The following is a 144,179-nucleotide window of genomic DNA, read 5'->3' as shown; positions in this document are numbered from 1 at the left end:
ACATCAGAACCCGGGCCCAGCAAACACGCAGTTCTTTGCATACTCATGCGGTGCAGAGTGTAATGAAAGAGACATATTAATGGCCTTTCACTTATTCATGCATCGGAAATGAAGAGGCATAGTCATATTTTGAAACGGTTGACAGAATAAAGAGTCAACATTGGGGAAATGATTGTATTTATGATTTCACCCTGACACACGAGGGTATCAAGAGAGAGACTGGGTGACACATTTCTGACAGTTAAAAGTGATACATGATGTGATGTATGGCAACATACTCAAGCACGGGGGCACCCACCCTTATATATTTTCCCTTTAAGAATCAGTGCCTAAAGAGTGCAGACCTGGGAGGCAGCCGGAAAGGCTGTGTGTATTGTCTGTAATGTGTATTGTAAGGTAGATACACACAAGGCATAGGAATATAAATATCAAACTGTAGGATGGCCACTCACTAGACGGCTTTACACTTCTACAAATGTTGGCAAATGCAGATGAATCTACAGTGTTGCTTCACTGTGTCCGGTCTCTCCCACAGAGCCAGTGCTACCAACAGCACCACCTAGCAGCAGCTTGACCACAGTAAATCACAGTGTCCACACTCAGCCTCATGTTGCTAACACATTATGTCTATATATATATGTATATATATGTATAAAGGGATTTTTTTTCAGCATGCCAAGTAATGAGTGGATGAGTATGATTAAATGTAATTCCCTATTGAAATGTACCCTTTCTTTTGTTTTGCTTTTTTTTCAGGGTCATATCAGCAAGAAAATAGTGTTAATGATGCCTCTGTTCTGCCTTTTCCACATTAAACGCAGCAATGACATTGAGGTTTATGGTGATTCTTGATAACATTTATTCATCTCAGGCTGCTGAGTAATTTCAGTACCATTTCCAGGCTACAGACTAAATGAAGATATTACTTAGGCAACAGACAATTGATATTTATCATCAATAGTCTTACTGCATGCTGTAGCGTCTTGACTACAAAAGCATTAAAACCAGGACAGCTTGAGTTGTAACACTGAACTCATCCATGCCCAGTGATACAACAGTTAGAGAGTTATTTGTTCATGCAGGCTATACTGTGCATATTACACCAAATAATCCAAAAAACTGTGGAAAAAAAAGGTCCTACAGCAACAAAGAAATATAGATATGCGGGTGAGAGTGAATTCCTCTCTGTCAGAGCTAGAATTGACTCATGGCACGTGCGCAGAGTTCATATGACTGGGGACCGGAATGATTTTCTCAGTTAAAAATCGGGAGGTGAAAAATGGCGTGGTTATTTGTGCCTGACAGAAGTTAAGAGCTTTTCCCTGAGGCCCGCTGCCTCCCTGCTGACCGCAAGTAAGCCTTCTCCTCCAGCACCCACTCACCTTGTGAGATCACACCTCTACACCGGCTGCTGGGCTGGCACATCCTGCAACTTCACAGCAACTACTACAGACTGTTCTTTTGTGTTTTTGTGTGTACACGTTTGTGTATCACTGTGTCTGTTTTTGTCCGTGCGCAGGATGTCTGCAGAAATTTAATTCCGAGGCAAGGCACAGAGGCAGGTAAATCAAGTACAAGGTCAAGGTTTTGTACTTGTGTAATTAGTAGTGTAATTGCTGCCTGGTTCTAAGGCTTATCAGAGATTCCTGTGTGGCACAAACAGGTCCCATAGGAAGAGATCAAAGCAGTGTCTGGGGAAGGAGCATCTCAATTAGAATTTATGTTTTAAAAGGTTCAGAGAAGAGAAAGCAACCTTTCATCCTGGAAGGAATATTTCATATGGACCCATTACTGTACAGCATACATGCATGTTGATGACAGTAGCCACACAAGTTGAGTTCACCTAACACTGCTGAGGAGTGGCGGTTCATCCATGCTATCCCCTCTGCTCATTACAGAAACAGGACAGAATAACTACAACATACTGGAAATTGTTGTGCATGCATAATCACTTTATATTATTCTTATTGTATCTATAATTTCAGTACTATGACACAGTGGTTGAGAGACACAATGGCCATATAAATGTTCCAATTAATCCAAAAATGTGTTATATATATGGAATGTAATATTGTGGCTGAACAGAGTGTGTGTGTGTGTGTGTGTGTGTGTGTGTGTGTGTGTGTGTGTGTGTGTGTGTGTGTGTGTGTGTGTGTGTGTGTATATATATATATACACACACCATTCAGCCATATACCATTGGCCGATCGGTGTTGTGGCTGACAGGTATAGATTAACATGTTGTTAGCAGAAAAATTACACAGAACATAATTTGCTGAACCTACATCACGGCAAACATTATTTTGACTCATAAGTCAACAGAGCATGGTCGCCAGCCTATACTGTTGAATGTGATGATGAAAACAAGACAGCAGCACACTGGCTGTCTGATCCTATCTGACAATCCTCGCCCAGCTGACATTACTGTGCGGTCTCTGATGTTGGGCTGCTGCTAATTTAGCCTTTAGCTCCATGGTACCGTAAATCACAACACTCAGGAAGACAAATGTCAGAACACATGTTGCCAGACTGTGTCTTTGAGCAGAAGATTCCTTTAATTGGGTGTGCAGGGACTGGTTCCAATCCCCAGCACTCTCCTCTTCTTCCTCCTTCCTCACTCTCCCTCTCTCTTTGCCTCTCTCAACATACTAACAAAAGGCAGACAGATGAAAAAGGCAGCGCAAACCCATCCCTACTTTGTGCCATTATAGAACAGACACACCAGGGGTAAAGAGGTACGATGCTGAACATCAAGGAGAGCTTTATATAACTCTCTTTTCATTCGTCTTGTTTCATGTTTATTTTACTTCTTCAAGCTATCATGTCTGATTGACACATTGCTCCCTGTCATAACAACCATTATTCATCGAACCAGCTTATGGAATATAGTGATAGCTTCTGGATATATTTGTCTGAGTTTAGGAAAATGTGTAAAGAATCAAAAATGCTCTCCAAAGTGTGTTCGGTGTCATCTCATCATCAGTGTTATGATTCCACCCTTCCCCTTCCTCCGCTCACGCACACTCTGAACTTCAGCATAGGGAATAGAGATCATAAAGAATAGATATTCAAAGGCTTTAACACAAAAAGACTTTCCTCAAAGCCTGCCTCTCTCTGGATCCACTGGGCTAGGGAGGGTGAAATGTCCACACAGAGAAATCACAGGGCTCAAGTCTAAAGAAGTCCTTTTAATTCTGTTAAAATTTATTGTTCACAATTTAGATATCATTAGCTTTTGAGCAGCAAATGTTTATTTAATCATTTGCTACCAGATCTGAAAGTGTACACAAATGTAAAATTAACGGTTTTGCCAACATTGAAGTTTATGTGCTTAAACCTCCTTGTTATCATAACCCACACTGTGAAAAAAAACTTATACAAAAGTAGGACCAAATTCCCTCATTAGTTGTAAGACCAACTAATAAATCACAGTCGAAGGTTGCAGGCACACTAAAAAAAACCTCAGACCAAGCTGAAATCACTTCAAATGGTATCTAGTTGCCACAAAAGTAACTTAACTTTAATACACCCTAGGACCCGAGTTTAATCATCAAATATGTTTTTCTCTGAGCAATGCCTTTGCCAAAGTTGAAGGATTTCTAAAAAATAATGAATGTATTGTAAAAGCAAATTAGATCTTGCATATGAGATAGATGAAGCTGTTCTAAAAAAAAAAAAAAATCATAGCTATCTTATATCGTCACTTTCTCCCAGCCAAAGCTGAAACTGGAGTAAACTCTTATTACTTCTATTCCATGAGAAAAAGGGAAAGGATTTCCTACACACACTGATGTTAATGATTTATTGATTAAAAAACATTACAAATACCAACTTTAAGAACAAATATGTGGTCAGTCATAAAAGCTCTCTTGCCATCTTTCCAGGCTTCCACAGAACTCTGAAACTGAAATTATTAGACTGTGATCCTCTGAAGTGTTGTGTTTTGAAAGAAATAAAATAGCTCATAATTCACAGCTTTGTTCATAAAGCTGGATATACACAAATAAATATATTTACGGGTGGGATTCATAGTCTATGGTTATTTTAGACTTCTGTTAGCTTTATAGAAACAGTGGGAATCATTAGTAAAGGCAATGTTGTTTCACACAGTGAAATGTGTTCTGGGTAGTTCTGGTGTGGAATTTATTTTATTTAACTTGAATGCAATCAATAGAATAGCCAATAGTGTGGTGTGGTTGGGGGTTGGTCTTTCGGTCACTAAAATCTATTGATTAATGTCTTTTTGGAGCATGGAATACATTCTGGTACTGGTCTGATCAGTATCTAGTATTATGTTTGTGATTTACATTTGTGTTGGGTACCGTTTCACGTAGTTGAGCGTAATTTTTGAGGCTGACAGCGATATCAATTTCAGTAATTTAAAAAATCTGATAACAATATATCAGCTGATAGTCTTTTTATATGTAAACACATAAGAACCATTTTTTGAAAAAAAAATGGATAGATGACATACAGCATAACAGTCTCTAAATTAACTCACACACGTGTGGTATTTCTGTACAATTTCTTGTCGCTAATTGGCTCAAGTACAGTATATGCTGATACCAGTGTATCTGGAAAAAGCCTATATCTGCCTGGCTGATTTATCAGTCTACCTAGGGTACACAACTGTAGTTGTTTAGTTTAAAACTGTGATCTTACAAACAGCATGTTTGTGGTGTGTCCAAACTACCAGTCAGCATTTTTTTTTTTTTTTCAGTCTAACATGCTACTGTCTTTTGACAATGTTTCCTCAATACAGACTTAAATTTTGTTTTAGTTTGACAACATAATTCCTCTTCATCTTGAATGAATAAATAATGATATGATCAACTGATTATTCCAAATTTTACAATGCACGACTGGGGCCTAACAGATTGCATTTGGCGTGATGACTTTAAGTGCGTCACAAAAATGCTGACCCAATACTTGACTTTGCACAGCTTGAAATAATGATTGATACGGTATAGGTTGTGGATTGTAAAATCAGCGCAAATAACTGTTATTCTGATGGCTAAACTCTGGATATTGGCTGCTGAAGAGTCCTTATCTAATGCATTAGATCTACATGCCTCTTGATGTAGAACTAACTTGGATCGTTCTTCTACATAAACACCAATATCAGACTTTAAAGACATATCACTTCTTCTCTGTAACTGGAGACATTCATACAGCGAGATTCATTTTAGGCATGTGCAAAATTTATTCAATGGTGCATTTCATGTAGATTGGTCACATTTGGCCATTATCCGACCCATTTCATAAGGTGGGTATCAGTGCCAACAGCAATCTAGTGTATCAGATCAGTGCATCAATAGCTGGAATCAGCATATTGAACTAAATGAAACACTCAAAATTAATCCTACAAGACCTGACGTTAATCAGATTACAGTGTTAGTTCTGAACATGCAACAGGGTCACAGTGCTGATAAGAAATAAATAGTCTGTTTTCTGCAACGGATTGCATTTTTAAAGTAACCTCTACTTAACATCAGTCATTTATTGTGTTGCAAACCCCAAGCACTACAGAAACTCCTATTTCCTGCAATCATTTGACATGTGATTCACATCATCTCTGTTTGTTTAGGCAAGGCCCTGCATAGCAGTGGGGAGCGATGGGCCATGAGCTGCACAGCACTACTCTAATGAGCAGAGCTGGACACAGACAAAGAGAGTCTGGACTCTGTTCAGCATCTCAGCCCATTATCTGGCTCTGGTCCAATACGCAGAAATGAATCCCTGTTCCTTTTGGTGACTATGGTTTCAAGTGTACTACTCTGTCTACAAAGGACATGCAAATTTTAATTAATATTGCTTAAATCAATATGATATTTACTCTGTAAACCTGTCGTGATCTGCAGATTGTACTGATTTACTTTAGTAAATTAATTTCACAATAGAAAAAGATATAACCATCGATAAAAGACTGGGATTCATAGGCATTCCACGTAATCAGAGAGTAAAAGCACCTGAAATGTAAAAAAATAATTTGCAATGATTTTCAAGCCATCATCATCAAAACAACATCCAAACATCGTCCACATCCTTGATTAACACCATCAACACCATCATATCATTACGAAGCAATCATATGGACAATATCACACTCATTAGAACGATGTCACACTGAGCGACAAACTATTGCCTATCTATACAACGCCTTATATAAACAGTAAGTCCTCAATGAGGGAATGCACCCATAAATAATTTTGTTTACGTCTTTACAGGCCTCATAGATGGATCACAGTCTCTTCATTCCCTTCAAAAGGTTTTTCTTTAGGTTGAAGTGTGACCAAACTTGGAGTTTTTGAAACTATGTTTTGCAAACAGTTTGGGCTGCTAAAAAACAGCCCAAAATTCTCCACTACTAAAATAGACAGCCTGTAAAGAAAATTACATAGAGACAACAGCCAAAGCTGTCGTTTTCCCCAAGGTTTTCTAAAGCCTGAATTGTTCACAGTAATGTTTGTCTTCAACAACAAAACAAGTCTCATCTCTTTTTCCTAGGTGGTTTTTTTTCCCCAGCCAGACCACATAGTGAGCAGCAGGCACCTTTTATTGATCAACACAAAGTCCCAAATAAATGAGAATGAGAGCCATGCTCCAGGGAGTGCAGGGGAGCTGGAGCTCCATAGGTTCCCATCAATTTTAATCACTCCACTAATGAAGAGGCTCCTCTCTGCTGGGTGTCCATAACTCACAGTGCCAGAGTTACCTCCACTACCTCAATCAAATCATTTCTACACAGCCCACTTCTCTTCACAACCATAACGACCTTTTCAAAGTAAACAATGCCTACGTTAACAGAGCTGAAGAATTGTTAGATATGAATAGAAAAGTTAAGTGTTTTACAAAAAGAATGGATGCGGGACAGAGTGAGTTAATCAAGCTCACTGCGACTTGTGCACCCAGACACAGAGCATTTTTTGTAATGAATTCACAATGAATAATTCCAGATGTTGCAATACGTTAAACTGGGAAAGCTCTCAGGTAAGGTGATCAGGTAAAAATACGCTGTTTGATTTTGACTAACCAGAAGTAATTAAACAGATCATTATTGCTTCGAAATAATTGATCGGTTGTAACAGATTAATCACTAATCAATTTGAGAAAACACTCTTTTGTGTTGAGATGTTTATTTGCTGGAGGCTAAAATTATGTACCCATAGTGCACTCTAACAAGCCATTAACAAAACTGAGTAAGAGTTTGCAGATTGTCATCTTATTACTGCATGTGACTGATGATTCATAAGCCCACAGTTTTTCCTTTGCCAAGATCAAAACAATATTTCACCTGGGCAACACTGTATACTGACAGTTTACATATAACATGCTGTTTGTTTCATCTGCATGCATCTGCAAATTCCTTTTGTTTCCCATGTGTCAATAAATAAAACTTCAAAACCACGAATATAACTTGAAAGATCTGGGCCTTCCTGGGGAGAAGCTCCTAATGCCATGATGGTGTGTAATCTCTTCCTTCTCATCCTACTTTACCCTCCGAGTATTTCAGAAGTTATTGAAACTCTAGAACTCTGTGAACTAGTGTTTCACGTACACACAACTACACACACACCCACACTCATATTTTACTTCTCGTGACGTCCAGAATCTTTCTCCAGCATCTGCTCCACTCACTGTAGGTAAGGGAAAAAATCCATCACCTTCCCCCTGGGTTTGCATAAGCCTCTCAAAGAGGTGAGCCACTGCCATTGGGCTATTTGTTGCCACGTTCTGGGATTTGCCCTGTCTTTTCATATTTGATATCTGAACTCTCCGTTGTGGGCATGTTGGTGAAAGCTCAGATTCAGCCCAGGGTGATGAGAAGCATTAGGTATTTGCATTAAAAGGTGCTCTACTCTTGAAATATGTTATTTCTATATTGTAAGAATTTTGCAGCATAAGTATACAGGGACGTTTTTTATTAAGCTAACTGTACACTGTGTAATATAATGCAGGGGAAAGTCACACAACATGAATGAAAGCCATTATTTACCGTTTCATCCAATTCTATTGTGGCAGCCCAATAATGTGTACACTATTATGTGGAGACATTAAAAAAAAAAAATCATAAAACACACAGTTTAACAGGAGTATTCTTGGGGTGATCTCTCAACTGGAACACATTAAATTCACTGTGATTAACAGCTTGCTTTGAGAGCCCATGATGAACATTGATGTTTGATCTTTCATTTGTGATGTAGCACATGGGGCACTCTGTGTGTTGCTGTTGTAGCATGTGGGCACACTGCGCTGTGTGCGCAGGCAGGGGCAGTGGGCCAAGTGGACAGAGACATTGCTCTCGTCTCTGCAGCTGGCCTGACCTGCTCATACATCCACGTTAAGGGATGTATGAGACCAGCTCCAGTGTTACCCTTTAGAGAAACACTCGGACTGGAAATACTCATGACACATTGTTGCTTTAGAGAAAAAATGGATAATACTGCAGATTCAAACACTAAATAAAAAATAGCTTTAAAGTTGCAAAAGTTACTTTGAGATCTCACATATTTATTTTATGGCTCTCAGAGCTGTAGATATGTTACATGCCTTTGACAGACAGTGATGAAATATTTCTCCCCGTTAAACTAAAATGAAAGAGTAAGATAGTGACTACAAGCTGATGAATGAGTTTGTGTGGCAGGCATTTCTGTGTTAAGATGCGTTGGTTATTTTCAATCAGACTAAACAACCTGATGGAGCTGACTGAAAGTCACCTTGATATAATTCTGGCTATCAATCATTTGGAGTGCACTCTTAGTCATGGTTGGCAGTGCCATTAGCATCACCATGCCATTGTTTGGTGAAGACGACAGGGCTGTTCCGCTGTGATTAACACAATGAAGAATCATATCCTCCTGTCCCACTGCGGCGTCTATTGTTTCCCATTTAGCTCGCTAATCTCCTCTGGATGCCTCATCTCTGCTATATGACTATCCCAAAATGTCTCAAATGTCATTCTGGAAGTGTTTGTGTGTGAGATATAGTACACTTGCCTCTGCATTTGTATTTTTAAGCCTCGCATTGTCAAGCACTTGTATCACAATGAGGAAATCTACCATGGATAATTAGCTGAGAATAAGGTGCGGAGAAGCCAGGAGAGATTTTTTCAAACAGACCTCTTAAGCCTTTCTTTTAGCTTTTGTAAACAACACTGGATGTTCAAAAGACTCTTACATTAACTGAAATTAGCCTCGACCAGAACTACTGCCCAGATCAACTGCCATGAATTTGCATATTATCTGAACAATTACAGGATAAGATCAGAGATACTGTATATCCTCAGCAATATGTAATCAAGCTGTTTTCTAGACCAGTATTTACAGTTCAGCATACGACCACACCATGTACTCTACTCATGATCATTACCTTTATTGAACACCGCCATCCAATTATTAGCTGTGTCGCTGCCAGTGTTCACAACAGAAGCAGAAAGAAGCAACTCGCTCAACACCTGGCCTGGGATCAGGGAGCAGAACACATTTGTCCTCTGGTCTCACATGGGCTGCATTCGGAGTTGAGCTATGGGCTTCCTAAAGGTTCCGTGTGGTTGGGAGACATATGGCTTAGCCTGGTGTTATGTAACCCTCAACCCTCACCATCTGCCTGGAGGCCCAGGTGTGCAGAGCCTGCCAGCCTCCAACTGAATCCAACACCACTGGAGCTCTGTCATTCATGGCTTTTTAATCTCGCCACCATCCCTTCCCTTGTTCCAATTACCAGACATGCACGTGTACAAATAAGCTGTATTAATAATTGTGGAAGCCCTTCCCAACTTGGCTCAACTGAGAAAAGAAAGAAGGACCAGAGAAGCTTCCACTGTGGATGTGGGAGGGAAGGCGTAGGGGGACAGTCGTGCCCGGCTTTCGTTGACAGGAGGGCCCAGTGCACAGAGCAGGTCGGGAGTTATTGGAAAATAAATCATAAATCATCTCACCTCAGTGACAAGGAAAGGCCCTTGCAGAGCACATCTCCTGTGCGGGCAGTCTGACCTCATCTGATCACCTGGTCCTGTAATGCTCATGCTAATACAGCTCTAACGAGTATGCACACACCACATCGAGGATGGATCATTAAGGAGAAGGACTGAGACATGGATGAGGAAGGACAACTTTGACCTCTCTATGAGCGCCACTAAGAGTACATCCCACAAACTCTCTCTGTTCCCAGGAGGCATCTAGGCTTGTTTCTGGTGATTTAGCCAGCAACTCATCCCTTCAGAACATTGGGGGGATCTATAGTGGGACTTGAAACATTGTGGGTGGCTTTATATCCAGAGCACTGACAGGCTTGTAGTCAGAGTGCAAATGCTGCAAAACCTACAAATGTATTTGCCTTTACAAATACAGTGCATCCAGTCAGGTGAACAAGCCTTTAGTAAATATTGAGTCGAGGGGTGTCCCAACAGCATGGTCTGCAGATTTATCTGTAGAGAGAGGAGTACAAAGATGAGCCCCCATGAGGATTCAGGGAGAGATGGCTTGTGTTTGATCACCCATCAGGTGTCAGCGATGTTTCGGCTGTTAAAAACACAGGAGAGGCTGCCGTTCTTGTTTGTGCCAAGCACATCTCTTCAAAGAGCCTCGGTAGCTCTGTAGCTCCTCATTTAAATGGAAAAGTTTCTTTCAGCTTATAGCGAGCGCTGGTGGATCTCCTGTTGACACAGGACATTTTTTTCCTGTGAAAACACATCACTGTTTTTTTTTCCGCCTCATGGTGAGAAGGTGATTAATGACCAATTTTGAGATTCTATCAAAGCAGTTGCACTGCTCTGCAAATCCACCCTAATTACTACACATTTTTACAAGTGCTGGAGAAAGAGAATATCACAAGAATGCTGAGACCAGAGGAAAAAAATGACTTTTTATTTTTTAAATATATATTTAAAATACTTTAAACAATGCTGACTCTCTTCTACCTGGATAACTTAATTTTTTTCTTTAGTGATGATTTTCCACGAACTCTGTCAAAAAACCAGTGTAAGATCGCTCTCAGTACATTCTTGATCAAATTTAATTGCCACAGCTCACCCCTCCAATATAAACAGAAAGTTGAAAGTAAAAGTAGGAAAAAAGGAAGAATGAAATGTATTCCCACATACTATGACATGGTAAATATTAGCGCCTGCTGCATCGCACTCCATAACACTTCGCTCCATATGAAAAATAGTTTGCTATTTTGGAACCCCCTGGCAGCCATAGTGGATCACCACAGACCCAGAGCTCATTTATCTTTTGTCAGAGATGAAGCCAAACTAACGCCATCTCCTGAAGCTGCTAAAGAATGAGGAGGGACGTAGGGAGGGTAAAAATAAACCCGGAGCCCAGGTAGCTACACAGAGAAGTCACTCTACAAGTAATGGGTGGCTTCTGAAAGTGGAACTCTGTTTGGAACCGTCCCTCCACTTGGAAATCACACTATTTTAGTGCTCAAGTACATTCAGTTACCTTTGTTTTATCGGACCAATTAAACAATGATTTTGTTAGGTCCCATTTAAAAGCCTCAGAGCACCTTACCATCAAATTAATAATGTGAAAGAAAATAAATCACTGCCGTCTAACACTGGTGTATTGGACCACTTATGCTTTAAGATTAAATCATTTAATGCTCTGTTCATGGAAGAGAAATACTGTTTAATTCTAGAATCTTTAAAATTATGATTATATGCTTATATATTATTTAAGTATATGTGTAAGATGTATGTAAGTATTTGAATTATAATTTAGAAACAGAGACAGCCATACTGTTTCATCCAGATTAACATTACTTTCAATACTATTTAACAATTCAGTGATCCTTCATGCTCTCTAAATAATTCGATATTTAATCCATAAATTTTATCTTTTTATGCCCTTATAAACTCCGCTAACTGGAGACGCAGTTAGAATAACAACCACGGAAAGAGCAGGCTTTCTGTTAACTACTTTTGCTTCAGTCTGTAGCCCGTTCCTGCGCAGTACAACAATATTGATTTATTACATGGTAACCTATCACTTCAGCTGGATATGGTAACAATTGGAGCAACTACATCAACAGAACCACAACCCAGATAAAAGGTAATACAAATAATCTGTAGCAACAGGCATGAACAATTCAATACTTTTCCAAGATAAGAACTCCAAAATGCCATTTTCTCCATCTTGTCTTTCATCTCTGCCCCTTTGCCCCTTCTCTCTGCCTCACCAGGTAAATCAACATCCCTTATGGCGCCAGGTACAACTAATACACCTGGCACAGCACAGTCAACACACAGACAGCCCAATACATAAAAACTGTGTTTACGTGCAGAAAGTAACCTGGCTATTGGCCATACTCTGCTAAAAATCTTACTTGGCTTTAGCTGTTTACACAGACTTTGGTACCTTGCAAACGTATATCCCTGTTGCCATGAATAAGCCAGTTAAAAGAATATTCCCTTACACCTGTGTTGCCCCAGATAGAACAGTCTGCCAGCCAAAAAAAACGTAGCCGCCAGTCGAAGGCCCCCTGTTTGACTCAGCTCTAACAGATTTCTTCTATTACAGGGAAAAGAGGTGATAATTCTTGTGGTAATACCAATAACTCCTCACCACAGAATGTATTGATATATGCTATGTATTTGAGTTTACATAGAGGATAAAGTATATGTTAAGTAAACTTTTAGTGACTCGTTTATATCTGGGTATGACTTTTGTGTCTGTTTAATTAATACTTGTGTACTTACATAAACTATTCCAGTGTCTGCACACCATTACTGACACCATCAATATTTTCGTTCTTTAGAGGAACATTCACAGCAACACAGCTCTGCTTTTTATGATCGTCTCTTCCAGGCCTAGTAGTTCAATTCAGCAGTGGGCTTGTATCTTTATTTTAGGGGACATATACAATATAGATGTAAACACACAAACATGTTGTCAGGTCTCACTTTCTTCCTACTCTCACTAAATGGTAAATGGACTGCATTTATATTGCAGTTTTCTAGTCTATCGACCACTCAAAGCCCTTTACAATTTATGTCTCATGCACCCATTCACACACACATTCTGACACTGATGGTGCAGCACCAGGAGCAGGTAGGGGTTCAGTGTCGTGCTCAAGGACACTTCGACACATTCTCCGGAGGAGCCGGGGATCAAACCAGGAAGCTGGCAACCGATTACTAGACTCTCCTGCAGTTTATAGGCATAAATGGAATGCCTTTCATATGATAACAGTTGTATGCATGCACTTGCATACAAATGCACTTGGATGAGGAAATGGCAAGAGAAACACTGTATGTCACAGAAGAACTCTCTGCATCCCATACAATCACAGGCCATATCATTAGGCATCCTGTGGATCTTTTCAGCTATCTAAAGGATTGAACAGATCTGCGGCACAATGGACTGGAGCTGTAGAGTAGTATATTTCTCTGACAAGGCAATGATAGAACCCCTGTGTTTCTACTAAGAATGAGCCATCTGTGGGTCCTGATGCCGGACTGCTTTGCAGACAATACAGTATGACAGTCCTCAGGTATATCTCTCAGCATGGTGCAGGGCGATAATGTAGTGGGCTGGTGTGATACACTGCTTGGTTACTTTTACAGATGAATGACCCTGATGTGTGTGACTCTGTGTCTGTCTCCACCTCTGTCTCTATCTGTGTACCTCGGAGAAGTTCCAGTGGGGAGGCAGGCAGGCAGACAAACACACCCAGAACCGACGCACAGCCAGTGGGCTTGTCATTGGGAGAACACACCATGACTAAAAAAGGCCCAGCTGTGATTGCCTCTCCATGCCTGATGTGGTCTGATGATGGCTCATCCCTGGCCCGGAGATGAGAACCCGACGAACTGTCAGGAGCCAAACAGCTTTAAATGAGAAATCGACAGACTAAAGCTGCATATGCGGAACGTAATGGACGCATCGGAATGCTCGGACATTTCCTTGCAGGTGGTAATATGATGACTTCTCTATCTCTCCCTTGAACATGCAATATAATGCTATTCCCCATCAACAATATATCCAGATAGTGCCTTCTATCCTCTCTATTTAAATACAACATCCATCCATTGCAGTGTCTTGGTAATTATAAAACTGCTGAAACAGACTGTACACATTGTTTCATGTTGCAGCGCTATTATCAAAGAAACGTATTATTCGTTCTCACGGTAAAAGATTTCATCACATCTGCAGTGCTCGGGAGCCATTTGACTTTGATCTCAACGTGTCTTTTTAATCAAGCTCCAAAAAAGACGTCTCCACTGTTGCAGGCCCTGGCCAGACAGCACTGGGAGACATATGCTAAGTTTATCTTCAGCAAATACATCAGCAGTGCTTTAATATTTTTGCTCTATAATGGTCTTCTTTCCCATTGCACTGGGCCCATTTGGCATTATTTGCTGCTGGGCATGACTTCTTAATAGAATCGGAATTCCAATTTGACTCTCCCGCTTAGCAGCCTTAATTTGGAGACAGGCTGTCCGCAGCCTTGGAAAGTGGAAGGCAGTAATTTGAGCAGACCCCTCTAGCATTACCACTGCTGCATAAAGCATAATTCCTGGTAAAGTTTTTTTTCTTTTTTTCTTTGAAGGCTACAAATGAAATAACAGTATTTTTAATGTTTTCACACCATTCAGTAAGATTATACTGTATTGTCTTGTGATATTCAACTGATCTCTGTATGAAGGGAAGTTCATCTGTTTGCCCACCTCCTCCCTGCAGAGTGGTCAAGGTACAGGGTCAGCAACAGAACAGCGGGGCTGGGGTTAGTAGAGATTCACACATTTGCTCAAGGACACCTCAAAAGGATGGATGTATTCTGTCACGGGGACCTGAACTCAGACCTTCTGGATGAAGGACACTCTACCAAACATCTAACTTAAGAGTTTTGTAATTTACTGTTTGATTCGCACAGCGCAAAGAAATCAAATAATTGCAAACCTGTATTAGCAAGGGCATCAGTAATAAAATGTTAGTGTTAAGGCAACAGACACAAAGAGGCTGCTAAGTGAGTGTATAATTACCAGAACATGAGGGGAGGGAAAGTGGCTCATCAGAGCACTAGCAAGCTTGTGACCAGCTGCTTCTTGAGGAGTTCTTTGAGAAATCATTCCTTACACTTGCTTCCTAATGGTGCATGTGAAGAGGGTCAAAAAGAAAGCTCATACTCAAATCAGGCTCTAAAATCACAGTTTATGTGCTGTCATAAAAACAATATTTGGATAACTTACAAAAAGAGGTATTGAATTCAACTTTAGTTTTTCAGAGACAGGGCTGCAACTGCCACATTTTCAGGTGAAGCAGAAGATTAAATATGATTGTTATCTGTTTTTTTCCCCCTCGTTAACTGATAATTTAAAGATGACTTATCCATCGTACACGTATATTTACACATAATTAACCAAGTCAATATGGGCTAATATGATTGCACAGTCAGTTGTGAATGGGAAAAATGAAGCGGCCCAGCATGTGTAATGTGGATGCATAAAGAGAGAGAGAGAGGAGAGAGATGAAGAGAGAGATGGTTGCCCAGTCTGCTGGCACTCAGACCCAGCTGGGTTATGGAGAGGCAGTGGCTGCCTAATGAGCCTCTCTTACCCTAGAGAGCTCACCCCACTCCTCCCTCTAGAGTCCCTAATGTAAGGATGAAGGACTGCACACACAATGACTAGCGCATGTGTTGCTTTTCCAACAGACAGCAGGGGAGCTGATGAAAACACAATCTTCGTCTGTAAACCGGTCACATGCTCACCAGTTAGTGCCATGCTCATATTCTCTTAAACTACAGGAGAAACACTGATACCTATAAACACAAATAGTCAAACATAGAACTGGGACATGTTTTAATCACCTCTCTGTTTTCCTCAGTGTCAGCTTTCACCGGGACTGTGTTCATGAAACATACTCGAGGGATCTGTTTTGTAATAAAAGCACCATAATGTCATCATTAATGACCGCCAACACTACTGTGGCAAAGGTGGATGCTGCTTTGTGTTTAACAACACTGTGAACATATTTTCAATGGCCGTTTTAAAATTCATGGCTTGTCCGTGAAGTCTGTCTAGCTCTCTTAGGCTTGTAAAAACCCCGCTTAATGGCCTTTGCTTTGTAAGGCCAAAGCCGTAGTTCAACCTCTGCAGAGGAATACTCCCCAGACAGTTGTAAATTCCAATAAAAGGTTCATGCTAAAGTGAGCGTGAGTGAGTTATTCTGTTAAGGAGGGTGGTGGGCAGAACTCCAGTGGGCCCTCTTTCCATTACCACAGCTCCCCAGTGCCTAATGGTCAGGGCCTGTCTCCACTGGGTAAATGTTTACCCTACAATAAGAAAAAGAAGACGCTCACCACAAACAGGAACACAGAGGCCAGCATTGGCATGGAGATAATGAGCTACGATCATCCTCGCTGCCTCCCTGCCTCAGCCACAGCCAGTGCTCATTAAAGTCTGGGTGATGGGCAGGAGACTTGAATGCACTCAGTCAAATGGTTCTCCACTCTTACACAGAGAAACCTAGCTTCGTATTCAAAATGAGAGAGAAAGAATCAACAGTGAAAATATTTGAACAATCTATTCAAACACCTTGTGGATTGTACTGGAGGCAGGCGGCCAGAGAGCAGTTGTTGAGAATGGGCAATGAAGAGATGGTGAAGACTCGCAGGCAGTTCAGTGGGATTTTTGTCATGGGCTGCCAAAATGGCTTTGATTTACTGAGGGACCTATTGATAATTAATTGTATCATCTGTTTCCTCCTCCACTCAAGCCAAGAAAAGCGAACCCCAACTCTTCATCAGAGGCCTGGGCACAATTCATCCCATCAGAGAGGGTGATTGGATCGAAGCTGGCTGCTGGCAGATGGCAGCTAAAACTAAACACCTTTCTCTCTCAGCCCCGAAGAGAAAACAGACTCAGGAGCCCAGAACTTTGCCAAGGTATGGAGGAAACAATTAATAGTCAACTTTTGAATCTACCACTATGGAACCTGGTTAGTTAATTACCTCATTCCTGGTACCCTATTTAAACTGTAATGGCTGACAGTGCAAACAGTCTTTTTGATTTCATCATTCCTTAATTCAGCCAGTTACATAAATATGGCATTAAAGGTTTAGGCTATCATCCACAGTTGTGACTGTCCATGGCTTTAATAGTTCCTGTCTGCCCCGCTGTTTCACACAAACTCAGATCTCCCACACATCTACGGAGTGGATGCTGTCTACAAAGCTACAGTACACGGCCGTATATGGAACATACTTTTAGCTCAATAATTCATAATCTTGGAGGGATGCTGAATAATTGAAGTGAACTTGGAGGCCTTTTCAGCTCAGCGCAGCTTTGCATGTAGCTGATGGATCTGTGGGATTCAATGCACATTACAGGGGGAGAGGGGAAATATAGTGCTAAGCTGTGTTTCTGTTTTCACTGCACATTCATTGATCAATTATTCAGCTGGGCCCTCTGACTGTGACCTGCAGTTCTGAGAAGAGGCCTGAGTCTTCTCAGCCTAAGACGGGTCTGTGACAGCATTTGCTTCTCTTATTGTGCTGCATTTCATGCTCCAGCCAGCATGCTCTTATACAGTGTATCTCATAAAACACACTCAAACTTCTCTCTGAAAATGCTCTTATGTTGTTCAGCTGCGGTGGCCACAGCCTCAAATATTACAGTAACTGTCTTTCATCTTCTTAAATGAGTCAAAGAGGCGAGGATGCTTATGAAATGAGCAGCACGGCCACTTCAGGCGACTCTGTTCCTTTCCTTGTTCTCCTCTGGTCTGGGGAAAGAGGCGAAAGAGGGAGGGGTTGGCTTTTAGAGAGCTGGGGGGTCCCCCGACTGAGCGAGGCTTTATCACACAGGCCTTCTCATAGAGTGCTGGATCTTTTAATCAAAGACATTATTTCACAGCAAAACCAGCCTCACAGCCAACATGACTGGGAGTGTCTAATTAACACAACAGAAAAACACTGTGCTTGTGCAAAGTCCCTGAAAACAGCGACCTCCATCACTGCATCTGAGATAGCCTCACATTCCCCAAGAATGCTGTTTTTCACAGTCTGATTAATTTATCCACTGTGGCTATTTTAGCATGTTGAGCATAACTCAGACAACAAACATTGCATTGAAGGCTTAGTTTATTGTAAAGAAGTCATGAGCACAATACAATACAAAATACAAAACAAAACCAAAAACTATTATGTACACTGTAGGACATGAGAAATGGCGCAGCACACATCTCAGGTGTATTTGAAAAGTACTGCGAAAAGAGCTGTTGGACAAAACCAGAGATTGTTTGTTATGTAGAATCAGCCCTCTGGGATTAAGGCTACCTCGTTCAAAGCTTAAATAAAGTAAGTGTACCTATTGAGGCCAAAAGACATCCAGACTGAATCAGAATAGCCTGATACACAACCGTTTAGAGGTCAAGCTGAGCTTTGTCTGCTATGATTTATGATGCACTTGCTCACCTACAGCTGTAGGGGAGAATACATGTCATATAACATTGCTTTGTTAGAAAAACACAGTTTGATACCGTTTTGATAGATGGATTTGAAGTTAGCCGGGCTTTCTGACATGAACTGAGTGTGTTTTAGACAGAGGTGTTTAATCTTCATCCTGACTGGTAGGCTCCACACGTCCCCTGAGCTCCTTGTTTTCCTGTATTGATTAAAATCTGCCCTATCCACCTTCCTGGTGTAAGAACTCCTTCAAAGAAGGCTCAGTGGGATTATTCACTGAGAAAAACTTACCCCAGTCTTTGTTCTGCCCGTTGCACTACCTTGTTCAACGCAAGTCTGTGGGCCATTATTGGCACAGAAAGAACTTGATTATGAATAGGCGGTTTATAGTGAGCCCCTTTGTGACTGGTATATTTTCATACAGTATATTAGGTAATTTATCATAAGGCTATATCACAAAGCTTATTTGGACGATCTAAACAGCAAAAAAGAGAAAGTCAAACATGACCTTCGTACAGCGTGCACAGCTCCACTGTTATTTCAGTTTGACCCTTGAAGCTGCGGTCTGCACAGAGCAAATGAAGCGGGGATTGAAACAAGGGATTAGTTTGGAAATGAGCCCTGCCCTATCTTTAAACACGGACTGGCTGAGGACTGGGTAGCTTACCTCTTATCTTTTTTCATTGTTGCCAGAGCTGAGGAAATAATTTGAAGACATACATTCACAGGCCTGTGTCTGTGGGTATGTTCTACAAAGGTATGATGGCAACAACCACTTAATTCGTGATTAGGGCTTTATTCAAAGGCGTGTTTATTCTCCCAGGAATTCATTAGATCCAGAAGCTGCTTCATTTTTTTTTCCCTTTCCTGCGACTCATTCCCCCCCGTGAGGTGATTTAATGCTAGTCTCTAGGTGATAAAAAACTGAAGAGCATGACCACAAATACACTGAATACATTAGCTCTTTTTTTCTTCCAAACACAAGGAAGGTTATTCTATCATGCAAATTACCCAGCGCACCAACACATTTCTCTTGCGTCTCATTCCACAGACATCAAATTATTTTAAGTTTAGTGCCAGGTGACTTACCTGTATTGTTTTAATGGTGCCATTGGAAAAAAAAAAAATGCTGTTTAGCAGCTAAAACTATATGAAAAACATTCTGTGCCATGAAGTTTTCAGTGAGGATTACTGCAGCACACCAGTCTGAAAGTAAACACTTTAAAATGAATAAAAATCTAGATTCTAAGGTTATAAGATGTGATACAACTTCCCAGTTGCACTAAAAATAAATAAATAAATCACTTCAAAAAATATAATTTCTTTAAGCTTGTATACTGTAACTTTTTAACTTTTAAGAAGACAAATGACATAAGATCTGTTTATTCACATCTTATATTTAAATAAAAAAAGATAAAAACTATGATTTTATTATTTAAAATAAAATCAGAAAACTCAAACAAAATACTGGAGGAATTTGTTCTTCTTACAGTAACTATGGAACTAGCTATAGAAAATATAGCTGTATTAGTAACACCTGACTAATTTTGCTATACGATACACATCCGGCACATTCCTGAGCCTCTGACTGTAGTTAAAAGACAATCATTGCTCAAAATTAAACGTTTCAGTATTTTACCAGTTAAAGACTTCATTTTTAATTTGTCTAAAGGTCCATGTCAGCAGTTTTCAAAATTCAATGAGGAACTTTCATCAGTGGATGAAATTTTCTTTTTCCTCTTTCTTCCTTTTGGTGAGCGTCATCATTAACTCAAACTATACCTGTGGACAAGCAATTTTGAAGTCATTTTCAATTTCCAGCTCAAAACGTCCCCACATGTGTCCTGTTCAATCAAAGGCAAATGTATATAAAATGATACACGAGTCATCCAGAATATTTATTTTTCGTGTAATAGGGTTAACTTGATATAAGCATCATATAGAGTAAAAAAAGACTTCAAAAGACTGTGAAAAAGACTTCACATTGAGACTTCTTTATTTCTTTAAAGCTACATAATGGGGCTTGGGTGACTAACAGGTAATGGGGGAATTAGAGGGTAATATTGATAACTTGAACCATCAAATCAGAGGCAGATATTACACAAGGCTTTTTTTGTTGTAGTTGTGGAGAAAAAGAAATACTTTTATAAATATTGGCTTTAAACATGTAATTGTTACCCAAAATCTATTTTTATTTCAGTGTGAAACCAATTTGTAATAAGTTAAATTTGCGACTGTACATTATTAGAGCCTGCCTATGTTAGTGGATGATATGTGTGCTGTGAAAGCTGTGTCTCCCGACATCTTTGAGCCGAGCTGCAGTGCACCATCTGTAGTGGCCAAGGGGACAACTGTTGCTCATTAAATTAGCCAGTTCCATCATCCTGATGCATGAGAGGAAAAACTGGGATCTCTGTGACCTTTCTCTCCACCACAACGAAGCCCTTTTCTTTCACTAATATAGATGCAAACTCAAGTAGGTCAAACACCAGGTATAAATCTTCCTTGGCAAGCCGCCGCGGCATTTGCCAGGTATGCACTGCAGGCTGGCATGACGGGCTGTGAGTGGAGGTGTGGCTCAAGCATGAAGTGGGCACGCTGTTGCTGCTGCCAGCAGGCTGGGACCAGCTTGCCGCTGGCCGAAGGGTTTGCCTCCTACATGGGGACCAGTTGGCTGCTACAATGTGTTCCCGAAAACAGATATTTGTTATCAGAATCAAGCTGATGGTGCATTTGTATGAGCACTGGGAATACGGTGTTGCTGTAAAGGCTCCGGTGAGCACAAATTCTAAACTTTCAGGAAACTGGAACTCCTAAAAAATGAATATGCATTATTCGCCTATGCCCGTATCAGCAGGAGTAAGGTCAAGGTTGGAACTCAGTTGCTTTATATAGATGGTCCTTGATATGAGAAAATGAATAACTGACGTGGCCATAAAGCTTTTTTTTTTTACAAGTTATACAGTCTAATATAACACTACAGCAATCAATTTTGACATTTTACAGCAGACAGAGAGGTCCTGCCCTCATTGTAATAATATATCAAAGAGGAGTCCATAAAATAATTGTAAAGGACAGTACTGCAGGAAAAATTTTAAATGCTCAGAAGAGGTGAATCTCCTGTATTTTTTAAAATCCTACCGAACACACTGCAGAATAGGGAGTGAGGATACCCATTCACTACAGTAAAAGCTTGTTTTTACTGTAAAATGTTTATCACCTGTTCAAAAAAACTTTTCCGTACAGTGATTTGCAAATTTTACCTGCTGATTTAGCCAGTCAGCCAACTGATCAGCTAATGGTTTTAGCCAAATTATTTTCATGACATCAGCTAATGAAAAATAAAATGGTAAATGGTACAATGCTGAAGGCGTAGTGTACTGCATCCAGTGTCACTGGTCACATGTCCATTTAAGCAAATAATTTATCTTGACGGACTAGGAAGCACAAATAAACTGTGTCATTAGCATTAATGTCTTAGAAACTATAATTCTATTCAATAATACGACTATGAATGTACCAATCTTAACAATGTTTTCAGATCAATATTCAGACTAATTTACTTGTTTGACCACAACACCACCCGTGATGATGAATTGACTGATGAAAAGGACTTAAGGCACACACAGTTGAAAGGGACACAAAGGCATTTTTCAAGGGAAAGCATTTCAAAAGAAAACTGCCTTTCTCTCAATTTCTTGTTGTCTTGTGTCACTCTTGTTGAAAAACCCACATTAGTGATGCCTCAAAGTGGGCTGTGCTCAGTGGCCTTTCTTGTGCACACACAGTCTATGTAGTCTCACATTTCCAAACCTCTCTGGGATAACTCACACCTGTGGCAAATTCATTTTCTCCTCTCCTCTATTCCACTTACATAAGGGGCACAACAGGGCCCTGAGTGGTATACGGTAATGCTTGTTGAAAAAGGAGTGAGCCATCCTCGCTTCGAACTTGCATGCTTTCCTCAGTCACTAAGGACATTGTGTCTTGGCTATAAAATAAACACTTATATTTCAAAGCTACCAATGTAAAAATGCATTGATTTATATTTTGCTTAGTGTAGTAAAAATCCAGATATAATAGCCTTTTGTCATCGATTGCATTGTTTTGAAAAAGTTTCAGTAAGTATAGGCCAAAAAATATTTTTCATATCAAAATCAATTCAAATGACTCGGTGTAAAGTGAAAATGGTGGACTGGATAACAGATGTGCAAATCTGCAGTGCTCTACAGGAAGTGCTACATTATGAATAGAATGATAAACACACTGTTACTCATCGCCGTGCCTTACATGATCCAGCAAGATCTGCAACCACCAGACAGCACGGGCTTGTTTATTGTCAAACGTCGAGGCAAGCGCAGCAGACTGCGGATGCGAATTCTGACCGTCAGTCTAGGGTGTGCTATTGTGCCCACTTACGTAGAGAAGGATTCCCAGTGCTCACTCACAAATACTTAGGTTGTGGAAGGAGAACACTAGCCTATTAGTTATTAGATGTAAATGGTCATCCCTTAAAAGATTAGTTCAGGCAAAGTAAATATTGCTTGCTGGAGATACTGCCTGACTTGGTGCTGCTGTTCTGCGATTCCTTTAGGTACTGAAAGCCAATAAAAGCTGATTCAATACTTGTCTCAGGACAGCCTGCAGATACTGAGCAGCTTTGGTGAAACAGGCTTTCCTATCTTTGTTTTTTATTTGATTTTTTTTTTTTTTTTTTTTTGCATATTCAATTATACAAGGAATACTTAAATTGTCTTCATTTATTTTTCATTTGTGCAAATCTTATGATAGGAAGTACACAAGGGTTACTTGGTTTACTGTAATTTATGTATTGGAATAGTATAACAAAAACTCAACAAGTTATTAGTTGAACTAATTTACTAAAAATGTAATGATAGGATAATGCATAATAATAACTAGATATGTAACTTCTTCCCTCTAGTGGCTTGAAGTACGCACAGCACTTCAGTGAAGCAAGAAACTCAAAAACGTTAAGCTTTGACTCATTTGGGGTCGATGAATTTGTATATATTCATTTCAACAAAATGAGTACTTTCCATAGTTCTTTCAAGCAAACAAGCTCAGACAAGCTGAGTGTACGCTACCTGTCCAGTATCGAATGGAGGCTGCAGAAAAAAATCAATTAAATCAAAGAGACTAAGAATTTTTTTTAGGAGCTGGTGGACAAACCCAGAGTTAATGGCTAATGAGTGTTAGACTAATAATACTAAGAATATACAGTCCGTCGTAGTTTATTCTGAAATAACTCTGACTGCATTTTTGATCTCCCGGGGTTAGATCTATTTTGGATAGATGTCACTGTGCGTGCTCAGGTTATTCATGTTACATATATGTGTTACCACTGCCTTGTTAGTTTGACCAGCAGGAATAAACTTCACAGTTTGTTCACTGTAATGAAGGAATATATCACCCAAATGCAATGGTATGGCTTTTTTTTTTTTTTTTAATGGTACAGTGTCTTTTATCGACACTGGCAGCAACAGCAAATGGAGACAATCTAAACTTTAACTTAAGAATGTTCCATCAAAAGCCTAATTTAACAATCAAATGGATCAAACTAGTACAAAGAGGGGCACGTTTGGAGCCGCGGGGCTAAGGCACCACAATGTCCCTGTTTCATGTCTGGCCGGGGACTTTGGTTGCATGTCATTATACATCTTTCTCTCTTCTCATTTTTTGTCATCTCTCGACTGTAAGCTATCTAATAAATGCATAAAACCCCCGAAAAAGAAAACAACATTTTAAGTACTTCCTTTTTACAGTCTAAAATGGGTTTCATGTAGCTATGGTGAGAGAGGAATCTCCATAATGTAGTCTCCAGGGGATGACACTGACTGGCCAAAATCTGATATTTCATAAAAGGCAAAAATCTGTGAAATTTATTCACAAACACTTTTACAACCCACTAATAAACTAACAGATATACAAGCTTAATAAACACATTTTTGTTCTCTTTGAAGTTTGTGAACTACCTTTAAAATGGAACACTGACACAAATAAAACATGTCAGGAGGAGTGCGCCCTGAGTTTCAGAGGTTGAGAAGAGGTGGCAGAGGTTGCTGTGCTTAGCCAGTATAAAAAATGGAGGCGTGTATTTAGTTTGTGGGCCTGCAGCTCCAGGCAACGGTGATAAATCCACCTTTGAGAGAGCTTGTATCAGACAGGCCCAGGCCACTGGCAGATAAATCGACTGGCCCGTGCCCTGACTGAGAGACGCACCCCTGTGGGTTTCCCCGCCGCTGAGAGTTATATTTCCAGCTCTGCCCCTCGTAGGTTGGAGCAGCGCTTCAGGACACAAGCAAGCTAAATGACACACTAATGCACCAAGTTTCCCATCAGAAATTTCCATAATTCATTTCCACACATTTCCTTGAGAGCACACTGTGGGATTTGAGGGAGGGGCTGGGAATCTAAGTACCAGCTGTGTGAAAAGAGGTGTCTGATCAACAGCTCAGTGGTTGGGGCCTAACGTTGAAAGCCAGCCCCCTGACCTTACAGGTGTATTCCCCATCTTTCTGACAAGGAGAGTTTTTTTTTTTCATCGTAGTGTAGGCAGAGTTAGTTTAGTCAAAATGTGCTCTGCCTCCTCCCCAAACTTCTTTGGATTTAGAGTTTATACAGTTGAGAAAATCTATTATTTTATGTTTCACATTTCAAAGAAATCCTCTTTCTCAGCCATTTCATTTTCATCAATAAATAAGCCAGATTCCTCTCTTTCATTCAGTGCTTGAATCTATGTTGAATGATTTGAGGGGCTTAAGACTGCTTCAGCAGTTCCTTTTGTGTTCCTGGTTAAATGTTTTCCTCCAGTTTGTTTTTGTTGCTGTTAAACTACTTACTAAAACCATTTGTTCTCTGGAAAAATAATTCTCTCTTGGATTGCAGTGCAATGAAGATATTACTTTTGATGTTGTTCTCTCACACCAAAGGCTGTTTGCGTCTGTTGGTATATTGAACCAAAGCCTGAGATGTCCAATACTACCCTTTGCTCAAAAAGTTGAGAAAATATTTCATTAAAGGACATTTTCAAGCTTCAGATCCTTTAGAACTGTAGTTGTCTCTAACTCTTTGTTCATGGATTATGATTTTTCTATCCACCATCCAGTCAGAAATAATGTTAAATAATGATCAAAGTGAATGACCCTTTTTAGGCTTCCAAAGAGAATACAAATTAAAAATAACTAATCATTTGTTCTATAACAATAATATTTAAGATGGGTGCAAAATCCTCCAAGAATAATGGAGCAGTAATGAGGCTTTGCAAGCATTGTTGGATGGAGAACAAATGGTTTGTACCAACAATGTTTAGAACACAGAAATAGTCTGAACACCAGGTGCTGTAGGACAATATTCCCTGCAGTGTGATGAATTGGTTGACTAAAGAGGGTATTCATCCAAAAGCACCATAGTCTGCAATATGGGATTGCTAAAGCTGACACAGTCTAAGAGAAATGGCCTGCTCTTACAACTTGCGATGCATCAACCTTATTCTGAAAGATTATAATGACATCAATTTCACGTTGTCAGGAGCAAACAAAATAATATTTTCTATCTCGGCAGGCCTCATGATTGTCACCATAAATGTTCAGTGTCAAAAACCAAACAGGATCAAAGTCATGGATGCAGTAGTGGATGATGGGATGCCACTAAAATGCCTCTTCTGTCTTTTTGCAACATTGTGCCAAAGCCACAATCTGACACAGTGCTTTGGTGGCAAAATTAAGATAAGTTTATTCTTGAGTTCCATTGTCTGGAAAACAATCCTAATAGTCTTTTTTCCTGGGTTGGTAAAGACCAAGAAAAAAAAAAGAAAAAGCAATCCTCCAGGGGAGCGTTTGCCAGAGGTAAGACACAGGTGGATGGAGCCTAGAGCAGTGTCACAGTAAAGATTTATACTATCTACAAAGTAAAGAACAGAAGAAAAATGGCTGTTCATGTAGCGTCTCAGTGAAGCGAGTGAAACAGCTGTTCACGGAGTGAGGAAGTGGTCAGGTAAGACAGGCCTGGAAATAATAATCACAGGCCCATCTGCTGACCTGGGACTGCATGGCCCCCAGGCTCCCAGCACAGGCCCTCCGTATGGAGCACAGCACAGCCCTCGCCCCAGGGAACCTGGCCACGCCACACTAGGCTACTAACACTGCCACATGCTCTCTTTCTGTGGTCTGGCTGGCCTGCAAGCCTGTGCTCTCTCTATATGATGCACTCAAGTTAAGGTGTCGCTGCAGATACTATCTATAACCAACTGATTGCTATTATATGTAGCGTACTCTAGGATCCTCTTTATACTGTACGTGTACCTCAGGGAGGCTGTTTAAACAAAACCTTTTATGGGTGATGATAAATTGTTTTTTTACCATAAGTTCCAATTGAAGAAATGGGTTCATTAGCTATGGGGACAAAGTTTTAGAGCAAAATGACCAACAACAGGGACCAGTCTCGTTCCAACTGCCAAACTAGTTAATTCTGATCATTAATTTAGTGACTAATAGCAGTGTAAGATGGCATTCTAATGTAAAGTTTGATTAAAACACATTTATCATATTAGAGAGCATATCAGTGATTTCCTAGCTGTGCATCCTTGATGGTTTCTCCAGGAACTAATCAATATTGTGCTGTAATTGAGCGATGAGGAGGGTGAGAAGTGTGCACAGCCTAATCATAATTAAAGAGCGGGCTGCTGAACAGGGTGAACTAAGGCTCTGAAAGATAAACAGTGTCAGCAAGAGACGCGGCACAACAAGGCAAGCTTTGTTCCAACTTTCCCGTGTTGTCTGAACTTACATCAGAGACAAAATTAAAAAGATCCAGGCTGCAATCACCCACCCTGTAAATTTTTTTGGGGAAAAAAACAAAAACAAAAAACATTCTGAAGTAAAGAGCAAGTTAAGGCTGCAACAGTGACAAACCCTCAACTGACTGGGTACTTATAATGGGCGAAGACATGGAATCAAAAGGAGAATGGCATCTTCTGTTACTACGCAGTACTATATACACAATATTTAGACTAATCACAATTAGTCCCAATATTCACCTCACAGTCTGAAATGTGATGCAGATAAACTACAAAACCACTTAAAGAAAGCAGATGCTTCCTCAAAATCTACCTGCTCACACTTAAAGCAAACGCATACAGTATAAACAAGCTCCCACTTAATCACTCTCTCTGCCTTTCCGTCTCTCTCACACAAACACGCACACATCACACACACACACACACACACATTCTTCGCTCTATGACATGCCGTCAAAGCACACAACACAAAAGCACCTTTAATGTATTGGAAGAAAAGTGGTAAACAGATTTGCATCACTACCCCACATTATCTGCTGACACCCTGAAATGATTTGTTTTATGCACATTTGGCCCTTGAAGTTTGCAAGCAGGTTGTCAGTGATGATAGAATTGAGGTAAATGGTGTAGACTGAGAAAACAACAACTTTGCTGAGGTCCCCACTTTGAGTTGGAAGGCAAACTGCTTAACGCAAAAGGCAATTTTAATTGTATCGATTCAGCCATACAAATGTAGAATTCTCTTCAAAAGTGTGCACGTCAGCACAGTTCCTGTCTTCTAATGCAGCCAAAAGGAGCTAGTTTATTTCCTAAAGCCCCTCAACCCAAGTAGACAGCACACAATCACTGGATGGGGTTTTAGTTTCGCATGATCCCACACAATGCTCAAAAGTTATTTGACAGAAAAAAAAGTGCAGATTGTTCAAAGCCCTGTTTAAATATGATCAGCATTGCAAAACTCGAACAGCAAGATAAATGTGAATTTTTGCACTTGCAACTTTATGTCATTTGTCAGGTGGGGAATAGCAAAGTGGCCTCTCTGTTAATAGCTGAAAAACATTCTTTTGTTATGGAACAAATGAAGAAGCTTCAAAGATGTACTATCAGAAAATAAACCCTGCCAGAAAAAAATGCCAAAAGCTGGACAAATAACCTGCAATTATGACTTCAAGCTAACAACTCCTCATGCATTACAGAAAACACAATTTCTAGTTTTCAGTTGTAAATCATTGTAAGATTCACCAGCTGTTTGAGACTGACTCACATGCCAATATTCTATGCCTTCTTTTCTCTTCCATATAATGCGTCAGCCAGTTCTTAGACCTGGGAATAGTTTATTGTTCAGATACAATCATGGTAGATTAATGCCCCAGGCCATGTGGCCGCCTGGTAATTGACTTACAAACATGCAATCAACAAACACTCAACAAGAGTCACAGAGTAATCACATATTGTCAACCGCTCTTACGTTTATGTACACAAGTGTTTGATAGATTTTTTAAAAAATGTCCATTTTACCTTTTCATTGTGTTGATGGGTTCTTTGGGTTCTGCTTAAGAAATACTTAATAGACACTAGAATCATTGAAAAGTAGCAGCAGGCTACTGGGATGCTAGTGAAAATCAGCTCAGCAAAAATAATAATGAAGTAGCAGTTAAAAAACTTTGCTTTTTACAAATGCAAATGAGCACAGTCACTATAAAATGTAGTTATTTATTAATGATCATATTACACTCTGTGAAAATGAACCAGTGTTAATGCTAACTGCATGGGAATTTCAAAATCCATGAACAAATCAGTTATGTCACTAAGAAACAGTAGTTAACAGTGACAATTAGATTTTATAGGCATTTGTCTTATTATTTATTGAAATGTATTTATTTAACAGCTATCAGTAAAAGCTGTGGAAAGGGGCTTTGCCAGGATAAGTATTACTGTTAGAAGGGGTTTAAAATTTATACTATACTGTGCAGCTTCAATTCACTTTAGACCATTCTAGCATGTAGTCTATTGTTGTATGAGCAGTGGCTATTTATAAAATTATAGTTTATTATTAAATGTGGGCTCATACTGTGTGGACTTTTCTCTGCGTTGACTATTTGTGTGTGTCTGTTTGTGCATGTGTTTGTGTTTGTAATTGTGTACATATATGCTTGCACACTTGCGTGTGCATGTGTTCATAAGAACACGCGGTGTGTGTACGGGCATGCAAGCCTGGAAATGTTTGTGTCTTTGTTTACACACACACACACACAGCCTATCTGACCATATGAGGCTGCCTTACACTGACATGTCGTAGATGACAGGGCCGGTCTGATGGGGATGGTCATTTCCCAGGTAGATCTGGGCACACCGTGAGGGATGGGTTCTGGGTGGCTGTCACAAGACATTACCAGACGGCACATACTGCTTCCACACACACCACAAGCCCATGAAGATGATCACATTTGATACACAGATGACATTCTATCCCTGCTGTGACAACACGAGCTCATTTTTATACTGTGACATCCGTTGCTGTGTGGGTGTTATTCAAGTCAAATCTATCATTTTAATGGAGAAGTAGTAAGACCTGAGGATTATTTGAGGGATAAATATATCATTGCCTGTTCTCTTGGTATCAAGCGAACGTCATTGTGCCATGACTGGCTCTTTCAAGACAAATGCCTTAAGATACAATAAAACATACATAGATGCAATAGGCCTCAGAACATAAAAACATCATGTGAACAAGAGTAGCAAGCTGTTCAACCATTTGCATAGGCTCTGATAACAGGCTTTTTAACATAACCGCAGAGGGATGATGAACAGGGTAATTATGTTATCCTTAGTGACTACAAAGAAACAATAGACCCATCAATTAAAAATCCTCAGGACTGCTCTTGTTTAGTGCCATGAGTGTAACAAAGTGAATTGTCCAAAATGATTTTAACTTTTTAAAAAAATATCTTTAGCACAGTAGATCTGATGAAACCCCAATTTGCTAGTAACCAGTGCACGGCGGCATAATGGAGCATTCCAGCATATTGCTTAAACCATGGCCTCTGAAAGCACCACTAATTGCATCTGGGATTTGGTTATCCAATCCCACAGTGCATTGCAGCCAGGCAGGGAGCAGGGGGGTGAATTAGAGGCTGGCGGGGTGAAGATTCTGCTTGCTGAAGCCTTGACAGTGCTTTGTACTGAGTGATTGTTCTCCAGACAGCTGATGGAGGTAGCAGCGCACGCAGATTTTTTGAAAACCCAAAAGGATATGCGGCTGCATCATCAAAGTCCAGCAAGTCTTCCATGTGTCAGGGAGAGATTAAGCTCTTCCAGAGAGGGCAACGCCTCTGATCACTCTAGTCAATCGATGGGATTTGAATAAAGGAATAAAAGATTTGGCATTGTGGATATGGGTGCTGTGCAACCGCTGGATAGGATTAAGGCATGTTGGATCTGTAACAGTGACAGACGCCATCAATCACAAGTTCCCTACACTAGTTAGATAAAGTTGATATTAGCCCTAAATAGGACACATCTGTTTGTTGCTGCACACTCTCTGACTTTAATTAATTCTCAAGTCATTTTATTTTTAGGCACGGGTTTTTATTTGTTGCTGCTCCTGTACATGTGCACAAAAATGTAAATTGCATCCTTCCTTTGCTCACAGTGTGGGGCTCACATACACTGTGATACTTCAAATTAAGCATGCACACACAAGTTCATACGCATAGCAGAGCACACACAGACACACACAGACACACAAACACAAACAATATGAAAGTCACTGTGCAAACAAACTTTGGTCTGGTGGTCTGCTTCAACCTCATTTTCCTGGCTGAGTTCTCTATCATCGCCCAGCGTCTCCTCCACAGGCTGTGTCAGATAATAGCTTCCTTTCTCCACTTTTCAAGAGAGAATGAGTCTATTCCCTGGAAACTGAGTTCAAGGGCAGGTCTGTGTAAACCAGAGAGACAGAGTCTTGCCAGGACCTTGGCTTCAGATCCTGGAAACGGCCTAACACATTTAATGCCTGATTTGAACATGTACACTGCAATGACCAGGGGCCCCAACTCTCCCACATCAAGCTGAAGTGTGTTGATCCAGTTCAGGTACTTGAACTGTCCTTGCCCTCTTAACCTCTAAGTCTAACCTACCACTAATTGTTCCGACTGTCATCCTCTTGCAACTGAAAAAGCGGAGTTTCTTGAGTTGCAGTGTATAATACCAACTCTAATGATGCTCTCACTTGCGCTGTTTTTTTGTCCCTCACTATTGTCTTCTCTCGTAGCCCTATCCTCTCCTCTTTTCACCCATCATGTCCCACAGTGGGGCATAATTACTAGAATCTTTTGCCTGGCTATGCTCTCCTATTATTAGCCTAGCTTTAAAGCCCTCTCCCTGGTCAGATGGTCAATGCTTGAGGGCAATATGTCACACTACATGGGCACAAAAGGTAGCCAAACAATGCCTATTGAGGACCAGGTGCCATTGCAGTAATACCATTTGGCTACCATTCACTATTGTGGTGCACTGTGCTTGTTGATACAGTACATTAATTGCTAGTGGTTTCAAGCAACCATCTTAATTAATGCACCCATGGACAAGGTGTGTGCACTCAACTGTCCATAGAAGCTATTATGACAGTTCTCGGGATTAGCTAGTTGGCATCCTTGAATGACTCATATAAAGACACAATGACATAGAGGAGAAAGAAAATGACTGCAGCCTGCATAAAAGAATATGAAGTAACATAGTTGTAGCATCATTATGATGGCTTTTCATCATTATGCTGCATGAGAGAAATGGCCTTTTTTGCAAAGATATTCTTGGCAATCAAGCCAGCCTCTTTAATGATGTTTTGGAGCTCAGTGTTCACTGAGAAGAATGAATTTGATTGGTATTTTTGACATTCAGTCTTTCTTTCATTTTTAAATGGCTCCTCTATTTTCAACATAGTATGACATAAAGCATCAAAGTGTACTGCACTTTACGCTGTAACAGAGCAACTGTTTCTCTCTTTGTATCCAACTCAAATGTGAAGCCAGTGATTCCAAACCAGTGATACTGTGGACTAATGAAGCATGCCTATTTGTTTATTTGTAACAAGTGAATAATCATTCTGTATGTATTAGGGCCACAACTAATGATTCTTTTTCGGTCGATCTGTTCATTATTTCATGAACAACTAATCTAATCTTTCAGTCTATAAAATGGAAAAAAAAAAAACTGAAAAATGCAAATAGCAAACCAAAGATATTTAATTTACAATGATATAAAACACAGGAAAAAAATGAAATCCTCTTATTTGAGGAATTGAAACCAGATTATGTCTGGCATTTTGCTTGATAACTGACTGATACAAGTGTCCAGCTATCAAAACTGCAATTTTTCTGTCTATCTATTAATCAATTAATCGGCTAATCATGTCAGCACTTACAACACACACACACACACACACACACACACACACACACACACACACACACACACACACACACACACACACATATATATATATATATATATATATATACTTTTTTTTCATGCACTGTAAATTCAAATAATTAAAAATAAAATTTTCTATCACCAATAGCTGGCAGCTTTTAGCACCATTGTTTAAGAATTTTTAAAAGCACTCCCATTCATTTATTGGTTTTTTGATGGTGAATTTTTGTAGTGACTGTGGAACCCTCCCAACTCTAAAGGTGGAGGTAAAGGTTGGATGAAGCGGATAAAGGCCTCACTAGGCCCAGGTCAGGCCTCCTGCAGCAGCAGCTTGCCTCCTGAATAAGAGGAGCAGACCCCAGTCTCTTTACTTACAGCCCGCTCGAGCAAGAGGTCGACACACACCTGAACCCACCCCAGCACACAGTGGGCCGCTGGGCCCGGCAGCACACGGGACAGCCGACCTGCTTTGACCTCGCTTCTGCTCTGGGCCCCTGGGACCCCCGCCAATAAGCTCAGGGACCACTCGCAACCTCTCTGTTAGCACACTCTGCCACCTCAGCAACTAAGCTGGCGAGCGCTGTACTCGCGAGCGCTGCACTCGCGGGCTGAGGTGCTGAGGGGGCACACATCCTCTCAGGCACGTGCACTGTACAGTGTACACATAAACAAAGAGACATACTCAAAAATTATTCAGGCATCACATACTACCTCATGCAAACAAAATCTGTCACACACAGCCATGTACTGCATCTCCCTTTCTCCCTCTGTGTCTCTCTCTTTCACTCAAGCTCTCTCTCTCTCTGTCTGCCTGCTTCTTGTGGAGCCAGGTGGGTGCTCAGCATTAAACTGGTGAAGATCTCCATCTTGTGGACAATTCTTGTTTCATTATGAGAAATGGAGCGGGTCAAATGTTCACTATCCGTTTAAACACTGGTCAGACAGGGTCACTGATTCTCTTTCTGTTCTTAACAAATACTTTTGATATTACTCTTCACACAGAAGGACACAGCAACACATATGGCGGAGGTATATCGGTGCATCTATATGGTAACAGCAAATCATGTTTAAAATTAGCAAGTAAGCCAGACGCTTCCCTTGTAAACAAGTTATGTTCATGTGTGAAATAATCTGTCCACATCCACAGCCTCCGAGGGTCAAAGAGGCGGCAGGGTGACTTTATCTTGAATGTCACTTTGTTTTTGGTTGGTTAGACAGTACCCTCTCTTGGATTGGCTTCTCGGATGAAGGCACAGGTGAGGCCCACAGAGGAGCAGCCCCCTCTCTCCACAGCATTTCCTCTGCTAAAACAGCCCTACATTTTAATATGCAGCATCTGTGCCGGGAGAGCCTTCCAAAATGGCTGCTCCTTGGAGGATGACGGTAGAGTCTGCTCAAACTTGGGGTTGGGGCATTTGGTACTGCAAGGTTCTGCACAGATGTTAGCATTCACAATGTCACTCTGTCCTCTGCTTCAGTACCTAGGGAGGTCTATTTTAAGGGGAGGGTGGTGTGTATTCTTCCTTAGTTCCCTGAGATCACTTTATCTGTAGCTGTCAATGTAACAATTCAACACAGACTATTTCAACTGAACTGGGACTGCTGTCTCTGATCAGTAAGGTATGAAGGAGCTTTCTGCCATTTAATTTATCATTTGGTCTGGTAGCTGTCCTACAAAGATAGGCTACTTCTATGCAGTCACGAAACACAACAGTTACAGTACAATACAATACATCAGGCAATCACATTAAAAGCCTTCAAAGAGATCAAGAAAATGGTTAAGAATGCCAAGACAAAGCCACTGTTGTCTCTACAGTCATTTCAGTTGCATTCGTAGAGGAACATTAGCTCAGTCACTCAGAGCTGTGTTTGTGCTGTGCTTTCCCAAAGAATTGAGAATATTTTCTGAACAGAGATGCCATGACCTAAAGGCTGCTTGTCAGTCGGATTATTCAAGTGATTCTCAAACAAGACTCTAGACAACGCTGCGGAGAATCAGGGAGGGAAAGAAGGGACCAAAAGAGAGAAAAAGCGAAAGCAAGGAGAGGGACATGTAGGGCGCCTAATGCATCGCTTACACAAAGAAGATGTTCATATTTAATGCTCATCATTAAGGCAGGGTTTGAGCATGGAAGATGCTTCTGCTATTTTCCCACACCCCTTGAGCCAAGTCCTTGTGACAGCCCTCCACTGCATCCTGGCAAATTATCCGCATGAGCTGCGGCGAACAAAAACAGCCCAGTGCGGGGGAAGTGAGGCCCAGCCTCAGCTCCACTCCTGTGACGGGAAGACGCGTCACTTTGCATCAGCTCCAGCCCTCCGAACCATCATCTGCAAGTGAGGAGAACAAGACCGCTCCGTGGGGAGAGGACAGTTGAGGGGGCAAGGCAGATAAGAATAAAGGAGATAAGAAGTAATACTGGAGGAGGGAGAGGAAGGAAAGAGAAGAGAAGAGAAGAGAAGAGAAGAGAAGAGAAGAGAAGACTTAGGTGTCCTCTAGGTGCAATCAGTGACAAGTAATCATGGAAGTGAAACATCATAAACCAACAGAGCCACGATACTGATTTCTATCAAACGCTTTGGCTAAATGATTTACCATAGCTTTGGGCTTTAAACTGCATGACAAATGAATCATTTAGATCATTTAGTGAATACTCTATTCCCCTAAGCACAAGTGTACTCTAGGTGTAAAAAAAAGTAATTAGACACACAAGAAATTCTTGCAGTGTATCAGTAAGCAACCTGCAGCTCATATTTAATTTGTCTTCATAATACAAGTAACACTAAAAATCTTACTACTTTGTGGATCACATATCTATATAGATTTTGGATCCACATATCTAGTGAAACTAGTGAAACATCCTTTAGGATACGCCTTGCGAGTTACAGCCAGTGGCTGGTGCTCAGCAGCCCAGTGATAAACAGAGTCAGGGCACTCTCTGCTGGACACTGCGAAGCCTGCAGGACCTGTAATCTATTGAAGGTAGACACTGTGGGGTCTTTTGCTACACTGAGTACTTGATTTAGGATGTTTTGTAAAGTCGAGATGCCTGTGGCCTATTTCTCAAGGATATACCCCGACGGCCAAGGAGACTTGAGAAAAATTGAGTTACACCAAAATAAACCTGTCTTCTAAGATGCATGTGCTCCAAGCCTAAATTGGCCTATTTAAAGGCAAAACCAAAGACAGCCTTTGAATAATATTGACTTGCAAAGTATGCTGAGGTCAAGGACAGGAAGCTAGACCATGCTGGTTGGCACAAGAGTGACGGAAAGTAAACCAGATACATTTAGGATCGGCGCAAAGTAAAAAGTCAAGTGCTCTGCTATTTTTACAAATAATGAGTGATTGAATTTTTGGTATGAAGAAAATAAGCTTACAGAAAAAACAAAAAACATTAATTATGAATTTATGGTAGTATTTTGTAGTAAAATTCAATAAATATTTTAACGCTTACTTCACATCTTTAAGAATTAATTACATTTCATATTTAAAGCAAATTAGTGTTCATTTTTTTTTCTTTTTTACAGCAGATTCCTGCTTCATGAATCTATTACTTTCATTGTGTGGCGGTGCTATTTTTGCAGGCTCTTATGATCACAAGTATTATGAGCTTTGGAGAGGGATAAAAATATTGCAGCGAGCTGCAAAACCCTAATGTGGTGCCAGCTGTGGAATCTGCTGTTTTATGTAGTTGTGGTTGCCTTTTGTGTTGCTAAACGTGATTTTTCTATTTTTTTTTACATTTTATCGGTAATCAAAAATAAAGTGAGTTAATAATCTTTGACCAGGTATTGACGTGAGAAAACTAGTGACTTAAGCTTAAACCACTGGTAAAATGAGTGTAATTGTTAGAAAAGAAAAATAAAGGCAATAAAGTAATATGACATATTATTTCAATATTATGTTGTCAAAGTGTGGAAGTTGTCTATATTGCAATTTTCTCATGAAACAACAGTTTAAAAGACATGTTTAGTGCCAAATGATCCTCTGGTATTTTATTCCTTGAAAACCTAATGCTACTCCTGAACTTGTCTGGTATTTATTGAACACACACAGAGTACGTGAAGGCTGTCTTTCTGAATCATTGCTCTCTTGCTGCAAACCACTCCGTACAGCCGAGCACACTATCCATATTCATGCGATTTTTGCCGGAAGGCATTGCTGTCTACTAAAAATAGCATGGTGAGAGAAAGGGTCTCACACTGTGTATCCTAACATTCATGAGCCCATTCCCAGTGATTGGTTGTAAACAAGTGTGTCTTTGCTGAGAAAACACTAAATGTTGTTGAGTAAACACTTGGAAATAATTGCTGCGGGCCAGAATAAAGACATATTCAAGGTGCATAGTGTAAAATGAACAGTCATGCATTCCTCGGTTTTCTTTTCTCTTCTTTGCACTCCCCAATGAAGAGATCTCTGGGTGGTCAGTGAATTTGTGTCAAGGGGGTGGTATGCTGCCACGTGTCCATCACTGCCTGTGTGTGTGTGTGTGTGTGTGTGTGTGTGCATTTGTGCGTTTCTATGTACTATATGTGTGAGTCCAAAGGCAGATGTGCCCGCGCACAGAGTTGGTTTAATGTAGAGGCGAGATTTTAGCAAGTCTAGCTGAGGAAAAGTGATAAAATTTAAGGGTTTCAAAATATGTTTAGTGGGCGGGGAGAGTATATTTTAAAAAAAAAACCCGATGTGCCTCGTGCACAGTAGGTTTCCACGAAGACGAAATTGCGTTTGGTTCCCACTGGCTCGAGGTGGTTTCGCCAGCAGATGGCGGCACACATCAACCTGCCGTTGAGGTGCCACCTACCCGCTCGGAGTTGATTCTGATTTCTGATTCCGAGACGCGGCCGCCGCGCTGTAAACTAAAGCACCGCCGTCGGACGGGACCTCAGCATAGTCCGGATCGGTGGGCCACCGGCTCAACGCGCAGTCCCCCTCGCACGGAGCGCCCACGTGAACCATCTCATCTCGGATTACATTCGAACCCAGCAAATCCCTCGTCGACAAAGCAATGCTGGTTTTTCCTCATCAGGAGGCTCAGTATGCTACTTTTAGCTCGGTTCTCCGTCAGTCGAAACGTACTCAGTCGTAACTAACAACGTGGGTAACTACTGGCAGAACTGCGCAACGGAACGCGCTCAGCTTAATTAGTGGCCATTTGCTATTCTGAGCCACATACTTTACATACAGATTTTCTGGGACCAAAAGGAAGCGCGTTAAAGCGCACGCAGCTCCGCACAAATGCGGCACAGGCGCGGGTCATTTCCGTTTTGAAGGACTAAATGCCTGCGGTGCCTGGGGATAGAGCTGGACTTCAAAACAACCGGACATGGAAACTGTGACAACGAGCCTGGGAGAATACGGGGTCTGGCCGCGTGGGTGTGTATCAGTTGAGAAGGACCAATCAGACCGGGTGTGTGTTCATGTCACTGTTAATTGTTAATGTGGGCCCGAGTTAAGGACCACATCCAGCGCAGCACGCTAGTGTGGTCAGATAGAAATTATACCCCAGTCACAAAGGGCCACCTGCAGGAGGTTTATCCCTACTGGCCCTTACCAGGATGACTTATATCAGATAACGCCTGATCTTTATTTCAGCCAGTCAGACAGCTGGGGCATAACCGATGCTCCTGGTGTCATCCAGAGTTAAGTTGCAAGTTTCATTTGCCCCTGCTAACAACAGCTGTAGGTCATTGACATTCGATTTCTGTCTGCCTTTCTGGACAGTCCATTTTGTGTCCTTCTTCCAAATCTCCATTTGTCAATGCAGCCGTGTAATTACACACACTTGCTTACATACTGCAGTTAATACAAACAATGGGGCCACCACACTGCATGCCATTTGCACATGGACAACTCTGAGAAATTATGAAATTTACACCACACAGTGTGTCCTTATTAGGCCTTGTACAAATCCTAAATAGTGGATATTAAATACTTTCATTCATCCCCATTATGGTTAGTCCTTTTTCTTCTTTGAATTAAAACACAAATGACGTGGTCAACTTAATGAGCTAGTAAATTAATATTGAATTTCTTTAAGTAGAAACCAGACTACAAACCTGTGACGACCCCTGAGGCTGTAATATCCACTACACACCCAAAAAAAAGTGCTTTGCTTTTACAGTAATCTCACTACTATCTGCCTTGTCTCAGCTACTTTGACTCCAAAATGTGTCTTCTCTTAGCCCTTTCAGCACAGCTTTCAAGCCCAGGGCAGACACAGTACAGACACAGTTCTCTCTGCATAAACATGGACCACAGAGAAACACACACTTGCCCCTCTTTCTGCACTGTGGCACTGACGTGTACCAACACATGCAGCTTCACATTGTGCGAAACGTGTGCCCTGCTGAGATCTGAAAGCTTTGTGGCCCTTGAAACTCTCACTTTCAACTTGCTGCGTAAGGCAAAGGATGCCCAGCTGCGGAAAACATGCAGCATTGTAGCTTTCAGAGAGACACGAAGGGCGATAACTCACCAATTGAGTCAATTAAGGTTTTGATCAGAGTGGCAAGGTTTGCCGATTAGGATGCCTGCATTGCTAATCAAAACGCTATTTTTTTCCCATTGTGTATTGTGACAGTGGGGCAGAACAACAAATGAAGCGAATAATTATGCAACACTTCACAGATCAAGTGCTGTGAGAGGCTTTTTTTGTACTGAACCAGTCTACAGTCACAGCAGCTTTTTATATATTTTCAGTGTCAGCTCACTGGTACGAAATAGTGAGTATAAATGCTATGAAAAATAAAACATCACTAAGTTATAATAAGAGTGCTTCTGATTGCGCAAAAGTCTCAAGCAATTATGAGGAAAACAATTAGGAAACGTTTTAATTATAATTAGTTTACTTTAATAACCTGTTTTTATCATCGAGCTCAAAACACTGGTATACTGGTTTTTCAAATGAAAATAATACTCCAGAACCAAAAGACAAAAACATAAACTTCTTGAGGTTAAGAACTATAATAAAGTAGCTCAATCTGTTAGCCAACTCATATGGAACTGATTTCTAATTAAGTGAATATGGACAATGTACACAGTTGACGTCATCCCGTCCCATAAGCATACACCAGACTCACCAAAGCAGATACATTAAATGACGCCAGCTGCTATTATGTGAACTCTACTATGTGTGGGCTATGAGTTGAATAACACTTTCCATGTGCGAACTGGGCATTAGCAAGCAGGACTCTGGGAATTTTTAATAGCTATTTTTTCACTTCTTTCCTGATATTTTAAATAATGTCTAAATGATTAACAATTAACATTAAAACACTGCAATCACAGATTGATTGAAATGAATCATTAGTTGCAGGTATAATGTCAACTATTAGGCGGATATAGTTATTTGCATATAAAGAATTACAGAAATTCTTTGCTCGGCGCAGTCAATCTCTTTTTACAAAAAGTATTGTGGCACTATAGACCATCAGGAATTCAGCTATTTGGAAGTCATAATGAATTGAATAGTGCAGCAAAGTGACACAAAAATATAAAGTGATGAAAATTAAGGTGTGACTACCAGTACCCATGTGTGGAAAAAAAGCCTGAAGTATCCCATGTAGCCAATATTACAGGGAAATAAATGTGAATTGGCTGTGTGCTTGACAATGTATTTTACATACCTAAAGCCAACACAAAATATTACCTTCTCTTAGACGGCATCATATTTATTCAAGAGCCAGTAAAAACAGAGAATCCCCCAAAATACAGCGACACCTTTGGTATGCACAAAAAGCAGTTAGGCTCATAACACCCAAAACAGTCAAACATGATTATATTTCACCACTACATAACTAAACAACATAAAAGCATCAGAATATATGTGCAACAACCAGAGGAAAACCAAGTTCAACTACAGGTAAATATTTCGCACAGGCCACATAGGTGGAAGACGGCAGCTGAACAGTATAAATGGGCGCTTCGCAAACACCGTGACGTAGATCAATAAAGTAGCCAGCAGCATTAGCAGCCGCATATAGCCAAGCACTAAAACACCAACAGAACACAGCTAAGACACTGACTCAAGATATTCAAGTTAGCACCAAAATGTAAATGCTTACCTTGATGAGGTGGAGCAGAGAAATATAAATATCTATATATCTATATATAAATATAGATATAGAGATATATATGTGTGTGTGTGTGTATAAATCATTCAGCCACAGAATGTAAAAACGGTAACTGTTTTAATGCTGTGTCTGGTCGTTGTATGATGCAGCATCTCCAGTAAGTCTTGTGTTAGCAAACGCTCAGACCCTTCACACCAATATTCATTTTTTATTTCATTTCTTAATTGTACTGGCAAAACAAATTGCAGCTGGGTTGATGTCTCCAGTTGACATGATTAGAATTTCCGTGGTAATTCAATACGTCATAAAAACTCAACATGTATATAAATAGAATACATTTGCAGGTTTGCAAATAGATCTGGAGTCTGGTTTTTGTAATTAAACAAAGTTGATAAAATCGATAAAATGTTGTTCTTTCATGGCTGCCACATCTCACTCTCATTAGTTTGGGCTACCCACACTTCCACCTCTCTCCACCTTTCACAAAACACTGAATACATAAAAAGGGCCTTGTTTTGTTAGATAAACTGCTCAGTGTGTGCATCACAGACTTTGAAGATTAGATCACAGAATAATGGGGGTTGCACAGTTTTAGCAGCGCTTGTCAATCCATAAGATTATGTTTGATATAGCAATTCTTCTCCTCCATATGTGAGAAGCTAAACTCTATTCATAGACTGTCAACAATGTTATACTATCACCAGTTTGAAAAGAGATCTGAGCTAGTTTTAGCATTAGAGAAAATGTATTGCTAATATCATTTTGAAGCACAGCACTATTTGAATTAATATAGAGGCAAAGGCAAACATTTCTGTTCCAAAATGGCAAACCTAACTTGAAAAAGAAAGCATTTCTTTAGTTTTATGATGCAGTATAGAGGATTTGGTGTTTAAAGGTACTATCATTCTATTAGTCCCTTGGGGCAAGACATAATTTTGGCACTTTGTGACAAGAATACATGTCTGGAGATACCTAATTGAAACAGTACTTAGATTCTGGTAGCAAAGCTGCACCCACAAGCTTTCATTTTTATAACCCACCCCAAGGCACCGGAATCTGTGCACTCTTAACAACTGCAGTAACACCTTGCTTACAACCAAACGATGAGAAATTTATTAAGGCACTGTCAGTGCTTCAAAGGCAGCCAATTCTTCCCACATCAGATTTATTGCAGCTGTGGTCTCTGACTTCGACTACCACGGAAAATTAGGCTTGTGCTAACTTGAGAGTGCCGTCTCAAAGCTTGAAGTATGAATGTTTCATGGTTAAACGCAGCCATCTCTCCAAAGGCAAACTCGTCCCTGAGTGCAACGGGTTTTGAAACACTTGTAGAAAATGACACTGCACTGGTCTTTATGAGTCGGTCGCCCAGTGAACCAAATTGGCAAACAAAGACCCATCACCTAGCTTCCATGTTTACCCTCAGTTAAATAATGTAACTAGAGGCAGTGAACCATTTGTTATCTATCGTCCCTAGTGCAGTGTTGTATTTGCAGCCCCTCCGTGAATCATATGACGATACAATATATCCATGAAGCAGGGGGATGGTTGCCATGCCAATGATGGAGGTTTGGTTTACCTAATTGTGCTAATAGAAGATGAGCTGAAGAAAGCCTTATTGCGTTTCAAATCTGTGAGTGAGGAAAAGGGTTTCTGTTTTTATGGAGTAGTTTTTTAGACACTACAGGGCTTTCAAATCATAATTAACCTTAACTTGATTTGTTGGTTATTCAAAATGAAAGCAGAAGAGCCTGTGCCTCATCTAAATGGGACTTTTATCTGTCTCCCTGGTTCATTATAATGAAAATGGCAATTCATTGAATTTGGTGTTTATGGAACTACCATGTCTCCCCTAAAACATGATAATTAGCTTGAGAAATGATATTGGATGAGACCATGAATTGAATCTCCCCAAATAAACAAATGGCTCTACAGTCCACAAAATTTATAATATCTAAAAAGTCAAGGACAAACAAAGTCAAGGGAATCGGGACTGTGAAGTTCCTCTGTGGTTTGGGTGTTGGTTGTGTAAGAGGATCATAGTAAGTAGGACAGTAAAAATGACACAGACAGACCTAGATGTGTCAAATTTCCTCTCCCTCTCAGGGAACCTGAAGAAGCACCAGACTGTATGTGGACTGGGCAGACAAAACATACTTGCCAATGACCATAAGCATATAATGCAAGGGTGGTACATTCAACACAAGGAGCTTTGTTTTAAAATGAGATATTAACTGTTTGTAAATTAACCTTCTTTAAAATATATTTTTTTAAAAAGTAAAAATCTAAGTTGATCCCTGGTTAATCATGTGTTAAATGATAACACTTTTGATTGAATTTTGACATTGTGATGGCTAGATTATTCTTGTTATGAGACTTATGGACTGGGGCTCTTTGAATGTATCAAATGTGTCGCAAATTAGTGTAAAAATCTTTAACTTTATTTGACATGTGTCTATCTACCTGGACAAATAATTATATGTATGTGTGTCTCAGAATACCGTGGAGTATTCGCAATACAAGATCCATACTTTGCCTCCCACTTCATTTTAGATGCACAGGAAGGATGTATTGACAGCTGGCTTTGGATGCAAGCAGCAACATGACTGAAGCTGAGATGCATCTGAATCAAACAGACAGGGACAGCCTCTATCAACTTATGTGTCGAAATAAAAGCATCTCACACATGAAAGGCAGGATCTCCATGGTTTCCCCTGGAGCTGGGGCTCGTTGCCATGGGAGTGGAAGGCGCTATTGGAAGGGGAAAAACACAGAAAGATAGCCAGGAAGACTGTGTCATCTTTCCAGGTACCTTTTCGTGCACAGTTTTTTTTTTTTTTTAAGTTTAAATATACCTTTCATTATGCTATTATCACAGTCAAAAAAAAAAAAAAGCCATTGCACAAGAAACTCTAGTTAAGTAGTTATTATTCTATATTATATATTGTGCATGTAATCATTTTTTAATGTCTAAAATTAGCATAAATCAAACAAAATCCAGCTATTCCTGTGTTGCCCCCCCCCCCCCCCGTCTGCCACATGACCTGTACGTGGCAGAGTGTTTGCCTAACTGTGTAATGGTTATTCAGACAATATTGTCCATGACTTGTCCTGAATATTCCTAATGCAATTAACCATCCCATCAGCATGTGCCTGTTCCCGAGAGACACGGGGCAACTGAGAAATGAACACACACAACCGGTGTGTTACACAAGGCCTCGTGATGAGTTATTATTAGCCTTTACTTCATACTGACCTACTGTCAAGATCCCCAATAACCAAATATCCATACTTGAGAGTAATTGCTTTCCTGAGCCAGACCACCACGTTGTTCAGAAGGCTTCATGTGGGGCACCTACAGCACCTACAAAACAGAGCAGGGTTGAACAAGTTCAAACCACTTGGTTCTGTTTATACAAGTCTGATCAGATGTGAGGAAGTCCAACCTACAGTATGTTTGGTTGTTATGTACCGAACACGTCACGCTTGGACTCAGCTCCATGCAGTGCCTGAGGTGATTGAGTAGGTGGTGTAACACAGGGCAGGTGCACAGTCTAAGTGATGAGTCTGCTACGTGCAGATACAGCATGATTTGTTCTTGGTCTTATCGTAAACTGTGAATGTCTATACAGATAACAATATGTTTAGGTGGTCACATGAAATTGATTTCGTGTCACTGTTCAAAAGAGCTTGTAGCTGACAAGTTGAAGGCGGAATGAATGACCTGAATCATCAGTCTGACACTGGAATTGTCAATAAAGTGGGATACATTTAGTCAAATCAAATATTCTGAGGGATTAAACCAGTTCTACCAATCCTCTCAACACACACGAGTACTATGTCATTCAGTATGGCATTTTCTAAGCAAATTAAATTCATTTTCATCTGAATTTTACAACGTCTAACCTCAGTTAAATACGGACTCCAATGAGTTTGGAGCATCATCAGGCATTGCAAGGGTGCGGGCCAATGTGTGTGTGTCTGCGTCGGTCAGATCTGGTTTCATCTTACATGATGTGTCCTCACACAAGTTAATGATGCAGCTAAAATATACCATACAGTCCACTCATTACTTCCTCTAATCTGGTGCAAAGCTGAAAATTGAGGGCAGTGTTTACCAGTTTGAAGAGTGAGTCATTAACAGTGATGTCATGGCCCTGAAACAACAATCACTCACAGCAACGCTACTGACATCATGGAAGACTTTGACCCCTTTTAATTAGGTATTTTGGTGTTTGAAAGGAAATATCTTTCTAGTATCAAGTATATATGACATGTACTGTATGTATGTGGTATGCTCGACTATTAAAAGACAGTCAAAGATTGTCGTTAACAGTCTTCTTTAATGGTCATATTTGTAAATGCAGTCAATAAGCTCAACGCCTCTCCTTATAGGCTAACAAATGAAGTTCCTCACTGGTCTGTCAGTATTAGGCATCAGAATGCTTTGTCCTGACAACATCGTGACAATGACACCGGGAGGCCATTTTTGCAGGACATTTGATGGATTGTAGTGGGAGGCGGATAACAAATTACAAAAGAGGTCCACTAGCTTTTGTCACCCCAAATCCATAAGAAGGTGTAGTAAAGGACCTACTGGTGACTACATTGGTCAAACATGTTTACAGTGATGTTTTAAGGTGGATGTTATATATTTTGGCATAATATAAGAGCCTGGTAAAACAGAAAACAAGATAAGGGAAACTGGTGTGAACAGACTTATTTACGTAGGAAGCTTTAAAAAAAAAAAAAAAAAAAGAATAGTGAGATATGGTAGGGGAAGGGGATAGTTTGCATTTCTTGGTAAGAAAACATTTTTCTTTCCATTTGAAGAATAAGGGGAACGTTGAAAAGGGTTCGATGCAAATAGGGAAGTGGGGAACTTATAATATTGAAGTATGCTTGGTAATTTCTAAATGTGGTTGTTTTCAATTCCAGTTCATTACTTTAATACTGTAAATGTGCTTTGACTGGGCAAAGGCATCCTAGTGAATGAAGGTAACCGGGCAACTGTTTTCAGACACTTAAGATTAAGCCATTGCACTTCCCCCCCTTCTGTGTTTACAGTCATGATGCACAGCTCTTAAGGAGACAGATGTTTCCTACAGATAATATGAAATCACTTCTAGTAATCAGTAATCACTTGTAAGTACGAAACACTGCAAAAAAAAAACAGCCCACATCTTTGTATTTCCATTTCTATTGTAAATGTTGCAGTATGTTGACTTTATTGGTTGGACTTTCTACTTACACCCAGTTCAGCATCAGGTCAATACCAAAGATGAGCTGTTTTTTTGTTGTGGTTTTCCAGGAACTTTAAGTGTCCGTGTCATGTGATCTTAAAGTCAACATGAATTGCTGTCATTATTTGATGCTTTTATTATTTGATGCCCCTTGATGGATACACTTTCATACGGGCGGCACCAGCGTGGCTCAAGGTCAGAATGCAGCTGTAACCAGTGTGCGCTATAAAACCCACACTTCTGCTCTTTTGAATGAAGATAGATCAGCGGATATCCCTCAGAACCCTATCAATGGTTGACCAGCAAGGGGAATCACAGGTAATTCTCATTTATTACAGGGTATTTCACAGCTGAGTCAACACTATATACAGACGTTTCAGTATCAGTATCAGCCTCCTTGCAGGATCTGGAAACACATCCTGTGCAGAGAGGTATTGTTGAAAAATGTAGGATGTCTGTGTGGGACTTTTATATGTTTCTTTGTCAGAAATGAGATGTTCCTATGTAATACATTAACGCAAAAGCCTGCATATTAAGCCATGTATTGTAGAAACACAAAACCCTTATTTCCATCAAAACAATTGAGAGATGATTGCAGCTCTTTGTGGCCCTGCTGAATCTGTAGTTCAAGCTGAAAGTGGATCATGAGCTAAATTTGTCCAGAGGCTTTTCTCAGTGGCACAATCCAAACTGTAAATTCTATTAAATTATTTGCATTGTAATATGTGTGTCATTGCAGCCATTGAGCTTTAAGACCAATCTCCCGGCAGGTTATATTATATTGTTGGCAGCAATAGCTATTTATATGTATTTGTGCATGTTTCCCAACTCTTTACATTACTGTATGTTGTTTTGTCACATACTGTATAACCAGCAGTTTGCCCCTATCAGAGCCTTTCTGAGCGCTGAGAAACGTATTAATCTTTAACTAGGAGCTCTAGTGGCAGCCAGTGCTTTTAAGCCTGATCTTTATTGCAGAAAGCAGCAGGATATACTTGCCTGGAGCCTACATTAAAAGCTGCTGCTCTGTTCAGTTGTGTAAACATGTATGTATATTGCACAGAGAGATGCTTTTTTTGTGTGTGTCTTCGACACAAGTAGAATATGTTTGGCTCTGTAATTGTGTGAAAAGAGGCATGTTTTAGTTCATACTCTATATTTTAAGCAGTGGACGTTTATCCTGAAATGACACAAATTCTTAAATTTTCTATTTAGACTTTTAGCAACCGAAATTACATTCAAATTCTCGGCCCAGTTGATATTTTCAGTCAGAGCTGTGGGTTGTATTGTCGTGCCTAGATTAAAAAAAATGTTTTGCACGAGAAAAAAGTACCATTTTGAAAGATGCTTGTTTCCCGAGTTCATGACTATCAAAAAGAGAAAAAAATCTTTATTAATTGATCTATCTCGTAAGCAAACCATGTGTAGGTTTTACCGAGAAATATTCTCTTCATAATACTATGAACACCCAGAAGAAAAAAGCATGCTATTCAACTTGTTGAATATTGCTCTTCCAGCCTCAGTTGATATTCATGAAACATAACAGTAACTGCTCTGTATAATAGTAGAAAAAACAAAACAAAACAGATAGAGTCTCGTTTGTGCACTGATTAGAATTATGCATACTTTAAAGTGAAAACCCCCCTCTAAGGTTTCTGGTTACTGGAGATATTTTTAATCATTGGAAAGGTCAGGAAGAAAACAACAGGCTTAGGAGAAATATGAGATGGTGGTTGTCTCACGCCAGCTGATGCTGCATTAACATTAACAGACCAAGGAATGAAAATCCTGTAAATCATTATTTTAACATTTTTGTGTTTGTTTATGAACAATAATAAGGTAAGGATTAATTTTTTGTTGACGATGCATTTGTTTTTCTGGTACTAACTTTATCCCGAGAAGTGAAATCTGCAAACATATATTTATAAAAATTGGTTGCTCAGAAACAATGTATGATTTTACAATGAAACCATGTCAGCAGAGAGTCTTGTTTTGAAATGTATTAAAGACAAACAACCTAATGTTTTCCATAATTTAATCATTATAAAATTTTGTTTCACAATACAAAAATGAAAATAAATAGTTAAATTCATAAATAAAGTGATATGGAAGTACTTAGGTTTATAATATTACAATGCTAGAAAGAGGCAAATCACAATCACCAAGGAGATAGTCTCTTTTCAGGGTGGACATTTTGTTCACCACTTTAAAGCGAAGGGACCGCTGGCTGACGTCTTCTTCTGAGATACCATCAAAGAAGAAATCCTCATTGAAGATTGGATTACGGCTCTTTCTGATGACTGTGCTGCGTTGCTTCTGGACTTTTCCAGGAACTAGATAGAGGCTGATGCTGCAGTTGATAATCTTAGGATCTACAGAGAGAGGATAGAGGCCCTCAGCACTGATCAGTCGAACCCGTAGCCTTTGGTTATCTGGACAGTACTCTGCTGAGAGTCTCAGGCTGCCATCTTTCCCTATGGGTACCATTCTCTCCTTCATTACCCTCTCTCTGTGCAGAGTCAAGTCCATGGGGATGATGGTGGGCGGTGCCAGGCTGTAGTTGCTGGGCAGGCCTTCAGCTAACCCATCTGATGCCCTCCTCATGACATTGGGGCTGTTGTCTGTGGAGCTGCCTTCATCTGTGGATAGAGAATTGTTTCTGGACACCATTGCCCTCCTCATGTTCCTTGATAACAGTAGTTCATGACTCAGTGCTTTGAAGAGGGAAGACTTGGCAGGGCACCTGGTCAGCAGAGGCGAGCTGAAAGGAGAGGATTCAGTAGAGGAAGTCGTATCACTGTCCAGAGTGGTCTGCCAGTTCATTGTGTAGCATCTCGGGTAAAGCCTCGAGGTCAGGGTGTTAAGACTGAAAGAGGAAGGAGAGGAGGAAGGTGAGGTGGAGGGGGAGACTTTGGAGCACATACTGGATCGACTCCTGTGCAGCAGCAGTGGAGAGGAGCCAGGATCAGAGTGGAAGAGCGACTCCTTCCTTCTGGTGTGGGGGCTCTCCAGTAAGGTGCAAAAGCCATAGCAGGTCTGCGCTTTAGCCAGGTGTGGAAGGGACAAGGCAGCCTGACTCTGGGGATCTGCATTGGTGGCCTCCTCGTCACTGCAGCCATCATAGGGGCTCTCATCCACACTCTCCACCTGGATAATGTGTGGGTTGAGAGACTCATGTTGTGTCACCTCTATTTCAGGACTAACCCTCTCACAGGGTGAGACCTTGATAACACGAGCGGCTCGGCTCTGCTCCATATTCTTCATCTCCTGAAGGGATGGGATTGTTGGAGGGATGCAGAACTCTGGGATGTTGTCAGGAGTGATGACATTTGGACAGAGGGAAATCCTTTTGGGTTTGTCAGCTTTTTCGCCAAACATGATGTCACCGATTTTAAAGCTGAGTTCGGCTGTTGGGATAGGCAGGTTAGATCTCTCCACTGACACACGGATCTTCTCCACCACCCACATGGATCCTCTGGTAGAAATGGGGAAACGCTGTAAAATCAAAAGAATACGCACGTTAAGTGTTGCAATGTGTTCTGAAATCAAACACTCACACAAACAGGCTATAAAAAGAAAATTGGGCCTTAACATCTACAATCATTAACTTTGCAGGAAGACTTTCTCACCTTATATTCTGAAGATATGGATAATCCACAAAGTTGTCCTAAGCAGGGTGGACTGATAGTTCCAGCTAAAAGTCCAGGGTGTTTTGAACTTCTCTGAGGCTCTCTTGACAGCAGGTGGAGGTTCTCTCTTGTCAAGAGCAGCACATCTGTGGATGTTTGAGAGATGCAGGCAGTTTAAATGAAGCAGGAAACCAGTGAATCTAACACACGCCCCCTTTGCTGCTTGAACAGGATCCTCCCTCTCTCCTTGGCCATTGGTTCCCATGGAAATATCCAAACCACAACAGCACTCAATGCCCCTGTAGTAGCTATTGTATTATTTAGCGAGATAAGTTCACTACTTCCAACAACTGTTTTTAAACAAATGTCAGGCCTTTAATACACATGTTTATTTTTCCATTTATTTAAATTAGATGGTGTGTACGACCTTGTTCTGTGAAGATAAAAAAGGTGATCCGATAAGATAAAAATTCTGAACTATTTTTAAAACATTTGACTTGCCATTATCTTTAAGTTCCAAGTTCAAGGGATAAAGCTGGCCTAGCTTTACCGAGTTTAGGAGAGCAACAGGTCGATCAGGTCTCCATCTAAAACATGGTTCAGTAAAAACAATGATTAATAACTTGCTTCTGAAGTCCTTGTGGTATTGAAATAAATGTGGCAAGTGCTACTGGTTGGACCTTCTGGTATTACTATATTCTATATCTTCTTATTCCAGTACTCACACTCATTTTAAAAGAAATATGAAAATAATGTGAAAAAATTTTTAAAAAATACATTTTTATTTTTGCATCACCTGGAAAATTCTAGATAGAATTTGCATCACAACATACACATGTCCCTGTAATTCAGCCTGATATGAAATGACATTTAGTGGAGACGGACAACAGATGTCTGCACATCATCAGTTTTTCTCGGTAACCAACACTTCACTATACTAAAGGAGCAACTGCGTTGGTAGGGCAAAAGAATAATGTCTCTTTATCAGAGATGTGGTCAACATTGGTGTTAAAAAGGACTAGGAGAACACTGATTTACTTACAGTCACACTAACCACTGCTCCATAGGTTCAACCTTTCTTGAATTATTGTAATGTCAGTGCTACCCTCTTGTGGTGGGACACAAAGCAGTTGTGTTATGAATGATTCATGCTCAAGAGAAATGTATAATTTTGATAGGCCTGCGTTGGAGAGCCACAACCTGACCATCATTGCAGTCATACCAAAAACCTTCTTAAACACATGCTCAAGCAGTGCGACTGAAAAACAAAACCAAACTTGTGTGACATGCTACTGCAACCGGGACAGTCCTTTTGTCCCTCGGTTTTCCTTGGCTTTCTATATTGAAAAGTGGTAAGGGAAAAAGAGCCCCACTCTGCACAGGACAAGGTTCAAGTGGAGTAACGTGGTTACCATGTGTTACCAGGCACTAAAGGACAGAATGATGTCAGGACTAACAATATACCAGGAAAGTGTCCTAAATGGGGAAGTTCTCAGAAATGTTTTCCAAAATCTTCAGCCCACACCTGTGATTCAAGCGTATCTCTCAAACCTCTTGTTCCTTGCAAACCAAAGTGTAAAGAATGTACTGAATTTGAGGTAAGTTATGAGGATGGTACATAATAAAAAAGCAAATGTTAACTTTATTTCTCTGAAACTATTATCCAACCTGACATGCACCGACAATACAGTACATGCCTATTGTGGGTCCATGTGTGTCCACTCTGTGTTTTTGTGTCATACCTGCAAGCATCGAAATCATGAATGCGGTTTTACAAAATTTAGTACAACATGCAGAGTAACTGGCAGGGGAAAAATGATTTAAATTCCAAAGTTCATTGCTGTCATCAACAATAGATTTTAGTAAAAAAAAAGGTCAGCATTTTCTGTGATTCAGAGGAAGGGAAGTGTGAGTCAAGCAAAAATATTTTGAGTATCCATGCAGAAATGGATAATGTTTGCTTACATAACATGGCATTAATAATGTACATTAATATGATTTGGATAAATATTACAACACCTAGCATCCTGTGCTCCGTCCTCTATTTCCAGTGTCTCAGCACGCCCTCGCATGGATGCTTGCATATCTCCATTAGGGGGCAGTATATATTTAGAAAACAACGGTACACCCACTGAGATGGTAAACTGAGAGGGAGCTGTTAGTCTGACTGATACACTAAATGTACTCTAATTATTGCACATTTGCATTTGCAAAAACTCTTAAAATACTGAGCTAGAGTGCCCGGTTTATTTACATTCGGCTTGCAAAAACCCCTCCGTGCATTCCCATTAAAAAAAAATGCTCTTTCACAGATGCCATTCGCGTGAGAGGCACTGCATGGCGTTGTGTGGACGAGGCGCCCCCCCCTCCCTAGTTTAAACATCATCCCCTATGTGGCAGCAATCTCGTGTCAGAGTGGGACGGAGCACGGCACTGCCGCGAGGACCGTCCGCCACTGAGGGTCAGTCCGCCGACATGCTCTTGGCAGGTGCACTTGACTGCACAAATTCGAAGCGCTTTTCAAAATAAGAGAGAACCCAGGTCATTCCGATCTTCCGTGCGCTCGCCCTCACGGGCGCGTGCACGACGCGATTGCCAGGTCTGTCTCGCCTCCCTGGGATTGTTCGTTTGGAATCGATACTCCCGAGCCCTTTAGAATCTGTCCCCGTTTGGGGCTGCATCTGTGGGATTATCAGACACCGCGGGTGAGAGTGACGCCGCTTCCTTTTTTCGGCGCATAGATATGTGGTCCCCCCTCCCCTCCCCTCCCCTCCACCGTACGATAAACGAGGAGGGGCTTGATGCCGTGGAGGAGGCAGGCAGGCAAGTTGGCAGGCAGGCTGGGCTGAGCTGAGCTGAGCTGAGCCGAGCCGAGCCGAGCTGACCCGACCCGCATGCGGTGCGCGTCGCCTACCCTACATCCCAGTCGGCTCGCATGCGTTGACGGAGCCGCGGACATCAGGTAGGATTTCGCCTTCGTTTCTATTCCGGGAGATTTCCCCGTGTCTCTTAAACCCTGGCGCTGTCGCTGAAGGTGCTGTTCCTCCCAAACGGGCTCACTACAGGGAGGCGGACCGCTCTCGATGTCGGCTCAGCAGGGAGCGCTGAGAACATTTCACACGAACACCCTGCACACAACCTTTTCCACATGCTTAGCGGGATGTGTTGCACCCTGCCATCTCCCGTCCGCTTCTCCGGATCCAACATGGGTCGATTTGCTTCAGCTGGTGCCATATTATAAGCCTGTCAAGTCTATTTCCTTCGCCCAATATGTGACTGACTGCTCCTGACATTGACAGATCAGAGGTAAAAAGATGATTTTTTTTTTCATTGACCTACTTGTTTGGCGTTGTTGCTGCGTGCGAGATATTCAGGCTCGCCGAATTTCGGTGCCTTGAAGCAGGTTAAGTGGGGAAACTACATAATGCCCAGCTTCAGCATCATTGCTGCTCTGAAACGTAATGTGCTGTACAGTAACTTGGACTTGACCTAAATATTATCAGGATCCGCTCGACATCAGAGCTGACACTGGCGACGTGAGACTGTGTTGGGCGTGCAGGGATGTAACCACCGATGATTTACAGTAGGCTTATAAAAAAAAAATGTGTGCAGAACAGGCAGGAGGACGGTCTATAATGTTCAGTTTGGTCAAGTTTGTTAAGACTGCGAAAGCTTGCAAGCCCGATGATCCTTTGCCCCAGTGATATAAATCTGCTACTTCACAGATCCCAGTGGGAAAATGTCCCTCTTTTTATTTCCTTCCTACTGACACCTGCCTGCTTGCAGAGATCAGAGTGTACGCTCACCTGGCTATGGTGCTGTTACTTTCTCCAAGACGCCAGGAGGGAGGCTGCGCACCCTCTGACTGAAGGACATGTCTGCTTAACCACTAGGCCGCCCTGCCTTGTGAAGATAAAAATTTAAGAGCTGTGACATGTGGTTGTTTAACAAAGGTACAGGCCAGTAAACAAATCTGTGAGCGCTGGGTTGACTCGCCCTACAAAACCTCATTGGCTACAGGTTAGCCTCTTTTTGACATGTAGTCATTAGCTGAAGAAGCCTTTGGCTGCTACGGCCAACTGTTTGAAAGCCCCCCCCACACACACAAATTCTACAGTGTAAAGCTGCTAACCATTTACTATGACAGGCATCTTGGATAGTAAGGGTCAAATCAAGGATACTAATATCATGTAAGGGGGATCAAACGATACAGAAGAGTGAAGAGGAGTGTGTTTTATTCTAGTAATGTAACTAGAAAGGTCGAGCTGCCTCAGCATGATGCAGACAGCTGTGATTCTGGATAGTTTTCTACAGTAAGGCACCTCTGACCCACTAGGGGCTTGTTTCCAACTGGGAGGACCCATTGTAAAAATGTACTCCCTGATGGTACGGTACGGCACCAGCTGATGCAGAATAAAAGCATCCACCAAATGCACAAAAGGAAATGCTATATGAGCACCACTGATGAAAAACATGCAAACATTTCTTCCATTTTACGGGATGTTTTGTGTTGAGTTTGTATTATTTATACGTAGGCGTTCTCAGTCTTATGTTGACGTGTATAAATTAAATGCTGCATTCTGGCTTGACATAATCCATCGTTCTGGAAGGTGTACTGTCTATACAGTGTATATACTGTGTCTCAAAGCGAAATCGGTTGGATTTTGACCATTAGAGTTGTTAGACATCCCCACTTTTGCTTTGGTGCTAAAGTCTGCTTCAGGTGTGCTGGCTCGAGGTCTTAGGGAATCGCTGTACCTTAAATAGAAATACTAAAGCCATGGAGTTTGTCAGAAACGTTGACACTTCACCTTTTGCTTATCTTTATCTGTAATATATGTCAGCATATTAAAAAAATGTAAGTAATAGGATCACATGTGCAACCCTTACAGAAAAAAGATTTGTTGAATGGCAGATTCTCAAAATGTGCCAATAGACAATAATCTCCAGATTACATTGTGCTGGAAAGGCTCTATGAATTGTGTCCATCCATGGACACAATGTTCGAAGTAGTAAGAGCAAATAACACTTGTGCAATCAGATATCTTGTTTTGTGGAAATACTGAAGCTATGTAAATCTTAGCAGTGGTACACTGCACCTGTCGGTTCACAATATGAGCCCTTTGCTTGACCGTGTTTAATACAAAAGTAGAGACCTCCGCAGTCGGAGCATCTACAACGAGTACTGTATACTCTCTCACAACAGAGTACAGCGATATAATTAGATCACAGCCCCACCAATGTCACAAGCTCACATGCAGCATGCATCTGCCAGTGGCAACTGATAAAGACATACTGTTCCATCAAACAAAACACTAGATGCTATTCACATGTCCCGAGGTTATAAAAGCAAAACATTTGCCCGTTTGTAAGATGGTGCCCAAAGAAATCAGAAAAGTTTGAAATTTAAAACATGAAAAGAAGCACAAATTTGTCGATATTGTCCAAATTCTACACTTTTTCCTTTAAGCTTCTGAAATATTAAATACTGCAATTTCACTCTGCGGTGTTAATTAATTAACCAAGCATTATTTACATGGTGCCTTTTCCCCACTCATTGCCAGATACTGAAGAGGCCATTACCAGTTATCCTGTATCATGGGAAGCTATTAAGGGTGTCTCTGCCACAACAACTTTAGTTCCCAATTTATTTTGGAATCACAAGTTTCAAACATAATCTTGAAATGCACTGCATACTCTCACAAAGTGCCTCTAGTCATTGTTACTTCAAATTCTGCAACCCAGGGAGAAATACGCAATCCTGAAACAGTTCCATAAATAACAATCACGAAGTCATGCATTCCCAAGTAAGTACTTTGACCCACAAAGTGTTGAGAACAAGCAGTTGTTAAAGACAAAGCCTCAACTGTATTTCCGTACTGTTCATTAGAAAGTGATTTTCCTCTCAGCTGTTACAGTTGCTCCGTCATCAAGAATACATTCCTGGTCGGAATTCCCCAGGAAATGTTCAGTTGGAGGGTGGGAAGTAAGGGTTTGAGAGTCACTGGAGAGTGTGATTGTTGAACCATATTTAATGCATGAGTGTGTAGGAGGTGGAAACTAAAGCACACCCCATGCTGTCGCTGTGACCCAGCCTTTGTGTTTTGTGCTTACGAGTGAAACGGATCTCATACGTATTTTTTCGTCGCCGTCTCTGAGATCACGGCCTCTTTAGGGCCTGGCTCGCCTCCAGATCCGTTTCTATAGGACAAGAGGTAGATGCATAAGCAGGCTGCCGTTCTCACCCCTTAACTAGTACATCAATCTGAAATCATAGTTTCCTGCATTTTTGTGGCAGGTGGTCGATATGTGAGAGCTATAATGCAGACGGACCTTTTTTGTCATTAGCAACCACTTGACCACATTTCCAATGTGTTTTCAGATTTGAAGTGAGGTTGATCTCACCCGTAATTAAATATTTAGCGGGGTCAGATTCAGTTGGCTCCATTAATGACTGTTGGCCATTATATCAATGTGTTCAGTATAAGTACATCCACAGGTCACTCAGTTGTTGATCCTGTAATGTGTAGCAGTTTAATTTAATACATTTTCATTTTATAGTTTTTCACTTGCAGAATACTTAATAATATCTAAAGCAGCATAAATGTATTTGTTTTTGCTTTTTGACTGAAGGTGCAAAAGGTAGAAAGCAAAGTTAATTATTTTTTTTATAATTATAGATCACTTGAGCAGACATCGTGTATGCCAGACATCACATCATTTTTTAATATGATTGTGCAGAATGTAAAACAAACAATAGGTGAAGTGGTCGTGTATTGAAGACAATCTTAACAAAGCTGGCAGTGGTGGCTGATACAGTGCATTTACTGTACATGCGGTCTAAACTGATGCGGCTGTGCCAGCGATGCGTAAGCAGACTGAAGAAGTAGGTCAGTAGATGCCAGCGTGGTGTGGTGCAGGTCAGAGGCAGTGGCACAGCCTGTGGCACTTCTCATCAGTGGGTCAAATGAGATGCCAGTTTGCAGTAGCAGGCGACAGGTCTGACTTCACTGTCAAGCACACAGTATATGTTTCCCAAATTGGGTTGGTGGCATAAAAGAAACGGCGTGTGATCTGAGGGTTCCCTGAACCCCAGTTGTCAGCTTAAGTAAATAGCTGTCTTTTGCTGTCTGGCTGCTTTTATCTGTTTCCAAATTAAATTGTTTTGTCTGTTGTTGTTAATGAAATGTATATTCTTTTACCTAATCTCTTTATGTCTCTGTGCGTTTGGAGGGCTATTTGGTTGAATTTAGCAAATTCAACAAATTGTGTGAATTCCTTTATTAGGATTGAGTTGTACTTGTCAACTGTCAGTGAATAGGTGTGCAATTACCTCTACCTAATTTTGTTAGGAAAGGTGTTACTGCTGCAAATACACACCGAATCTTTGTAGAGTGAAGTGAAACATTTCTGTTTTGGTTTTAAAGGGAAACTGGAATGATCAGGAACATGCCCCATGCTGCCTGAGGCAAACTGATTATCAGTGGTAAAGATCATGTGATACCTGTGCTAAAGATCATGTGATATATAGCCCCCTTTGAAAAGGGGAGAGTAGCTGAACTAATGTCATTTTGTCTCAGACATGTCTGTGTCTCTGTATTACAAGTCTGAATGAATACAATTAAGAATTAATTTGACTCTGCATTTGAGTACAAGAGGAGCTGATGGACGTTATTGTATTTAAGTCAATATTTTCCCCACAGTGCAAACTGCTGCTGTGGATTTAATGGTCGCAGAATCCTTATAACACAATTTATCACCTGGTTGTCTTTGTTCAGTTAAAATGGCTGCTTGTTTTCGGTGAATAGTCACCTTGTTGTAACCTGCCCATCTTCTTTCTACTGTATTGTGGGCACTTGTGCTTAGAATATCTAAATAACAGAAACTCTCTCTTTGTTGCAAAGTGTATTTGAAGTCACGCTCAAAAAAAAGATTGAGAACGAAATGTTCTTGTGCATTCACTGTGTCTTATATAACTATAATTACTCCACCACATACAGTACACTGTATACTATGTTGAGAGGTTTAGTATACTATGTTGTTAGGATTTTAGCTCCGCTTCTGGGAGGGATTTTTTGTGGTCAGTATTACAAAGAATAAAAAAAGAGACGTGCTCTCTGAGGCTCTGATTGATCTGCCCCCTTCATTAGCATGCTGGGAATGTTTTTCACCTGCAGGAACGCCCCAGCAGCCAGAGGTCAATGACAGTGGGGCAGAGATCCTGGTGATCGAGCCACTTCCCATTGATCTGCATCAATGATACATCACAGCCAAATACAGCTGAGTGGTAGGGGTCCTGCACCACAGTACAGACAAGACATTAATCACTTGATGACACGATGAACAATTGTTTTTACACCTATGACACAATTGGTTAACTCACTGACAAAAATCAAAGACTAGTGTTTGAAATAATCCCAGTCAGTGTAAATTGTCCGTGATGGTTGGGAGACCGACCCAATTTTTGGACAGTGAGAGCAAAGGCTAGCCGCATTGGGACAGAAGCGAGATGGAATAAAACACAGATAAAGTAAACAAAACTATATTGCTGTTGAATGGGACCGTTGATCTTGTTTTAGGAAGAAATCTCAAGGCAATAGTTTCACATCAAGGTTAATTGAGGGGCCATCAGGTCCTTTGTGTGTACAGCAGCTGTCAGGCTGTTTTTGTGACTGCCCGGAGGGAAGGACTCTCCTGTCTGAAGAGCAGCACGGACATTACTGCTATCCTCTGCTCTGATCCTCTGCAGGCTGCAAGGGTTGCTGACCGAGCGAGAACTCTCTCTCTCGCTCTCTCTCTCTCTCTCTTCCCTGGCTCTCTCTCTTCCCTGGCTCTCTCTCTTCCCTGGCTCTGGGCTACCTAGTGTCAGCACCTTAAGTCTTAAAGAAGAACTGTGGACTGCCCTGACACATTCTCGTCGAAATGATTTCACTTTGGCCTGGCAGAGGTGCACTGGGCAGCTGGAGGCTGTGCTGTATAAGTGATGTGTGTTACTTTAGCCTTGTATATTCAGCTCATCAGCAGTGAGGTGACCTTGTGTTAAGGGCAGAGTGAATCTCTGGTTACCCTCTGTGGAAGGCAATATCTAGGATTACATTCGTTGCTCTGTTTTTGGAGATGGAATGATAAAGTTGACTCAGGAGCCCATGGCATGATTTCTAGTGATACTCCTCATTAATGTTTTTTTTACAGTGACCATTTTAAACCTGGCTCACAGTTGGGGTGGTTAAGTTGTACCTGGAACAGTTAGCACAGCCCAGATATACCCTACTGTGTTGGACCATGGTGTCGGCCTCTTCATGCCTAAAGAACTCCCTAGTGAAATCGAGTGCTTATTAAGGACAAAACCTTTGTCACTTTCTTGTAATGACTGATTAGTAGCGCATTTTCTTTAATGCTGCACTAATAAATATTTTTATATTAACAATGGATTTAATCAGGATGTGGATATGAAGGGGGTTGCTCGTAATGCCAAACCCGAAATGTCTCTAGCCACAGCAGACAGTGTTGTTTTTTCAATCTAAAAGTTCTAAAACTCAAACATTTTGTACTATCTGCACAACACCAAACGGCACACAAACAGAGTTAGTGACTAGCTGGTGAACATAGTTTAGAATTTAACAGCCGAAGAGCCACATTTATTCACATATACAGCAACGGTGGAGACCAAAACAGAGCCAAAAGAGAAGGAGAAGTTTGGATTTATATTCGCAAGATGGTCAGAAACACAAAAATATGAATGCTTATGTAACTCAATTTCTCCTAGATGTGTAAAATGGCTGTAAAACGTTTGGTGTAACAAGTTTATTATATGAAGTGTTGTGTTTACGGGTTGTTTCTCTTACCCCAATTAGCCAAAAAAAAAAAAAGAAGACAATTAATGCTGCTCTTCAAAGACTGTAATAACCTAACTGACAAAAATTTTATTTAGACTATTTATTAAAGCTGTTGGTGTTTTTGAAAGCATTTAACATTTGAGAACTTTGGCTTCTTTTGTAAAGTGAGAAGATGGTTTCTATAGGAAAAACAATTATATTTCTTAAAATAAGGTATCAAAAAAGGTATTGTTATGTCATTACCAGTATCATTACCAGGCTCAGATATGACATGAGCACTAGTATCCAAAAATTTGACAATACGATACTCAGCCCTACTTATCAATTACTTGACTATTTCAGGGTGCAGCTCTACTAATATACAGCTTAATGCGCTGGAAACACTTGGAGTCAGACAAACATTTTGCAAAACTTTCCTAGTAAACTATAGTTCATAAGTACAGTATCTAACACCTGTTAATGTTACTGTATAACAGTTACATTAAAATGCCCTCATAAATGTGTTGATGCAACCTTAGTTGTTATCCTGATCCTCCGGGTCGAGTGCGACATAAATTCTAAATGGTCGCTGTGGGAATAAGTTCACCTGGCCCGATAGTACAAAATCATTAGCAAAGGAGGAGATTTTAATTCAAGTCAGGCATTAATTATACATAATCCTGATGTTTCATACTGTAACCTTGTTTGTCAGTACGCTGTTGTTCTTAGAGCACAAGAGCTGAATATAAATGTTGACTTTCTTCAGAACATGCATTGTTTGGCAAATCGCAACTGATGGGCTGATTGAGTTTGTGTTCAATTTACTGTAATTGTGTCAGCAGCCACTGAAGTCAGGGAGAGATCAACATCCTCCTAAAGCAGATTTTGATACAATCTGTCTCAGTATATTTTATATCCGTGCATCTTGGCCTGTTAGTGCCATTGCATGACATCTAATGTTGGATTAGTTTAATATGCTGAGTAGCTGGATCAAACCTTTATTTCTCGGGAATGTCTCGTGAATCTTGTGAAATCTCGTGTATAATTAGTCTGAGAAGGATAACTCTGAGATTGTACAGAAATATCCAAAAGCTACCATGCATTCATTTCCTGTAAAGTATAACATAGGCTTCGTCACATCATCTGACCTCTACAGGGGAGGAAAGAAAGCAACTCTAGGCTATAGGAGCTGTTGGCACAGTCAACAAAAATAGCATACCATATCATGGGTGCATTACCTAGTTGATTGTTTCCCTCCCATTAGGCTCTCTAATTACTTCCTTGTGGCTATTCTGTTGTGACACCTGCTTATGAACATGTGCGGTACGGTACAACAGTTATTCAGCAGAATAATCATGTTATTTATAAAAGCATTGTTGGATTTAATCACAGCTCTGAATCATGTTGTCAAAGTTGTTGAACCATCCAAACAAGTGGTCGTTGTTTTGATGATGCCCTGCCTGTTCAGTGCAGCACAACAGGAATGGACAGTGTTTGAAGATGACATCACCTTGAAAATGCTCTAAATAGGGCAACCATTATATGCCAACTCTATGCATGTGCTTGCGTGCTGTCCCAAAGAGCCTCCCCCTGCACTCAAGCTGCAAGAACTGCTCCTTTTCATTTTGTGAAAGCATAATATTTGGACTCCTAATAACTGTATGCAATATTAATTGGATAAAGCAGTGGCTACTCGGACAAAGTAATTGCTTAGTAGCTTTGATTCCAAACCCCTTAATGTGCTTTGCTGTATGAACAGAAGACAGTTCTGTAGCGAAAAAAAGTAGCTGTGTGCCACCAAATCTAGCTGATGTAAAAATCTGTAAGTAATATTATGACCCTATTGGAACAGGGATATTTTATGCATGTCAAGGGTTAATCATGAAGTTTAGACTTATGCCAGCATACAGTTACATTTGGCACATAGTATAATGTAGACATCTCAAGGCATCTTGCTGTACAGTGTTGCAATTTTAAAATTTGACCACGTTCGTTCATTCTTCATTTGAGGACTACTTACAGGCCTAGCACACAGGAATCGGAGCATTTTACCTCTCCTTCTGTCATACGTGCAACACACACAGTTCACATACAAACTGTCCTCCCATCTTATGTTCACTCTGTGCATACAATATAAGGAATATATCAAAGCCTGACAAATGTTTTATACATTTTAGGCCAAGAAATGTTGCAACATTCTGCAGCTAAGACTTCCATCCTGTCTGTCTTTTCATTTATGCAACATTCATGACAAACCTGCATCACTGAATTAGAGTGATCATGCCTGAGCTGTTGCGTACTCACCATTGTCATTAGTAAAAGGCTCTCTGACAATAAGCAGTATTCACTTTCATCAAGAAAACATTGAAAATTCTTTCTCATACTGATAGATGTGAAAAAATTGCCAGGGGTGCTTGCAGTGTGCTGTTGCAAATATTTCTAAGAGAATATATAATGCAAAAAAAAATCAGAAAAACAACAATCAACAATACAAGGGAGAGCCAGAGAAGTGCATTTTTTCCTGAGATCTAATATTAGAAAAGTGTTCAAGTTGCAGACATATATCTTTTCTTCAGCCAAATGGAGATGCTGTGTATAAGTTTAAAATGATATGGTGTTAATTTCTTGCCACCATTACCATCTGTTCAGTCCACTATATGGCAGCTGTTAGCTTCTCTCTCTGTCGAGTGTTCAGTTTCCTCAGACGGGAGATAGATGGACCTGAAGCCAATGGAGGGCAACTGCGCACCCGCAGTGGACATGCTACCCCTGCTAGGTTATACCCACGAGATGACACCCACTCCTTTCAGTCTGGCTGGTATAGTGTCCTATAACATAGCCAGGTGTGTGTGCCAGCCTGAGGTCAAGGGTCAGTCTAATACTTATGACCAGGACTGGTGATCCTGTCTTTGAAAACAGTATGAAGTTGCTGATGTGCAGCTTGGTGCCTCTGGTAATTCTTCATTTCCTCTGATTTGTTTCTGCTGTGTCTCATTCATTATCCATGCTTTCTGCCCTTTTCATAACCCAAAATCAAATGTGTTGCTGCCACATGTGGGATTATTGATGCTGTTATTTAATGACTGTCAGGATCGCTGGCATTTATTTGTGATCTACTGTCTGTGTGAAGAGCTCATACCGAGAAACATGCACTATATTTACAGTCTGATTTGATTTCTCTGTGCCTGGGAAAAGGCTGTCATAAATTACAGGAATCTCATGGAGTGAGGCACTGTGAAGCTTTATAAATTCCCGACTGGGAGGAGGGACAAAGAGACAGCGGAGGAGGCTGTGCTCTGAAAAGGCGATCTGTATGCAACTTCAGGGGGAGACAGCATCCTCAACACATGGCACAAGCTCAAAGGCATTGCTTAGTACATCGCTGGCTTGTCATGTAAGGCTGCTTGCTCTGCTCTCTGTTAGTATCAGTCTGCAAACCCTCCTCATTCAGCCACTCTTTGTGTAGATAGGTTTTTTTCAAGATTGCAGTGGATATTTTAGGAGGAACTGCTCTGTTCTGGTAATACACAGGTTCCTGGGTTTGTTCATTCTCAGCAGTCTTTTAGCCAGTGAAACTACCTTTAATTTAAACCAACAGCGCTAATGATGTGCTGCCAATATCTTCTGTGCGTACACCAGGCCTGCACATCCTGGATGTCTCAATGAGATGGATCTGTCTGCCTCCCTCTGGTGCAGAACCGTGGGACTAATTGAATTACACATCCCCCTCCTTGGCTTCTCAGTCCCATGGGAGTGCACAACTAATCATCTGGAATCTCTGTTTTTCAGAAATGGGGAGGGGCGGGTGTATCAATGGTTCTCCTATGAGCAACCAACTGTATAGCCTCTGCTATACAGAGGTTATGACTTTTCCATGACATCTCCATAGCTACCCTAGGATTAGATGTTGTCACTCCAGAAGGTTCTTAACCTATTGACCTCTAAAGGCCGTAGTGGCGCCACAGCTGGTGCCCAGATGTACCCTGTAAAGTTGCATTGCTCGCTAATGAAAGGAAAGTTCAATTTAGGAAGTTGGCTGATGACTTTTCCCCAGAGCCCAATATTTAAATTTGATAAAGTATAACAAGGCTCGTGACCTTGTTAACTTTTACACATGTTTTACTAGACTTTATGATGTTGTGCCTCTTTGGAGTCTGTGTTTTGGAAGGTGTGAATATATTTAATTTTACCTTCTGAGGATATTATAAACTGAAATAGTCTTCGGAAATAATCAGGATAATGGACCTTTCCCTGCCCAATGGTGTGAAGGAGAGGTGTGCACTAATGCCCGACATCGTTAAATGTCAAACCTGCCAGAAGTCCTGAGCTCACAGCTTAACATTGTGACGAAGGATATAATGAAGATTAACACTGAACCCAATTAAGCCCAGTTTACTTAACTAGTCTGGCTGATATAAAGCATTGGCACCAACATCCACAGTGCAATTTATAGATGGTATTATGAAACTGAAGAATTGTGTACAGAGAGGAAAAACCACACATGACAAATTAACACTGAGTGTAGTGAAAATTAATGCACTGAAATTGTAATTGATTTTTGTGTGATATATGCCTTGTGATTATCAGTCACCGGGGGTGATGCTTTACCTGCCTTGTCAGTTTATAGTAAATAGATTCTCTAATTGCTGTACTTGTCATCATGATACTCAGGACATGGAAATCAGTTACAAGCTTAGGAAATCAAACACTAATAACATTTCATACAACATGACTGGATCCAAATGCTTAACTGCTGCAGCAAAGAAAGAATGCTGTACATTAGAGAGGAAATTGTTCCTCTTTCTTTGCCCTCTGTCAAACATTGGTAAAGCCCTGGTGAAACATAGGACATTGGGGGTCCCTATCATCTGCTATTATGAATTCCTCCGTCTGTCTGTGGTGCTTCCGTTGTCGCCCTTTCATAAATCAGATTTACTGCTACATCTGTAGTGCCCATGCTAATGAAGTAACACCCAGTGCAGAGATGCAGCATTGATTTCATTTCCTGCCTCTCTGGCTGCTCCCCGGGTATCTAGATGGAGATTACATGACGATGTCATATAAAAGGAGAGATTAAAGAATCTGTATCCAACTGGAGCGTCACAGCTGTGTGCTCTGCCTCACAATTAGATGCAGACGTTTAAGAGAGAGCAGTAGAGATGGCACCCAGTACCATGGGCTCCCTTTCGTTTCCTACAGATCTGTGGAGCATAACTTTTTGTCTTGTTAACCGAGGCTGGATGTGGAGGTTGTCAGGTTCTCCCACACATGTATGCCAATGAATTGGATGATACTACCCCTGTCAGAGGTCTGTGGCGAGGTAACGATGAAATGGATGGGTTGTCCAGTTATTATAGAACAGAGGAGGGCACAACTCATTGCCTGCCTTCATGCTTGCCTGCTTTCATACCCATGCGCTCACCCAGTGCCTGCAGTCTGCCTGCCTGTCTTTCCTATCAGTGGTAGAATGACAAAACAAGGCTAGACAGAATGTAAATATGATAAATCCTAAATGAAGGATTTGTGCCATATCAAACAACGGATTCATTCTTTGACCATTAAGCATTTTGTTGGCAGCTCAATTACGTTACAAAGAGAAAGTGTGTTATTCAGTGATTGCAGTGTTTTACAATCTTATGCTAAAACAATTAGTGGATTCATTTAAGTAATTTATAAAGAAAAAATGCCAAACATCATCTGCTTCAAGTTTCCCAAATGTGAGGATTCACTGCTTGTCTCTCTTTTATAACACGCTAAAATAAATATCTTTGGGTTTTGAACTGTTGGTTGAACAAAACAAGCATTTTGAAGACATCACAATGCTCACAGTCTGGGAAAGATATTATGAATTGTGAGCATTGTGTGCATTTTTAAAACTTTTTTTCTGACATTTTATTGAATAAATGATTAATTGATTAATCAAAAAATAATCGATATACCTAGTCAATTGAAACAAAAGAAATTTCCCTAAAACTCTATTGAACAGCAAAATTGTGTTACAGGTTCTGATCCCTCCACATCCTTTGTCAATGGTATTTTAAGATGTCTCATAGAGGCACGTGTGCCTGGTGAGTACAGTATGCCATGAGTTAGTATGCCATGACTTGTACTAATTTTTGAGCACATTTGATTATCAATACATTGCACTGTTTGCCAGACCGTTAACATGAAATACTGCAACACACGCACTAATAAATGTCTTATCAATTTTGTGGCTTTATCAGTTGAAATTTTGAACAACTTCTTATTGTATTTCCCCTGAGGTACGCTAATGTTCAAGTGTTGAGGACCAAATACGCTAGATATAATTTCCGACAATTATCATGTGATACGCCTTGTTCCACATTTCTGTGGCACACTGCAGGCGGGACAACACCACATCTGATTCATTCATCCAATCAAGTTTGGAGCAGATGCTTTGAACTGCCTTAAGTGTTTTTCTATGTTAGGGCACTGAAAACAACTGGGGCATTGGAAAACTCCACACTCTCGTGCCTCTAGCACATTACTGCGTTTAAGCATTGCTAATGCTTTAAGGTTTTTTGAAACTGCCATCTTCTATGAAAGATGCCATTATTTCTGTCTTGCAATCATGTACTGCTGAATTTTGGGAATTGTACTGTGTTTACCTGTGTAGTTTCATCTGTAAGCCCTCTAATCTGTTTTAAATATACTTTTTATGTGTGTTCTTTTAGAGGGACTCAGCAAAATTGTGAGCCTGAGTCTGCCTTCTGACGTACATACAGCTGGATTGTCCGCATGCTATCCTCCAATATTTCACTATTTCAAAAACAAGTCAGAGCAAATGAAAACTACCACATAATTTGTTTGAATTAATTTGCATACCCTGTAATGCTGAACTACGCTGTAGAATTGATGTTGCCCCATTCATTTGTTGTGCCTCCGCTACCTCACTTGGGTTACAAGCATATGACTCTTCAGATTTGTTTACCATGTAATGTTATTGTAACGTTGCATATTACAAATTCAGCTAACAGCCTTAACTTAATGTATAATTTTCAGTCCTGTAGAATACAAAATGCTTGATTCTTAGATAGTTTTTGTCTCAAAATCCGTTCGGCATGGCACAGCATGCTGTAAGTGAAGCAGTAAGTGAAGAGAACAGTAATAGCATCACTTACTGCATGCACTAGATTAAAGTGACTTCAAAAACTTCCCCAGCTGCAGTACAAGGCATGGAACTGTGGCACTTAAGAATTTTCAATTTGTAAAGATCATTACATCTTGAAAATGTAGTCCTTCCTGTGCTCAAACTATTTCGCAAGTTGAAATTTTAAATAAAAAGTACAGCTGTTGTCCATTGTTCCTCTTTTTGTTCCTGCCACTCCTGAGCACATTTTCTGCCATCCTTTGAACATAAAAAATTGGGGAAAGGAAAAAAAAAAGATATTTTGGACAAAGGAGCCAATTAAATCTACCTGGAGCCAAGTTCTATTAATGACTAACTTTATAGATCCCCATGGGGGAGAACTAAGGTACATAAAATGATAATGCCCAGATGTTCTTCAGAACAGATAAAGAGACAAGCAGTTTCTTAGGTTTCTTAATGAGGATGTTAACTGAAATGAGTATAAATAGTTTGCATAGGATAGGAAGGGCAGACATTATCACCTCTTTGATGTGATGGGTATGTAGAGTTTGTGTGTGTGTGTGTGTGTGTGTGTGTGTGTGTGTGTGTGTGTGTGTGTGTGTGTGTGTGTGTGTGTGTGTGTGTGTGTGTGTGTGTGTGTGTGTGTTTGATGTCCTGATTCTTTGCATTCACCTGGTGTAGTTTTACTTGGAATTCAAACCCACACTCTCTCTCAGTGGTAGATAATTGTCATGTTCTGATCTGTGTTATCACTACACTTAATTAATGATAAACTGCACAAAGCTGTCAGTGAAAATAACGTATTCTGAATAGGTTGTTGATAACATGCTATTTGTGTAGGTTGTGTGTTTAGTGTAGATAATAAAATGTTATCATAGTAACTCAAAAAGCAGAAATAATAAGTATTCAAGTTATCAGCTGCCTGAATGCCCTCACTTAACTAATTAGAGGTCTGTGTCTGCATTAATGAGTTGTGTGCTATGGTGGCAGAATTCATTCAGGCAATTAGCGAATCTCAGAAAGCATGACACTCCATGGCAAATTGCTGAGCTATACAATCGTTAGGTCACCCATAACTGACAGCAATATGCAGCCCTAAGAATGACCTTTGGTACACTGACTATGACAATCAGCCGCATGGAAATGTTAAAGTATGCTGACACATTGTGCTGTCAAGCTGTATGAAATGATATTATGAATTGTAAAGTCTGTTTTGTTGCATGAGTGTGGTGAAAATCTGTTCTGTGAGTGAGCAGTCAACATGCCGTAGGCAGAAATCAGCAACAGATGATGAGAATATACTATGAAAGGCAGTTTTGTAATCCTTATTTGAAATATTTTTGACCCTAATTGTTGACTTTGAATGAGTTGTTCAAAACATGCTTTACAAAAAGTTTAACGTCTGTGACAGATGCTTTCTGTGAAGCAATATTAAAGACTTAATGCAGAAAACACATTTTGTCAAATACTGGGTTTACAGCCATGCCAGCAGCTCTGTGAGGCTTAGGCACAGTGATGCTTTGAGCTAAATGCTAACGTCAGCATGCTAACATGCTCATCACAATGACAGTGCTAACAATGCTGATCTTTAGAATAGATAATGTTTACCATGTTCATCATCTTAGTTTAGCGTGTAAGAATGCTAACATTTGTCCATTAGCTCAAAACGCAAAGGAAAGCCGAGGCTAATAGGATTGCCGTTGGTTTTGCAAGGATTTGGTTATAAACCAAAGTCCCGGACAAACTAAAATTTTGACCTGACGATGGGGCTACATGAAAAGTCATGGAATCACAAAAGTGATTAGGATTCAACTCTGAGAATCATGAATGTCTGTATGAAAGTTTCACTGCAATCCATTCAATGGTTGTTGAGATATTTCAGTTAGGATCAAAATGGTGGACCAACCGACTGACATTCCCATCCTTAAAGCCATGCTGCTAAAAGGACTAGAATATACTCTTTCACAGAAAACCCATTGTATCTGAAATATCATCTGTCAAACGTTTTTCTTTGGCTAAGTAGCATTGGTCAGGGAAAGCTAACTAACGTGTGAGGACAACATGAGGCTCCAAGTAATTTTTCAAAGCTACAGTGTCTTACAAATGAGCCTGTTCTCCTATGGACAGGACATAATAAAGGAAACTGAGATTAGCATGAAAATTGTGGCAGGTAGAGGTTTTATATTTGTGCTCTTCCTTGCAATGCTAAGAGTAATGTATTACGTATTCAGTGCAGATGCATCTTTGCTAATTAAGGAAACAATGTGGTATATAAGTGTGATGCAAAGTGTAATTTCTGCAAATGGGCCATTAGCTGCCTTTTTTACCCACTGTAGTTAAGACCTCAAAGACAGAATGTGTTTTTCTGTGACTTCTTTGTGGAGTTTGCACCACGCACCAGGGACACTTTTCATTCCCTCAGGATATGTTATCTGCCACTGAGTGGATGCAATGTCGCACGCTGGCTCTGGACTCAGTTTTGCATTACAGTATATACATTAGGCTCACCAACACACAATCCCCAAATGGATAGTGTTTTGGTGCCACTTTGTGAAGTCCCGTCCCTCTTCTGGAGGATACAGGAGAATAAACCTGCAGAGCTGTGAGATAGTAAGTGGTGTAATTCCAGGGATGCAGCATTCCCAGTCACTTATAAGAGATGTGTATATTATTTCCAAATGGGAGTCAGTAACAAATTTTCTTTTTGTTTATTAGCATCAATCAAACCCCACCCTCTCCTGATAGACCCTTCAGGAAGTACCCTGTGTCCCATAACAAGACTGACTGGGCTCATGTCTGAATCATTGTATATTATTACTGTTTCATGGATTTTTAAAAAGTGCAGTGTGAGCCATAAAAAAGTATTCTTCAAGGACAGGATACTCCCACAGTTTCTGTGGATTTGAGAACAGTTGCCTTGTCCTTTACCAGATGCTCCGTCTTTCATAGCCAGGGTAACAAGACTTAGATTGCAGGGAGGAAAAATAACTCCCCCCTTAAAGTATCTTTTGGTCAGTAAACCATCTAAATATCTGGCCCAGGTTCCCAGAAGGTTGTTGATACTATTTATTTGTTGATCCTTTAAAGAAATTGGGTAAAACCCTTGGTTTTAGGGTTACTTAGTACCTGTTGTGAAATAAGCAAGAATATTATGAATGTTATGTACGAATACAGTGATTGTAACGGACCTCCAACACTGCTGTTTAAATGTACCGTCACTTTTGCAAAGTTGTTATGCACAGTAACAGAAAATGGCTAGTAGTTCATTAAGCTTGCAAATGGCATCCTTTCTTGGTACGGTATGTTCAAGTGTTTTTGCTGAAGCATTGCAATTAAATATGTACACTTTTAATTCAGGCTATAAATTGGCTATAGGGTCCTTCAACATTAATTATACAAATACAAGAATAAACTCAAAATATAATTTAAATTTAAAATCTAGCTTTAGAGCAAAAGATTAATTTTTTTTTCAGTGTCTGTTTCCAGCAAACTCATGAAAGAGCCTTTTGTCCAGTTCATTCCGACTTTCCGTACTTTGCCAAATTTGCATACCATGGTGTTAATGGGATGATTTATTTTCCTGTTCCTTTAAAGCTATGGTGTGCAAGCTGATAACCTGGCTATCATGGCATTTGACAATGTCCTGCAACTAGAGAGATGTTCATTACTATGTATTTGTACACTTGTATTTAGTCAGCATACACTATTGTGAATATACTTTAATGAGTCTATCCATCATGATTTAGAGCTGCACCTGGCAGCAAAAGGCAGATTCAGTATATTACAACAACAACTTCACACATCGTGTCTGGCAGAGTGACTCCCGTGTTACTCCATTTAACATGCACCTTCTTGATACTCTTGATACAAGCAACAAGTGCAACAGCCTGGCAGCAAATCCATGGGTATTTTGGGAATTGATCAAACGGGGAGATAATGCATTATACAGACATAATGTGTAACCTCACTTGATCGTATTCCATGCAGAAGTACCGGATGCACAGGGCTTATTTTAAACTCAGTGTATTTAAACCTTGTCCTTCATGCATGATAATGACTTTGCTCACTTACTTCTTCGAACATGAGGGGTTGGTTACATCTTGGTATCTTTGTAATGGAAGTTTTTTTTGGATTGTCTATGAACAGTTATCCATAGACGAGTGGACAGCATTGCACAGCCAAAATCATTACTTCCAAGTTTATTTGACTCAGATGATCCCATTAAATAATGATAATAAAAATTACTATGCAGACACAGGCAGAATCTGTTTAGAATAGTGACTAGAGGTGTATACACATTGATTTTTCACATTTCTAACCTGTTTGCAGGACGCACAGTGTGAATTCAATTGGCTCTTGGGCATGAAATGTTTAAATCAAGGTATGATGGTCAAAAGTATTTACTTAAAGAGAAGTGATAATTCACTGTGGGCTTCTTTAATCACACATTCTTCCAAGGCATGTATATTTACGTTTTGGCTGGTACCATTTCCTTGGCATTTTGCCAACTATTCTTTGAGCTACCCCTTAAACCTGTTTCACCGTCAAACAATTGGCCATTTCCCATTCTCATCCATTACCCTAACGATTTCTATGGCCCATGAGCCTTCTAGCTATGCTGGGTTTGAGACTTATGATTTTTTTTTGGCAGTCAGGTGCCAGAAAGAGTCAGTGAGTGTAATGTGTTTGTCTGCATCCACATTAGCTGTTGTGCATACAACAGTCTTTAAGCTCATTACAGTAATCAGGTTAAAGAGAAGGGAACTGGGGAGCACTTGGCCTGTGGTATGTTTCCTCTGGACTTCCCCAGTGAGACGGAGAACCTCTCACACAGGCTCCGGCTGAGCTACTGGGACCCAGCTCTGTAGACGTCTGCTGCTAATCATTGGCTCCTGCTGCTTCTGTTTGTATGAAACCCACCCTGGGTTATTCAACTGCACCCATGCTGTCATAATGACCAGGTTGTAATTGTAAAGAACGTGATATACAGGCGTTCTTTTCCAGGTTTCTGATCCGTTTGTTGTGATTCACACTACCACATTTAGTAAATAGCAAATCCTGCTTTCTGCAATTAACTGTGCTTTTGCACAGGTGAGACATAAACAATCACACACAGATGAAAAACAGTTTATCTTCACAAAACTGCAGAAATAGCACAGTGAAACAGTAAAATTGTGACTGTATTTATAAATTTAGCATGACTGTGTATGGGAGCTGTGTTTGCTCACTTTTGTTGCTTTCGTCTTTGTAGCTTATATTTTGCTGAGTCACAAAAGCTGTGATTCAGCAGTAATAATAGTCTTGCATACTGCCCCTCCTGTTTATGCCTTGGTTTTATTTTGTATTTTCAATTGTAAAATATCGACTGAAACCCTTGAGAACTTACTGCTGAGTCTTTTTACCTAGCCTCATGAGAAAGTACAGAGCAAGGTCAGTAAAAGTGATTCGGCACACTTCAGCTGATCTGTAGTAGTGACAGCTTGTCTCTTTAAATGCGTGTGTGTAGCCATTGAAAACACTTCAGTGACCATCTTAAGAACCACAAATGAAAGTCAGAGCCTTTTATCATTCATTGGTTTCTTTTACAGAGTGCACTGCATAGAAAAGGCCCCATTTTTTTCCTTTGGAGTTGACAGAAGCCACCTGACCTGGGAACTGCCCAAAATCCGGGTTGCTATGGCAACCAGCAGATGTGGAGCATGAAATATTGAGGCTGTGAGTCCTTAACTAAGCATGGCAGCATCCCTTACATGCTCCACTCCATATCGTGTGGCTCCTCTGTCTCAGTATGGTCCAGCTGCAAGTTGTGTCCAGAGAATAGAGCTGTGTTTTCCCTCTGTCCACATGGCATTGAGCTGAAAGCATGCGCAAGAAGAATTTCAAGTAGTCAGCATGGTTCTCTCAGTTGACCCTGTTGCACAATATGCTAAGGATATGCATGCTGTGTGTGGGTGGGTGGTTAGTGGACCAGATGTTTATGAGGCAGATTTAAGCCAGAGATGTTTGTTTCTAGTAATCAGAAACACTTGGACATGGTTTCAGGGGGTGGAAAAGCCAGCGAGAAAGCTGGAAAAACTATTATAAAAAATAATTTAATGGAAGGAGACATGTATGCTGTATAATTTGTGTCCCTGTATTGAACAGTTAATCTCATTTGGTGCTGTATTGTATGTTTCAAATGTCCTAACCAGATCCCAGGGTTGGAAATTAACTAATTACAAAAGCTGTTGTTTCTGTAATTGCATATGTCACCTTTTCGTGTATTTTTCTGAGTATATGCATAAACCAAGAATTTTACTTTGAATGAAGTAAATATTCAACAAGGCATGTCTGTCATCTACTTCTGGAAGACAAGAATAGCAGAGTAGTGTACTCTTCTGCTATTATTGCAAAATCATGATGTTTTACTCTGAACTTTTCCTCCCCGTTCAAATATTTGAGAAAGCTTTCTTGAGAATAGGTGGTCATCACTTTGGAGAACATTACTACAGTTTTAGTTGTTCCTATTAATATTTTTTTTTATTGACTTTACTGTGAATTTGCTCTTTTTTTCAAAATGTCATTCTTATCTAAATAGGCAAGCACAAATAAGATGTATATATTTTTATATAGCGCCTCTCCTAACCAGGGGGTTGTAGCAGTAGAGTATACCAGACAGAAAAACTGTCTTGTTAAAAACATGTATGTCTTTGAAACACTCTTCAGAAAAGACTTCCAATTTGCCAGCAGGCCTACAGTGCATAGCCTCCGCATGAAGAACTTTATGAAGTGTACAGTATTTTTCTGAGGGAAAGTTGTTGTATATGCCTTCTCCAGCCAATTTAAACATTTGATTCTCCAGAGCTTTTAGTCCTCGCTGAGAGAAAAACAAAGCTGCAAGGAGTCGCACAATGATACTGTGCTTGGATTGTACTCCCAAGTTAACAGAGTAATGGAGTTTTTCGTTTTCCTTGGCCTTGCACAGTTTGCTTTCAACTTCTTTTTCAACTCTAGATGTTGACCAGTCATTCATCATTTTTGGAGGGAATACACTCTAGAAAAGCTGTTTGGTTAATTGAGTGGAAGGGGAAAAGTTCTGGCTTAAGTGCTTTCCCTGTAAGTACTGTGTCTGCCCGTCTTTGTATGTCTTCATACGTCTTCTTCACTACACTGTGGGGATCAATGCACCAGTTGATGATTCTCTCGGCTCTCAGTGCAGCTCTCCTCACAAACTGTTACATTATTTTTCTCTGCAGAACCATCAACAAAGCAGTGAAACTGTAGTGACGCTTTCCAAAGAGAGGTATGTTTTTTATTTTTCAGACTCGCTTTATTAAATTGAATCAAAGTCAACTCCCACAATTTTATTTTCTGCTGAACATTTCCAAGTACTTGTGACCGGACAGCTAAGAGGCCTTCTGGATGAAACTGGGATTGTATAGCCATGTACACAGCCCTACATCAAGCAGCCCTTAACATTGTCTAATCTCGCTCTCTCACCTTGTCTGCTTGACATTTGAAAGATGAAATCCTTAAATCACTGCACAGTGTACCCTACATCCAAATGTCCCTGGAAGCAGTTGCATATGTGGGCCTGAGGCAGAGTGGATGTGGCTGCTGTTGCTGTCCAGCCTTATATGTCCAGGAAAAGGTGGGCACAGCAGCAGCCATGGCAACTGCGGGCAGAGTCGCTGATCTGGAAACAATGGGCCAACAACATGGCCTCTCCCTGAACCTCCTCTCATGCAACAACATGGTTTCACTCAATATCAACAGGGGATTTTATTGTTACAAAGACCACTTTGATACTGTTATAGGGTACCATGTTGGTAAGTGTTTCGTTTTATAATGCTCTACTAAGCTTGCAGATAATAACACGACAGACATTGTGCGGGAGAAACTAATAGGTTATGGTCTTCATAGGTGAATGTTTGGTTTTGCTTAAAGAGCTGGAGCAGGGAATCTCCTTTATGTTTCACGTTTCTTCCTTTACAGCCAGTCAGAGGACATAAAATGCTGATAGAGTACCCTGGTGTATCACACTTTGGAGTGAAGCCAGTGCATGTTCCTTTCCACCGCTCTTGATATTGTAATCAGCACGCAAGTGGTAGTGGGCAGTCGGCCACTGAAGTATGAGAGAGAGGCTCAGTACTGGGGAGGCAGTGCAGACAGGGATTGGATCCCCTGATTTACAGGACATGACACTCCAGGCAGAGTACACTGATTGTGGCAGCCAGAGATGTGGGAGTGTCGTCTGATACTCAGGGCCCACTGCAGAATGATCAGTTTTGAATATTTAAATCAATGAAACCTGTTGGGTTGGCATTTAGAGTCTGTGTGTGTTAATTTGTGAGCTGTTATGCACTCAAACACCCACATTCACCTCACCCTCTACCTATTGCACAGTATTTGCTTATGCTACAATCTTTTGTTTTTCCCATCTTTTGTTAGACTGCATTTTATAATAAAGTACTGTTTGGCAGACAGCTCTTGCAAGCTGCTACTTTTTATAAGGAAAGGCTGCCTCAGTTTGATTTTCTGGTATGTGCAGGGAGAGTTAAACTGATTCGGAGATACCGGGAAGAGGGTTGGCATCTTAACTGTGACCTTTTGTAATTCTGATGCAATGATTTCATGTGCCGGGTCTGCCTTGTACTTACATATTCTTACACTAATTACTGTCACATCTGTGGAGTCTTTTCTCACTACTCCTTAATCTCCCTGTGTCTGTCTGTCTACATTTGATAAAACTGCATTTCAGTTACGTCATACTGTATTGCTGGCACATAGTCCTGGTGTCACAGTGCAGGACAGAGCGGAGACAGAGAACATATATTTTAGTACATGAAAGTGTCAATGGTAATTCTGTGAGGGGAGGAAAGGTCAAAAGTCATGGTTCAGGGTTAAGATTTGTCTAAAATCACTCAACCCATCATAAAAAGAAATTTGGATATGGATGAGAATGTAGGGATGCGGAAGCAGACATAGTCATTAAATGAACTAATACAATTCTGAAACATTCACTACAGCTGCCAAATGCTAACTGAGAAAATGATGTAGTTGTCTAGGTATCACTAATAAAATAATAATAACTTTTATTCATTGAATGTTTTTAATGCAGGGGTAGTTACACAGAATTTTTAGGCAATGTCCTCCCCTTCTTGTGCCATGTGATTTAATGGTGAGATGTTATGTTTTTTTTTTTTTTTTTATTTATTTATTTATTTTATTACTCTACAGTCATTCTAGATGTTTGTTAATACAGTATACATTATTGTGTCAATTTGTTTTACCATTCCAAAATATTATTAGATTGTTTTTATGGCAACATGCATACATGAGGTCAGTTACTTGAAATTTTATTTTCAACACCTCAAAATTTCTTTGATATTTATGCACAAATCTGCACCTGCTCTTGAGAGATGGATACATTTCCATGTTAAACTAACCCTCACAAATTGAGTGAACATCAGTAAATACAGCAGAATGTGCAATCTCCACACTTCATCAGTTCTCCTCCTGTGATTTGTGTAATCCAGCCATATGCACACAGGACCTGAGTGCACTTGACTGATTGCACACAGATTGTATGTCAGTTAACAGGCAAACTGTGGCTGGTGTGTTGTGTTGTTTGATAACCAATAGCATAGAGAAGGCAGAGTAAATCAGGCCCAGTGTACCAAGTTTCAAAAATGACCTCAGATTGTTCTGGGGTGCCTGTCATTGCTGTCATTTACATGCCCATACTGGGGATTCTGGTCCAAGAAACATAAGTCGTGGTACACCAATACCATAATGTTCAATGCTGTCAAAAAGCAGCTAATGTCACAGCAAAGCTTATGCAGTCCAGTGGGTAGCTGACTGGGTAGCAATGGTGTTTCTGGGAGCAACTCAATATGCAAACGTGTCTTGGTTAAGCTGGAAAACATGTAGTGATACCAATACTAATACCATGTCCATGTTTATGTTACCTTGTAAGCTCTGATGTACTTCATTTGACAAAGGTGATTTGCCGTTTTGCCTTTTACACAGCGTGTAAATGCACGTACATATATAAGTATTAACAACGAGGTATAAATTATTTAACAAAAATTAGAAATCTGTCGCATTTTTGCTGAAAAGAAATTAAATTCTGGATGTAGCTGTGGGGAAAAAATGCTTTCCAGATTACTGAAGTATGTCGACATCAAAGCTCCCATATGGTCTGCAGAGAATAGTACATAATAGGCAAACCTGTGGTTTGAGTGCTTGAAGGCACTTGACAAGCACCTGTTCAGAATTTTATACTCATAATAGTCGTAAATACAGCTATGACATTCCAAAATATTTTCTTTGGAATGAAATAAATACATTTTAAAAAATGTGCTGTGAAAATATTGTTTCATAGAATGTGTTCACAGTGTTAACTGATATTCCTTGTGAGACACTGAAATGTACTTCACTATTTAGAAAAGTATTCTATTCCAAATTATTTTTAAAGTGCAAAACACTAAACTATTGACTCCAAACATGTTCCTTCCTCTACATCATTACATCATTTGTCTGGAGCAGTTATAAGTCAAAAACCAGATGTAGGCTAGTGGACCAGAGGCCACATACTGTAGATGCTGTATAAGAGATTCATGGTTAAAAATGTGGTTGATGATGATAATTAAATCATCATGGGCTGAGTTCTTTGTTGTTTTTGGCAGTTCCACATCCATCAGTGTATGCAATGGAAAAGGAAAAAAATGTTTGGGCAACATCTGTCTGAGCCACCATTAACCACTACCACTGACTGACTGGTAGTGGTTAATGGTGGAAGGACTAGCTCATGGGTTTACCGACTACAGCTGCTGGGTGGAGCCCTCCTCCTCTAGTAGCTGTTTCTATCTCCATCTATTAGAAAGCTCATTCTTCACATCTCTAGATGACCAGTGGTACATATTGAATAATGCTGTGTGTTATTATACTCAGTGCATTGACTTCAGGACTGCTGGACTACCTAAACCAATAATATCTCCATAGTAATGTAACTGAGCCAAATGTATGCTATACCCACTCTTATAATTTTTCAATTTACTGAAGGATATGCTGTTTAATCTTCAAGAATTACAATATAAAAATAACTAGAATTTCTTTGAAGCTATTGGCATATAGGTGTAGGCATTAGTGAATGCCATTGTCTTACCGCTTCTGCTATGGATTGGTTTTGAAATGGTGCTGCTGGAGGATGCTCTACTTCGCTGGATATTTTTAGTGTAAGAGGAGCTGCTCTCTCCCTCCCTACGACAAGGGCAAGATTCATAATTTCTGTCAGTATCTATACCCTCAAATTGCATTATGGCAGAGTGTGTCGCCCAGGAGCCAAGCCTGTAGCTTACAGAGTGGGTCATAGCAACAAGGTTAATTTTTAAATGTTCAAAAAAAAAAGTCAGTGTAACTGTGAGTGGCTCTGAATTTAGAGCTTGGGTCCGATGTCTTTTTTTTTTTTTTAATCTAAATTGACAAGCACTGCTTGACTAACACTCTATTAAGTAAAATAATACTGTGCAAGCCACTTCTAACATGACAGCTTGTTCCTAGTAATCCTGTTGAATTTTAAATAGCAAGGGTCAGTTCTGCTTCATAATGCTGTCCGGTGATAGCTGTTTCCTGCAGGAGCAATGAGTAATTTATTTATGGAACGTGTGGAGGAAGTGATAAGGGTCGAGTCGAAAGCCTTTGACTTATTAATTATTTGAACTGTATTTAGGTAGAATCCAGATTCAGTGGGTGTTGTCTGTGAGGAAATGAACACAAGGACACCTTGATTTAATAAAAAAAAAAAAAAAGAATATAGTCTCTGCGAGGCATGAGAAAGTGGACTTTTGTATATAATAGCCCATGTAATAGAGGGCATGGTTAATTTTACATCCACTAGTCGAAAACAAGGTGTGATAATTAGCAACTGTATTGTTACACTCTACACCGTCTAAAAGATTAAACCTGCTAGTTCTATTATGACTTTTTGCATGGGTGTACCATTATCATATTCTCTTCATGTTTTTAATGTGGTGAAGGCAAGTTGATTGAATGATGTCTCTGTGGCCCCACATGCTACTTAGATTACAGCTCTGGGCTATTAAATAGATGTACAATCATTTGTTGTAAATCTAATATGCCTCATACCTATAATGAAGATGTATTTATGGTGGTTGATTAATGCCTACCTCTTGTTTACTGCTAGGGCTCAGATTTACCAATTCAAATTAGGATGTGTGGTGCTCAAAGTGATAGCCTAGCAGTCATTAAATTTAAAAACAACATTCACATCTGGTGGAAACAACACCTCTGACCTTGACAGGGCTCTCCATTGTGGAGACGAACAGAAATGGAGTTTCTGGATTGCAGGAATATTGGATTTGAATACACAGCTTATCGAAACAACAACCCATGTTTGCTGCTATGTGAACCACCACTGGACTGCCTGTGTTCCAGGAAAACTTAATGGTCTCATACTGGGGTCCTGCAGGAAATTGACCTTGCTTTCAATCAGACAGGGATAAAAAGTTGTCAGTGCAGGAGGATATAAAGAGGAGAGAAAAGGGGGTGTAGTGTCAAGTAGTTTAGCCAATTAGCATTTTCTCAATGCACACATGCTTTGATCCTGATGTTCTCAGCAGTACTGAGAACTAATCAGGTCAGAATTAGTCTCAGCCCTGCATTCAGTGTCACTGACATACAACATGCTTAAATTACACCATAATAATGGTCTACTAGGCTTGAGATAATGTGGCGTAGTAAATTCCAGTTCAGTGTATTTGTGGGGTTAGTGAAGGCTGCAGCCGCAGTATTCTCCTGCTGCTTTACTGGCTATTTCATTTGAGCTTTGGGGTTATTTTCAATTGCATCACAGCTTGTTAAGTCTAATTGTCAACCTTTCGTATAGTTGTGCCTTCTTTAGAGTCGCTAGACTAATCTACCTTTTATCCCAGAGTGGCTGTTTTTAAACTCACAGTAATTACTGCTTACTGTGTAAGTAAGGCATCAGATGTTTGCATCTGCATCACTATTTCTGTTTCTGTTCATAAATTATACCAAAGCAGAAAGAGTCTAAAATGCCTTGCTTACCAAATCATTACTGTTTCTCCTGTAATCTCAGTTTAATGGGCTAAACTTGAAAATCATGTAACAATGTGGTAGGATGGTTTAGATTTGGTGCTTTTAAAAATAAATAAAAATTATGAATTTGCAATTAATTTCCATTCGCATGTAACCCAAGTTGCTTTCTTTTTTTGTGTGTTTTTCCTCTCGATGTACTACAGGTCAGGAAGGTTTTGTCATTCCTCCAGTAATTAATGAGTGCTTTATACTGTGTACTCCTAGATTTTCAACTTATTTTGTTTGGTTAGAGTACATGTACGTGTATTTGAAAAAAATTTAAATGAATTGATTTAATAGACAACAGAAACCTGGCATCTGATGCAAATTGCAAGGGGCAATCTTGTGCTGTATGGGTGATACGTAGAGTACTGAAATTGCCATATGATTGCTGAATTGAACATGTTCAAAGCATCTGTAGAGAGCTTGTGTTCTTTTCACAGTTGGAAATCGTGGCTGCGGCTCCAGCTAGCCCAAATGTACCTCTTTCAGAACAACTGATCTTGGCTTTTGTCGTACTCTGCATGTTCTAAATTCTCGTTTCTACGCAGCATGAGAAAAACACAGCCATTTACTCTGTTATTGATCAAATAAAACCACAAAATTGAAGGACCCCTGTACAGCATTGTTGCATGGTGTCCTTGAAAGAATGCTATTCATTCTCATCCCCACCCTGTTATCTCTCAAGGGTCATTCTGCTTCAAATTTGTTGTTCTGTTAGGAGCATTTGGAAGGCTGGTCCAAACAAACTGATCAGTCGTGGACCAACACTGTTTAAGTTTCCTGTCCAGCCGCCTCCTTACTTGTGCGACAGACTGGTGCATTAATCACAGCAGTTGTTGCTCTCGGGCCCTGTGCTGCTGCTGGTATTACAGTCAATCATTAGGGTTGCATCCTCTCCAGATGGCACCTGCCTTCCCTGGTTTCTATTGAATTGTCCATGTTTAGACTCCCCAGCAAGCTGCTCTTTGGCCATTTTCATGTCTTAATATTTAGTAGTAAACAAACGTAATCCAATGCAGGGTGCTCCTCTGATGGGGTAGTGATTGTCATGGGAGATAGTGCTTTGAAATTACATTTTTAGATCTACCTAGTGAGGCTGAAAGGGTAATAAAATAAATAAGATTCAACATAGAGTCACATAGTGAGTTGTTTTCTCATTGCTCCTCTCTCAGACGTAGATCCATCCATGCTTGAAAGCAGAGCTAATTAGGAGCTGACTCCATTGGAGTGTTTGCATGAGGACCCTAGTGAAAAATGTGCTCTCACACTACTGTAAGCTCAGGGATTATCATTATCCTCCTGGGTTTCTTCATGGGGTTTCTGTAGTACTTACTCTCTGAAGTGAGTGATGCTACTCACAACAGATACTAAAGTGACTGTTGCTTTAGCAGTAGACCTACAGTAATCTTTAGCAGATACCAGTCGTCAGCGGTAACTTTGGCTTTTTGAGATGGACCTGTCTGAGATATCCTTGATAAAACTTTCACAAAAATAAAACATTTTATTTGCAATATACGGATATTGTGTGTGTGTGTGTGTGTGTGTGTGTGTGTGTGTGTGTGTGTGTGTGGAGGAGGGGGGGTGGGCGTCGGCTTGTTATCTGTGAGTCTACATTGTGAGTCCACATAAGTGCCCATACGGCCAGCTGTATTGTCTGTCTTGGGTCTCAAGCTGCTTGTCTAGAAGAGAGTATCCGTGGAAAGAGCTGGATGACAAAAACACGGTGGGGCTTCTCCACCAGTCTGTATAGAGGAGTGCTCATGCAGCGCCATTACCCCTTCTTCTTTGTGCTTGTTTTTCCGACTTTGTATGAGGAAAAACTCAGGGAAGCAGAGGGTCTATGGCCATGACAGAGTCAAAGTCACAGACAGACTCATTCACAACTTGATCATTATAGAAAATTTACTTCTCACACTTTCTCTGCTCTGCTTCAAAAGGGGTCTGTGGATGAGCTGTGAATCCTGAGCACAAAAACCTCTTTGTTTCCAAGTGTGACTGAGATCTGAATTGTGTCAGTGTGAAGATTGGAACTTTTGCCTTTATATCCAACTATGGAGAAAAATACAAAAATTCTTTTGGTGTTACAGAAGAATTTGGAATATAGTACAGCTGAAACAATTAATCAGTTATTTGAATGGTCAGTCACCAGAAAATGAATTGGCTGATATTTTATTTCAGTTCATTGTTTTCGTTATTTTTAAGTAAAAATGCCAAAAATCCATTCCAGTTTCTTAGTCTTCTATGACATCAGACTAAACACTTTTGTGTTTTGGATCACTGGTCGGGCAAAACAAGCAATATGAACATGCCGACCTGGGCTTTGGAAAATTGTGAAGGGCATTGTTTACTTTATTCTGACATTTTGTGGATCAAATGATTAATTGATAATGGAGAAAATAATCGACAGATTAATTTGTTAATGAAAACAGTTGTTAGTTGCAGCCTCAGAATATAGCAATAGGAACTAGGAATCTATGCTGATATACCTATCTTCTCCAGAGGAGATGAGTTGGCTTTGAATGTCTCACAGACTAATTTTTGTTCACAAAAAAGTAATACAAATAAAAGTAGATTTTTTTGTGTTTTAGTGTTTAGTGTGTGTATGAGACAGAGAGCCTCCTTTGGTATAGATGGTTTTATTTATCGCATTCATCCCTCTCCCTGTTAAAGCCAAGGTCAGGGAAGAGGAGGAAACACTCTGCAGTATCATTCTCTTTCCTTTTTTTGAGTCTCAGAATACCTTAACCGATTCACCCTAATTGCAGTATGTGATAAAACTCCCACTGATTTGTCTCACAGTCAAGTCTGCTTCTGAGGGTGAGTGCAAGCCAGGAAAAGAGGGAATAATGATGCAGCAGTGGAATGTCATTTTCTGTGTTTTTTGACTCGGCTCCTGTTATTCTTGCCGATTAGAGAGATTTGCACTTTTTCCCCTTTTTCTGCTGAAAGATTATGTCGCTTGCCTTGCTTCAGCTAATTCTACACACACTGCAATCAGACAGAAGCTCTCCATACACGTAGCCCTTTAATATCAGAACAGCAGGGAAGACTGAGGAGCTGCTGAGACAGGGGTGCGGCATAACACACAACTTCACAGGTGAAAATGTCCCCAAGGAGATAATTGTGATGATTTATTCTGTGTCTTATGGTGTTATATTCTGCCTCCGCGACTTCCTCTTCACACCTTCAAGTATGATTTTTTTTGTGAGAGGACTTTTTAATGATGGCTCCATGATACGAGCCATAAGACAGACCATCTAATCGGGATATCAGCCAGCAGTATGACATTACAAACTCTGAACCTTACGCAATGTTTCTAATTCTGTCTTTTCCAGGTGTGTAGGTCGGTTAGGCCATTATACTACCCGCCAAGATGGTGGCCTTGTCACTAAAGATCTGTGTACGCCAGTGCAATGTGGTGAAGACGATGCAGTTTGAGCCATCCACGCCTGTGTATGATGCCTGCAGAATCATCAGAGAGAGAGTACCGGAAGCCCAGACAGGACAAGGTTGGTGGATGACTCAGAAATGGTGAATCTAATTTACATGATGGAAATCTATGGGCATAAACATTTGCATACTCGGTTTCACTTGGTGTTTCAGCCTCAGATTATGGCCTCTTCTTGTCTGACGATGATCCCAGAAAAGGAATCTGGCTCGAGTCTGGAAGAACCCTGGATTACTACATGCTACGAAATGGAGTAAGCTTAAGTTATACAGTCTGGGGTGGAGAACTGTCAGTGTCACTTATCATCTCTTAAAGTGATTTACATTTTCTACAGGGACCTGAGATATTTATGCCTCCCTGCTTGCTGGGAGCGACTGCAGTTCACTGTCGAGACCGATTAGCCGAGTTATAGATGTCATTGCGCTGTTTTCTCTCCTGTTTTCTCAGGACGTCTTGGAGTATAAGAAGAAACAAAGACCTCAAAAGATCAAAATGCTGGATGGTGCAATTAAAACCATCATGGTGGATGACTCAAAAACAGTCGGGGAGCTGCTTGTCACCATATGCAGTAGAATAGGTAAGTGATAGTCTCCAAGCACTGCTAATCTGAATCTTGTCAAGCCATCGTCCAAGGCTTGAATTATTCATCCTCTGTTTTATTTTTAGTCCACAGCATACCACTTTACTTCACAGTGAGCTGCATTATGTTAAGGTGTTATTATGTGCTATTAAATTCATATTTAAACAGCAGCGTTAGTTGACTACTTTGGAGCATTCATGTACGCTTGATAAAGTCCTAATCAGGTTTTTTTTTTTTAAAAGCACAATGGGAATGATTTATCAAGCTCAAACAAGCTTGTGTGTAATAAATGCTGAAGTGTTCTTCCTAAGGCCCAGATTGTGCCATCTTTGCCTGTCACATAGGTGTTCCCTAAGCTGTATATTTCAATTATAACGGGCTGCCATCAAGCTCAACTGGGTGAAGTCTGGCAGATAGCTTTATTGGAAAATGTTTGTTTGGAGTAGGGCTTTCTGCTTGGCTTGTTCTCCTCCTCAGCTCCCATTTTAGTTTGCTGGCTTTGAGCCAGCTTTCCTTCACTTATTTTTCAAAGCAGAGAGAAAGAGTTAAAAAAGAGAGTGTAAGAGAATTGCTTTCTCCATCATGGCAGTAGTTATCGTGCCAGTTTGAGGCATCGCTTCCTCCCTGGCTAACTTGTGCCCTTTTCAGGAATCACCAACTATGAGGAGTACTCCCTCATTCAAGAGGTGACGGAGGACAAGAAGGATGATGGAATGGGGACGCTGAAGAAAGACAGAACGCTGCTGCTAAGAGACGAGAGGAAGATGGAAAAGCTCAAAGCCAAACTCCACACAGATGACGACTGTGAGTGTGAGCTTGCAAAAGCCTCCAGAAGTGTTGTTGATATCTTGATGGTTTTATGCCCATTTCTCACTATCACATGAATGAATCTGACTCAGCGCCATCATCTGTGCATGTGCTTTATCACTCAAGTCTAATTTATTGCATGGACATATCAATGTTTAATGAAATTACCAGTGTTATCTTTTGCCCCGAGGACACCAATTAAATTTTGAAACATGCGAATATATATAAATCACCCTCCCAACTTTGGTCGAATACTAACTCTCGTCTCAGTAGGAAAATAAAGCAAATGACTCTGTTCGAGCCAAGTCAAGATTTTCACTTCTCCGTGATTAATTTGGTAAATTGTCTGTCTAAGCTGATCTTTCTGCCCTTCTGATGTTGAACTGCCTGGTTACTTTCACCATCAGTATCCTCTAGTAACATTCTTGTAAAGTGAATGTCTTCATTTCAGTGCTTGTGGTAAAAGAGTGTGTGTATTGATTGGACAGTGAACTGGCTGGACCACAGCAGGACTTTCAGAGAGCAAGGAGTGGAGGAAAGTGAGACTCTGCTGCTCAGACGTAAGTTCTTCTATTCGGACCAGAATGTGGATTCGCGGGATCCTGTCCAGCTAAACCTGCTCTATGTTCAGGTAAACTTGATACACACACCTTTATGCTGACATAGCCAAAAACAGTGAAGAGAGAGGTGACCTAGGCCTAAATTTTTTACTGTTACAGCCCAAGCGGCAAAATGAGGCCCAAGCAGGCTAGTATACAAATTATACTGCAGTTTTTTGGGGTGTTATTTAAATGTTTTTCAGAAGGTACAGGAGACGTAAGAAGGAGTCGAAACAGGAGTGTAATTCAACTCAATGACTATGTTTTAGTGTGCATCTAACTTTTGGCCAGGTCTGGACAGACTGAAATGTGGTTAGCTCAGATTTGGTCCAGACAGGTTTGACTTGTTTCTTGGTTCTGTTTCTTGCTTCTACTCTACAGTGGCACAAATACTTTGATACCAGATGTTAAAAGCTTTATTTTTGTCTAGCTGATGAGTACAGCAGAACAATCTGCAAAGAAAACATAGACATGTTATCACCTTAAGAAGTTTTTACACATCCAGCAGATGTTGAGTGAGATTAGCATACATTTGGAGTTGAGTTTGTGTGCACTATTCACTCTCCGTTTAGCTCCCTTCTTGTATCCAGTATCTTACCTGCTAAGTTCTTCACCAGGTAGTTGCTATCTTTGTCTGTTTGCTGGTTGGTGCTAGCTACTTAGCACACATCAGATTTACGAGAGTTTTTTCACTGAAAACATCTGTCAGTTGTGGCTGGAAACAAGGCCGATAAGAGTGGAAAGAGTGAACCAAAACATTAAATTTGTAGGCGGTAAAACCAAAACAATGAGCTTAAAGAAGCTAAAATCCTCCACAGAGCTGAGCAGAACTGCAGTCAGGTGATAATTCTCTATTCATTTGTCATTACAAGCGACCGCTTTCACATTACTTATAGTCATTTGATCCACTTTTTATATGAAAATATTCATTAGTGCACCTTTAAGTTCCTCTATGATACCTACCATTATGCTACGCTTACAAGCACAGAGTCTTGTCCATACATACATGTAATTTTTCAGCACTGCTGCTGTTTGTATAGTCCATTTTTGGGCTCTAACCCAACTCTCTTGTGTCTATCTGGTGTCTCAGAAGAAAATCTGAGAATGCACATGCCTCAGTGGGATGGCATTGGTTTTTGATTCTAATTTTCAACTTGGGAAAAAAAAAATGGCCTGACCAGTTGGTGATTCATTGGGTTTGAAGAGGTCATATCTGTAGTATAGCAGTTGTTCATCAGGAGTTTTCGGAGGCAGTGAAATACGTCACTATCTAAACACTTCCTGTTGTTGGGCAATTTGTCCAACATGTAGCGTACATCTGGTAGAACTCACTTGGAGAGATATATTTGTTGGTTTACGTCTGGATAAGGGGGTGTATGTTTATTAAATTGGTTTCCTTATCTCTCACTGTCTGTATCTGTGAATACATGTGCACTCTTCAGTTGCTAGTTCTACCGGTTCTGTAAACCGAGGGAGCCCTGCTGGCAACGGGGGGGGGTTCCCTGAGCGGGTCAGCTGAGTCTGGTACCGCACTAGTCAGGGTTTGCTCACTGCACACATTACTGCATTCAAATTAGCCCCTCCAGCAGGGGGGCCCCCCCACTGACACCTGGACTCAAACAGCTGGGTGTGGAATACCCGCGTGCACACACACACACACACACACACACACACACACACACACACACACACACACACACAGATCCAGATGTACTCTGTTAGATAGACTGAGAACATGTAGAAAGAGAGTATGTCTTTGAACATGAAATACACACAGATTATTGGATACTCTCCCACACAAAAAATACATGAGCTCTGAAAAACTGTGCTCAGAGACATATACCATGTCTGAAATATGTATAGTTGTTTGCATTCGACTCTCCATCTTTTCAGTCCCTGCTGCCTCATGAATGTGTTCATAAAAGACATCCATCCCTTCTATCTGTCTGTTCCTGTTTTTGCCTCTATTTTTCTTACCCTTGGTTTCCTTCCCTTCCAGTTCGCCTGTCTCCACTCCCGCTCCATCTCCTACACATTCTGACATAATGGCACACATCCCCACCCTCTTACCCTGGCACACTACAGCACAGTGCATATCATGCTCTCCTCTCAACACACTCATATTTCCTTTCACAATAACATCCCCGCCCCCTTCCCCCGCCTCTTTTTGCCTCTCCGTTGCACTTCCCAATCTATCTTTCCCTCGTTCTCTCACTCACACACACACACACACACACACACACACACACACACAGATTGTGATTGTTACACAGGCAGATCACAGAGACTCTTCACATGGCAGTGACTCTAATTTGTCACTGTGTTAAAAAGGCCAAATAGAGCCAGAAGAGAGATCTCTGGCAGACTGGAACATACCCCAGGCTTCTTTTCCACATTCTTTTTCTTTTCCTTCTCATACACAGCTTTTTACTCCCCCCCATTATCCCCTTTAATGTCCCTCATCATTCACAATTCCTGTAATTCTCAGAACCTCAACAGTATTGAGTAACTGAATTCAGATTGTGCCGATGATGACATTATTGCTGGCATTTCTTTGACAGAGCATCCCTGCTATTCAGCAATGATCTCTAATGTTTATTAATGATTTGAAGCTTCAGTGAATTCAAAACCACCCACCCACCCACCTACAAATCCACCCACCCACACACACACACACACACACACACACACACACACACACACACACAATGTAAGCTCTGCCAGTAACACACTAATCTCCTTTACTACTCGGCCACTCCCTTTCTGTCATGTATTTGTGCTAAGACCAGGATAAACCTCCATAGCAATAGCATCACTCTGTGTTTCCCGGTCTTTTACTTTTACTTTTTCTCACTTTAGTTGATCCTGAAAGAATACTCTTTGTGCCATGCGACGGCCTAGTTCAAAGCAGGAACAGATGAAGAAAATAAAATAAAAAGGGTATTCATTTAAACTTCACTGTAGAATCCAGTCTTCAGTGCTGCTCTGTCAACCAAGGACCTGCTGTCCTACAGAATGTAATATCATGTCATCATGCTTTCTCTAACATTTCTTTTGTAAAAGTTTGTGCTTGCATTTTAGGAGCTTATGAGGCATTTTTGCTTTATTGGAAAATGATCAACGCAGAGAAATACAAAAAGAAGGGTCAGGTTGGATTTGAACCAAAGCCAGCTCGGGTATATTACTGTAGCTAACTAGCTAGCCATCAGAATGCTCCCAATTCATCTTGTCAAACATTTATAATTTGTCTTCAGAATAGCTGTGTTATCTAAATCATGAAGTATTTAGATAATCCTTTGCTCACTGATCTAGTAGCAACTGTGCTGATCAAACACTATGTACATTCAGTTGCTGTAGCGTATCCCTATGTCAGCATTTATTTTTATGGCTGTATTATACTCTCTGTGCCATGGTGGACTTGTTGACCTAAGTGTTGTAGCCCCAGGCTGTATGTGTCACAGCTTCTGATGTCTTGTGCCTCACTTCCACTCATGCAGCTCTATTAAAATGTCCTAGAACCAGTGCCTGTATCACTCGTCATACCTGCTATGAGAAAATCAGGGACTGGCCTCACTGTCTTGTCTGTTGACAAACGTGGGAGAATCATCTGGCTGATCATTTGACCAAATACTGACACAAGCCTGTAAACTGACTGCTTATTCTGAGGTTTACAGATGAAATGACCCAGCCAATAATCAATTCAATGTCAGTAGAGAACTTTAGTGTATGTGGTTATCACTGAATGAAACTCCCTATAATAGCAATACTAAACTGAAGAATACAATATATCTTGTAAGCAAAGCAATGAGTATTTGGAGGTGAGAGCAGTATTCCATTTCTTTTTTTTGTCTCATCCTGGTTTTGGTAGCGTCACTTCAACGCTCTACCTGAATGCTGAATACCTGAGTCCCAGTTTCAGATTGCTATCGGCTGTGTCTTTCACAGTCCGTCATGCTTCACAATGACTGGCTAATTCACAGCTGTGTGGCTATCAGCTGACGGGTAACTTCCAATCATATTCAGGCAGGTGTACAGCATGGCCACTATTACCTGACACTTCTCACTTTATCCTGCTGATACGCACTTGACAACACTGTCTGCTGCGCAGCTCCCCTCACCGTCCCAGTTTCATCAAAAAGCAGAGCCTTTAATGCCGTATCTAACTGTTTCACCATTTGCTAAAAAGTTAAATGGGATAAGACATTTGCATGGTGTTACTGGTTATGTACCTCCTTGTATACATTATTCTAACAGACCAGTGTATGTGTGTCAAAATTTAATTTCTGGACTGACTCAACTCTGTTGCCACTGTTGAATTTACCCCTCTGCTGGAATCTTATTACCAGTACTGGAAGATGAAAGCAACACCTAATAAAATGTATCCTCACACTACCGGTGTTAAACCCTCATTTTCATTTGAGGGTACATACCATCATCAGTCATCATCATATAATTTGTTTTACTGACAAAGTACTGGAAACTCCAGCTGAGGGTATATCTACAAAACCTTGATAAGGTGTTCACACCCTTGTGGGTTTCTCTCAGTGTGCTCCAGCTAGCACATTTGAGTTTCTTAAAACCAAAATAGGCGTAGTCCAGGTTTCTGAAACCATACATGAAACTATTACATATGCAAACACATAACCAGGTTACTCCAAATCCTGGTTATAACATACATACATACCAGTGTGCATGCAAAACACTAATTTTGAATTTTCAAGATGTTAAAAAATTGGAATCTGCTGTAGCTCTGCTATACTCTACCTCTCTGTGTATCTGTTGGTCAGGTTGTAAACCCATACTGGGGCTCTCATGCAACCTAAATGATTATTCTAAATAACAAGGGTCCCCCTGGTAAATTCATTATATTCTATAACCAATCTGCATCCACCAAGCAATACTTATTTTAAAATTGAATCTTGTAAATCTAGTGTTTCCATTATTCCTAGCATCTTACTTCAGAATAATATAGACTAGTAACAGTGCATACCAGAGTGAATGACATGTGTGAGGGCTAATTTTAGAGTGTCTTCTTGTGTTCAGCGAAAGCTTATCTGCTTTACTATGAATTGCACTGGGGAAAGGACTTGATTGTGAGTGGAGGAGATTGTTGTCCTCATTACAGCCGTAAGCTGCTGCTTAGTTTTTCATTGATGTAATGGGACGTAAGAATGAGTCGAGTCCACGCTATGCACTGATATGCTCATGCTAAAAGCACCGATGGAGCCTTTCTCACTGTCACTAAGGCCTCTCAGCTTTTGGAGCCATTAATTTTGCAGCAGTACACCAGAAAGAGAGAGTGGGAGAAGAGAGAGAGAGAGAGAGAGAGAGAGAGCGAGAGAGAGGCAGAGCTGTGTGCCCCCTGGAGAAAACAGCACACGCTGACAACAATTTGAAAGATGTCAACAAAGTCTTTTCCCTTTCCATCTGCCTAAATGGTGAAGATGATGTAGACAGCCTGGCTGAAAATGCATTGAAAAATAAGTGATGTCTCAGCAGCACCAAACAGGTGCTCAATGTTAAAAAAACATTTGGTCATTAGATTTATTAACAACCTATTGAGAACCAGTCTGTAATGCAGATGGGATATTGTGAAAACCTGATTCATTTCTATAATGTGTTTTCCTTTTTAATAACACATAATGGGCCATTGATGACAAATTGTTGGAGCTGTTACATTTGAAAGCTGGCAGAATGGGTTTTATTGTCACAAACAATTCTAATTTGGCTCCCGTGTGTGGCGGAGTCTCAGTTATGATGTCCCTGCTCTAGATATACATTTGGCGATTCACTTAGGAGGCATCCTCTCTGAAGCCACAGTGCATTCAAAGCACACAATAAGTGCTCATTATGGAGCTCTGCTGGGTGAATTTTGGATAAATCTCATGCCTTTGTAGTTATATCCTTTTCCTGGATATGTGTTTCTTCTTCTCACTTATCCCCCCTCCCTCTCCTCCTGTCTCCTCCAGGCTAGGGATGATATATTGAATGGATCCCACCCTGTCTCCTTTGATAAAGCTTGTGAGTTCGCAGGGATCCAGGCCCAGATCCAGTTCGGACCCCACGTGGAGCACAAGCACAAGCCCGGATTCCTGGAGTAAGCTTTTCTCTTCCAAAGAATGCATTAACAACAACATTTATAATAACTCTGTACAGGCTGTTGTGCTTTTATATGTTGTGCTTTTACAGCTGCACATATGCAGTGGTTATCTCCTGCTTCAGTACAGGCTGTTACTTCAGGGATTTCCTCCAATGGAAAGCTCAGGGGTGATGTCAGCTGTTACAACTGTTTTCTGATATGTAGGCAGTAGGGCAAGAATGACCTCATATGTAGAGGTATGTTAATAGAAACGGAAATGCCTGCAGCTCAGAAGAGTAACCATGTAAAAATGTCATTTATCTCCATAGCCTGAAGGAATTCCTACCTAAGGAGTACATTAAGCAGAGAGGGTCCGAGAAGAAAATATTCCAAGTATGTACATTGTTTTAATGTTGCATTTAACTAAAAATATTATGTTTGAAGCTGTGGGCGGCCTATGGGAATTATAGTAATTTGTTCTCTGTTGATGAGCAAATTGACAAAATACAAAGCATGTAGAACACAGAATTTCAGGTATATTAACATACGTATGTGATGATCACCCTAAGGAGGCAGAGATGTAACTGCTGTCGTTTCTCCAGGAACATAAAAACTGCGGTGAGATGACAGAGATTGAGGCAAAAGTGAAGTATGTGAAGCTCGCCAGGTCCCTGCAGACATATGGAGTGTCCTTCTTTTTGGTGAAGGTAAGAGCTAAAGCCGTGCCAATTTTTCACCAGGAAAAGGGCGAATTGGTGAAAAAGAAGAAAATATGTGTTTTCAGATTTATTGCATACATTAGATTCATAAGCAAAGTATGCAGCACGCCCACATTCCCAACAAATGCAATTTCTGCCATTAAAGGATAATTACAACTTGGATCTTTTTCTCGTAGTTTGGGCCATCATCTCTATTAGTCATGCTGGCACTGTACTGACCAAGTTTAATGCATGAGATCTTGAAACGCAGAAACATCACTTAAAAGAAGTCCGAGGGAAGAAGAGAGACAAGCAGTCAGGTGATCATACAGGTTTAAACAAATCCCGAGGTGAGCCGAATTTATTTCAAAGAGTTAACAAAGCACTTTTTGTTTCACCTCCAAGTAAAGGGGGTAGATAATCTCGTTAAACAGTTGGCTTCTTTACAAGTGTGATCTTCTGACTGCTTATGTCTCTTGCCCCATTTAACTTTGTTGTAGTAATGTTGGCACATTTGTAGATCTCAGCAGTTCACATATAGTACTTACAGTACAATGTTGCCATACCTGATACAAATGAGGACCAACGCTATGAAAATAAAGCTCTAGTTGTAATAAACCAGAATTTTCCTTTAATAATTACTGAGCAATGTCAGTTTAATGAAACATCTGGTTATAAAAAACAGGCACATGATGCATCTGTACTAATGAGTGGCAGCTGTGAGACTGTTCTGAAATGCACTGCACTGTCTAACAGGTATGAAAGCTTGTTGAAAACAGCGAAAACCCCATAATCATAACAAATCAGAAGCGTCAGAGTGGACGCTTTGGTGCTTGCTGTTCAGCAGCACACTCAGTGCTGTGAAATAGCTGGTTTGGTTTGGTGAACATAAAAGTGGAATGGAAGTGCGGCATGCGAATGGGATGAAGTCGCAGCAGCAGCTATTATAAAAGCTCTCTGACGGCAGCCCGGTTGGTAACGAACGTGCGGGAAAGAGCGAGGAAGAGGAAGAGTGCAGTTGTCTGCTGGGGTCTTAATGGACGATAAATGGAATTGTTGGACCCCCAGTTAAAGCAGTGTGCAGGGTTCAGATTAACTGCGTGTGTCAGTGCGTGTATGGAAGAGTGTGTATGCATCTACATGTTCGAGCACTGCGTGCCTTCGATGAGATGTACTGATGGAGATTTCAAGACTCTGTTAAATAATTCACTCCAGCTTCACTCTGCTCTTGATGCTAACAGAGGCAAAAGCACAGACCTGGCTTTGTTGAAGCACATCTGAGAGTTTATTGTAATGTTAATCACTGCGGGTTCTTGGTTGGCAACCTCTCTTATTGCTGTAAACTTCACAAATTTTAAAATACTGTACAGGGGAAGTAAATAAGCCTTTATGTATATATGTGTGTGTCTGCTGTTCTATTGTGATTTGTTGCACAAGCACATTTTCCCAAACAATAATCAAGGTTAACCATTTGAAATAATATAATACCTCAATTACCCACTTCAGATTAGAAAATCAAACTTCCTGATTGATTATGGCCTTGATAATTGTGACGTTCAAATACTGTAACCTACAACAATGAAAGTTGTTAATAAACCTTTGTGTGAAGATATCCTGCACACTGGGATAATGTTATCTGGCCTTGTGTTTAAGAGCCTTGAAAGTAAAATCCGTTCTACTACTACTGGCCTTTGTTCCATTCTCACAGCTCTCCATTTTGACCCAGGGATTTAAAAAAAACAAAGCCTGGAGACATAAAATGTATATATTTTGAGCTCCCCCCATCTCTACAACCCGCTAATTTTGTGTCATCCTCTGCACACCTGGAGGAGAGCCAAGTGTAGGCTGGCTCTCTAAAGTGAGCTGTAATAGATTTTCAGTGGGCAGAGAGTGGAGGGCGCTCGAGCTGGTCAGCTGGTGGAAGCACCATGCTGGTGTACTGACAGTGACTAAAGCCTGTCGAGACCCTGCTCAATAAAGCAGCCGTTAAACAAGGCTGAACTCTGCTGGGTCACTTCACAGCTGCACTTCTCCTCCTCCTTTTGGGGCTTCAAGCTATAGACGCAGCTTTTGTATTACGACAGCACCAGCAGAATGGCACAACGATTTTGCGTTCACGTCCTGAATTAATCATCTGTGTAGGTGTTTAGCCCCGCCGCAAATGTTGCCTGATGTTTTCCTATCCGACAGGAAAAGATGAAGGGTAAAAATAAGCTGGTCCCGCGGCTGCTGGGGATAACCAAAGAGTCAGTGATGCGAGTGGATGAGAAGACGAAGGATGTGGTGCAGGAGTGGCCTCTGACAACGGTCAAGAGATGGGCTGCCTCCCCCAAGAGCTTCACCCTGGTACTGTGTGACTGTCTGCATCAAGTCCTCAGCAATACTTAGATGGTCAGATGGTAGACATTCCTAATGCTATGTACATATTCAGTTATTCTGTGCACAGTGTGTTTTACACAGCTCTACATCACACATTCAATCTTTCCCCCAATCTTCATTTTCCAATACAAACAGCATCCTAAAAAATTGTTGAGACCTCAGACTCCAATATTGAATGTTTTCAGCATTCTAGCCAGCTGTTTCAGCTGAGTTAACAATAGATGTTTCGGGGAAGAATGTGCAGAATTTGGATGTATTATTTATCTGAAAGCTTTTTCAATGTTCTTTACCAGCTGTTGGCAACAGCTCTCCCTGTTTTCTTCCCATATTGGAGAGGAGTACTCCTTTTTAAAGATGAATAGATTATGCAAATTTGAAAAACTACTCTTAGGTAGATTGATTTAAACTAAACATATTGACCCTCGTGTTTCTGTAGAATGCTTTCAAGTGATCAGTTTTGAGATTCTCTACATCTCGTTTTTAATCAGCCCTTTGGAGAAACAGGGGGGGGCCATAGAAGCCAGTCGGTTTTTCCTTTCATTAGGGGTAGAAATGATGACGGTGCTGCCAAGTTTATTCAGGACCTCACTGCCAGTAAGGCACTTTTTTCATATGTAAGCAGGCCCTTATTTGGTATAGAAATTTTATCAATGCTAGATAGATGTTAAAATACTATGACTTGATTTGCCCTGAGTCTTTGCTGTCTTCCGTGGATTACAAAGGATTTTGGAGAGTACCAGGAGAGTTACTACTCTGTCCAGACTACAGAGGGAGAGCAGATATCCCAACTTATTGCTGGATACATTGATATCATTCTTAAAAAGGCAAGTAATCGAAAATTAAAAGTAAAACTCTTTGAATTAATACAACATACATAAAATTCTCATACATACATAAATTTAGCCTGCATTGGTCACTGTGATATCTGTGGCTCTCTTCTCTACAGAAGCAGAGTAAGGATCGTTTTGGCCTTGAGGGAGATGAGGAATCCACCATGCTGGAGGAATCGGTTTCCCCTAAGAAGTGAGTCGTGCTCATGTATTACCTACTGTTTTTGTATTGTCTGTGAACTGCTACGTGCAGGAGAATGCTGACCAATCTAATTCAGTGAGCACAGTCCAGTTATTCTTCATGAATTTAAACCTTGCTGTTTAATTGTGCATGTGATTACATTTCTGCCTGCCCAGCATAGTACCCCTAAGAGAGGTCATTTTAGAATTAAACACCAAAAGAGTACTTTGAATTTTAAAATAACACTTACTCGATGTTCCGAAATACAATTTGTTAAAGTGCTTCCGTGTACGTTTTTGGTTTTAGCAAACATAAACACAAAACCTGCCTCGGGGTAATGCATCATCTTATTTCACAAAAGAAAGCTGCACCTTTTGGAAGTTTAAGATATCACACAGGTTAAGATATCTTCTCATCAGAAGCTGTTTTAGTCATTAATTTTTTATCTCCCAGTTGTTTGTCGTCTCTCGTGATTTTCCCATTTAGCTTAGTGACCGATGGAAATTAAGGTAATGATTATGGACCACGTCTCTATCACACAGAGCTTGGAAATTTGTGTCAATGGAAATCCACAAGGCTCTTAGTGAAACCACTCTCTGGCAGATTGGGGCATCATATTCCTGCTGTTCATGGGCCAATTGACTCATGTCGTGGTTCTCAGCACAAAGACATAATTGCTGCCTCTCAAAACAAGCCATAATTAACCAATGGAGTCAGGAGCATCTGTTGAGCTGGGCAGGAAAACAGACATTTTCTGTACAGTATTTTTTTCTGACAATGCCTACTTACCTTGGGAATAGTTGTTAACAAGCATGGTAATTGTTCTGATTACAGTTTTGTAATTTTTGTCATCTAAATGATTAACAGTTATGTTATCATCTGGATTAATTATCAGAATTTAAAATCCTCTCATAAGTAAAACAAAGGAAAGTAGCCAACTCAAGAACAACTCCAGAAGTCAAACCACACTGTCTAGACATACCGATAATTATCCTAAAATAGGATCATTTGTTATTGATCTGATGAGTTTTTAAAAGGATAGAAGATTAGATGAAAAGCACCATGAATATTATTACAAAGTCTGCAGCCCTGATGAAATTGTTAATGCAGCATTTCACTTTGTCTGACTTTATATTACTGATATTCCCACTGCACACAAGCTTTCATTTAGATTCACATTTTCACATAACCAGAAGGTCATAGGTTTGAATGCATCTTCATGCATCCTACGCATATGTTCGTTGAAGGTATATGTACATATACAATGAAACAACTTCGTAATTAAAGTGTGATTAAATATGAAATTCATCATGCAATTCTTTTTCTCTTGTATTAGGTCTACAATTTTGCAGCAGCAGTTCAATCGGGTGGGTCGTGTGGAGCATGGCTCAGTAGCACTTCCAGGTATAATTCGGTCTGGGTCCATCGGCGGCCCCGACACCTTTAATGTGGGTACTATGCCCTCAGCCCAGCAGCAGATCACCACAGGGCAGATGCACAGAGGACACATGCCCCCACTGGTGCGTAAGAGCAAGCAAACGTATCCCATAAAAATGCAACTATACCGACTATATATGTACAAACATACCCTCTGAGTCAGCATAGTTCGATAGCATCCAATCTAGGGCCAGTCTTTGCAATTAAAATACTGTGTGCCAAAAAAGTCGATGAGAAAATGATCCATGCGCTCGTTTTTAAAATATCCGAACAGTGTTGAGGTACATCATTCTCACTTTTTTATGTAAATCTGATCCGCTGTGTTTGAAATATTGCTTGTGGTCCCTGCTGACACCAATGAACCACAACGAAAAATATGACTATGGCTGCGAGTGAGATAGGGAATGAAAAGTTCCTTATACTCTCACTAAAAGCCCATCTGTCTTTCGTGGTTTGTAGACATTAGATTGCAAGACTGATGGGCTCGCAATTTTGACAGTGCATGTCGTGTGTTTAGATTGCTTTTTTTTAGTCACTTGCACACTGTGTGTGTCTGTTGTTTGTTGTTGACAGAGCCTGGCCCAGCAGGCCCTGATGGGGACCATCAACAGCAGTATGCAGGCTGTGCAGCAGGCCCAAGCTGACCTTGGACATGTTGATAATCTTCCTCCACTGGGCCACGACTTGGTGAGTCGCCTCTCTACTATTTCTCAGTTTTGAAAAATATTTTAGGATAGATGCAGCATGGATCGATAGAGTACCCCTCCACATCCCATCATTTATAGCTACTCCTCACGTTTCACTTTTCTAACAAGCAAGAGTGTGTGCTTTCTGATATTACAGCCCCCGGTTTTGCGTAGCAAAGAGCTTCGAAAGAATCCAAGCATTTTCATCAAATCAGAGTCCATCATATTTCTCAAATATAATTAAGATGTAGAACTGACTCTAAATGTGGAAGCTGTATTTAATGCTCAAGTGTTTCCAGAGCTGTAGGTGTTACAGTCAGAGTCCTTTAATCCTGCGGAAGGAAGTTTATATGAGCAAAAAATCACCCACTGTGATGAAAGCCAATGGCTCTCCTTTTCCTCCTCCACTCAAAGGCATCCAGGGTTTGGGTTCAGAACAAAGTGGATGAATCCAAACATGAAATCCACTCCCAGGTTGATGCTATCACCGCTGGAACAGCATCTGTGGTCAATCTCACTGCAGGTGAGTGCCCAAGAGAATACTAAACAGCTAAAGAATGGAGCATGCTATCATTTTCAGTTTTCAATTATGTCTACAGCAGAATTCCGGTTTATAAAGACTGCACTGGAAAAAGCTCTAAAGGGAATGGCCCTGTTATTGAATCTATTGTTTATTTTTACATCATTGTAACCCCAAGGTGTGAATAAATAAAAATCTTTTCCAGGTCAGAGTTAAACACTCACTGATGATGATCTTTTTAAACAAAGGTGCATTTTCCATTTATCCCACTAAATATTTATAATGAAAATTAAACCATGAACTTCTTGTCCCAAAGCTCAATTTACTGGCGGTGTCTCTCCCTGCTCCCCATGTTGCTTGGCACAATGCCAGTCAAGTTCTTGCCAGCCTTTTGCGGGATTTTAATCTTACCTCACCATCTGTTTGGTTGCACTTATACTCCCTCCACTATCTCATACAAAGTTTTTCTTCTTCACGGCAACTTGCTCCATCAACAAGTTCATCTCCATGGAACCATTTCAAATGGCCTCTAATTATGACACTGACGCTGATGTCTGTGTAACAGTATATGACACCCAAGCTGACCCTTGGATTAGCTAAATCAATGGGGCAACAGGCACAGCAAATTAAGATGCACAGTAGAGGTGTAATTAGTAATAATGGCCATCCATCCTCCGCAGGTGAGCCCGCAGAAACTGACTATACAGCAGTGGGCTGCGCCATCACCACCATCTCCTCCAATCTCACGGAAATGTCCAAGGGTGTCAAACTACTAGCGGCATTAATGGATGACGAGGTGGGCAGTGGACACAAGCTCATGGGCGCTGCCAGAATGCTGGCAGGAGCTGTATCAGATCTGCTCAGATCTGTTGAGCCTGCAGCCGCTGAGGTGAGAAGCCCACTGGTTGTTGTACTGACTTGGACTTAGTCACCCACTATAATCCCAGTAGCCACAAAGCCACATATAGTGTTGAACTGCATGCTTTCCTTGTTATCAACGTCCCAGTGAAGATGTATTACAGAGGGGCTTTCTGGGATGATTTTGATCCTGAAGTCTGTTTTGGGTCATTCATGGAAGCCTGTGTGAGAACAGGCCAGGCCAGTGTAATGAATGTGGTGATGTCATCTTCATACAGCCCAGACAGACGGTGCTGACTGCGGCAGGAAGCATTGGACAGGCCAGCGGGGACCTGCTCCGTCACATGGGGGAGGGCGAGACCGATGAGAAGTTCCAGGTTGGACACCACCTACTCACTGTTCCTATGACACTGCCGGCCAAACAGGAAGACACACACACATATTCCCAGATCCCCTCTAAATTAGTCAATACACACTTATGTAATCACCTCAGGCTTTATTATTAGACTGTTACTTTATGTGGATTTTATAACAAAGTGTAGGAGAGAGAGCTTTTACTAAGCTTTTACTTTACTACAACGATATAGTTTCTCAGACATCCATTAACACAAGCTTATCTGTAACCTTTGCTATCTGTCTCATTTATTATTTTATATCTAAATTCATTTACCTGCTGCATACACATCTTTTATTCCCTAGATGACTTCTCAAAGCCTTTAGTGTTAATCCCTGGGGAAGAGTGCTCATATATCATCCACATTCTTGGTCTTATGGACTTGGGGCCAATACTCTTCTACTAGAAGATGATGAAGATCAGTGTAGTCGCTTTACTTAATTATACAGATAAAACTTATTGTTCACGTCCTAAAATTCATCGTCACTATCTGCCTCTTGCTAAAGGTACTTTACTGTTATACTGCTGGTCCTTGTGCATGAATTGTCCAGTATTCAAACCATATCAACTGAACAAAATGAGTTAAAAACATTTACTTTCCTGGTCCCATCAGTCACATGTGCGCAGCTGTGCTGTGTTTCAGTGAAGGACATTGATTAATATGTTGCAGGACACCCTGATGAATCTGGCCAAAGCAGTGGCCAATGCAGCTGCTATGTTAGTACTAAAGGCCAAGAACGTGGCCCAGGTGGCCGAGGACACCATATTGCAGAACCGGGTGATCGCAGCTGCCACTCAGTGTGCCCTGTCCACCTCGCAGCTGGTAGCCTGCACCAAGGTACTGATCTAAAACTTGTTAATCTCTGCAGCCAAATAGGTGAAGGGCATAACAACAGGCAGGAAATCCTCCAGTTAGCATGTATTACACTGGTTGCCGCAGCTTTGTTAGATTTTACTTTAGAAATATGAAATATTGTACTTTTTTAAATTTAAAAACTGTTTTTGTGTCATATCTTAAATGAAATGTTTTTTGTTTGTTTTTTTTAAATCAGAAACTAATGAATAACCATTCCATGTTTCATTTAAAAGGCCTCCATTGTTGTTCTTGGTAAGAATTACTGTAGATATAGTCTACTAATAGTATAATTTCGAAGTGGTCCTCAGTTATCGTAATTCGTCTTGAGCTTCTGCCAACGACTGTGTGTGTGGTGCAGGTGGTGAGCCCAACCATCAGCTCCCCAGTGTGTCAGGAGCAGCTTGTCGAGGCCGGGAAGCTGGTGGACCGTTCGGTGGAAACCTGCGTCAAAGCTTGCCGCTCGGCCAGCGACGACAGCGAACTGCTGAAGCAAGTCGGGGCGGCAGCTGGTGTGGTGAGCCAGGCCCTCAGCGACCTGCTGCAGCATGTCCGCCACTACGCCAGCTGTGGAGAGCCCATCGGACGTTATGACCAGGCCACAGACACAATCATGAACGTGACGGAGAACATTTTCACTTCCATGGGTGATGCTGGTGAGTACAAAAATGCATCAAGTTAAGGTTGTTTGGTGTTCTCCTGAGTTTATCCAAACCTTTTTATCAGGTGGTCTTTCCACTTGACTTGTTCTAATGTGTTTTGACCGAGGGCCTTAGGATATTGTCCATATTTGTCCATCTCCATGTTAAGTGATCTTAAAAATCCAGTTGAAATATTTTCAAAGTACGGGCTATTTGTTATGGTTCAAGGCATGAGGCTGAAGAATTTCAAAAACCAGCCAATTTTCAGGGGGTTGTAGGAGACATGTCATCCAAAACCACTACAGAGCTCTCAATCTGGTCCCAATCAACATCAGGGAGGCTTTGAAACTTAAAAGGAAACACATGACCTGGGCATTTTTGGAAGGACAAACTTTTTTTCTTCTACAAATCAACAAGAAAAAAAAGAAAATCTGTAGCAATAGATCAGCACTCAGTGATTAGAGTTAATTCTACAGGTATAATATTGGTTAATTCCAAAGGCCATAGGATGTAGGTTTTAAAGCACCTAGATGTCTTCTCTTTCCAAGAGTTCTCTAGGTGAGTTATTTCAAGCTGTACGTGGGTGTTTGGGAAACACAAGCTTTTTATAACAAGTGTGTGGGGGGATGGTACATATATATTCCGTAGACTTCATTTGTGCGAAAGAGGATGATTCACTAGAAACCTCCAGCTATAAGAGTACATGGAGGTTAAAACAATGATGTGACTCCCAAGGCTAGGATACTTTCAGAAATTTCTTACTGATGCACTGTTGTTATGATGATACTGTCAGCTGATGTTTTGTTACTTCCAAGGAAAATAGTTATCCCTTTAATATCTGGTTGTGTCAGGCCATTGTGGGCAATGTTGCAAATCAGCAAACAGGACTGCATTAACGCAATACTGGATGTATAGGATTTTTGATTCAGTAAAAATATGTGTCTTGATTTTTAAGGTATTTAAGTCATTGAATTAGACAAATAGACATTGCCATTGATTATTTTATCTCTACTGTCTCAACTGAATATCCAAAAAATATAATATTTTACAATATACATATGCGGGTATTTCAATATAAAATTACCTATATGATAGAAGATTTTATTCATACCACACACACCTTTTATGAACATAAGTAGGTACTAATGAGGCACTTAGGGCAGTTAAAACATAAGAATGTGTTTTAGGGTGCAGCCACACTAATCCATCACTGACCTTACATAAATTTGAAAGTGTGCGTGCAGCTGCTTGTGTCAGTTTGGTTAAGAATACTTCTGTCACAAGGAATTCCTCCGCGAAGCTGATGGTTAAACGGATGAAGGCAACTCTGAAACTTAACCATCACTTTCAAAGTTCTGCCTGTCAGAATGGATACAATCTACAACAATCTGCACAACCAGCAGACAGTCCTCTCTGAAAAACAAAAAACAAATGTAAATGGACAGACACCCCAAACTGAATTTGTCTTGTCTTTGTGCTGCAAGTCCTAGTCTATAATCTTGATGTTTGTGGGTGGCGTCTGCTTTTATGTATTTACGTAGTGTATACCTGCATGTGTGAAACAGGTGAGATGGTGCGTCAGGCCAGGGTGTTAGCCCAAGCCACTTCAGACTTGGTCACTGCCATGAGATCTGATGCAGAGGCCGAAGTGGATGTTGACAACTCCAAGAAACTTCTGGCTGCAGCCAAACTCCTGGCTGATGCCACAGCTCGGATGGTGGAGGCTGCTAAGGTGAGACTGTGACAGGTTTACCTTAACGGTGTTATGAAATAAAAATGACTGATTATTTGCTAAAGCACTTCAACTTAATAATCTAATTTTATTGCTTTGTGTCATCATTGCATTACGTTACTTTATTCCAAATGAATACAGAAGACACATTTCTTATTAATTTAACCCCATTGCAAGCAATCAGTTTGATCCACAACTGTTGATAATGTGCATTTTATTCAGTTTTTCTCTGCTATGCTGCATGTCTGATGTAACACTGGATGCAGCATGAAAAGATGAACCAAACTGACCTGCTTCCATTTGATAGAATACACATTTTGACGTTACTGCAAGCACGAACTACCAGCATCATTTCACATCCAAAATATAAGGGTGCAGCATCAGTGGCTCTTAATAAGCCCCTGGCACTGTTGAGCAGGATACTATCAGTGTGAAATACCCGAGCAAGTGAAACGCTGCTTATAGCTCGTTAGATGTTTTTGATCTGGGACACATTAATCACCACATCACTGCCATTATCAAAGACGAAGTGGGAATCTGGCACTGACGGTTTCCTTGGAAACTGTCGGAAAGCAGACGGAGATAAATGCCTCTTTGCATCTGTTGTACAATGTGTATAACCAGAGTTGTTAAACTCATAGCTGTGGTCCAGTAGCTATTGTTGTATACTGTAGTTATGTGTCACTGTCATATGTGTCTGTGTGTGCGCATCTCCATGTGTGCGTGGATGTGCATGTGTGTGTGTGTGCGTCTGTGTGTTTTTTGCGCCCTCAGGGGGCAGCTGCATACCCAGAGAATGAGGACCAGCAGCAGAGGCTCAGAGAGGCAGCTGAGGGGCTCCGTGTGGCCACTAATGCTGCAGCTCAGAATGCGATAAAGAAAAAACTGATCAACAGGCTGGAGGTGAGTCATAGGAGTCAACATGTTCTCATCTTTGTGTTCTTTGACCTTGATCAAAACAAAACCGTCCTCCTTGAGTCCCCTTACCAGTGGAGATGTCACGCAAACATCTCTCTGCCACATTTTGTCATCCCTGTAGTAAGAACATAGTAGAAATGTAGTAGAAATAAATGGAGAGTTTAGACATTAGGCAAAAGGAAACTATATAATATGATAATATCTATAATAATTAAACGCTTCAGCAGTCATTTTTACAAATACAGCACATTTAGTTTATTTGTCTGTGTTATTTCTCTTTCCCGTAGTAGTGAGCTATAAATCCCATTAGTGCTCTGAATGAACTATCTTGGTGTAAAGATCTGTGTGTAGCCCTTGGTGTCAGTTTGCCCCTAATGACTAGCCCCTCTCTGCGCCAGAGCACCCAATGTTCAATTTCCCAGGCACATAAACTGTGCATTACCCAGGCCTGAGATCAGTCTGCTATCAGACATATATCTCAGTCCGCCTCCTTGCATCAAATGGTCACACTAACTGGTGCTAATGGTTGCCTCCATCATGGAAACGTGTGACCCAGTGAAGACCAAAGTATCATGACTCTGCAAGAGTGCACGTAGCAGTTATCACAGACACATTTAGGCCCATTAAGACCCCAATAATCTCACCTGTTGTCTCCTGACACAGTGTTGCTGCGCATATAAACACATACTTTTATTTAGAAGCAAATACAATATTCTGTCTAGAATTTTATAAAATATAGAAAGCACACCAGGCCATAGATAGAAAATGCTACTCCTTACCTATCGTATCAGTTCTACTTTCAGCTCAGTCTTGTTTTTTTCTCAATGTAATGATATCATCTATTCCATGTTTCTTTTATTGTCCTCGCCTCCTCATCCACTCAACAAGGGAAGTCTTTCCCTCTGTTTTCAATCTTGTCATCACTTCAAAGCTAGTGTTGTGTCTGTGAATTAATGTGAGCTAAGAAGTATATTTTCAGTGCTTTAGTTTTGGCAACATAACAAAGGGAAAGCAACGCTGATCATATCGTGAAATTAAGAATGAGTAGTTCTATCCCACCCATTTCCACTTCTTACAAAACGTTTTAGTTTGTGACCCCTCTTCATTTGATTAGAACAAATCTGTCTGAGTACAGAACATGACAGCATTATACTGTACGGAGCAAATGTGAATGTTACACTTAGCCAGGCACCACTCTCTTACTTTAGCCTCAATGATTTCCATTTTTTATCTGCTCAACAGATAGCTGCAAAACAAGCGGCGGCTGCTGCTACTCAGACCATCGCAGCTGCCCAAAATGCTGCTGCTTCCAACAAAAATACTGCCTCACACCAACAGCTAGTACACAGCTGCAAGGTATGGTCATGTACTCTTTTTACCTCTGTATTTAAAAAATGCTGTCCAATAATTTATTGGAAGACTCAAATCTTATTATACGTATTGTCATAAAATAGGTATGCTTTGGTAGTCTTGGAGACGCTTTTCTCTTTCAAACATGATGGTGTGGATATGACGCATAGATTAAAGGTGTGTTTAAATACAGGCAGTAGCAGATAGCATTCCCCAGTTGGTGCAGGGAATGAGGAGCAGCCAGGCCCAGCCTGAGGAGCTGGGTGCACAGCTCGCCCTCATCATAGCCAGCCAGAGCTTCTTACAGGTTAGTCCTTTCACCATGACACAGACAGCAACTATCAAACTCTCATCAGACACACACACACAAAAAAGTGCTCTTCTTGTGCTTATGAGCTAATTGTTGTTTTTTCTGTCACCATCCCTCAGCCTGGAAGTAAGATGGTAACGTCTGCAAAGTCAGCAGTTCCGACGGTGGCTGACCAGGCTGCCGCTATGCAACTGGGCCAGTGTGCCAAGAACCTTGCTACCTGCCTGGCAGAGCTCAGAACTGCCACCCAGAAGGTACCTATACACAACACTGTTAGAGATAGCAGGATTCATATCACTGACACAGGAAATTTGTTCTTCTCTGATGACACGTTTGGTTGTAAGGCGTGCAGTTAGGAAACTAGGTAAGCCAAGTTCTTTGATTTCATTTAGAGATACCAGACAGTGTACATAAGATTACATCCTGTCTGCTCTGTATAATGGATGGATGCATGCATGTGACTAACCTGTGTGTGTGTGTGTGTGTGTGTGTGTGTGTGTGTGTGTGCGTGCGCGTGCGTGTGCGCGTGCATGTGCGTGCGTGTGTTGTCTGAAGGCCCATGAAGCATGTGGCCCTCTGGAGATCGACTCAGCCCTCAAAACAGTGCAGACACTCAAGAGTGAACTTCAGGATGCCAAGATGTCTGTCATTGATGGCCAACTCAAACCTCTTCCTGGGGAAACAGTCAGTACATAGCAACATCCACCGTGAAGTTCAGGATAACATTATACTTTAGATATCCAACTGTAGAAGTGCTAACACGGCGAGGAGATCATAGCTATAAATCAAATTTTATTTGTGTGTTCTGTCGCTCACACAGCTGGAGAAGTGTGCTCAGGATCTGGGAAGTACATCTAAGACTGTGGGCTCCTCCATGGCCCAGCTGCTGACATGTGCTGCACAAGGCAATGAACATTATACAGGTAATAAAAGTTTATTCTACACAGAGAGCAGGTCTCAGAAGCATAAGTAGCTATATAGTTAAATAATTTCTGTCTAAATAGGAGTGGATGGATACAATCAATATACAGTATATAGATTTCTGACTGTAACTTTTATTGCAAAAGAAGTTCCTGTGCAAAGTGGGAGTGTGAGAATAGAGCAGGTAGAGAAAATTATGACTCCTTAACTCAGCCCTTGGAGTCTGTCATGCCCTGGCTGTTTTGCCGTCAATTCTGGCTGAGTTGAAGATCTCAGGGGAGGAGAGATTAAGACAGATAGAGAATAAAATTTCTAACAATGAGTGCTCCCAGGCAGCACTTCATGCTGCTCGCTACTCATTAATCTTATTTTCACTAGATTTAACATTCCATCAGCAAATCGAGCCACTTGACTAGTTAATGCAATTTGATGTAATTTGCTGCTTTTTTTTCTCGCCTCTATGTATAATAAGTTAAAGGCACCTCCCGTGTGGGGCCATCTTTATTGTATTAACTCATTTATTTAAACAATGAGGGCATTTCACTTTCACAGTTTGTTCACAGTTTGGTACTGCTAGCCCCTGCCAGCTGATTTTCACAATGCTATTACAATCACAGTAAGGCAAGGAATTACACATACCTCTCAGTAGCTCCTGTATTGCTTAAAAAGAATGCTGAAAAGCAAAAGTAATGAGATTGAAATGAATGTGTTTAGTACAATGTCGGTTTCAGTTTCTGCAGAAACATGGTTACTTACTCTCACTATATTAAAAGGTACAGCAGAGGAGAAAGTGATTACAATATTTCCTCTATATCTGTAGAATAGTACACCTGTGTTCATGTCCATAGATGCTACAGTACATTGTCTGTAGCGACAATGTAACGGTTGGGTTATGTCTCAGTTTTCTTGTATTTACTACTGTTATTATATTTTGGTTTGCCGCATGATTTTCTCTCAGTATTTGTCCTTATGATTGAAATTAGTCATTGCCATTTCAATATGTGGCTGGTTGTTTGCAGGTGTGGCTGCCAGAGAAACAGCACAGGCTTTAAGGACACTGGCCCAAGCAGCCAGAGGTGTAGCAGCCAGCACCAAGGAGCCGCAGGCTGCAGCTGCAATGCTTGACTCAGCCCAGTGCGTCATGGAGGGCTCGGCAATGTTGATTCATGAAGCACATCAGGCCCTGGTTCATCCTGGTGATGCTGAGAGTCAGCAAAGACTGGCACAGGTAGCATAGCTCCCAGTAGTATATACCCCAGACACAGTGATATTAATGTAGCGATCACATCTTTCCTCTCAGGCCCCTCTCTCTCCTCTACTGATTTATTAACATTTCTTCTTACCATAACAATCATCCCCTCTAAGCGTTGCTATTTTCTCTCTTCTCTGTCTCTCGCCTGGTATTTCTTTCTCAAGAGTGACAGCGTAAAACTGCTCATTCTCCTGCAGCCCTTCAGAGAATAAACATATTGTTTGGCATATATCTGTGACACCAGCATAAATTACTGACACGGATTACTGTGCACCGCTGTGAGCCCAATTTGCATTTGAGATGTTTTCCCCCTTATAGCTTTGTTCTGGGACTTTATATTGTGTTGCACAGTTAGAATGACTAACGGCAATCCAATGACAGAGCGTTTTGCTGTGTTTCAGGTGGCCAAAGCAGTGTCGCACTCCCTGAATAATTGTGTGAATTGCCTGCCAGGCCAGAAGGATGTTGACATGGCCCTCAGGAGCATTGGAGAAGCAAGCAAGAAGCTGCTGGTGGACATTGTAAGTCCTGCTCAAGCTTTTACTTGGGGATTTGTTGACATTTCGTGTATGTGTATTGACACAAACATATGTACCGTACAAGTACATTCATGTAGATTCAAGGACATCACCACATAAGTGAAGAGGGTATTCCATTTGACTTGACTTTCGATATTCTACAGTATGGCTAATGTGTGTCTTGTCTTTGAAGCTCCCTCCCTGCAGTAAGACATTCCAGGAGGCCCAGACTGATCTGAACCACACGGCAGCTGAGCTCAACCACTCCGCAGGCGAGGTCGTCCACTCCTCCCGTGGAACAAGCAGCAAGCTGGCTGCAGCCTCGGGGAAGTTCAGCCAAGACTTTGATGAGTTCCTGGACGCTGGCATTGAGATGGCAGGACACACCCAAGTAGGTTTCATGATCATACATCGCGTCCACACTCCACTGAATCAATTCAGTGATTATCCACTGCCACCAAGATTTTACACGTGGAGAGGTGTGCTCACATGAAAGACTTATATACTGAGCGGTGGAACTCATATTTTTGTGTCACTTTAGTACCTAAGCTATTTAAGTCATTTATTAATTAGACCTTCTCATCTAATTCACTTAGGCACATGACTGTCCCCAGGAGCACTAACATAGTCAGATGTAATGAGATCTTGTGATGTTCTTGCTCTGGCTATTTTGCTCATTAATTCGGAATTTGGTCTGGGATTGGAGTTGATGTAGCATGACACCCGAGCTTTAATCATGCTCATAGACCCCTGCTGAGGGAGGAAAGAGGATATAGATGGTCAGAACATATTAAAAGTGTTCTTTACAATATTTTGTCCCTTAACAGATGTTGCTGGTATAATAAATATTCTGTACAAAATCACCTTTATTTTTCTTTTTTCTTCCCGTGCAGAGCAAGGAGGACCAGATTCAAGTCATTGGTAATCTGAAGAACATCTCCATGGCATCCAGTAAGCTGCTGCTGGCTGCCAAGTCTCTGTCTGTGGATCCAGGTGCAGCCAATGCTAAGAATCTTCTAGCTGTGGCAGCAAGGTGCGATAAGATGCAAATAGCAGCTGATATGTATCTGATATTCTCTTCATTTTTTTCTAATTAAGCTCTTACAGTATTTGTTAGTAAACTGAACCAATTTTGTCCTAAATATGAATCCTTTTCCAGATTCAAGCCTGTAGCAAGTTGTGAAAAATTCAAATTTTATACTTAAATGTTGCAAAACATCTCCCCACTGCATCTGTACGCCACTCCTAAGCTTTGTCTGTTCAGCGTTGCTGGAGGGAGTACGTATCTTCCCCCTTGTGGAGAGAAGCCAAGCAGCTGGTCTCGCAGGGCTTTGGGCCTGACTGACTTCTCTCTGTCTAATTAGGAAGATGGAAGCTTTGGCTAGAGCCTGTCTGTGCTCAGCAAGGCTGAACGCAAACTCAAGACAATCTCGGCACTCCTGTGTGCTGTGTTAGCCTATCGCAGTGAGAGGCCAGCATTGCCACGCTTGAATAGGGGAGCTAAAAGCATGTGTGAGTGACTGTGAGTGAAGCCAGGCCGGGTGTGCATGCAGAGGACACATGTGCGAGCTAAAAAGCCTGTGTGGCTGCCTGTGTGTTCCAGGGCGGTGACAGAGAGTATTAACCAGCTGATCACACTCTGTACCCAGCAAGCAGCAGGACAAAAGGAGTGTGACAACGCCTTGAGGGAGTTGGAGGTAGCCGTCCTCACATACACCGTACCATACACACAGACCTCCTCCTTTTCAGGCCTGTTTTATGTTGCCTGTGCATGCTTGTACTGCATGTTTCCCATCTGAGAAACTAAGTTCATTATTTCATCCTTCCCTTCCTTCTGTTTTACATTTGATTACTCCGGTCATTCATTGGACATTAGATTCAGAACTACAGTAACTATAGTAACTGGTTGAAAAAGAGCATTTTGCTTGGTTATGGCGATTTATTATGGTAGCTTGATTTACATTTCTAATATTTAATTTTCAAATATAATTTAAATAGATGATAAAAGTGTAAGGGTATCATAGCAGAATTGTTCAGCGGTGTGTCTATTGTAGTTATTATTTTTGTCGCTTTCTGTATACAGGCTGTCAGAGGGCTCCTAGATAATCCCAACGAGCCTGTCAACGAACTCTCCTACTTTGACTGCATCGAGAGCGTCATGGAAAACTCAAAGGTACAGGCTCTTAAAAAATTTTGTGTACCATATACATGAACTGTCAGTGATATTTTACATAGTAGGCAGCTGAATATCCAATTTTTACACATTTACTCCATTTCTGAATGCCTCAGGTCCTAGGAGAGTCGATGGCAGGCATTTCTCAGCACTGTAAGACAGGTGATGTGGTGGCCTTTGGGGAGAGTGTGGGTGTGGCATCCAAAGCTCTGTGTGGGCTAACGGAGGCTGCAGGACAGGTAAGATCAATTTCCTTTCCTATTTCTCTTCCTTTCCTATTTATTTAGAAATATCAAAGAACATGGACTGCCTGTGGGGGTGTTAGCTTGTCTGTGACAACAAATGTGGTCTTGGAGGACAATAAAAGACCTGTGTAGTGGCAAACTGATACATTAGGATCACTATGTTTCTGTTTTGTGCCCTGTAGGCGTCTTATCTTGTAGGTGTGTCTGATCCCAATAGTCAGTCAGGCCACGAGGGGCTGGTGGATCCCATCCAGTTTGCAAGGGCCCACCAAGCTATACAGATGGCTTGTCAGAACTTAGTGGACCCAGCCAGTAGTCCCTCACAGGTGAGAAGTTCCAAGCCGGCACTGCAAAATATTACACAACCATTCCCTGGCATAAGGGAACTGCACTTGGGTATATAGATCTCTTGTGACTTTAATAAAATGGGTCATTAAGTTTGAAAACCTTAAAATTGACCCAAATGTCGTAAATAATTTACTCTGCACACCTCACCAGAATGCTTCATTTTATACAACTCTGCTTTTTGTTTGATCATGTTTATCTGTTTGCCAGGTCTTGTCTGCAGCAACAATTGTAGCCAAACACACCTCAGCTCTCTGTAATGCCTGCCGCCTGGCTTCCTCTAAAACCTCCAACCCTGTGGCTAGGAGACAGTTTGTCCAGTCAGCCAAAGAGGTGGCCAACACCACAGCCAACCTTGTCAAAACCATCAAGGTCAACTCCCCAACTGATCAAAACGTTGAGTGTAAATTTGTTACAGAATTTCGTCAAGCGAGAAGCTGTGGATGTGTGTATAATTCACTCACTTCCAAAAATACAGCCAAAATGGACAAATATTCAAATGCAATTGTCTTGTTTCAGGCCTTAGATGGAGATTTTTCTGAGGAGAACAGAAACAGGTGCCGCGTCGCTACGACCCCACTCCTCGAGGCTGTGGAAAACCTCTCAACCTTTGCCAGCAACCCTGAGTTTGCAAGCATCCCGGCTCAGATCAGCAATGAGGTATTCATCCATTTTGATGCTTGCTTGTAATGCCCCATTTAGAATGTTATTTTTCAATTTTTTCCACAGTTGCTAATGACTGAAGTGAATGAAAATGAATAATATTTTATTCAATATTTTATGACTTCCTCCGTTCTCAGAAACACCCAATTTGTCAGTTTTTTCCACTCATCCTACCGAGGATCTCGAAGCTACTCTTCAGAGAGATTTAATGACTATGTTTGTGACTGTGTGCACTCAATCCCCTTGAAACAGGCGCTCTTATATGAGCCAACACAAAAAGGTTTGTACAGCAAACATGGGGGGGATTTAGAACGAGGTCCAATTTTCCCTTTTCTTTAAATGTCAAGAAAAGACGAAGAGAAGAAGGAAAAAGATGGATTTTTATTTTTCAATCTCTCACAGTCCTCTAAAAGCTTTATGGCTGTAATCTGTTGGAGGGCAGTGTTTAACGGCACTCTCTCAGCACAGCTGCTCTAATCTTCAGCTTGTTAATCTAATTGTCGAGGGAGGCTTTGGCTCGGATCATAAAGACTGAAGGTGTTTCTACTTGCGTCTGTGTAAAGCTGCCTTTCTAATCTCATCTATCCCTTAGATTGCAACTTTGATCTCTCCAAGGTAGTCAAGGAATATTAACAGCTCTGTCATACCAATGTGGCGATGTGGCTTCGTTGTTGAGCTGTTACCTGGGCTGTAGTTTCACCTGCACTAATCTTTTCATTTCCACAGGGCTCAGCAGCACAGGAGCCTATTGTGCGTTCAGCCCGCTCCATGCTCGATAGCTCCACTTACCTTTTAGAAACAGCCCGCTCACTGGTCCTCAACCCCAAAGATCCTCCCACCTGGTCCATACTAGCTGGCCACTCCAGGACAGTTTCTGACTCCATCAAGAGCCTCATCACCTCCATTAGGTTCGTATTAATCCCATAACAACATCTGTCTCTGCAGGATTATCCTGAATCGGTTTTTAAAGGTATGCTCACAGTTGGTGGGGAAAAAAAAAAAAAGTTTTTGAAGCTGGAGGGCTTATTCTGTGGTATCTGTTCAGCTAAGCAATAAATTGCCACGCTAATTTATAGCTGCTGAGATTCACGCTGCCTTGTAATCGATTAGTGAAAATTATAGAACAGTGATGAGATGATGAGACTTGCCTATGGAGGATCTGAAACACATTTAACCAAAGATAGGGCCCCACTCAATTCTATCTTCATCATCATCCTCCAGTCACATGCATAGACTACACTATTCTCACAGCAGCTAAGGCTTAGCATAACCTGCATTTGATTTAACCCTGACTGAGGGTATTTTTAAAGAAGTAGTTCAGCACTTCTTTTTTTTTTTTTTCACTTTCTTGCTGAGAATTAGATGAGAAGATTGAAGCCACTCTCATGTCTCTACACTAAATATGAAGCTATAGCCGGCAGCTGATTAGCTAGGCTTAGCATAAAGACCAGAGCGTCCGCTGGTTGCCAGGCAATCTCACAGTGACAGCACGACTCCAGGAGGCCACTGCTCCCAGCCATTTTAACATATCGGTTTTTGTAGACAGTAAACAAACTACATATCACACTTATGTTTAGATCTAACACCTTTGGACAGAGCCAGGCTACCTGTTTTCCCTGCTTCTAATCTTTATGCTAAGATAAGATAACTGCTCTTTAACTTTATATTTACTATGCAGATTTGAAAGCGGTATCAACTTTCTTATCTAACTGTCATCACTCATCAAGAAAGCGATTTTAAAAAAAGTATTTCCCAAAATGTTAAATTTCAAATTTGCATGCTTTTGTGCCATGATTTTTTTTTACTATCTAATCTTATACAGTATATTCATTTGCACAAAAAAATATAGAAATGTGTTTTAATTTTTCAATATTTCTGGTGATAGGGACAAGGCACCAGGCCAGAGGGAGTGTGATTACTCCATTGATAACATCAATAAGTGTATCCGGGACATTGAGCAAGCTTCCTTAGCCGCCGTTGGGCAGACCCTGCCCTGCAGAGACGATATCTCCATGGAAGTGAGTTCAAGTACCCCATCAGCTCTATCTTGTCTGAGAGAAAGAACTTAATGGGATCTGTGGTCTTTCTCTTGTGACTTATACCGTAATTCTCTGCCAATGTAATTCACCAGGCGCTCCAGGAGCAGCTGACATCCTCTGTGCAGGAGATTGGGCATCTGATTGATCCTGTCTCCACCACAGCCCGAGGCGAAGCTGCCCAACTAGGACACAAGGTGCTGGTCTGATCATATATCCCTTCATCCCCTCTGGATTTAGAAAGAAAAACCCATGCTGTCCATTTTCTATCTTGTGATCCAATCTTTCCTGAGACAGCTCTCTAAAACTCATTCTCTCAGGTGACCCAGCTGGCCAGTTACTTCGATCCACTCATTGTTGCGTCGGTAGGCCTGGCCTCGAAGCTCCAGGACCACCAGCAGCAGATGACCATCCTGGACCAGACCAAGACCCTGTCTGAGTCTGCCCTGCAGATGCTCTATGCTGCCAAGGAAGGTGGTGGAAATCCAAAGGTACTAAGTAGTTAATTATGTTCATCCAGCCACGATTAGCCCACCACTATTTCCAGGATGGTTTTTCCACGATAGATCTTTTTTTAAAGTGACTCAAGCCATTCTTTGCTACCTCAGTTTCTTTATTTCTCTATTATATGTTCTTGTTCTTCTTAGCTACAAGTCATTTGTTCATATCCAACTTGTACAGGACAAAGCTGCAGTAGTTCTCACTAACTTCTATGGCTCTCTATTAGAGTTAGAATAGATTTTAAGATTTTAGTGATCATTTTTTTAAAAGCCATTCATTGCACATTTTGTAATCCTATTCTCAGTTGATTTTGATGTTCCTTAAATTCAACTACCATCATTAGAGAAAAAAAATAATAAAATGATTTTGTGAAGAATTACTTATGTCTCACAAGATTGCCCATCTACCCCTGCCCTCTATAATTTTAATTTTTTTAAATACTGAGTAACTACATTCTGATATATCGCATATTACTGTTGTTTTACATGTCAACTTTGGTAAATTTTGATCATCGAGTGTGAATTATTAGAAATTACAGTGGTACAAGTTCTTACAATAGCGAGAATCCAGCCTAGTGAAGTGTCCTCTGGTGAGATGCTGTGAACTTACCAGCTGCAGGGACACTCTGGATTTTTTGTCAAGCTGACAAATTTCGGTCTGTCTAGCTCAAGACAGTTTCACAGAACCGTTAATCAGTTGACTGTCTCCCCAGGCGTCCCACACCCATGATGCTATCTCCGAAGCAGCGCAGCTGATGAAGGAGGCCGTGGACGACATCATGGTGACTTTGAATGAGGCAGCCAGTGAGGGGGGCATGGTCGGGGGCATGGTGGAGTCCATCGCTGAGGACATGGGAAGGGTGAGTACAGTATTTTCATTGAGAGTGCATACAAAGATCAGCCACAATATTAAAACCAAGTACCGGTTTTACTGTTGTGTCTAAAAGTGTTTAGTTTATATGTGTGATACCATTTCATGAGAGGTCTGCTCATCCCACTGGATGGGGATGTTAGGTGTCATTCATCTTGCTCGGTGACATGTCAATGTGCTGACAGAGGTTAATAACTAAGGATGATCTGCACATACTCAGATATTGTTCTTCACTTTTATTTTTCCTCCTTGTGGTTGTTTTTTTAATTATTTTTCCCTCAGTTTAAACACAGGAAGGTCACCATCATTAAAACCCCATTAGCATATATAAAGTGGAACCACTTTGCAATAATGCATATATAAAACAAGGTTTATATGTTCTCACTAATAGCTTTTTAATTGTAAAAAAAAATATTTATCAATTAAGAAGTTATACTGTACAATAAAAAAATAACTTGGGTTACCAAATGGTGTGCAACATGGCTTGATTTATCTTAGCTTATCTTTAGCTGCCTCTTAAATTAATCACCCTAAATTTGGACTATCTGACCTCCTACAATACTCTACCTTCTGGAAGATTGCGACAGAGTGACAAGGCCGACCATTTATTAATGACCTGTTAAAATTGGCATCTGTAGATTTGATCATTTATTGTATTGTAGAAAAATCATCAATATTCACAATTTATTGGCAACATCCGTCAAGGTTGCAGTCATAAAAGTACAAAACTTTTTATGTTTGGTCTATAGCCTGACTGATAACGGATTTTGTTAGGCCAACACCCATACTAGTACTATAAAGTTCAAACATCTGCTAAAGATGTATTGATATGTAAATTTCTTAACAAAGCACATAACATAAACAAGGATTTTAATAAAGTTTCCTTAAATTTGGTTATAAAAGAATTTTGACAAAGATATTTACAAGCTGGGCGTTTTTTTTTTTTTTTTTGTTGAAAGATAAAATTGTCAGCACTCTCTGGTGGACAAACAATATAATGGAGACACTATATAAAGTACATGAAACATAAAATATCTTTGGCGTTTATATACTGCAATTTCTTCTTACTTATTGGCGAATATTATATATATACAAATATGATTATACAGATAGATCTGTAAAAAGACTGATTTAATGGTTGGACTGTAATTTGGTCTAAAACTGTTTTTAGCGGGATCAGAAAGTCAGTGGGATGGGTGCTTTATGGAACCTCCATCAAAAGACAAAGCAAGAGAAAATAGCAGATGATCAACCAAGATAATCCTTCATTTCATTGTGCACTGACAACCTTGCAAACCAAAAGCTCCTTATATTTAGCTTTTTAACATCTTAATCTAAAAAGCATTCATAAGATGAAACAGAAGGCAGAACTGATTATGAATTGATAATGTAGAATGCAGATTATGCCAAAATTCACAGCTTCAAAGGTTTAACAAAGCCATTAGACAACTCATTATATTAACTAATTTGGCAGAAGCTTTTATCCAAAGCGACATACAATTGACGGACAACACTAAAGCTTCAGTACAGTAGGAGCCCTTGAAGTATGTGCCAAGTACTAAATATGTTCAATAAGACAAAGTGCAAGGAGATCAGGTAAAGAAGTGCACCGAATTTGTTAGTTAGTTTCTAACAATTAATAAAATAATGAATTAAAACCTCAAAACACTTTTTATTATGCCGTATTCTGAAGTGGTACAAAACTAAATCAAAGGTCTCACCTAAAAGAACCTAGTGTTAAAAAAAAAAAAATTGATAGCTATGTAAGCCCTAAAATAAGTACTAAAGGGTTGATTTTACAGCTGGATGAAGGAACGCCCCCTGAACCTGACGGCTCCTTTGTGGACTACCAGACCACCATGGTAAAGTTCTCCAAGGCCATCGCCATCACTGCACAGGAGATGGTGAGTGCACTGGGATATCCAAGCCTGGCTGTATGTTTTCAATTACTTTTCCAATCTATAATGCAACTATTTGTCAGTAGGGCTAGAGAAACACTAATCTGATGATGATGATGATGATGATGATGATGATGATGATGATGTATGTTCTCTCTGTCGCCAGATGACTAAGTCAGTAACCTGTCCTGAGGAACTCGGTGGCCTTGCCTCTCAGGTGACAGTGGACTACGGACAGCTAGCACACCAAGGGCGCCTAGCTGCAGCTACCGCAGAGCCAGAGGAGGTGAGAGGCCATGCTGTCTGTCCTGTAGAGGATGTGGGGGAAAATTACACACTCGTCCCATATGGAAGATTTAACACATCACGCCATATATCTCTTTGCTATTGTTCCCCTGAAATGCCAGACTGAAATATCAGCTTAGGTCTGCATTTTACACCAAAAAAGCTCTTGGACATATTCGCTCACACTGATCAGAGCAGATGTTTGCTGTTCTTTGATGTGACGCCCCTTCCTAAAGGCTGCTCCCGACAGCATGAGATCAAACAGAAATATACCCCTCCAGCATCCATCACTCTCAACACCCACATACTCTTTTCTTAAAGCTTTTCTGTGTAGTCCAGAGGACAGCAATGTGTGGAAACATAGCACTAATAAGCACACAGCTCTTATCAATATCTTGTATATAACAGGTTGCTGGAAACCCTGCTGGTTACCATAGCGACATTGTGCCTCTACAAGTCTAAAAGCCTATACTGATGCTTATAATGAAGTACCACCCACCCGTGAATCTCTGTAAATTAAAGGTGCAGTGCCAGCATTCCCTCTCTGAGTGTGCTTGAAATCATTTTCACCCACCCGCTGGACAAGAGACCTGCTAGCTTTGGACATGATTGTGATTGTGTAGGACCGTGACACAAATGACAGGATGGCTGCAGTGTAAAACGACGCCTGGTTATGCTTTCAGGTGGGTTTCCAGATAAAGACACGGGTGCAAGAGCTGGGCCATGGCTGTATCTACCTGGTCCAGAAGGCTGGAGCCCTGCAGCTCAGCCCCACTGACAGCTTCTCCAAAAGGGAGCTCATCGAGTGTGCCCGCGCAGTCACAGAGAAGGTAAGCTATGTGAACAGAAACTGGTGCAGCATCTTTAACTCTTGGAGACGGAAGCTTTTTTTAAATCTAGACTTTTTAAGGGAATTCTATTTTTGCTGTCATGATTTGCCATCTCTGCTGCTTGAAGTTAGGTAGCAGCATCGATGCAGCATTAGCATTTTTATGCAAATATATCTCATGCATTTCTCAGTACTGCTGCTGTATATATATATCCCAATTTAAATTAAGTGATAGAGAACATATAAGTGTGCGCAACTGCGAGATTAAGGAAGATGATTACACTGTAGCTGACAGGTATGCCATGTATTTTAATCATTACTTATTATTTTTCGAAGTATAGCTTTGGCCTTAATTTTGAACTAGATTAGAGTCAGACGAATATAGGTTTTTATGTAGGCTATTTTAGGTGGTGATAACCAGTGCTTTACTGTATTATTGTACCAGTCATGCAAGTCATGAGAGCATGCTTTCCTGACCACCCTCACACTGTGCAGTTAATAATAATATGAATGTCTCCCTGCGGTGACCCTGGCAGCAGTTAGCCATTGCTGCTCACACATTAGAATTCTCCCCGCTCTAAGGCCATGATTTGATTCAGGGCTCATATCAAAATTTAATAATTTGTGGTCTCATGCTTGCCGATACCTGGAGCTTGTGCCTTGTTGAAATCTCAGAGCTTTCCATTTGCTTATGAGGGATGGGCAAACACCAGTCTAAAAGGGACTTGTGATGTGCAGAGTCAGACTCATTGACTTAATGTGATTGTGCAGCAGACTCTGATTTAATGCATGCTTAACCCTGCTCCCTTCTCTTAGTCCCAGTTTCCTCCTTTAATCCAGCTTGTCCAGATCTTTTACTCTAAACATTTGCAGCCTCACTCACCTGCTTTATAAAGGCTCTGCCAACACTCTATAACGTGGAAAAGTTGCTGTTTAATCATTTAACATGTGCCACGCATACAGAACCTGGGGGTTATTTATAGCTGTTTTTACACCCCTGACGACAGCATGTTTGAAGGACTTCTGTGCATATCTAATGCTAAACTTCACATGTTCCAGGTGTCCTTGGTACTGTCAGCACTGCAGGCGGGGAACAAAGGGACCCAGGCCTGTATCACAGCAGCCAGCGCTGTTTCTGGCATCATCGCTGACCTGGACACCACCATCATGTTCGCCTCAGCTGGAACCCTGAACCCTGAGAATGAAGAGTCTTTTGCTGACCACAGGTGCAATGACCTTGCCACATACAAGACAAGCAGACCAAAACATGATGTTAAATGAAAACCTCTAACCACCAAAAAGAGCAACATTGGAGGGTGTTAAAAATGGGCAATAGACTGATAGGTCTTGGAGAGTACAAGGGTAATAAAATTTACAATGCGAATACAATGAGTCAGCTTACTAAGATTTCAGTTGCTAGGTTTTTACACTGCAACACTGGAGCCCCTTTCTTCATTTGATGACTCATTTAGGAGAAATGTGGGTTACCAATAAAGCAGTACATATATGGAGTTAGGTACATAAGTATTTGGACAGTGACACAATTTTTTGGAATCATGCTTCTGTGCATGTCCACAATTGGATTTGAAAGAAGCCTTGAAGATGTGATTGAAGTGTAGACATGACGCTTTAATTCAGGAGGGGGGGTCCTTTGCAGTCAATGACTGCCTGAAGTCTGGAACCCATGGACATCACTTAATGCTGAGTTTCCTCCCTTGAGATCCTTTGCCAGACCTTTACCGCAGCCACCTTCAGTTGCTGCTTGTTTGTGGGTCTTTCTGCCCTCCGTTTTCTCTTTAGAAAGTGAAAATCATGCTCAATTAGGTTGAGGTCAGGTGACTGACTTGGCCATTGAAGACTATTCCATTTCTTTGCTTTGAGAAGCTTTTGGGTTGCTTTCACAGTATGTTTTGCACTGTCCTTTTTGCAGCATTTGGCTGAATCAGAGCAGAAAGTATAGCCCTATACAATTCAGAATCCATCCTGCTACTTCTATCAGCAGTCACATCATCAATAACCACCAGTGACCCAGTTCCATTGACAGCCATACATGCCCATGCCATAACACTGCCTCCACCATGTTTGACAGATGATGTGGTATGCTTTGGATCATGAGCCGTTCCTTTCCCTCCTATTATCTGCTTATTTTGTCACGAAATAATGAGGAAACAGACCACACCTGGCCATGAAATTGATTGTCAGTCAATTGGCCAATTACTTTAGAGCCTCTCAAAATGAGGGACTCTGTATAAAAATAGCTGTAATACCTAAACGGGTAACACGGTTTAGCTTTAATTCTCCCCTTAATTAAAACTGAAAGTCTAAACTTCAGTCACATCTTGATGGCTTTGTTTCACATCCATCATGGTGGTGTAAAGAGGCAAAATTACGAAAAATGTGTCACTGTCCAAATACTTATGTACCTAATGGTATATATTTCACATAGTGAATGTAAATTGAAAATTGTCCTTACTAAACACACATTCTGTTAAGAAAAGCAACAGCTTCCTTTCATATTGCTGGTACTTGAGTGTGAATGTGGAGCAGATTGTGACACAGTATGTCCCATCCCTCAGGGAGAGCATCTTGAAGACAGCCAAGGCACTGGTGGAGGACACCAAGCTTCTGGTTGCTGGGGCTGCGTCAAGCCAGGAGAAACTGGCCCAGGCTGCCCAGTCCTCAGCCAAGACCATCACCCAGCTCACTGAGGTGGTCAAGCTAGGAGCAACCAGCATGGGCTCTGAGGACCCTGAAACACAGGTGATGAAAATCCAAAATACATTTAGACTAAATAATGTCTAATAGAACCACAGATGTTTCATCTTTTATTTTCTAAAAGATTTCAATCTGTAACAAAGTTCAATTATTACTTTTTAATTCAGCTGCATGGAGCTTTGTTCTGCTATTATGACTCTTTGTTGTTACACTGTTCTCTAATATTAGTCATTTACAAAGAATGACTTCTATCTGTCTGTACACCCAGCACTATATTCTCAGTGTAATTCCACTTTCATCTGATACGTATTGTCTCCTCTGTCCCTTGTGTGTATCCCTCTATCTCTGCCCTGCACTAAGTCTGAAGTATCATGACTAGGTGGGAGTGATAAGGGCTGCAGTCTTAAATCCTCTCCCCAGGACAGAACTGATAAACCTATACTCTGACCATTGTGCCATATTGATTACAACTCTATCTCCTCAGGTGGTTCTGATAAATGCTGTGCGTGATGTGGCCAAGGCTCTGGCTGAACTCATCGGTGCCACCAAATGTGCCGCTGGCAAGCCAGCTGACGATCCATCCATGTATCAGCTGAAGAGCGCTGCCAAGGTAAAGGATAGACTGGTCAAACAAATGACTTTCATATCTGGTTTTGCCTGTGTATCGATTTCAGGGATGCAAGTCTCCAATTTATTGTTCAGCCGATGCTTCTTCACTGAGAGGATACAGCTTGTAGATATGTATTCCACAAATGCTCTGTTTTGGATTACTGCTTCGTTTAGTTTGACTTATCTTGTAGCACATTGTGCGACTTTTTTACAAGAAGCATATGATCGTTCTTATCAGGGTGTTTTATCCGTTTTCTGTCATATCTGCATGTGGGACTAGACTAATTACTCATTCAGTCCTCAAGACCTACATTTTGTGTGTGTGTGTGTGTGTGTGTGTGTGTGTGTGTGTGTGTGTGTGTGTGTGTGTGTGTGTGTGTGTGTCTGTTGAGATTATAGTAGTACAAGGTTTTTGAATCTGCTTGACTGTCAAGACCTGATCTAGGTGGAGCTTCGTTTACAGCTCAGTCTAACAATTGCATTTATGTCAAGTTAGTTTTATTTACCGTATCTAACCCAACAACTCAAGTTTATCCTGTTTTACAATCTCTACAAGAAACAACATCCGCTATCATTAGACCCTTAGTTGAGGCAAGGAATAACCCCACATAAGAAAACTTAAAAGCTGAAACAAATGGGCATAACATCAGAAAAAAGCAATTCATTGCAAAAAGCAATCCAAACTAGACATACATGCAAAACTACACATACATGCAATAGGTGGTGTATGTACAAAGTAGCAAGAAAAAGCAGTATTAGAATTACAATATGGGATAAAAAGTACAATATCAAACATTGGAAAAGTATACTCCAATATAAGCTATATGAAGTAAATGCTAAGTGGATTAAGTTTAAGGGTTTCAGGCAAAGTGTACATATACGTTTCTTCTTATGAAGATTGGATCAGAGAAAAGATTAGTCCCAGGCACCTCCATAGGCCTGGGAGAATCTGGACCCTGCTGTGCATACACAAAATAAGCGAGTGTTGTCATTTTCCGCTTGATCCTCATGACTACTTGTACAGCTGCCAACCTGCTGAGGAATAAAGACTAGAGATCAGACCTTTTGTGTCTAACCTTGGTGCAGCTTCGGTCACTGCCATAGAGAAACAAAGATCAAAGTACTGAATCAGTGACAGGGCCTCAGATAACTCTGAACCTCTTGATTTTCTAGTCCAAAAAACCTTCTGCAAACTTTCTAAATTCATTTGTTTATTTTACTCAAAACTATCATCCCAACCACAGCATGTAAGTCTAACTGTTGCGTGGGGTTTCTTATGTTTTCTCATCTAAATGGAATTAGGGCCACCCATGGACCTGGTCATGTTGACAGATTGTTTCTGTTCCTCTAACATATGGTGACCTCCAAATGGGACCCTCTCATGTTGCTCAAATTTCTAACCTAATAATGTACACTTTGACAAATGCAGCATAGACAGAACAGAATTTGTCACCATGAATAAAACTTAAATTATGTTTTTCTATTCTAGGTGTCAGTCAATAAACTGTTACCAGTACTGTTATCAGCCTCTTTTAATTTTGAAATGCAGCCCTAGGCCTTCTTTCTCTTCAGCAGCTGATTCTTTTAATTTCATTTGGTAAGCATTTTCCACACATGTAAACATCATCCACTGTAATGGAATCGGTGAAGGAGGAGGCAAAAAATATTTTTGCAATATAATGCTTTGCAGCCGAGGGAGAAAGAGCTCCATCTCCTGGTTTGACTGTGAGCCTCATTATTACTCCCTTTATTGGGCAGGTCATGGTGACCAACGTGACGTCTCTTCTAAAAACAGTGAAGGCAGTGGAGGATGAAGCCACTCGCGGGACGAGGGCACTGGAGGCCACAATCGAGTGCATCAAGCAGGAGCTGACAGTAAGAGTGCCTGACGGGCCAAACCACTTCTTCTGTGGTCTATTGGGAGTCAACAGATGAGACGCAGCCTCTCTGCAAAGCTAGCTCAAAGAGGGTCAGGGATATCTATGTCTGTTATTCTGAACAAACCAGGGGAGCTTTTTGTTCTTTTTTTCCTTTATTGTCTGTCCAGCCCCTTTCCTCCTCCTTCCCTCTCAGCCCCTGCAGGTTTCTCACAGCTCTCGTTCTTATCAGGGTCTGGGTAGCAGGCGCAGGCAGAATGAGACAGGAAGAAGATTTCAAGAGCTTGTTTTTTTGTAATTTACTGCTAATCTTAATCGGAGGACCCCTAGCCCGAGAGGATGCTTTACCAAGGGCTGCAGCCTAAGCCAAATTCAACACAGTCTACCTACCTCCTAATTATACGTCTGCCCATATTTGGATTTTCTGTTTACACTGATTACACTTTCTGTTGCTACACAGAATTCATGTGTACTTTGTCAGTTCTTCTATGAGAATGTTCAAATCTACATTAACATATCTGTGCCCCTGTCATGCCTAACTACCTATGTCTGTGATTCATCATCATGTCAGGTGTTCCAGTCCAAGGACATCCCAGAGAAGTCCACCACACCCGAGGAGTTCATCCGCATGACAAAGGGCATCACCATAGCAACGGCCAAGGCAGTGGCTGCAGGCAACTCTGCTCAGCAGGAGGACGTAATCGCCACTGCCAACCTGAGCCGCAAAGCCATTTCCGATATGCTGACTACTTGCAAGGTGCTAATCCAAACCCACCCTGCCAGGACAGGCCTCACACAGGCAGCACCAGGCTGCCAGGGAAGATGTGAGCCCAGCCTGCTGAGTGCAGATAGGACATTAGAGTCTAGTCTACCTCATGGCTGCTCCCACTGGTTGTGACTCAGTCACTTTTCAAAGTCGTGCAGCGGAGCAACAGTCAGCATGACCTTCGAGGGCCGTAGAACAGTTGCAACAAGATGAAACAGAGGGAGGACAGAGTATTGTAGGCTGTGCTTTTGAAAACCGAGGCATTACAAACAAACATGTCAAGAATTAGAGAGTTTATTAGCTATATATTTGATCTGTGATTGGCACGGTCAGTAATAAATCTTAACTTTCCACTGGGAACAATGTTTGTATCCTTTTTTTTTTTTTTAATTGACCCTACAGCATTGTTTTGTCACTCTTCCAGCAAGCGGCATACCACCAAGAGGTGGGCGAGGAACTGAGGAGCAGGGCCCTGCAGTACAGCTCCGAGTGCACCAATGGATACGTCAACCTTCTGGAGCAAGTGCTGCAGGTTAGAATGAGACAGAGAAATGGGCCATAAATAAATAATGGAAGGGGAATTTGAATGTGTACATGTGTATGTCGCTAGTTATGGATGGATGGATTTTGGTCTTTACTATTACCTAGTGGGATTTCACAGGTCTTATTTACAAGATCATATCCTTTGATGCTTGACAAATCTTTCCTGGCTTCCTGTCACTCATACTGTGCATTTACTGTAACATCACTATGAACTGATAACGGCAGGAAGGTCTCATCAATGACTACTATTCTTTAGCATGAATGACAGGACTGAAGACTTGGAATTTACTTCTATGTCTGCAGTATGGCTGTCTGCAGCCACATTCATTTATACATTATTTAATTTCTGAGCACCTTGTTGCATGGTTGCATATTAAGTATGCATATAAATGAACAAATCCTATTTTTATGAAATTCCTTAGTTCATAATATCACTCCCCATGTGTTGTGTGGAGACAAGTGTGTTGACATGTAAGTCTCTTAGTTACTGGTACATCATGTTTGTTCTAGCAGGACATTAGGCCACTAAAAGTGCTTTGTCTTATAATTTGTGGTCTAGTACAAACAAAAATTAATAAGACTACTTTGCCAGTAAACTAATTTCTCAAGTAACAGAAGAACCAAATAATGAAAACTTAACCAGGCAATACTAATTGACTTACTGAAAGGGAGTGCATGACTTCCAGGTGAAGTCAAGCAAGTCAGTTATTCTGAGTTGCACTTAGTGTTTTAGAGTTAATCTTCACATAATTTATTATCTAGGTAGGTTTGAAAGATAGTAGAAAAGATATCGCTTTTTTTTTAATCAGCCCTGCTTTCTGATTCATATATTATATCATATTTACTTGTGCTTTGTTTTATGTGTGTGTGTGCGCGCCCGTGCTTGTGCCTGTGCCGGTGCACGTGTTGGGCTCTTGTGTTTTCAGGTGTTGCAGAAGCCCACGCCCGAGCAGAAGCAGCAGCTGGCCGTACACTCGAAGCATTTGGCAGCGTGTGTGACAGAGCTCGTCCAGACAGCTGAGGCCATGAAAGGTGAGGCCACACATACTCCTGCCGTACACTGTCACACGCTCTTACACAACGCACACAAACAAGAGTTAGGCTTGACAAACTTTAGTTACCCGTGACCCCATTCTCACTGATGTCAGGATTTCATGGATCATTTAACACACATGAAAGTTGTGTATATTTAGCTTTCCGAATCTTTGGTACTCTATGAATCAGTATAATGTTATTTTATTCAGATGCATGAATTTTACAGAAGCTTGTGTGCTTTCCAAAAAATCGTTGGCAGCAGATTTTAATTTTAAAATGACTCTGAGACATTATATGCACTGCAGTGTAAAAACTGGGAAAGCTGAACTTGCAGTATACAGTGAGTTTAAAAACTCCCATGAGGAGCCAACACAAATTGATAAAATGTATAAAAAAAAATACATATATATATATATATATATATATATATATATATATATATATATATATGACACATAAAAATATGAAAGGATTGCAGTGATGTTGGAGATTAGACAAAAGAGCTCTAATCCTCTTGTGCATGAATAATATTTGTGTTACTGAGTCAAGCCACGAAACCTGTCTGCGTCCCTAATAAAGATAGGTCATGAAAATCAATTTAGAATATTAAAGTCGTACCATAGAGTGATTGCCCTGCAAAATGTTCCAAATTAAGCTCTGTAGGATGGTTATGACACAAACATACTAGAGTGTTTCCTCCAGAAACTGCACTGCCACATCTGACTGGAGTAATAGATTGTGTTTGGATGAGAATTAGATTTCAGCATATAGCCTGAGACCCAACGGGGCTATCCACTTCACCTCTCTAATGTCCCATGTGCTCTCTCCCTCTCTCCCACCTGCTCTTTCCTTGCCGCCTCAGATGGAGGTAAGTGGGATATGGTGTGTTTTGTTCCTTCAGATCACCTTTCATAGAGTCAGAAGGGGGTAGAGGAATAGACGGCTTTGAGGGGTGGGGGTGCAGAACAGATTTCCCCAGAGCTCAACATAATCTATGAAAACACCGTTCCATCTGCTTTGCCAAGCTGTTCCCAAAAAGCTCCATTTTATAGGCACTTAAAAACCTCTAAAAAAGACAATGATCCATAAAATGGCATTTCTTCTAACTTTTAGTTTATTATATTTAACTTTGAGACATTACTGTCATACTGCAAACAGTGCTTTGGAGTGTACAGAGCTCGTGTGCTTTGCTGCTCTGTGATGCCTGGATTATGTGAATGAGTGCATGAAAAAGAACATCTGGTTGAAGTTTAATGTTGACCTGTTTTTACATAGAATAAAATGTTATCACCAGAATTATTGTACTGGTGTTTCTTTTGTGAGTCAGTGCTAGATGAGCATGCTGTAACCAGTTTCTCGTCATGTGTCGACCCCTCCTCAGGATCGGAGTGTGTGGACCCCGAGGACCCCACCGTCATCGCTGAGACGGAGCTCCTTGGAGCAGCAGCATCCATTGAAGCGGCAGCCAAGAAACTAGAGCAGCTGAAACCCAGAGCCAAGCCCAAGGTAAAAGTGCCCCTCTCAACCCTTTCCACCCACACAAACCCACGCGCAGCTTTTTGCCATTAATCAGCAGGGAGGCCACGTGGGCCGAAGGTAGGAAAAAGTGACACAGACTTTGAAGTGGAGTCGTCTTTTTCAGTGACTGAGCTGCTACCTTGATAACATTAAAGGAGCAAAAATGTGTCTTTGTTGCACACACTGTGTTGAGTCAGACAGCTGGCCCAGTGAGCTAACATAGAATGCTTGGAAAACTGTCTTCAAACGCACTTTTAGACAGTATTTTGGGTTGTGTTGCCAGGAGACGCAATTACCCTGCTGGGTCCTCAGGCTTATTTTGGAATGAGTTCAAATGTGTGATGAACTGTTGTGACCCTTTCTGAAAGAGAGGGCCTCTGTCTTATTGAACTTATTTCCTTTGTTTTATTGCCGTGTTCCTCATTTCTAAACTAAACTCAGGGAGAACTTTTCAACCTGTTATTCATTTCCCCCATGCTGCAGTATTGCCTAAGAAACAAACCAACTTTCCCGCATAATACGCAGATAAAATAGACAAAAGATGGTAGCAATAGTGCTTCTGGAAAGTGAAATTACTTTTATATTGTTACGTATGCAATATAGGATTGTGTTTGTGGTGTGCTACTGCATGGTGATTGTGTTGTTTGTCTATCTGTCTCTGGAGACTGAATAGTTGAATCCTAGTGCTCTTCCTTGTGTGCCTGTAGTGCTTTCCCCCTTTTTCTATAACCTCTTCCTGTACACAATGACTGTCAGTTCCACCCTCTGCCTGTGTGATATGGAGGATTGCATATTTAGATTAACCCAGTTTTAATAAAGACCATATAATGCACTGTCTCATACTGTAATTCCACAGCTACAGACTGCATTTTTGAAAAGGGGATTAGTGAGTGAAAGGCTTTTCCTCTTTTAGATGTCAGTGTCTCCCTCTAGTGATCTAATAGGAAGCAACTACACCAAATAGCATATAAAGGGGGAACACCACTAAACTTTACTACATTTTTTACCTCAGTTACACTTTTATTTACAACTATGCCTCAGTATCCCCAATCCAATTTTGTCCACCCCTAACTTGTGTTCACAGGCAGGAGAAAAAAACGGAGATGTGACCATAAAGGGCATGTTTCCTGGAAATGTTCACACACAATTCATTGTGCAGAACCATTATTCATAGAATTAACATTAAGCATCTTAAAGCTTGTGCAAGTGTTGCAGTCCACAAAGTAGTCTCTCACACAAAAACAGAAGAGCAACATACATGGTTTTTAATACAAAAGTTAATTTTATTCCGAGACACATTTAATGAAGTTCTGTTGATAGTTCTTAGAGGCATCAAGCCACCATATAATCTATCAAATTTTGCAGGTGTTTAGATGCTTCCATCAAACATTTATTTGTGTCAAGCAGCCTGGATTCTCCTTCTCTCTACACCCTCTCCTCTCTGCTCCTTCTTCCCTCCCACCCTGAAAGCAGGAAGAGTTCTCCTGCTCCCAGCATGCTTCCCAGCCCTGTGTCCCCCAACCCTCTCTGAGCCGTTGTAGACCTGGAAGCCTTCTCTGCAGGGCTCTGTCTGATATGTTTGATATATTAGGTTGTTATTCAGTCCAACTATATATCAAACATATTCCTACAGTGTCCCGCCCTGTCTCCAGCCACGTGTGCCTTATGTGTTTATGGAAGTCTATCAAATGTCAGTCAAATGCTGTTGACTTCTGAGGCAGAGATGGCCATTTGTTAATTGTCCCTGAACTGATATACTGTGATCGTCATACTGGTATTTGGTTCGAGTTATGGAAATGGGGCATCGTATCTAGATGACACTCTGTTGTCAATGAAACATAATCCTTTTCGATTGTGCTTTGTATGCAAGATAAATTTGAACATTATAGGTTACGCTCAGGGTCATAGCTGCCATTGAGGACACTGGTGTCATGTTCTCTCTGTTTTTTTTTTTTCTTGGTATTTGGGGGTTTTTTTGGGAAACCAGGAGGGAGATTAAGTTCTGCAATTAAAAACTAGCACTCAGTGATTATTTTCTAAGCTGATTAAAGTATTATTATACTCTTGATATGAATATATTATATTACTTTTAGGCCAATAACTAAATAGATAAATTAATTATTTCTGGGGAAAAGAATATTTAGATGTTCATGTTGGAAAATTTAAGACAATATAAGAAATTGGTTACAGACAACAATAATAATGGTGTTTTCTATAGTTGTAAGTCAAAGCTGATATGTGGTTTTCCTTCCAGCAGGCAGATGAGACGCTGGATTTTGAGGAGCAGATCTTAGAGGCCGCAAAGTCCATCGCTGCAGCAACTAGTGCTCTTGTTAAATCTGCATCAGCAGCTCAGAGAGAACTGGTGGCACAAGGAAAGGTCAGTCTACACGCCCACTCAGACACTGGGAGATGAGCATACTCCATCTAATAATGTAATACAATATCTGCCTTTTTTCCTGAAACCCTACCTCAGGTGGGATCCAATCTAGCCAATGCAGTGGATGATGGCCAGTGGTCACAGGGTCTCATTTCAGCGGTAAGGTGCTATGAAAAATTACTCATTTAAACCCGTTGTATGTCAACCCAGATTAAAGCAAAATGTAAAACAAAACGAGCATGTGCGAATTTGTTGCTTGCCCTAGGCGCGTATGGTAGCGGCAGCCACAAGTAACCTGTGTGAGGCAGCTAACGCCTCGGTTCAGGGCCACGCCAGCGAGGAGAAACTCATCTCCTCAGCCAAACAGGTTGCGGCTTCCACAGCTCAGCTGCTGGTGGCCTGCAAGGTGAAGGCAGACCAGGATTCTGAAGCCATGAGGAGACTACAGGTAACACCTAAACACAGTTTTAATTAATCCATGGAACCTGTGTATTCGTACATGGATCGTGTGCATGGTAACTTTGAGATCATCTGTTTGAAGGCTGCTGGCCATGCAGTGAAGCGAGCTTCAGACAACCTGGTGAAGGCGGCTCAGAAAGCAGCATTTGAAAAGAGTGAAGATGACAGTGTGGTGGTAAAGACAAAATTCGTTGGAGGCATCGCTCAGGTGAGACAAAATCCCGAAAGATCTTAATGATCTTTCTGAAATTGTGATGAGCTCCTTCATTTCAAAGCTGTTTACCAGGTTTACCAGACACCCACAACTGCAAAACATCACATCTCTTGAAGCATCTTTCCGTTACAGCAGATTACTTGCTTCCTTTTCATCTTTGCAAAAATTTGACAGTAATTGATGTGTGTGTCTTTTTTTCAGAACTCCAGGAAGCTTTACTCTTCATCTTGACTGATTAGATTACTTTTGTCTCAGTCAGTGGTGCACCCCAGCTGGGCTTTAGCTTGTCAGTTTCTCTGTCTGAACAGTGAGACTTACTGTCTCATTCATCTTTGATCACTGCTGCAGGAGAGCTTTGGACAACATTATTTCTCGAAACACTTTAGACTGTGATTGACCATTTTTTTTATACAGACCAAACAATAAAATTGTAAATAAATTTTTATAGGAAAATTATTTATTATTTTCCAAAATGTTATAGCCAAATCCTAACTATCCTTACTACTATTACTGATTTTTATCTGAAACCAGTTGGCGAAATAACAATATGAGGATTTCTGTGATTTTTTTTTTTTTCTTTTAAAATGCTGTATTGAAAATATGACCAACAAAGAAAAGAACTACTATATTTTGTGCAAAAAAAAAAAAAAAAAATCACAGAAAAGACATGAAAAACTTTTGTTGTTATGACACTATACTTCTGAAAACCTGGATTTGAGGTGAACTCATGGCTTTTACTATCAGTTTTAATTGTTGTGTGTTTACATCCATATGGGTGAACATTGTGGAAATGGCAGCCCTGTTTTTTCGTTGTCCCCCAAATTCAGAGGCTTTTTACATTCAATCATGTCTTTTAAGCAATTGAAACACGTGCTCAGTTGCACTGAGGTCCAATCAAGAACAGTCCTCTGTTTGTCCTTAAAAAAAAGTCCTTGTTTGCCTTGTCTGTATCCTCAGGGTCATTGTCCAGCCGGATTATCCCTATAATCGGGGAACTGTGTATAAAAAGGGCTACGATTCGTAGACTGTTGGCCCAGTATGGATGTAAACACCCTTAAAGGTGAAAGATGGAACTTAAACCTCAAAGTCATTGTTTGATTTGAAATTCAGTGTGCTGGAGCCGCTACCAAAAAACAAAAGGTACATGTCCAAATATTTATGGACTGCACTGTGTATCTTCATGAGAATTGAGGCATTTGTACATTTTTAAATTTCACTTTAGATTCTAATAGCTTTTTAAAACAACCACAGTTAATTCACTGCTTCACATATGCATAGTATGCATGAAATGTTTGAATCTGATTGACAACACCGAGTAATTAACAGCTAGAGTAAAGTGCATTAAATTTCAGATTAAATATTTTTCTGTAATGTTTAAATGCTTCTTTCTATATAAAGTAAGACACTCTATCTCAGTGTAAGGTTCTGTTTTTGTGCATTTTCTCCCATACCTTGAGTTAGCAGGCTGTGCAGTGTGAGCTGAGTACAGCGCAGCTACACAGTGGGTTTTCATTTCAAGCTATCCACAGGAATGGGATTAGGAGGAGAGAGAGACACATTTTCTGTCATCTGTTCCCGTTCTCCTCAGATCATTGCAGCTCAGGAGGAGATGCTGAGGAAGGAGCGAGAGCTGGAGGAAGCCCGGAAGAAGCTGGCGCAGATCCGACAGCAGCAGTACAAGTTCTTGCCCAGTGAGTTGAGGGAGGATGAGGGCTGATTGGCTGAGCGGGAAGGATGTGTCCTGCACTGATGAGACCCTCTTGTCATGGGGTGATGTTGCCGATGTACTCGTGGCTGCTTTACTATCATATAACCGAGGAATACACAGCACTTGAAAAAGGCCTGTTTGGTGAGAAAAACAAGTGCCTGTGCTCTTTAGTGTATTTGTGTGTGTGTGTGTGTGTGTGTGTGTGTGTATGTGTGTTCATCAAGTGCGTATGTATTTGTCAGTGAATGACAACGACATTCAATAAGGAGAAAGTTGTTACAGTTGTCGTTATAAGCAAGTTGAGACTGTACGATAAAGTTGTATGATAAATGAGTCGTTGCTTTGTGAGTGTTACTGCATCATGAGCATTACAGACTGTTACAATCATGAACTGAAGATTTTATGAATGCAGAAATCCTCTATAACCATTGAATGTTCTATAATTGTCGAAGGTTCAGAGCAAATAGAAATTGACTGATATCTCTGCAACTGGCAGTATAAACCTAAGGGTCCATAGCTTGTATTCTATGTGTAAAAACCGGAAATGGTTAATAAAAAGGCAGGGGGGGGCTAATTTCACCACTGGCTTGCATGCACCATAATGTCTATACATATCAATGAAGCTACTAACCAATAGAGTAGTATAGAGTAGAAAGGCACTTGTATTTTACTAATAAAAATGTGAAATTTGGGTTTGCTGTTAATCTAGCAAATCCTTTGAAATCAAGGATTCTGATTAAACTATGTTGTTCAGCTTGACACCAAACAACAAGGGGTTCTGATTGGAGTAAATGACAAATAAATAAATAAAAAAAACAACAGACCACTGGCCAACAATAGCTGTAAACATATTTTTTTCCCTCTAATTTTTCTAAGGAGCAAGTTCTTTAAGAGCAGACAGTTGTAATCTATGTGAATCACAGAACCTGGAATATATGTGACCAAATATGTCATGCTCCCTGTACATCACGCTACTTCACGTAACCCCGCCAGTTCTTCCCTCACATACACAGAGCTGTGTAAGGAATATATGTTTACATTGTTTGTTATATTTGTTCTCTCCTGTCTTAATGTTTTAATTCCTCTCCCATTAACACTGGCCAGATTTAGTTTGGGTGCCCGCCCACACTTGCACTCAGTTCTTTTCCACTAGTCACTGCCCTGTCACGGTAAAGGCATTTTCACTTTAGACAGACTGTCTATAGAAATACATTACACTGAATATTCTAGCAAGATAATGGCGAGAGTCTGCGCTGTTATTGGTCGGAAGATTGGATGAGTGCAATGATATTTGGCTTTGGGCTCTTGAATGAAACAAGCATACGTTATGCACTGAAGTTGCTCATAAACCTACACACTGAAGAAGGCAATTTATAGCTTCCATTATATTAAATGTGGGACATTCTCCTAACAAACTAGAGGGAAATAGCTTCAAGCCCTGATTGAGGAAACTGGTTCAATGAATTTTTTTTTCTTTAGTATATTAATGTATAATATATCGGAAATTTTAAGCAGTTCATCTCCTCAGTCTGTCCAGTGTCTGGTCTGCATTGTGTACTAGTGCCTTACTTGATTCTGCCCTGTGAGCAGCTGAAGATCAGGCAGGGTGAGAGCCTGAGCCTTTTCCTCTCTGGATCGGAACATTATGCCAGTCTTATGCCCATAGGGGTCTTAATAAAATGTCACCTAGTTCTATGCCATACAATACAATGCCTTGGCTGGTGACCTACCTGCCTACAATGTTATAATGCTGATATGAGAGGGCATCTGCGGATGCGTTAGGCTTTAGAGACCATATCGGAAGACTAACACTAGACTGCATTCCATGAGCCTGTGGCAAATTGGCTTTGAAGTCGAGAAATTATTGAAATTCATTATGCCTAGTCCCTCTTAAATGTTGTCTACTCACTATATAAATAGTTTTTATTAGTAAATGTAAGAATTACCCTGAAATATATTGTCCTACTGATTTGTCCGAGTATTAACGGAAAAAGAAAAAGTTACTAGCTCTGTTCTGAATCGGTGTTGTGCTTTCTTTAACAGACTGCATTAGTTTTATGATTTGATGCTGTATGTATTATATTTATCTGGTCACAAAAGTATTTTTTGTATTCACTAAAAATAAAGAGTTTCCAACAACCAGTACCATTAAGATCATTTTGTCCTGTTTCATGTCAATGCATGTAGTTGACAAGAGATGTCTCATAGAAGAAAAAGTCATGCTGCATTCTTTCCAGCAGATGTCAGTATTATCCTTTATAGTTCAGTCAGAGGGGTCAGTGGATGTTTGGAGAAATATGTCCTACTGGAGGGATTGGCAAAGTTAGCCAGACCAAATATGGACATAGTGGATGTGCTTTTTTTTTTTTTTCCTTCGTAGTTCACAGATCAGACCTTGAAGAATGCAGTGATTCCCATTTAGATGTGTTGGTCAAGAATGAGATTTCACATTGATATATTTTTTTTTTTACTCTGGGTTACACATTCACACAGCTAAAACCTTAGCTGGGGATATAAGTAGCCTCGTGTGGACACTTTGTTGGTGTACTGGCAATAAAGCAGACTTTGAACTTGGTCTTTTTTACTCAGGTGATACAGTACTTATTTCATGCTGAAGCTGAGCCTCTTTCTGTGTCAGCAGCATACGGGGGCCGAGTGCTTAAACGATGGTTAGAGGTGGCCAGCACAATACAATGAGTCGTCCTAATGAACACCATATTTGGTTGTTTGAATGTTTTGGTCTCATGCAAGGCCAGGCCACACAGTGGAGAGGGGAAACTGAAGCCATGTGTTAACTGGGAGTGCCCATCTACTACTCACCCTCTCTCTGTCTCCCTCTCTTTTTTCTCCCTTCAGTCCTAAGGATCAGGAGGATGTCTGGTTGATTCTGGCATTTGTGCAGAGCTGTCAAAACCTCTGCAGATTAATGATGTAAAGCAGAGATTTGATCCGGTCGAGTTCTTCCACTTATTGTCCTGAACTTCATGATTTCAGACTAATTAGTAAACCACTTTGTTATAGCTATAATCAAGTTTCCACAAAGGTCATGCATTTATAGCTTTTTGCTGCAAAAGTTCCATTTGGCAGAAGAAGCACCATGGTCAGCATGATCCTGCAATGAAAAATAAAAAAATATTTTAGGGTTTCTCATGCACTCGATCACCCCTCTGTTAACTTCTTCAACCTATATCTATTTCTCAAGCTGTCTCTTTGTTTTTTTATTGTTTTGCATTTGAGAGATGTCCTGTAACATGCCAGTTTCCTGCACGTGGACGCAGGTATAGACTCACCTTTTCGGCACTAGGTTTAATGCCTGATCTGTTACACTGTGGCGTATGTCATTGACCTCTTCATCCCCACAGAGTCACGTGGAGTATATTTCAAACCTCCAGAACTTTGTCAAGATCCCAACTTTTCCAAAGATGCCAGAAATGTTGATCTAAATAACAGGACACCTGAAATCATGCACAGGACGTCTAGAATTTTCTGTTTGAAATAATAGTGCAGACATTAAAAATGGGACCATTCTTTGAATATTTCACCTAAGTTGTTCAATACAGTGATTCACTGGAGCCTGATAATGATTTTTGTGGGGCTTCCAAAAGTCCTATGAGACATACAGTAATCCTTAGCATCAACAGTGTACATCCCTAGCATTCTAAATGTCTTATATTTGCTGTGTTGGAAGGTGTGCTTTTCAGTGACAGCGGCTTGTGCCATGCCTAATCCCCAAAGCCTGGCAGTCATTTGGTTCATGCTTTGTTCCATGCTCAAGTTCTCAAAATTGAAGCCATGTTAACCCATAGCTAAACCAAATGACACTGGGTCTGGCTCTACGCTTTCATGATTTCAGCGCCAATCTAAAGTCTATTTAAGCCACGTAAGAGCAACAATAAATGCTCTTAGCTGATAAAGATTTCTTAAATCCACATGTTTGTGTATTTTCCAGTTTGGATAATAGGCAAGTTACCGTATGCTCAGACGCGATACTGTGCCGGAATGGAGTCATGGCTGGTGCTAAGAACAGCCTCGGTTGAAACTGAGAGTTGCCACACTGGTAAGCTATGTAGCCAGTTATAGCATGTTAATAATACTCCTTGAAATCTCAATGTTTATCACTTTGTCAATTTGCCCTTTAGGAAATTCCTTTTGCTGTTATATTACTAGACTAAACGGGGGGGGAATCTTTATACATTAAGAATAACACGCATAAATCACATTATTGAAGAAATCTGTATATGACTTGAGTGACAGTTCGGCCAATGTATTTTTTGTTTGGAACCCTGTTCTGGTGTAAAATTATAAAACAGGTCGAGAGGGCATAATGGTCTTTTACAACAAAGAGAGAGGGAGAGAGTTTCTGCCCTTAGCCGGTTTTCTCCAGTTCTAGAGAAAAAGGATGAAAGAGGAAGTGAGGTTTGGAAAAAATGCACACTAGGAAAGGCTTTTGGGTTTTGGGTTGGGTATTTGTCCAAAGCATGCTTCTTAGATTTTTTTGTTCACAGACGACATTTCAATCTGACAGCATCTTTCTCAAGTCGTTGTCAGATTAAAACATCTGTGAACAGAAAGTTCTTCTGTGGTTGTAAAGTATTGGGCAATGTGAGGGATGTTCTCCTCCTCTGTCCTTTGTGGCCGCTTTGCAAGCACACCTGTTGTCCAAGATTTTTATGATTTTCATGTTTTCAGAAGTAGGTTTTTGTGTTTATAATCCTATTGAGGTTGTGATATAAAGAATTCAGTACACTGAAGGCGAAGGAAGGGGTTTAGCGGTGGTTCAGCAGCCATGTCAGGCAAAGAATTGGTTGCTCAAGCTGACAAAACAGTGGAAACCAGCATTGTTCATGGGTTGAATGCCTGTAGTTAATGTTTGGCTTCAGTCCATTTTGTCAGGAAGTTTCACATAGTTCAGAACCAAAGATGGTATGGTAGAGAGAACTAAGAAGGTATTTAACAAACTGTTTAGAAAATTACCAAAACTTCCCAGAAATTTCCACCCAGCTCGCGTTTTCTTCCTGTTTATGTTACTTATCCTGAATTGTAGCTGTAGCAACAGAGTTGAACGGAAAAGTTCAACTCTGTCCCATATCTGAGGATGGTGGCTTTTATTACTGAACCACAATAGCTGTTTCAGTGGTAAAAGCCATTATCCTCAGTCCATGTTTACCCAATTTTCCTTCAACAAGACCCTCAGGCACTTCATGACCCAGGGATGTTGCTACATGTAGTGTATGGACTCCATGTAAACACACTCGCACTGTCTTGGGAATTAAATTCTCTGAAAAGGCTGAGCAAAAGAAACACTGCAGAACAGAGCAGTGACTTACAGTATGGTTTTACCAAAGTGAGTGAGGTCATGGTGTTGCAAGGATGCCTGTTTTTTACTCATACTCACATACCACCCCTCTGCATGTTCTGAGAAGCAGTGCTCCCTAACATAAACCTGGGAGACAGCGGCTGATGGATCTAAGAGAGCCTTTTACTCAGGTCTGGAACACTTGACTATTTTAGGTCATCAGCCGGGTTCTCCCAACATGTTGGCTCCATGACCTATCCATTGCACCGCCTCAGTTTTAATGAGAATAGTAAACAGAGTCTGTAGTACTTTCATAACTTGGAACTGGTCGTTGTGTGCGCTTTGATTTCACAGTTAAAACCCAGGAGGATATAGTAGTATTACTCAAAATAATGTAGTGGTTGCATCAGACCAACTGGGGATGCTCTCAGATGAAATTAAACCAGTGCTTTTTCTGAAAAAAGGATAAACAAAGTCGGTTCACGTTCCCAAGACTTTACCTGTCCAGCCAAATATCCTAAAAGTTGTATTTTGAGTGTCAAATTGCAGGAAGTGTCCCATATTCTGGCCCTTATGGAATGCTACCCCAGACAGAATTCACCCATTTCTATGACAAAACTGGTGGGTGGTGCTTTTATGAGAAGTATGCAAGTTAGTTGCAGTAATCCTTCGGAGCGTCCATCCTTTGCTGAGCAACAGTGTTTGCTGCCTATTTGTCCCATGACGGCACAACAGCTCCTTTGGCCATCACGTATGGAAGGCACAGTATTTCTCAGTCAGCAATGACAGCAAGGCTATATTGGGACTGAGCTGAGACTTAAAACTTGAGTGCTAATTTTAGACAACACATGTAACATCAGGCATAGCTATTAAATTATATCGTCTGACTCCATGACTATCTTCTAAAGTCAGGCTTTTCTTGGTGATTAACGGTGATAGTTCTTGGTTCTGCTCATGCCTGAAACAGTGTCTAGAGTGAGCTGTGGAACAGGGGAACGGTCTGTCTCAGACTGCGCTGCCGACTGGAACTGATCTGCACTGTCTCCTGAGATTTAAGAAGCCGAGAGTGAAATCTAACTCTCGTCCGTCCAAACCTTTCTGTCTTAATAAGGAAACTTTTCTCAACACTTGTTAGATGACAGGCTACATTTCTGCGGAGAAAAAAAGTCCTTGGCTCCTTTTCTTCTCTCAATCCTGCGGCCTACCCACCCCGTATTAAAGCTGAATAAACAGTCACTACACTCACTGCTCAGCAAATTTTTCTCAACACTGATGCCAGTTTTCATGAAAGGATTTGGTGTGGAGAGAACCAAAATGATTAATCAGTGTGACTTTATTCATATCACTATGTCTTACATGGGTGGTTTTCCTGTTTTCCCGTCTCCCACTCTATTGACTCAGCCAGACACTCAGCTGATGACCTTTGATGGATTCAGGAAGTCTCTCCCAATGGTGGAAAGTAACTAAGTGTTTTTTCTGAAGTACTGTGCTAAAGCACAATTTTGAGACACTTGTACTTTACTTGAGCATTTACATGTTATGCCTCTTTATGCTCCACTAAATTTCAGAGGGAAATATTGAACTTTTTAATCCACTTAATTCATTAGACAGCTTTAGTTACTGGTTACTTTTCATATTAAGATTTTACAAGGAAAACAAGTGGTTCCCGACCCTTTTAGCTTGCAACCCTTGACAAAAGAGCAGTGTGTCTAGGTGGGGCTCCTTGTCCTGTTTCAGTGTCATTAAATTCTTAGCACCAAAGAGTAATTTCCCCCCCTTAAACGTCTCAGATGGTTGTTTTTAAAAGCAAAGACTGGAGAAAATTCCAAAGAATGAATACAAATTTGTGTAGCAAACCTTTTTTTTCCTTCCATCTCATTAGTTATGTCACAACCCCCCAGATTAATCTTGTGACCCTTGGGAAGTGGCCTAGCCCCCAGGATGGAGACCACTGGACTAAAAGTACCCGACGGTATATAAAGTTAAATGCTGAGAAGGCACTGATGTATTCTAGCAATAATTCTGTTCTGTTCTAATAATATTAAGTTCTTTGACACTTTTTAAAAATTTTGCTTATAATACTTCTGTTCTTTTACTTAATTAGGAGTTTAAATGCAGGACTTTTACGTGTAGGCTTAATGGAGAATTTTTTCACTAATGTGTTAGTACTTTTGCTTAACTAAAGGATCTGAGTGCTTCCTTCTCCACTGGTCTTTGCCATCTTTTGATGGGAATGATGCTGCCTTCAGGCAGCCTTGGAGCATAATTACCCTCTTATCGTACTGTATATTGTTATCTCAGACATCCAAGGCCTCAGATCAAGAACCAGACCACACCAGATGGATGTCTATTTATTCTCATGTCTGTGCCCACAGACAGTTGTTTTGTCACTGACTTTGCACAACTGTTTTATCTAGCTCCCTAGCTGAGCCTTACTGGAAAATGGTCACGGCATCTGATCAAACGTGGGGCTGCAGGCAGGCTTTGGTATAAGAATGCAGGTGCCGCAGAGCTGTGGGTTCCTGCGGCATTCCTCACTGTAGAGAGACCACTGTGACCCAGTCACAGTGAACACAGCTTGCAAGCTTTCAAACAGCCACTCAAAACCACACTGGAATGTCTCATCACCATAGATTCTCACACATGGTCCACATAATGGCTTTTCTTCTGCCAAAGCTACGGTCATTTAGCGTTTTGGGAAGTCATACATGTAAACTTGACACAAAGCTTCACTCTCTTTTTCAAATTTAGACAAGAGGAAGTTTTTTTTTGTTTACTACAAATGGCCAGTGAAAGTGTTTTGACGAGGATTACTCTGCCTTAGGAAGAGTATAGTTGGATTTTGTTGTCGAGAGAAACTCTTAAGAAAAGTTTGTAGTCACAAAAATATACAAAGGCAAACTACTGTACTACCATAGAAGTCCAGCATCCTCCTCAACTTGCCATTGTTTAATTTCTCAGTGCCAGAAGGCTCTGACAGTCAGGACTGTAACAGGGAGAACAGGGGCTGAGCTGGAAGTGCATACCAAGAAGTTTTATAGCCCTGTGGAATGGAAAGAAATATCGAGTACGTCTTTGGACCTCACAAAAAGCCCCCGCAACTTAGCTCTCTCCTCTGTCTTCTCTACCTCGCTTACACGAGAGAGAGCCCATATATGGACACATATATGAAAGATTCCCCCTCCGTGTGCAAACACGGAAACTTCTAGCCCTGTGACATGAGGGGCAAAAGATTGAAGGCAAATATTTAAAGAGAGCTATCAACAAGATGCTGAGCAGCTGCGAACTGAGATACACGACCAGCAAGACCAAGAAACAATAATTAGGCAGTGAAAGGTTGAAGATATCAGGTAAATAGCAAAGGACAGTGAGTGCTGAAGTAAATGTTTTAGAAAGATCTTTCAACAGCTTCTGATCCCCAAAGGAAGAATTTCTGAGTAAGACGCAACTGTGATGCCGTGGAAGGAATCTCTTCATCTGGGAATGAGAGAAGTTCAAGCTGCCTATAAACAATCATTTACTCCCCGCTTCCCTCTTGTCCATTTCTGTGTCCTAATGAATATAATGCAAGTGCAAAAAATGTTTAAAGACAGATTTGTATTGCAGAATATCAGGCAGACTGACTTTTTTTGTTCCAGTTTTCAGGCTATGACATGTCTGAACTTTTTGAGAATTTAATTTTACAGTTGGATTCTAGCATGGCATCCCACATGAGCTTGAAATGAATCGTGACAGTTCCACCCGAATGCCCCCCCCCCCCCAGTCAAAGCTGACTGAGCAGCATCAGATATGGCTGACATTCTTGCCTCTCTGTGTGTCCCCATCTGTAGAGGGGGGAACACAAACAAACAGTCTGGGAGGAGCCCTGTCGAGGCCGCAAATATTCTCCATTATGACTTCTACCCACATTTGTGTTTGCAGTACTGGAAGCCTGCACGTTTGGTATTTTTACTCAACAGCTCTGCTTGTTTTCTCTCAATAAGTCATAGCTGCTTGCATAGTGTCACTCAGGATTCTCTGCAAACCTTCCATCTCTTAAGCTTTGGAAATTACATCTAAATCTCGGATTTGACCAATGTACTATATCTGTACGAGAACAAAGTAAGAACTTATACCCAATTATAACTGCATATCCAAGTGCACATTTCTCACAGTTTTTCCTTCGCCGAGCCTCAGCAGAACCTTTAAAACACACCAGTCATGGGCATTTCTATAAAGCCATGTAAGACTAAAAGTTTGTGCGCCATTCCAGGCCGGTAAGAGATTTATTACAGGTCTTCACAGTTTGGGAGATGACAGATCGTTTCATTTAACAGCAGCTACTTGTACTGTAGAAAAAACGTGGCACATGAGGAATGCTGCCCATCTTCAGTGAAGCACCTGTAGCTGAAATATTTGACCTTCATATCCCAGGAATATGAATCCTCCAATTATTAAGCATGAGAGTGGTGAAAATCTTAAAATCTGAGCACCTTATACCGTAGTCTCAGTTTCCATTAACTAAATATAAAGTTTAAATGGAATTAAAACCAACTGCGGAACACATCTGTGTGATTTACACCCTTACTGACAGATTTATCACCACCCTGAACTCCGTGAGTCCAAGTGTCACAGCCTTATTGCAGCTATCCATCAAGTAAAATACTGTTGCTGTCCTGTGCCCTAGTTTTGGTTAGATGTCCACCTGTGTTCACTAAGTTACCACTTTGAGTCTTACGACTACCGGTATATCTCAGTGGAACATTACTGTGAATAAACCCAGCGGCAGTAGGACATTGACAAGGCTTAGGTTACAGCGTGGGCTGCGCCCTCCCAGTACCCCCTCTCCGTTTTTGCCCTGCTAAATAATTACGCCTCTTGGAGGAGCTATCTAATCCAAAGGGTACTGTCCCTAAGAGCCAAGGAGTTCTCTCTATATATATCTGGGCAATGTCTGCAGAAATCTTCAGATGGTATTTGACTAGGAGCCTGCCAGCACCATGCTTCTCAGGGTTTAACTCAGTGGCTTTGCACTCAACATGAAGGGCAAGCTACCCTCAATATTCCCTCACTAGTCTGTGTCCAGTGAAATCAGTAGTACATCATTGGAAAATAACCATACATGCTGTTTTTCAGAGGATTAAGCACCAACCAGCTACAACAATTAAAACTAGTTACCGGTTTTAACGTTGTGGCTGGTAGGCGTATCTTCACACCAAATGACAGAATTTTGCTGAAGAGCAAGCAGTTTGAGATATTTTCCCGGAAGAAATTGACATTTTTTGGATCAGACAGGCATTCTGACTGAGCCTCAACAGAGGTAGACACATAGTTTCTCTAATACAGTACGATTTTAGCCATGAGAGAGCCTTAAATGTCTCTCCCAGGAGTCCTCTTATACAAACATGATTTCAGGCACAACAGCCAAGTCAAGCTCAGCTCCTCCCTGAGCAGCGATTGAGGAGAACCGGACATTCCATGTACATAGTGGGTTGTCACTGAAGGCCTGAGAGATTAACTAATGCAGTGTTGCTGTAATGGATTTAGTATTGAAGCACTTGGAAAGTCTTCTCTGTGTCATTGAATTGGACAAGAGGCCACAACGTTCCAGAGGTGAAGGTCTGAGAGTTATGGGACTCTTTTGTCTCAGTTTTCAATGTCCTGAATATCCATGTAAAATCAGGTTATTTGACCCCTTAGGTGCCCATTTTTTGCCCCTTCTACATCTATATTTACTCATCGTATCACTATAAATATTTTTGTGGCCTCAGAGTTGTCTCGTGTTTTAATGTGGTTCTGTAAATGGTAACTCTTAAAACTCGTTTATAACCACGGCCGACATAAAAATCTCACATGGTAGGAAGGTGAAGATAATGATAGTTTAGTGAATGTGAATATGAATATGTTTTCTGCTCACCGCTGCACCTGTTTCACTCAGCTGTCGCCTCATGTAGACCACCGAATCAGCACACAGAGACAATCCGGATTCGAGCATGCCAGAGTATCTCAGATCTGTCAAGAACATGGACGACAGTTATCTGATGGCACGTCAGTTTTTATTCTCTATGGTGTGAGGAATTAATTCCTCATTCAATAAAGTCAGACTACATCCTCACAGCTGTTTGCTGTCCAGAAGGATGAATATTGAGAAGCTTCTTGGCTGAAGGCAAAGATCTGGGAGGGAGGGAAGTATAGCAAGAATAAAAACACAAACATTACTTTGTTCAATAATTCCTGTTGCTCTTGCAAGTAAATAAACTAATTTTTTCATGTTTCAGTACCAGTTACAATGCTGCAAAATGTAAATGGTAGAACATAGGTTTAAATGTTTTTCAGATGCTTTCATTAGCTGTTCTGGTTGGAGACGTCCGGGTCCTTGGGAAGCAGATTTTTTACCAAAGAGCACAAAATTATATGTCTGGAATTTTTTTTTGTTAAACTGCTATAAATATTGAAAGAGTTTTTCATTGCTTTTCTCAAATCACATATAATCTAGTAAAATGAAAGAAGCGTAGCTCTGTCTTAACGTGTGAGTGCTTTTAATTTTCCAAGGGAATGTAAGTTGGAACGCAGTAGCTTTTCAGAAATGTTTGGACAGGAGGAGAGTTTTGTGATCACTTTAATCAAAACAAGTGTATTGGGCCCCGGGCTATTTTTACTGTGCCAGTGTGTTAAAGGAAAACAGCATAAAGGATCTTATTTTCATTCCAAGAATGCCACAGCAAATCTGGTGTGCCATCACGAACCTCCCCTGAGTCCATTAAGTGAAAATGCTGTTGAAAAGAATTAAGATCAAATTGCAAATCAAGAATACAACCAGTACTTTACTGTCAATGGTGAGGACATTAAAAAGCATTTCTGAAAATATAAAATATGGCTCCGAATATAAACAGCATAAAATACTGTATGCGTATAATATTAAATCTAAAAACATTTACAACTCCATGTATAATACAGTATGTTTTATATGTAAAAATATATACAGTGACATGATGAACATTCATATATCCACACTATAAACATTAAATAAATCAATTCAGTAAAGCAATCACTTGGAAGGCTCAGAGACACTGAGCACTGTATGTAGCAGAAGCTTCCAAGCTTTATATATTTATTGGGGTTAAATTATTTTTTTACCCATATGCATATGGAGGAAAAGAAAAAAAAAAGTTGTCCCGAGATGTGATCCTATAATCCACATGTATGACCTTAGACTGGCTCTTATTCAGAGCGAGAGAAAAGCAAGCAGAAATCCGGCTGGACCTGTGGTCAGTATTTTTCAGTGCCAATCACAATTATACAGATGCCAGTCTGTTAGAGCATGGGCTGGGCCTAGATTAGCAAAATATTTTTCTATTACTGTACCTATCAGTCAAAGTCTAAGACGAGGCTGGTGCCTGAATTACCAGGACAATAAATTGAATTATCGGAAAGCAATACGATGAGAAAATCGTAAAGGCCTTTTCAGATCTGATCATTCTCTGTTGTTGTTATATTTTACTTATTATTGAGTAAAGTCTGAAGAATGAGCGCCCAATTTGATTCTGCGAGCATGAGTAGGTCTACACCAGGCGTAGCAACAATAATCTATAAAACAGACCAAA

The 144,179-nt window shown here is 40.8% G+C and overlaps 2 protein-coding genes across 7 annotated transcripts; one reads left to right on the top strand and one right to left on the bottom strand.

Annotated features, from left to right (window-relative positions):
* Positions 1-48,102: 48,102 nt before the first annotated feature.
* Positions 48,103-51,694, bottom strand: c2cd4a (C2 calcium dependent domain containing 4A). The gene is made up of 3 exons (XM_040132547.1): positions 51,630-51,694; positions 49,611-49,756; positions 48,103-49,476 (listed from the first exon to the last, which is right to left on the bottom strand). The coding sequence occupies exons 1-3, from the start codon at positions 51,634-51,636 to the stop codon at positions 48,103-48,105; spliced, it is 1,527 nt and encodes a 508-aa protein (XP_039988481.1). The 5' UTR covers positions 51,637-51,694.
* Positions 51,695-52,456: 762 nt separating this feature from the next.
* tln2b (talin 2b) lies at positions 52,457-133,442 on the top strand. 6 transcript variants are annotated; one of them, XM_040132544.1, is made up of 58 exons: positions 52,457-52,572; positions 82,976-83,149; positions 83,244-83,341; positions 83,536-83,665; positions 84,317-84,472; positions 84,964-85,106; positions 91,044-91,171; positions 91,483-91,546; positions 91,756-91,860; positions 94,042-94,197; positions 94,953-95,054; positions 95,177-95,253; positions 96,578-96,761; positions 97,252-97,365; positions 97,779-97,887; positions 98,565-98,773; positions 99,021-99,119; positions 99,807-99,974; positions 100,351-100,645; positions 102,196-102,362; positions 103,137-103,265; positions 104,523-104,636; positions 104,824-104,937; positions 105,060-105,194; positions 105,496-105,624; positions 105,761-105,863; positions 106,881-107,089; positions 107,515-107,634; positions 107,825-108,022; positions 108,525-108,664; positions 109,235-109,328; positions 109,715-109,804; positions 109,921-110,043; positions 110,232-110,375; positions 110,605-110,766; positions 110,914-111,054; positions 111,784-111,965; positions 112,943-113,075; positions 113,189-113,290; positions 113,414-113,584; positions 114,307-114,453; positions 116,267-116,368; positions 116,529-116,648; positions 117,331-117,477; positions 118,536-118,702; positions 120,053-120,236; positions 120,676-120,801; positions 122,559-122,675; positions 123,249-123,434; positions 123,868-123,975; positions 124,913-125,018; positions 125,884-125,889; positions 126,403-126,527; positions 128,794-128,919; positions 129,016-129,078; positions 129,185-129,367; positions 129,461-129,586; positions 131,181-133,442. In XM_040132544.1, the coding sequence occupies exons 2-58, from the start codon at positions 83,014-83,016 to the stop codon at positions 131,307-131,309; spliced, it is 7,641 nt and encodes a 2,546-aa protein (XP_039988478.1). In that variant the 5' UTR covers positions 52,457-52,572; positions 82,976-83,013; the 3' UTR covers positions 131,310-133,442. The 6 variants fall into 6 exon arrangements, with proteins under 6 accessions (XP_039988478.1, XP_039988476.1, XP_039988474.1 ...); XM_040132542.1 differs by having other exon boundaries at positions 110,605-110,790; positions 128,797-128,919; XM_040132540.1 differs by having other exon boundaries at positions 110,605-110,790.
* Positions 133,443-144,179: the final 10,737 nt, after the last annotated feature.

The sequence above is a fragment of the Xiphias gladius genome, chromosome 8 (assembly GCF_016859285.1).
Source record: "Xiphias gladius isolate SHS-SW01 ecotype Sanya breed wild chromosome 8, ASM1685928v1, whole genome shotgun sequence".
Lineage (NCBI taxonomy): Eukaryota > Metazoa > Chordata > Actinopteri > Istiophoriformes > Xiphiidae > Xiphias > Xiphias gladius.
This window is presented reverse-complemented; position numbering and strand designations above follow the sequence as displayed.

What these genes read in the sequence shown, in the direction of transcription:
- tln2b (XM_040132540.1), top strand. Translation starts at nt 83,014, where the DNA reads ATGGTGGCCTTGTCACTAAAGATCTGTGTACGCCAGTGCAATGTGGTG. An exon ending in AGAAGCTGCTGGTGGACATT is followed by an intron (nt 107,635 to 107,824) that starts GTAAGTCCTGCT and finishes TTGTCTTTGAAG; the next exon opens with CTCCCTCCCTGCAGTAAGAC. An exon ending in CCATCACTGCACAGGAGATG is followed by an intron (nt 116,369 to 116,528) that starts GTGAGTGCACTG and finishes CTCTGTCGCCAG; the next exon opens with ATGACTAAGTCAGTAACCTG.
- c2cd4a (XM_040132547.1), bottom strand. An exon ending in CCATATCTTCAGAATATAAG is followed by an intron (nt 49,477 to 49,610) that starts GTGAGAAAGTCT and finishes TTGATTTTACAG; the next exon opens with CGTTTCCCCATTTCTACCAG.